This window comes from Carassius gibelio, chromosome B15 (assembly GCF_023724105.1).
Source record: "Carassius gibelio isolate Cgi1373 ecotype wild population from Czech Republic chromosome B15, carGib1.2-hapl.c, whole genome shotgun sequence".
Lineage (NCBI taxonomy): Eukaryota > Metazoa > Chordata > Actinopteri > Cypriniformes > Cyprinidae > Carassius > Carassius gibelio.
In genome coordinates this window covers 24,448,972-24,593,150 of record NC_068410.1, presented here as the reverse complement: position 1 = coordinate 24,593,150, position 144,179 = coordinate 24,448,972, and the positions used below count along the sequence as shown (strand labels likewise).

Below are 144,179 nucleotides of genomic sequence, written 5' to 3'. Positions count from 1 at the left end.
ATCAGGTCAGTGAATATAAGGTATCCTGATGCAGGGCTTAAAATGGCATGGGATCGTCTAGAAGAGATGTATGGATCCCCGGAAGTGGTTGAGAAAGCACTTTTTGACAAAATTGAGAAATTTCCAAAAATCAATAAACAAGATCCTCTGAAATTACAAGAGCTCGGAGATCTGCTACGTCAGGTTCAGTCTGCTAAAGCTGAAGGGTACTTGACAGGACTTTCTTATCTGGATACCTCCAGAGGAGTCAATCCGATCGTGGAGAAGCTGCCTTATCACCTGCAAGAAAAATGGATTTATCAGGGTTCTGAGTACAAAAGGAAGTACAACGTTACCTTCCCTCCATTCTCCTTTCTTACTGACTTTGTCTGTCAGGAAGCACGTACTCGAAACGATCCAAGCTTTAGCTATAGTGCAGTCTGTACAACCCAGATCAAAGCAGAACCGTTGGTTAAAAGACAATTGCAAAGAAGGATGGCCGTGTCTACACACAAGACGGGTGTAACATCGTCAACCGGATTTCTTCCCACAAGAAGTTCCGAAAATGAACCTATTGATGTTGAAAAGCAGTGTCCTATACATAAAAACAAACCTCATCCTCTGAGACGTTGCCGTGGGTTTAGAGCGAAGACTCTAGAAGAAAGGCAAACACTGCTTAGAGAAAATGGTGTGTGCTATAGGTGTTGTGCTTCGACGGTTCACTTGGCAAAGAACTGCAAGGCAGTAATCAAATGTAACGAATGTGAAAGCGACCGACATATGTCTGCACTTCATCCTGGTCCTCCACCGTGGGCCAACAAAGACCCTTCATCAGATCATGGCGGGGAGGAGGATAAAAGCCCTTCTCCTACTGTAACTTCACAATGCACAGAGATTTGTGGAGACAGTCCTATACCCAAATCATGCTCTAAGATATGCTTGATAGGAGTATATCATGAGGATCATCCAGAAATTATGGTCAAGATGTACGCAGTGCTCGATGAGCAAAGTAATAGATCTCTAGCTAGACCTGAGTTTTTTGATCTATTCAAAGTAAAAGGAACAGAGCATCCATACACTCTTCGAACTTGTGCTGGGTTAACAGAAACTTCAGGAAGAAGAGCCACTGGGTTTCAAGCTGTATCTATGGATGGAAAGACACATGTGTCACTTCCAACACTCATCGAGTGTAATTATATGCCTGACGACCATTATGAGATCCCATCTCCCACCATTGCACGCCAGTTCCCTCACTTGATATCTATTGCTCACGAAATACCAGAGATAGATCCATGTGCTAAGATACTGCTTCTCTTAGGGAGAGACATCATCCAAGTCCACAAAGTGAGGAAACAGCTCAACGGTTTGAATAATTCACCGTACGCCCAAAAACTCGACTTTGGCTGGGTGATAGTGGGAAATGTCTGCTTGGGTTCAGCACATAAACCTAGCACAGTTGACGTGTTCCGCACAAACATACTTTTCAATGGACGCCCAAGCATATGTGAGACATGTCCTAATCAGATACAGGTGAAAGAGAAGCTAAGCAGTAAAAATCATCCCATCTCTTTACATGGCTGTCGCTTTTACCCATCCACCTGCCCTGAGTACTTGCTAGGTAACACTATTTTCGAACGGACTCAAGACGATGAAAAGATAGCCCCTTCCATTGAAGATCGTTCATTCTTGAAACTGATGGACAAGGAAATGTTCATTGACAGCTCTAACAGCTGGGTGGCACCTCTTCCTTTCCGTATTCCACGCCAACAGCTACCCAACAATAGGGACCTGAGTAGGAAACGTCTCTTGTCACTTCAACAGACACTAAGGAAGAAGCCTCAAATGCAGGAACATTTCATCACATTCATGCAAAGGATTTTCGATGCAGGTCATGCAGAATTAGCTCCACCTGTGATGAAAAATGAGGAAGTGTGGTACCTGCCTATATTTGGTGTCTATCACCCTCGCAAGCCAGGACAGATCAGAGTTGTTTTTGACTCTAGTGCTCAGTACAAAGGCCTTTCTTTGAATCAAGTGCTTCTCTCAGGACCTGACCTGAATAACTCCTTGCTAGGTGTTTTGCTGCGTTTCCGTAAAGCAGTTGCATTTACTGCTGACATTGAACAGATGTTCCATAGCTTTGTGGTGAGAGAAGATCACCGCAACTTTCTCCGCTTCTTGTGGTTTGAGGACAATGACCTCTCGAAAGATGTCACAGAGTATAGGATGAAGGTCCATGTCTTTGGGAATAGTCCCTCTCCCGCGGTAGCAATCTATGGACTTCATCGTGCAGCTCAACATGGAGAACTTGAGTTTGGGAAAGATGCAAGAGCCTTTGTGGAGCGTAATTTTTATGTGGATGATGGCCTGAAATCAGTGCCCACAGCTGTGGAAGCAGTTGGTCTGTTGAAAAGAACTCAGGAGATGCTAGCAAGTTCCAACCTGAGGCTTCATAAAATAGCATCTAACAGTCCTGATGTAATGAATGCCTTTCCTGTGGAGGACCATGTGAAATATCTCAAGGACCTCGATCTGGAAAAAGATACTCTACCTATTCAGAGGAGCCTTGGTCTGAGCTGGAATCTTAAAACAGACACTTTCACTTTTCGTGTTGATGCAGAAGAGAAGCCTTTTACACGTAGAGGTGTCTTAGCAACTGTCAACAGCGTTTTTGACCCTCTTGGGTTGGCAGCACCTGTTACAATACAAGGAAAGTTCCTTCTTCGTGACCTGACAGCAGACACCAAAGACTGGGATGCCCCTCTACCAACAGTCAGGGAAGCTGAATGGGAGGCTTGGAAAAACTCTTTGCAAGATCTAGCTCAATTTGAAATACCCAGAGTGTACTCAAAGGTTTCGCTATCTTCAGCTAAAAGGAAAGAAATTCACGTTTTCTCAGATGCTTCCACAAAGGCAATTGCAGCAGTAGCTTACCTGAGAGTGATGAATGACAATGGATCATGTACAGTAGGGTTTGTGATAGGCAAGGCTAAGCTTGCTCCACTGTCTGCTCACACTGTACCTCGATTAGAGCTTGGAGCAGCAGTCCTGGCAGTAGAAGTGGCAGAACTCATTCAAGGTGAGATGGATATTACTCCAGATGCTGTAGAATTCTATTCCGACAGTAAAGTAGTGTTGGGGTATATTCATAACCAAACCAGACGGTTTTACGTATACGTGAGTAATAGAGTCCAGCGGATTAGGAAATCTACAAGGCCAGAACAGTGGCATTACATTTCCACAAGTCAAAACCCTGCTGATCACGCAACCCGTTCAGTGCCTGCCTCAGACTTGAAAGATTCTACATGGCTTTCTGGGCCTGCATTTCTTTCTCATCCTGATTCACAGTGTCTTGAAGACAATCCATCATACGAACTAATTGGCCCTGATTCAGATGTGGAAGTACACTCTAACCGTACAGATCTGACACTCCATGACTTTCCTGTTAAACTTGGCTCACATCGCTTTGAGCGCTTTTCGACCTGGAAATGTCTCTTACAAGCTATATCCAATTTAATTCACATCATTCATTCATTCAGACTCGAAACGGAGTTAGCAAGTACCTGTAAAAAATGGCATCTTTGTGACAAAGCACTCCCAGAGGAACTTTCACAGGCAAAAGTTGTAATATTACAATGTATCCAACAGGAGAGCTACCGTGTTGAGTTTGCTCGTCTTTCTGAAGGAAAGGAAATCCAAAAAAACAGTGGACTGAGAACTCTGAACCCCTTCATTGACCGAGATGGGCTTCTGAGAGTAGGTGGCAGACTCAAGCATGCTCCTATAGAACAAGGAGAAAAGCATCCTGTTATCATTCCTGGGAAAAGCCACATAGCCCTTCTCATCACTAGACACTTTCATGAACGGGTCAAACACCAAGGTCGCCTTTTTACAGAAGGTGCAATCAGAAATGCAGGATTCTGGATCGTCGGGGCGAGAAAACGCATTCATAGTGTGATCCATAAATGCATCATCTGTCAGAAACTCAGAGGAAGAATTGTTGAACAGAAAATGGCAGATCTTCCTCCTGATCGACTAGCTACTGATCCACCTTTCACTTATGTCGGCCTTGACGTCTTTGGGCCCTGGATGGTCGCCTCTCGCCGTACTCGAGGTGGCTTGGCAAACAGCAAAAGATGGGTACTCATTTTTACCTGTTTGAGTATTCGTGCAGTGCACTTTGAGCTGATTGATTCTCTTGATGCATCTACCTTTATCAACGCCCTCCGGCGCTTCTTTGCCATAAGGGGTCCAGCAAAACAAATCAGATCAGACTGTGGCACAAATTTCAAGGGTGCTTGTAAGGAGCTGGGAATGCTTGCAGGGGAGCTTAGTTTTAGGAGCTACTTGAATGAGGAAGGATGTCGTTGGATTTAATCCCCCTCATGCATCCCATATGGGAGGAGCTTGGGAGCGACTTATCGGAGTTGCACGTCGCATATTAGACTCCATGCTGCTTCAAAACAGTCACTCTCATCTCACTCATGAAATGCTGGCTACATTCTTGGCAGAAGTTTCTGCAATTATGAACTCAAGACCTCTCTCACCAATCTCAAGTGACCCAAATTCACCCGCCCTGTTGACTCCAGCCACTCTTTTGACTCAGAAAGTTGGTGTCTTGTCTCCTCCTCCAGGGGACTTTGAAAAGGATTTTTGCCGCCAGAAATGGAAGCAAGTTCAACAACTTGCCAGCACCTTCTGGGAAAGGTGGCGACGTGAGTACCTAGTCAATCTTCAAAGTCGCCGCAAATGGCACACGAACCAGCCTAACATCAGAGAAGGAGATATTGTACTTATGAAGGAGGCTCAAGTTAAGAGAAATGACTGGCCGATGGCTCTAGTCACTAAGGTCTTCCCAGGCGAAGATGAAAAGGTCAGGAAAATTGAAATCAAGGTCACCAAGGATGGGAAGTGTAAAACTTATCTGAGACCTGTATCCCAAGTGATTCTTCTTCTGTCATCAGAAGAACAGAATGAATAATGTTCTACAGAACTGTTGCATTGTTAGTAGTGGTATTTCTAAAATACCAGACGGGGAGTGTTCTGACTATTTATGTAGTAATTTAATTTTGGTTTTATTTAATTGGTTAAGATGCATCATGTGACTTAGGTTAGAGGTCGTGGTGGCCATCTTAGTTTTCACTTCTCCACAGCAGTGATGCAGCAGCAGATGTCTCTCTGATAAAAGATATATTCTTCTGTTATTTCATGCCAAAGAGGCCATCGTCTGTAAGTGTTTATTTAATATCATCCATGTTAATAAAAAAGAGTATTTCATAGGATTTAAGAAAACATTTGCTGTACATTTTCAAAGAAGACTATTGTTATCTTTCTTACTATTTACTTTTATTCATACTTAATACTTAATGTACGTTTTCTGTTTGTATTGTAGTTTCACAAAAAATGTACGTTGTGGGAAAGAAGATTTCTAAGTAAAACACCGAAAAAGAACCTTTTTTGGTTTCGACTTTTTCTTCAACCCTCATCCTGTTTAACTATCTGTTGAGGTGCAACATACTTGCATCAGGGACAGAATAGGGGAAGTCCATTACACTCCCACCAATCATGTTATGATAAACACAAAAAAAAAAAAAAAACCCATACAAATATCATAAATGATTTCAACCTTCAGTGACCCTTTTCCAACATAAAAAAAAAAAATATTTAACCTTGTGTTTAACCCAATTGTCTAATGCACGAGTCCCTATCAATGAATCATTCGCTTTCAAGTAGAACCACAAATTTTTGAATTGCTCGCTCAATGACTGAATGTTTAGGGTGATGCCCTAACTTAGTCTTTAGTTTCCGTTCTCCTGTTTAAACTTTAACTCGGACTAAGCCATCGTTCCCTTGAATGACTTCAACTACTCTATCTAACTGCCACTGGTTCCTTGGCAGCATGTCTTCTTTGATGATGATTATGTCATTAATCTCAAGATTACGTTGAGGTACATGCCACTTCTGTCGTGTGGAAATATTTAGGAGATACTCCCTTTTCCAATGACTCCAGAACTGTTCAATTAAGTACTGGACTCTGTGCCACCTTTTTGTAGCATACATGTCTTCCTTCAGAAAGTTCTCAGGAGGAGGAATAACGGTCTTAGACTTCATTAGAATAAGATGGTTTGGTGTTATGGGTTCCAGTGACCTGGGGTAATTTATATTCCATCTATAGTAAATGGTCGACTGTTAAAGATAGCCATCGCTTTGTAAAACAACGTTCTAAGAGAAGGGTCATCAAGACTGCCAGAGCACTGAGAAAGCGTAGCATTTAGCACATTTCGCACATTTCGCACAGTCCTGATTTGGCGTTCCCAGAAACCACCAGAGTTACTAGCTGAAGCAGCATTAAAAACAAACTCACACTGATTTTCCGCAAGAAATGCCTCCAGTGTCTTTGTGTCACATTCTTTAAGAGCTTCTCGAAGTTCATTTCTAGCTCCCACAAAATTTGTACCACAATCACAATAAAGTTGTCGTACAGCTACACGGAGGCTTAAGGAAACATCTTAGAGCATTAATGAACATGTCTGTTGACAAACCTTCCAGCATCTCGATATGGACAGCTCGAGAAGAAAGGCAAGTAAAGAGAAGACCATATCTTTTATACTCAATTCGACCCTTCTTTATGATAAACGGGCCAAAACAGTCCATACCAGTGTAACAGAAAGGGGCAGACACTTCAATCTATTCTTTAGGAAGCTCAGCCATTTGCTGCTCCTCCACTTGGCCGTCTTTGCCTCCTACATTGTACACATTTGTAAATCAATTTAGATAGTGGTCTGCTGCCACCGATAACCCAAAACCCATTTGCTCTGAGTTCCATGAGTGTTTGATACCTCCCTTGTTGACAAATTTGGCATGGTAATGTCAAAATGAGTTTGGTGATGTGGCTGTCTTTTGGCAAAATCACTGGATGCTTGAACTCTTCACTAAGAGACGACTGTTTCAATCTTCCTCCAACTCAAAAAAGACCACTTTTCCAAATAAGATTGAGATGAAAAAGTGCACTTGATTTCTGAAGAACCTTCCCTCCTTGAATTGCTCTTATCTCTTGGGAAAAAGCCTGTTGTTGAACGAGCTTGATAACAACCTCAGATGCCTTTTCTTGTTCTTCCACAGTCACAATGTTGTTAAGATATTTCTGACTTGAGGCCAGCCTTTTTATTCTAGCAATCACATTAATGAGAGTTCTCCAGGAAGAAAGGTGATTAAATTGTTCAAGAACTAACACCACCCTTCGTCTCTAATGCTTGAACTAGTCTGACTTCAGGATCTCCCAAGAGTAGATTATTTGAGGAATTAGGAGGTGGACACACTTCTTGCCCCATAAAAATGTGTGTGCTGACATCCAATTTGTTGAAGATATGTCTGAAACAAGAAGACCTCTCGAAACATGATCAGCTGGATTTTCAGATGTATTGACATAATACCACTGATGTGTACTTGTGATTTCCCGGATTAGCTGCACATGATTTGCAAAAAACACATGAAACCTTCTGGCTTCATTGTTGACATATGCTAGAACAACCTACGAATCAGTCCAACTCTTGATCAATCTTCAGTTCCAGTTCAGCCTTTAACATAACACTCATTCTGGCTGAAACTACAGCAGCAGACAGTTCCAGTCTCGGAATGCTTTTGATCTTTGTGGGTGCAACTCAAGCTTTGGCCATTACAAGACTACAGTGTACTTCATCTTTGTCATTCTTGAAACTAAGATAGGAACATGCACCATACCCCAGGTTACTTGCATCAGATAAATGGTGCAGTTCTGTCCAGACAATTTTACTAAAGGATGGTGGATGAAAGCATCTTTGAATGCTGTAATCTTTTAAGTCCTGAAAATGACTTTTCCACTCCTCCCACCGTAGGAATAAGTCATCAGAAAGAGGATCGTCCCATCCGATATTTCTACGACATAACTCCTGTAGAATGCACTTTCCTTTCAACGGGAAAGGAGCAACAAACCCAATAGGGTCGAACAAGGAAGCAACAATTGACAAAATACCCCAACGTGTTCCAGGCTGGTCTTTCAGTTTGATGTCAAAACTGAAAGTGTCATCTTTCATAGACCACTGAAGCACATAGCAAGCTTCTTGTTATTAGGTAGTGAAGGAGGACTGATGCTCTTGAAAGGAAGGGGCAGTTGAAAATGTCCATCTTCTTTATGTTTGATGTTGTCACTAAGAAGACGTAAAAAACTCTTCCTGGGACACATATTTATCCTCATAACCCTTCTCATTGAAGTCTGACTTTAATACCTTTAAAACATCATTAGCTGATGGAACTGACAATTCTTTCACTGAAACTCAATGAATGAAACTTTGACTTCCTTGTCTGTCCAGGTGGGGATTACAAAGGGCAATTATACTCCAACCCAGCTCTGTTTTCTGCGCAAAAGGCTCGTTTTCAGTGCAGATAATGACGTTTAAAGGAGCTAATGCTAAAGGACAATCATATCCAATTAACAATCCTATATCACAGCTCTGGAGGGGTGTTAACTCATTGGCAATGTGCTTGAGGTGAGGCCATTGCAACACAGTCTTTCTCATTGGAATATAAGCTTTATCCATGGGAATAAAGTCACAAGTATAGTCTTGCTGTACTTAAAAACATTTCCCACCTTGGAGTCCTCGAACTTGCAAGCCACTAACCTTGTTACTTGGGGTGACTGTATCTGGGGTCATCATAGTACTAAGTCTCAGCTTCACTGCTTGACTGCTTACTTGGAGCTCATCTAGAAAATCTTTCAAAATAAAAGTCGAATCACTCTGTGAGTCAAGTAAAGCATATGTGAGAATCTCATTTTGTGGCTTATCCAATGTTGAAATAAAAACAGGAACAATGCTAGAGGTAGCAGAAGCACGTTGTGTTACTGTATGAGACATAACCTTTTGAACCTCTTGATTAGTTTGCACTTCCGTAGGAGTGAACCCCATTCTTGATACATTCACAGGCCTTTGATTTTATCTTCATGCAAGCAAGTTGGATGGTGAAAGCTACATGTGCCACAAATATGCCATCTTTTGCAGTCTTTGGAAATATGCCCCTTTCTGAGACATCCAAAACAGATATGATTCTCACGTATAAAAGACCTTGTGTCATCCATGGGCTTTTCTGCAAAAATAGGACATTTAGAGATACTATGCGTTTCACTCCTACAGACAGAACATGGTGATATCATCATGAATTCTGTTCTTGTTGAATTTTTAACTTGAGCTTTTGTGTTGAAAGTTCTGAATCTTTTGGGAAATTTTTCATCTGAAACTTTAGAACTCAGTAGAAGTCGAAAAGTGAATGGATTGTAAGCTATTTTAGACTCCTTTTGCAAAAACCCTGCAAATCGTTTAAAACTTGGATAATCACCAATCACGTCTAACTCTTCAACCACAATTTTGCTCCATTTACGTACAATTCACTCAGGTAATTTCTTGAGTAATTGATGGTTTTCCTCACAGTCATTCAAAAATAGCCAAACCTTTGACATGCGGAATAGCTTCAACACAGACTTGTAGAAAGTAAGTGAATTCTCGTAAGGAAAGTGGGTCATTTACTTCCACCCACTGGGCAAAGTTACGTCCAGTGGACGTCTTTTTTATGTCTTTGCTGACGTTGAGCCAGAATGACATTTTTTATGACGTCTTTTTTGACGTCTTCTGTACGTCCAATTTAGACGTTCAGAGAACCTCCTTACAAGATTAAAAACTAGTTCAAAAGTGGCCAGTGGACATATTTTCAACATCATTTAAGGTTCATTTAGGCATAACCAATACTGTTTCTGGACCAAATCAACTCTCAGGATTTAGACGTGTTATTTCAATGTAATTTCCAGACACTGTGTTTGTCCTAAAATCAAGAAAATTAAATAATCTTTATGAAATAATGAAATAACTGACGATTGAGCATGTGGTAAAATCAACTGCAAATAAAAGACATTAAATCCCTGAAGATCTCAGCAGAGGAGGATCAAACATTTCTTCAAACGGCTTCATCAGCTTCACTCATTAAAAAGACTTTATTTCTGTCAGACATCTAGATAAGCTCTTATTGAGAATTAACAGAGGTTTAAATGTTGATATTTGATTCATTTGAAGTCACCATTGTGGTGGACAGTGTTTTCGTTTTTATTTGGGATCTTGGTCCTCATACTTCTTGTATTAGCTTGTCTCTGGTTGTTGTAACTATGTGTTAAAAGCACTCCTATTGTGACAGAGAACGTTGAGCTCAAGTGCTAACATCTTATTGTTAATACTAACAAAATTACAGCAAAATGATATATTAGTGTTTTGTTGCAACTTTATTTATTTTCTTGAATAGAAATCTTGTAGGAAAAAAAAAGTACATATTTTTTACAAAATGCGAGATTTTGGATATGCATTGCATCAGTGGTGACCATCAAAACAAAAAAGTCTGGAAAATAAGGATAAGTTTGTGCTATGAAGCGGTTTTGATTGTCACCATTGTTGTGATGCATATCCCGAATCTTGATGTCTGTATTTGAGTACGTGATGTTTTTACTCAAAATATTTAAATTGCATGCATTTTTTCTAAATAAGCAAGTGTTTTGCTCTTGGTTTCTGTACTGTTGCTTTAAAAGGCTTGAGTGTTATAAATTAAAAAAATAAAGCTAACTTCGTAACCTCAGGTACTTAATAAATAAAATAAAAACAAGTGACACCAGCTGAGCTCTCTTAATTTTGTTTCTCTTTACCGCATTGTTTCACAAAAATATAGTTACAGCAGTCAGAGACAAGCTAACCAAAGAAGTAGCTGGACGAAGATCCCAACTAAACCAAACACTGTCCACCACAATGGTGACTTCAAATGAATCAAATATCGGACGTACAGAAGACGTCAAAAATGACGTCATAAAAACTTTCATTCTGGCTCCTCAGTGGACGTCTTTTCAATGTCAGCAAAGACATAAAAAGACATCCACTGGACGTAACTTTGCCCAGTGGGCACCTTAGGCCATCTCATGAGTTTTTCTCGAAAGGCTCTCTGAACAATGAACGGGTTTCCATACTGCTCTTCAAGGACCTTCCAGGTGCCCTGGTATGCATCGTGAGAATTTCTATAGAAGAAACCTTCCACAGCCTTATGAGCTTCTCCAGTAAGATAGGTTTTCAAGTAGAATATCTTCTTGCTCGCTTCAAGATTACTCTCATGATTGTTGTAGGCATTCACTCAAGCTGTGGCTACCTTGACTTCTTTATCTGCTTGTAGCATCTGCAGCCTAGTCCTTTCTTCTTCTAGTCTTAGACGCATCTCTGATTCTTTCTGTTTTACCTCTGCTAGCATTCTTGCTTCATTCAGCTTCCAGTCATTCTCCATCTCAAGTAATCTGGCCTGCTGATTGTGAATTTCTTGCATAGCCTTCGCTTGCTCTACTTTGGCTGCGAATTCAGCTTCTGCGTCGGTTCATTTACTGGAAGCTCTAGAAGAGGTCTCCGATGTTGTTAGGCTTTCTGAGATGATGGTATCAGTGTTTGTGTAACCAAAGACAGATGCATACTCATCTTTATTTAATGTCTGCCTTACTCTCTCTTTTACAACTTCTTTTTGTTGGATCTGCTCAACAGTTTCTATTTGTTTGCTCACCAAATCAGAAATTTCTGCGGTTAGTGTGGCACAAACATCTACTCTTTTAACAATTTCTGAAGTTGTTGTTTGATTGTGCAATAAGGGAGCATAATGCTCATAAGCTTTATTAAAAGTAGAACCACTAATTTTTGAATTGGTCGCTCAATGATTGAAGGTTTAGGGTGATGCCCTAACTTAGTCTTTAGTTTTCGTTCTCCTGTTTGAACTTTAACTCGTCAGACTAAGACATCGTTCCCTTGAATGACTTCAACTACTCTACCTAACTGCGACGTCCTAGTGGTATTTCATTTCTATTCATGTTTTGAAAACTGACGTAACACACTGTGACTTTGTATGACACTGTAAACCTGGCTACAATATCAAAACAATATAACAAAATTAACAGTTCCGTTATATAGCATGTGTTAATGGTAAGATACTGCATGTACATTTTTCTGTCAAGGAAGCTGAACACAGACAATTAGATAGAGGTGAAAATAGAAGAATAGTGTGCACAGAAGGATGTGGTGGAGTAGATCCATCAGGGTGTAGAGAAGGAGAAGGTGGAGGAGGTCAGACAGGATGCAGAAAAGGAGAAGGAGGTGGAGGTCTGTCAGGGTGCAGAGTTGGAGGAGGTCAGTCTTCTCCGTTTTGTTGCTAATCCATCAGGCTCTTCACCAGGCGCATAGGAAGTGGCCCATCCAGGATGTGGTACCGGTTCTTCAGGGCACCAATCACTCTCTCTGTGGGGAACATATCAGTTGTCTAGTCACCTGTTACTTTGGATTTGTAATAAAAAAAAACTCAAAAATAGTTAATGAAGGCTCCTTATGTATTCATGTAATGGACAGCTAACTTATGACTCAATAACACTAACCAATGTGAATTATGATGTTGGATGCCACGCGAGAATATTCTACATCTTCAGAGAGACTGAGGGGAGGTTGGGGGCTCATCTGGTTTTCAGCTGCTTGGAATGTTCGATTCGTATCTCAAAACAGTCTATTATACTGGTAAGTCTGGGATAAGGAAGTAAAACCTCTGCAGGAACTGTATTACTGATACACTCCCTGTCTTGCCAGGTGACCAGAAAAGAGACTTTGGCATACATTAAATCCAGCCAACGGGAGAATATACCAAGGAAAGAAAATACTATGAGTATCGAAAAGTTATTTATCCTTTGATGCCAAATTGCGGTTCCAAAAAACCAAGCGGCCATTTTAGTTTTTATTTTTGCCAAGCGGCTGTGTCTATGTGAGCTTGTAGCATTCGTGCATGTAAGGACCTAAATTTGCCTTGATTGGCTGTCCACCACCACGTGACAGGGAGGATTTAGATACTCACAGTCACACAACACAAGTGTAGTTGTTTTTTTCTCAAAACGTTTCCGTTTTACAATGCCAAAGAGGTCTAAAGTGTGGCTACACTTTAAAAAAGTGGATGCCGAGCCAGCAAAGTGCAACATATGCGATAAGAGTATTGCAACCAAAGCCGGTGTTAATGAAGCATTTGTTTGGAGTGTTTTTCCCTCCCTCCCTGTATAGTTTGGTCTTCTCCATTGCTTATCTTGAAACACGCCCCCTTTCACATAGTCTAAAAAACAGAGAGAGACAGATTTATCTGGTACAGCGAATTTCTTTGAGCAGCAGGCCACTGTATACATTCACTTAAAACATAACTGACTGTGTTTACGAGAATGCTTGCAGAGACAATTATTTTGATATAATTGTGTGTGTATGTGTTCATTCAGAAGTTACGATACGCGAAAGATGAATTAATTGTCTGTACACGCATTGTCTGAAATGCTGCTCACAGCGCGTGCTTTGAATGAGTGAGTGCAAGCTCCGAACGCGCAAGAATTGTTTAAAGCGCTTGAATCACCAATATTTAGAAACAAGTGCAAACGATCAGCTACGATCCATTTCACCCCTTCAAGCGAGTGGTTCATAGTTCAGAAAATCTGTCAGAAGTTGAGAGGAGGAGGAGGAGATCTATAACTTTAAATCAGCATCTTAATGAAGTGAATAGGAAGGAAGAAACTGGAAGTAAGTTAGATGAGCCATTTACTTTGGCTGAATTGATTAGAGCAATAAAGAGGGCAAAACATACTTCCCCAGGGAAAGATCAAGTGTATTATTTGATGTTAAAACGGTTAGGGGAAGAATCATTGTTGAAGCTTCTTGAGATATATAATAAAATATGGAAAGAGGGGAAGTTATAGTGATACCAATAAGAAAACCGGGTAAAGATCCAACTAATCCTATTAGTTACAGACCAATATCGCTCACATCCAAACGGTGTAAATTCATGGAAAGGACGATATCGGACAGACTGACTTATGTCCTTGAAAAAAGAGGAATACTGACTAAATGTCAAAGTGGATTTAGGAAGGGAAGAAGCACAATAGATTCATTGGTGAGATTGGAGACTGAAATAAAGGCACAAGCAAATAGAGAGTCAGTAATTGCAGTATTTTTTGATATAGAAAAAGCCTACGATTTGATGTGGAAGGAGGGGTTATTAATCAAATTAAGTAAGATAGGGGTTGAAGGAAGAGTGTTTAATTGGATAAGAGATTTTCAGTTTGGAAGGAAAATACAAATAAGGATAGGGGCAGAATTATCAGATCAATATATAGTTGATAATGGCACACCTCAAGGCAGTGTGATAAGTCCATTACTTTTCATTATTATGATTAATGACGTATTTGGAACAGTTCCAGAAGATATAGGAAGGTCTTTGTTCGCAGACGATGGCGCACTATGGAAGAAAGGAAGGAATATAGAATATGTTACTAGGAAAATACAGGAAGCAATTGATATAGTGGTGGAGTGGGGATATAAGTGGGGCTTTAGGTTTTTTCTACAAGAAAAAGAATTCAGGTAGGACTAAAGTTAAGAATGTATGGGAAAGAGTTAGAGAAAGTTGGAACATTTAAATTTCTTGGGATTAATTTGGATTCACGTTTGACATTTGCAGAACATATCAGGAGAATTGAAGAAAAGTGCAAAAGAGTAATAAATGTAATGAGATGTTTGAGGGGAAAAGTATGGGGTGCAAGTAGATTAGCAAAGAAGAAAATGTATGTGGCCCTAATCCGTTTAGTGTTAGATTATGGATGTGTGGTTTTTGGTTCTGCAGCTCAATCTCTGTTAAAAAAGTTTTATGTTATCCAGGCACAGGCCTTGAGGCTGTGTTGTAGGGCTGGGCGATATGGCTTAAAAAAAAAATCTCAGATTTTTTCACACCAAACCCGATTTTCGAATAATAATAGATTCATAGATTTTTTTTTCTATTTAAAAACAAACTACAACCGACAAAGAAATTGCTCAAAACAAATGTACTCTTTATTTTGTTCTGATTTTCGCTTATGCAGTTTAATCTAAATTTTGCACAATGCACCTTCAAAATAAATTAAAATATAAATAACAAATAAAATTGTGTGTCCCTCTTTTATAAAACACTTTTGGTTAAATAAATGTTACATAAATGACAAAATTAGATCTATTACAAAAATACATACTTGTCACAGTGGTATTCATAAAGTGCTAACAAAACTTTAAACAGTTTTCCTGAATTCCTGAAATTGTAGTTTGTTTGTTTTTTGCGGTTGTGTGTGAACTGCGGTCTTGTTCTCTTCGTTGAGAACTCCAGCTAAACAGTCACGTCTTGACACTTAACGTTACTTTGCATCGCCCGCCACAGGCTCTTTGTCTGCAACACGGCAAGAGCCCATAACGGATAAATTAATTTAGTTCATTTGTAAGGACATGAGACCGATCAGTATCGCGGATGGGGCACGCTTCGGGGAGTTCTGTCAAGCAATGAATCCAAGGTTTGATTATTTATCGTTTCATGTCAAGGAAAAGTTACGTTTACCACAGCACAGCTCGTTTGGAGCATTCAATGTCAGTTCTATATGCTGTAAAACTTCAATTAATATTAATAATATTTGTTTCAATCACTGAATGAAGCCTGCTATATTTGGGACAACAGTTGCGACCTTTAATTGCTTGCAAAAAAAATGTGTTTGTTCATTTAAACCGTTATGCGCAGAGAACGTGAGGGTGAGAGCGTGAGGTCTGCAGTCTTGGCCATTAGTTGATTTCCTTGTTTCTGTGTAGGTAATACGTTGTCATATGTTTAAACTTAAGTAGTTATGTCTATTGACATATATTTATTGACGTAATGCGCGTCATTGACAAAACGCGCAACCAGAAGTTCGAATATTCATGTATTTTTTAGAGGGAATATTCGAATATCATTTTTGAGCAATTTTGACAGCCATACTCGGCTGCATGCCTCGGTTTAAGATGCTGGAATAAATTTGTTGTGCTGCTACCTTTGGTAGCAATGGCTTTTAAACACACTTTGCAATGTGGCGTTATTTGTTCTGTGTCTGACACTAAAAAAGCAAACCAATTCCAATCAACGGATGAAACGGTGCCTTTCTTTGGAACGAGCTCTGCGCTGTTAACTGTCATGTTGTCTGTGTGCGGCTGTAAGGAAAGCGGGCAGAGGGCAACCCACTCTGAACTATGGAAGCCTAAGGGGAGAGCCGGTGGTGAAAGTTAAAGAGAAAACCGATTTTCATTAAAAACAAATCGCCCTTAACATCAAATTCGAGTTAATTGATAAAATCGATTTATCGCCCAGCCCTACTGTGTTGTGGAGCTTTTAAAACTCTCCTATTTCTACCTGTAATGCTGATACTGGGGTAATGTCCTTTAGAGTTAAGAAGGAAGCAGTTGATGGCAAATTATTGGGCAGGACTACAGGGGCATAATGTTTCTCATCCTACTAAGGCAATGTTACAGGAGAGCTGGGAATATGGGAAAAGGAAAAATGAAAACTTTGGTAGGATTGGGAATTGGGAAATGGCTTACAACAGACATTTACAAGCAACAGAACAATAACACGTATTAAAGATCATTTACAGCCAATTAATTCCACTTCAACCTTATTTACTTTACCTCATTTGGAAGAGGGAGAAAGTCAAGCTCATTTTATGATTGATGAGCACTTCATTCTTGGTTTTCTTCTTCATTTCCTGTACCAATATGAGCCTTTCCTCCTCCAGAGATTTGTCAGACTGGCCTTTAGGATGATCTGGCAAATGATTAACCTCTCCTCATTTGACCTTTTTCACAGCACTTGCCCCATCACCTGTTTTCCTGTTGATACTGACTTCGTTGCAACCAGCTGAACGTCCATCAGTTTGGATCTGTAATTACCAAGTTTGTACTTAATGCTCATTTTCCAGCCATCAAATCCTTTGCCATTTCCTGGCTCTGTAAGGCAGGGATGCTTCAGTACGAGTGCAGAAGCAACATCTTCAGTTTCCTCAGGTTGTGGATATGCTTTCAAAGCATATTGTCTGCAATTTTTTCTAAAATGTGTGACTTCATTTCTCTTGGTACACTTAAAGCTTTGTTTGTTTGCTCATAAACATCATTTCCTTTGGGAAGCCTCAGCTCGACATCGTACGAGAAAGTAGGAATTGGAAAGGGTGATGGCCACTGTGATGTACTTCTCATATTGCTCTGAATGATGGCTGATGTGGTTTGAGGAGATACAGATGAGGACACACTGGCAGTACCAAGTGAGGAAACCGATTGTGCATCAGACTGATCCAGAACAGATTAAACTTTTACTTTCCACACAATTTTTAACACAGCCTTTTCAGCAGGCAGTTCAGAAATGTCTGATAAATTGCACAGTTCATTTCCAAAGTCGGGGTCCTCATATTGTAGCAAAAACTCTCCCTGAAGCTGTAACTTCGATTTCAGTTCTGCTTGTAAATCCTCCACCGAGGCTGGCAGTTGGGGAAGTTGGACCTTCCTAATGTTTTGGGGTGAGATGTAAACCCGAAGCCACATTTCTGTGGAGACAAGAAATCCTAAATGTTGTTTTTTTATTTGTGAAAGGCATAACTACAACTTTACACACTAAGCTTGTGCAAACTATGACAATACAAGTGTGATGAGCAGGACGGGGTTGAGGGCCATGAGAGAATGGCAGAAAGCCAGTGGTGTGATTACTGATGAACGACACCTGCACGACGCAGCACTCTTGTATCTCTCATGGAGGAGCAGAAGCATTAAAGTAGGAGCTACGATCATGAACTCTCGTCCTTCACTGTCATCGCTCCTACTTTTATGCTTCCGCTTCTCCGTGAGAGATACAGAACTGGTGCATCGCGCAGGTGTCGGTCATCAGTAATTACACCACCGGCCTCACGCCGTTCTCTCAAGGCCCTCAACCTCGTCCTGCTCACCACAACAAGATTTACAATTTGCAAGTAAATTAACTTTTTCTTATGAACTAAACAAGGCATTAAAAAACAACAACAATGAAAGCACTTACCTTTTAATAGAGAAAGACCTTTAGAGATACCAGCAGCTTTCCTCCTACTTTATATGCTTGCATTGGGTTGGGATCATTCAAACCCAGCAGGCACAGTACATCAATGTGACGTCAGGAAGACGTTGGACTCCAATTAATCCAACGTCAGTCAGACGTCATATTTTGGTTGAAAATGAAAGTTGGGTTGACGTCTAAACCCAACTTTGTTTGACATCAAACTCCGAAATCAGACAAACGTTGAATTTTGGTTGGAATAAGCACCACACTGCAACAAAGGGTGAAATGCATGGAAGCACATTAAATATCTCAAGATCTCAGCAGAGAAGGATTAAACAACTCTACAAACAGCATTACCAGCTTCACTTATTACTAACCAGACTGACTTTATTTCTGTCAGACGTCTACAAAAGCTCTCATTGAAAATTAACAGGCGTTTAACTCTAATGTGTTTAATTTCCATAACATATAACAGTTAAACACCATTACAGTGATTAGTGTTTCCATTATTTGGGCTCTTAACACTTATTATATCTTTTGTCTTCGCTGTGACAGTTGTGTGTCAAGCACATTTGCAGCATCAAAGAAAGCTAACGTGAAATGAGATCAGGTGATGGCTGTTATCTGTTAATGGTTTTATAATCATAAAATAACCTGATTCACTGATGTTTTTACATTCATATTACAAACTGTGTTTCTGTCACATGAGATCCAGTGGTATTATAACAATCAGTTAAAATCTTTTAAACATGAGCTCAAAAAAACTTAACCTACGCTGACACGCACAGACATCAACAATCAGCATATGAATCTCAACAGTGGTGACATGCTTCATGCAGCAATGCATGCTGGGAGCCATGAGTTTTATACTATGTTGGCTCCCAGCATGCATTGCTGCATGAAGCATGTCACCATTGTTGAGATTCATATACTGATTATTGATGTCTATGTGTCTCAAAAGATTTTTCTCTCAAAATGCATTTTAAAAAAATCTGATTGTCTGATCTGAAGGAAGAAAGTATTGTTTCTTGAATATTGTTCATTAACAATTGGGTCAATGATATTATTGTCATATTACATGTCTGTCTAAATGATGAGAGAAAAACACCAGTGTGGAGGAAAATGTTAATGATGTGAGTGAGTGCAGGTACAACTGCAGGAGAAATGGCTTGAAGGAGATGAGATGGAATAGGATTAAGCGGGCAAGTAGTAGATGAATCAGCACATGAATCACAATAATAGTGACAATCAAAAATATTTAGATAATGGGAGTTTTGTACTATGCTAGTACCCAGCATGCATTGCAGCAAGGTACATTTGATTGTCACCATTGTTGAGATTCGTGTGCTGACTGTTGATGTCTGTGTGTGTCAGCATAGATTGACTTTATCATGCTCGATAAAATCTTCTGACTGTTGTAATACTGCTGGATCTCATGCTGCAAAAAACGCATGGTTTGTGATGTGAAAGTATTAATGAAACAATTGTTAGAATTAAAAAAAATAGCGTTTCATGAGGATTATAAATTCATCAACTGATAACCTCCATCACCTGACCTGAATTTTTAGCTTTATTTGATGCCACAAATGTGTTTTTCAAGCACACCATCACAGCAGCCAAAAAAGACAAAATAAAGAATAAGAGTTAAGAGCGCAACTAATGAAAACATTAATCACTGTTATGGTGACACACATTAGAGTTAAACCTCTGTTAATTCTCAATAAAAAACTTTTGTAGATGTCTAACAGAAATAAAGACAGCCTGGTTAGTAATAAATGAAGCTGGTAATGCAGTTTGTGGAGTTGTTTAATCCTCCTCTGGTGACATCTCCAGAGATTTAATGTCTTATCTTCAATTGATTTCATCTAAGGTTGTGGCTGAAGTCAGTTGTAGTTCTTGTGCTTGTGCTTCTGCTTATCCCTTTTTCTGTTCTTTTCTTTCCTTCAGTGATTCTTCTTGTTAACAGCCCAGATAGCAAACGGATGTGGGCCACTTCAGGCAATGATGCGGCACTGCAGGCCTTTTTATGGCCCAGACAAAATGGATGTAAATCTGAAGTGGCCCATATGTAAAAAAGCAAATATGGCCCAAATATCTAAAATCACATGTGGGCCTTCTTAGGCAAAGATGCGGTGCTTACAGCAATGTGTAATTTGAATGTGACCCTAAAGTGGCCCATGTGGTAAATAATAAAAATGGCCCAAATATCATAAAACAATAGTGGGCCACCTTTGGCAAAAATGTGGCACAACCGACAAAGGCATATCTGGGTGTAAACCAAATATGGCCCACATATGTTAAAGCAATTATGGCCCTGTTATCTTAAAATGTATGTGGGCCAGTTTTGGCAAAAATATGGTACAGTGAGTACTGGCTTATCTGGTTGTGAGCCAAAAGTGGCCCACATGTAATACTGCAAATGTGGCCCATTTATCATAAAATGTGTCTGGGCCACTCCTGGCAAAAATATGGGATATTAACCATTGGCTCATCGGGGTGTGAGCCAAAAGTGGCCCACATGTAATGCTGCAAATGTGGCCAATTCATCTTAAAACTTATGTGGGCCAGTTTTGGCAAATATAAGGCATATCAACATTGCCTCATCTGGATGTGAGCCAAAAGAGGCCCAAATATAATGCTTCAAATACGGCCCATTCATCTTAAAACATATATGGGCCAGTTTTGGCAAATATATGGCATATCAACCATTGCCTCATCTGGATGTGAGCCAAAAGTGGCCCAAATATATTGCTTCAAATACGGCCCATTCATCTTAAAGCATATGTGGGCCAGTTTTGGCAAATATATGGCATATCAACCATTGCCTCATCGAGGTGTGAGCCAAAAGTGGCCCACATATAATGCTGCAAATGTGGCCCATTCATCTTAAAACATATGTGGGCAAGTTTTGGCAAATGTATGGCATATCAGCCATTGGTTCATCTGGGTGTGAGCCAAAAGTGGCCCACATATAATGCTGCAAATGTAGCCCATTTATCGTAAAACGTTTCTGGGCCAGTTTTGGCAAATATATGGCATATCAACCATTGGTTCTTCTGGGTGTCAGCCAAAAGTGGCCCACATATAATTATGCCAATGTGGCCCATTCATCTTAAATCATATGTGGGCCAGTTGTGGCAAATATATGGCATATCAACCATTGGCTCATCAGGGTGTGAACCAAAAGTGGCCCACATATAATGCTGCAAATGTGGCCCATTCATCTTAAAACAAATGTGGGCCAGTTTTGGCAAATATATGGCATATCAACCATTGGCTCATCTGAATGTGAGCCAAAAGTGTGCCAAATATAATTCTGCAAATGTGGCCCATTTTTCATAAAACGTATCTGGCCCACTATTGGCAAATATATGGCATATCAACCATTGGCTCATCGGGTGTGAGCCAAAAGTGGCCCACATATAATTCTGCAAATGTGGCCCATTCATCTTAAAACATATGTGGGCCAGTTTTGGCAAATATATGGCATATCAATTATTGGCTCATCTGAATGTGAGCCAAAAGTGGCCCAAATATAATTCTGCAAATGTGGCCCATTTTTCATAAAACGTATCTGACCCACTATTGGCAAATATATGGCATATCAAACATTGGCTCATCGGGTGTGAGCCAAAAATGGCCCACATGTAATGCTGCAAATGTAGCCCATTTATCATAAAACGTATCTGGGCCAGTTTTGGCAAATATATGGCACAGCATGAACATGGTTCATGTGGGTGTGAGCATAAATATGGTAGGATTCAGCAGACACCAAAGTACAGGCTATGAGTGTGAGGAATGTGATATATTGAATTGACATGTCTTATAATTAGCTGACATATGTTGTGTAGATAGTGTCTAGAAAAGTTCAAGTGTCTAGGTTCTAATAAGTTTTTATAGTTTTGGTATGTGCCTTTAAATATTTGTATGAGATATGAGTTTTGAGTTTTGAGTTTTGAGATGTCAACATATTTTGTTGATCTTGTAACATTCCTGTTAAAAGAAAATAGTGCTAACCCTTTCCCTCTAAACCCACAACCTTAGTCAGGTGAACAACACTGATGTTGAAGCACCTTACCCTGGTTATAAGCCTAAACTTGACATAAACTGCAAACTTCAAATCAAATTGGTTGATTTGAATGTTGTTTCGGGATAAACAAGATGAGATCAGATAAAATGTTGCTAGCAGTGTCATTTAACTTCTGAGGTGTGTTCCATTCGACCTTAAGTATACTGCGAAGTGGACTTCACAGGGTATTCCGCCATCTTAAGTGGGATTCCAATCCGAAGGGAGCAAACATGTTCAGTTCGAAGGGCACTGCGCATGGCACAGGGAATAAGGGAACATCGATACATCACTTTCATTGAAGTGGAGAGTGATAATCCCCCAACTGTCATGAGCGGTTATTGTCAGTTAAGTCCACTTCAACTGATATACCGTGCTCAGGGAGTAGGGAGCAGTGAACACTGCGTAGGGACCCTGTCGAATGGAACGCACCTCTAGAATGGACGTTCCAGGGGGCCTCAACCATCTTCCAAAAGGGCATAAAAATGACTTAAAATTATTTAAAGGGTAGGTAACACACAGTTTCTGACAATCTCACGTTAAACTTGAATACCTAGTGCATCCTTCATGTCTCCGAAAAGTCTTTAGTTTTACAGTATTTATAAAATATAGATATGCGCTGTTCTGAGTCATTCCGAAAAAGTTCCTGGACATATTAGACCCCCCATAAAAAAAAAAAAAAAAATTATAATAAGACAAAACAAGTTAAAACAACCAAAAATAAAGATATTTGTTATTTGGTAATTTTTTTATAGCAAATTTACATCTTTTTTTTTTTTTTTTTTGCTCTGTAATATTTTATCAGGTAGAAGTTGTGAGTGAGGGGGCCCTTTAAATAGGGGGCCTAGACGTAAATGTCAAGTGACCCCTAAAGTGTAATATTCTAAAAAGCAAGCAAATAAATAAATATTTTAATTTGTCTAATATTTTGGCTAAATATTGTAATAATATTGTAATTTATAATTAATTGTCATCTTTATGAAAAACAGTTTATTTCTTAAAGATTAAAACATGATAATACTAATTAATTAACTGATGAGAATGTATCAGTATATTACTGACAAAACAGTAGAAGCTGCTATGAGAAAATATTATTTCGATATAACATTTTCAACCCCCGTTTTCCGCAATCACCCAAAAAATATTATTACCGGGTTTTTTTTTTTTTTTTTTTTTTTTTTTTTAAGCCTCCTGTGGACAGTGTTGAATATTAGCATGTGTGCTAAAACCCTCAAGCAGATACTTATGGTTCGTCCACTTTTTTTTTTTTAGCAAACTTCTTGTACATATATTAATTGTTAACATACATACATACATACATTATATATATATATATATATATATATATATATATATATATATATATATATAAATTAAAATTAAACATTCAAAGTGGAACGATTTTCCTGTTCCCCGCCTTTTAAATTCAAACGTAGCCGGAAAGTGTGGAAAAGGCGCCCAAAACAAAACGTTACGTTAGTTGGAAGGAGGACAGAACCTGCAGACATTCAAGGTAAGATATGTGTTTAATATTAATAATATAATATGTAATAATGTAAATAGCCTATAAATATTAATAACAATAATAAAGAAAACTTGGAGGGTGAATCGTGACTCATTAATTAATTTATTCCCCAACATTTAAACATAGCCGGAAGGCGTGGAAAAAGGCGCCCAGTTGGTGGGAGGACGTCGGAACCTGCAAAAAGTCAAGGTAAGATAACTGATAAATGTGTCTTTTTGTTAGCGATTACATATTCAGTTGGAGTCCACATGTTATGTGATGTATAGAGGTAATGCACATTTGCATACTTTCTATTTGAAGATAAATTATTATAATGGAACGTGCAAATTTGGCTAGATCAATGCTGCTCATGTATTTACACAAATTAGCCTATAAAAACTCAGAGGGTGAATCATGAATATTTATTAATGTTGGTTATTAGTAGTGCTGTGTTCCATACATCCAGAGACGATACCAGCTAGCTCCGTGCACGTGTGCAGCTGTGGATCGCGCTTAATTTCAATACAAGAACAACAAAATTAATTAGAAAGGTGCAGGTTTCTAAAAATGAAAAGAGCACAATATAGGCTACAACAAGGTAATCTGGCTGCAGAGGAGCACAACCGGGGTTGCCTGATATAAAGAGACAAATCCCCGAAACACATCTTCACACTTGCGCAATACGGGAATATCTGCTAAGTGTGCTACTTATATTTGTCAACCTGGCAACCATGTGTACGCGCTCTCTCTCCAACGGACAAACGCGCTTGCGTTCAAAAAACACCGGTTAGCTTGCAGTTTACCCATATTACCCATATTACGGATACAATCGAAACAGGCTAGTATGAATTAATTTATAAATCATTTCATCCCATCCAACAGTCTTTTAAGTACATTTACTGATTGTTTATTTTTTATTTAATATTTTACATTATTATTGTTATTATTATTGTTGTAGGTTCAATTTTTTTTTTTTTTATTGTTATGTATTTGCTTTATTTTCTCCTTTATTTCCTGTATATCTTTACCTTTCTGTGGGCCTATATAATGTTACTACTGAATCATACAGTAGATATGCTCATGTTGCATAATATTTCAATTTTTTTTTTTTTGCAAGAGGTTTACAGTGTTGAGCATTGTAACCAGTCACACCTGTTTCTGTTGAACTTATTACTGCAATGTCCAATAAGAGGTGATATTTTATGTTCATGGCTATTTATGTTAATTTACACAGATTAATGCTGCTCATGTATTTACACAAGCATTTTATAATGTAAATAGCCTAATTTGATTATTGTTCTTGATATTGTAATTATTAATGTTGAATATTATGAATTAGAAAATCAAGGCTTCACACTGGTTATTTCAGCAGCATTAAAAACAAAGGTTATTCAAACTGGGAATAAAGTATAAAGAAAGTGAGCAAAGAACACTGAAGCAGTTCATGAATTCAGTCTAAAGTGATTTATGCACTTTCACCTTTTTATTTATGCCTAATGAAGATTCAGAATTCACTAATCAAAATGACTCTGATTGGACATTGTGGTCATAAGCTCAGCACAAACATGTGTAATCCTCAGCGCTGCAAACTGCTGAGATCAGTCTCCCAACCCGTAGTCAGTTCTGCACAGTGAAAGTATTTAACTCATGTTTTATAAAATGTATTTGCATGCATTATGTTTTTGTCATGTACTATTTTGAGTCATGATGTTTTAGACCTTAATAACAGTCAATGTGATTAGTTACAGTTCAATGTGATTAGTTAGTAACATTTCTGGTGGGCAAAAATGCAGTGTCAAGTCACCATTTAGGTAAGCTGTTGATACATTTCATGCTGTAGTTCAATATTTAAAGTATTAATGTATTTTTTTTCTTCTCCATAGCGCACCTGGTTATTGACATTGTACTGCATGACTAATTTTCAAAGCGTAAATGTTAGTGTAAATACTGTGCAATGGAGAGAGAAAAGTGGAATATCACTCGCAGCAATTTAAGGGAAAAGGCTGTTAAAAGAGTCACCCAGTTGTTTGAATCTTTGAATGATGAGGAAAGTAGTTTCATGGATTGTACTATTGAAGAACATAGCATTGAACATGAAGTAGTTACTTCAAGCTTTGTTTTGCCAGCAATTTGTGGATCAGAGAGTGATGGGGGAAGTGAATCAACAAGTGATGAGGATAGCCATGTTGATAAAAGTTGGGATGTTCCTAAACATTTTACGGGATGTTTGCGAGACTGGGCAACACATTTTGGCATTTCATTGATTGCTTTGTCTGCCCTTTTGTCAATACTGAAAGCCCATCACCCATCTCTACCAAAAGATGCAAGAACATTACTCCAAACACAGATAAAACATAGGCTACGTTCACACTGCAGGCTGAAACTACCCAATTCCGATTTTTTTGCCCCTATGCGACATGTATCTGATCTTTTCATGACAGTCTGAACGACACAGATCCGATCTTTTCAAATGTGACCCAGGCCACTTGGGTATGTGGTCCTGAATCCGATTCATATCCAATCTTTTGAAATGTGACCTCCGTCTGAATGGCCAGGCCACATGTATCTGACCCGTACATCATTGATACGCTACAAATGTCATAACTCTGCGTTGAAGTAGGCTAGTTGAAGAGCCACTCACATCAGTATCCCACCACTCCTGGTTGAGACTCCGTACCCACACGTTTCTCTGTACCGACGTTGCTAACACTGCTCCACAAAACGCCATGGCCAAAAACCTTGCTCTCCTCCTTCTTTTTAATTTTCTTCTTAAAACGAGAAGATTGTAATTGTGCTGGCTCCGTTGGGAAAATAACTTTAATATTGCAAAAAGAGCTCCGCTGTTGACTACACTGTTGTTGACATTCATGTTTAACGTTAGCTAACGTTACTTCTGCAAACAAAGAGTGACGTCGTAAGAATTAATTTTTGTGGAATTCTAAGGAAAGACTTAACAGTTCCAGGGGGTAGTTGGGGATGGACCATAAAAATAATGCTGCACATGTTGACAGGCCTGGGTGGCATCATACAGTCTGATCTTCGTAGCAGGCATTAAAGTTGTTCCTAATTGGGTCCTAAGATTTTAAAAGTTGTATAATCTTGCTTTTACAATGTTCTCTACTTTTAGGAACTGTCAGAAACAGCAGGCTAACAGCAACGGCCACCGATCAAGAGATAGAATTCTTTATTAAGAAAAATGGCTTCACCTTGCATGTGACCGAGATGGAGGGAGAAGAGAAAGATAGAAACGAAAGAGTGTCCAAGAAACCTGTAAGTCAGTAACATTGTGTTTTATCTGTATATGTATGTAATAATTTGTACTACACCATGATTTTGATTGGCTTTGAGGTGTGTATTAAAACCATTGGTAACACTTTAAACGTTTCATTAGTTAACATTAGTTTACTACATTAGTTAACATGAACTAAGAAATAACAATTCCTCAACAGCATTTATTAATCTTAGTTAATGTTAATTACAGTGTTTACTAATACATCATTAAAATCAAAAGTTGAATTTGTTAACATTAATGCTCTGTAAACTAACATGAACAAACAATGAAGGACTGTATTTTATTTATCTAATGTTAACAAATATTATTAAATACTGTAAAAAATGTATTGCTCATGGTTAGTTCGTCTTACTTAATACATTAACTAATGTTAACAAATAAGACCTTGGTGTAAAGTGTTACCAAACTGTTTAATGAGCAGGTAGTTCCAGTCCATTTACTCACTATTCAATATTTATGTAATGCTTCCAATAAAGGACACACATACTGCTGTTTTTGAAGTTTTTAAACTTGCAGCTTTACTTTTAGTTCAAAGAACCTCTCACTCTGTCTTAGGCATGTCGTGATTGTTAAATAACTGACTGCGTTATCCAATCTAAATTTTAATGTTGACATGCACTCCCTGTAAATTTGCTTTGAAACGATATGTATTGTGAAAACCGCTATGCAAATAAATGTGAACTGAATTTAATTAAATTTTTTATTAGGCACAAAGGGGAGTCAGACCAAAAGACGTAAGCACTATATTCCCCTTAGTCAAGATCTTTCTAAAATGCATGTTTGCATTTATTTTCATATCGTGCCACCCTTGCTAGACGGTGTAAAAAGTTACATAGTGTACCTGTAACAATAACACAAAATAAGTACAATGACTATCTTTTTTGTTTTGTGTTTTTATTTTATTTTTTCTTGTAATTTTATTTTGTTTGGGGAATTTTGTTTAATTTGGCCTCTAAATTCTTACTGAGTCAACAGTTTTTTTTTTGTTTTGTTTTTGTTTTTTGTCCTTTAAAGGCCTGCAAGATTGCCATGATGCTGATGGGCCCAGTCAAGGAGGTCAATAAATCCTATAAGTTTGGATTGTTCCTGTTGCCAAGGTTCTGCAGTGTTCACTACTACAACGTCGGACAAGTTTGTTTTTGGATGAGCTAACCTATACATAGCTACTGGATGTACTTGATGTTTTTTTTTTCCATGTTTAGATTGCTTCTCAGTTTTGGAAATGTAATCATGCAATGGGTTTTTCATTGGCAATATTAATAAATAATGCAAGTTTTTCAGAAATGTGTTTGGATCATCTGTTGTAAACTTAATATTTAGGTAGGCCATTTTTACATAATTTCTCTTGACTGTATGTTGAATAATGTTGATGCAGAACTCACTTAGTGTCATTGATATTTTGTCACTGAGTTTCCAAAGTTTTAATGGCATACACACCACCCAGACAGCAACATAGTGTCGGCCCAGATCTGGCCCGCATGAAATCCATGCGGGCCAGATGTGGGCCGAATCTGGACTGAACTGCTTGCTGTCAGGGCATACACATACACAGTTACAGTTAATTTATTTAATTCTTAGTGGACCAGAACTGGTAAACAGGAGTGCATTGTCAAAGTGCCATCGTTCCATGCTGCAGTGGGCCACATGAGGAATGTGGAGAAGAGGTTTTAAATTAAAAAAACAAAAAACAAAAACGTGTGGCCCACATTAGGGTCATGTCTGGTTTATGTGGTTTGTTACATGTGGCATTGCTATGGCTTACATGAGACCCAAATGTGGCAAACAGGCGCTGGCCCAGTTGCCATCATTCCACGTGGTATGTGGGCCAGGGCAAGGTATTGCATTTGGGCCAAATCTGGGCCTCAATTCAAAATAACTGTGGCCCAGATTTGGGCCAGTCCTACTTTGTTTTGTTCTCGGCTGACATGTGGCATTGCTATGGCTTCCCTGTGGCCCAGATCTGGTAAACAGGAGCGGGCCACCCAAGTGCCATCCTTCCACGCAGTATGTGGGCCAGAGCAAGGTAACGGATTTGGGCCAAATCTGGGCCAGAATTCAAAATAACTGTGGCCCAGATTTGGGCCAGTCCAACTTCATTTGTTTTGTTCTCAGCTGACATGGGGCATTGCTTTGGCTTCATTGTGGCCCAGATCTGGTAAACAGGAGCGGGCCGCCCAAGTGCCATCATTCCACGCAGTATGTGGGCCAGAGCCATGTATCGGATTTGGGCCAAATCTGGGTCAGAATTCAAACTAACTGTGGCCCAGATTTGGGCCAGTCCTACTTTATTTGTTTTGTTCTCTGCTGACATGCGGCATTGCTATGGCTTCCTTGTGGCCCAGATCTGGTAAACAGGAGTGGGCCGCCCAAGTGCCATCATTCCACGTGGTATGTGGGCCAGAGCAAGGTGTTGGATCTGGGCCGGATCTGGCCCAGAATTAAAACTAACTTTGGCCCAGATTTTTGTTCATGGCTTACATGTGTCATTGCTATGGCTTCCTTGTGGCCCAGATCTGGTAAACAGGAGCGGACCGCCCAAGTGCCATCATTCCTACCATATGTGGGCCAAATGAAAGTGTCAAATATGCGCCAGATCTGGCCCACAGCTATTTTGCTATCTGGGAGGCTTACTAAGGCTGTTATTGCTTCATATTTAATTATATACACAGATTTTGTGGCTCAGATGAGGTCCAGTTCTGGTTAATTTATTTACTCTTGGCTGACATGTGGCATTGCTATGGCCTGCTTGTGGCTCAAATCTGTCAAACAGGAGCCCAAGTGCCATCATTCCACACTGCATGTGGCCCAGATCATTTTTCCATGGGTGCCAGATGTGGGCCGTATCTGGGCCGACACAATGTTGGTATGTGGGGTAGAATTAAAACACTTTATACTCAAATGTCAAAGTTACTCAAATCAATGAACAGCACTAATAAAGCCCCATTCTTACAGATCATTAACTAAAAAAAATTGGCATAGGGTTTAATTACTCTTTAAGGAAGGGTAAGGAAAACAGTCTGACACCATGGTATAATGAGCACACTCGCACCCTAAAGAGAGCAGCCTGGAAAATAAACATTGGGTCATCCTTAAAGGGGGGTGAAATGCTATTTCATGCATACTGAGATTTTTACACTGTTAAAGAGTTGGATTCCCATGCTAAACATGGACAAAGTTTCAAAAATTAAGTTGTACGTTTGAAGGAGTATTTTTGTTCCAAAAATACCTTTTTTCCGGTTTGTCACAAGTTTCGGAAAGTTTTTTTCAAGTATGGGTCTGTATGACGTTAGATGGAGCAGAATTTCCTTATATGGGTCCTAAGGGCACTTAGAAACAGAAACAGAAACATTCACTGATCAGAGCGAGAGACCAAAATGTCACAAAAGAAGTGTGTTTTTGGTCGCCAGGGCAAGACAACCCTGCACAGATTACCAAAAAAAAAAACAAAAACAGCATTAAGAGACCAGTGGATGGAGTTTATTTTTACAGAGCATCAACAGAGTTGTGCAAGTGTTTTTGTTTGTTCCCTGTATTTCGAAGATGCTTGTTTTACAAACAAGGCCCAGTTTGATGCCGGATTTGCATATCGTTTATTTCTTAAGGATAATGCAGTCCCAAAGAAAAAGGGTCACGATCGTGTGTTGGAACCGCAGGCGGTGAGTAAAACTGCTTGAAATATCTCTGTGTTGTTAACTCAGCTATCGGCGCGTAAGCACATCAAGTAAACAACATGCGATGTTGTCATCAAACTGTACTTTCCACATGTACACCTTAAAAAAAAAAAAGACGACAAAGTGGAACTTAGTCATTTTTTCCAAAACCGCTAAGCAAATATATACAGTTTCAATACATACCACATAGAGACGTCGTTGCCGCTGCTCTTGTTAAATTTCAGCATCTGGATCTGATTCTGGATCATAAATATATGGCTGAATCTGACTGTTAGCCATGGTTTGTTTTGGATGATGTTTTTTTTCCTCACGGTAATGTCACAGCTTCCAAACGCTCTCAACGCAAAAGCCTACTCGCGCTGATGATTCTTTAGCTCCGCCCACACGTCACGCCTCCAGGTGCTCATGTTTTTCCTGGAAAAAATGGTACAGACTATCTTTCTCTTATAAATATAATAAAACTAAAGACTTTTTGGAGTTATGAAGGATGCAGTACTACTATATAGGTACTCAAGATTAGTTCGTAGCAGTGAATAAAGAGGTATCATATCGATCACAAGTGCAGTAAGGAGTACCTCAAGGCTCCCCAGCAGGCACAGTACATCAATGTGACGTCAGGAAGACGTTGGACTCCAACTAATCCAACGTCAGTCAGACGTCATATTTTGGTTGAAAATGAAAGTTGGGTTGACGTCTAAACCCAACTTTGTTTGACATCAAACTCCGAAATCAGACAAACGTTGAATTTTGGTTGGAATAAGCACCACACTAACACAAAGGGTGAAATGCATGGAAGCACATTAAATATCTCAAGATCTCAGCAGAGAAGGATTAAACAACTCTACAAACAGCATTACCAGCTTCACTTATTACTAACCAGACTGACTTTATTTCTGTCAGACGTCTACAAAAGCTCTCATTGAAAATTAACAGGCGTTTAACTCTAATGTGTTTAATTTCCATAACATATAACAGTTAAACACCATTACAGTAATTAGTGTTTCCATTAGTTGGGCTCTTAACACTTATTATATCTTTTGTCTTCGCTGTGACGTGAAATGAGATCAGGTGATGGCTGTTATCTGTTAATGGTTTTATAATCATAAAATAACCTGATTCACTGATGTTTTTACATTCATATTACAAACACTGTGTTTCTGTCACATGAGATCCAGTGGTATTATAACAATCAGTTAAAATCTTTTAAACATGAGCTCAAAAAAACGTAACCTACGCTGACACGCACAGACATCAACAATCAGCATATGAATCTCAACAGTGGTGACATGCTTCATGCAGCAATGCATGCTGGGACCCATGAGATTTATACTATGGTGGCTCCCAGCATGCATTGCTGCATGAAGCATGTCACCATTGTTGAGATTCATATACTGATTATTGATGTCGATGTGTCTCAAAAGATTTTTCTCTCAAAATGCATTTTAAAAAAATCTGATTGTCTGATCTGAAGGAAGAAAGTATTGTTTCTTGAATATTGTTCATTAACAATTGGGTCAATGACAAGAAAAATAATCCTCAATCATTTTTCTTCATGATTATGAAAACTATAAAACCTTATATTTGTTCATGGCCCCTTTTATAACAAATTATGTGTTTTGGTAAACACTATTACAAGAACCACAAACTTACTAAGCCAAGAGTCAAACTATCCAACTAAAGCAAACACTGATCACAATAATGGTGATCAAACATTTTCAAATAAAACATCAACATCTAAATCTCTGTTAATTCTCAAAAATAACTTCTGTAGACATCGGACAGAAATAAAGTCAAACTGGTTAGTAATAAGTGAAGCTGGTAATATGTGTACTGCCATGCATTTCAACGTTTTTTATGATTTTTTTGTGGGGGTGTTTATTCCAGCCAAAATTCAGCATCTGGCCAACGTTGGAGCTTGATGTCAAACAGTCGTTGGATTTAGACGTCAACCTGATTTTCATTTTCAACCAAAATCCAACGTCTAACCGACGTTGGAGTCTAAATCCTGTGCCTGCTGGGTCAGTACTAGGGTCGCTACTCTTCACGCTTTATATGATACTCTTGGGAGATATCATCAGGAAACATGGTATTAGCTTTCACTGTTATGCTGATGATACTCAGCTCTATATTTCTTTGCATACCGGTGAAACACACCAATTTGAAAAACTAATGGAATGCATAGTCGATATAGAACTGGATGACAAGTAATTTCTTACTGCTAAACTCTGAAAAAACAGAGGTGTTAATTATAGGACCTAAAAACTTTGCATGTAATAACCTAAAACAGTGTCTAAGTCTTGATGGCTGCTCTGTCAATTCTTCGGCATCAGTTAGGAACCTAGGTGTGCTATTTGATCTCAATCTTTCCTTTCCATAGAAAGCCACGTGTCTAGCATTTGTAAAACTGCATTTTTCCATCTCAAAAATATATCTAAATTACGGCCTATGCTCTCAATGTCAAATGCAGAAATGTTAATCCATGCATTTATGACCTCAAGGTTAGATTATTGTAATGCTTTATTGGGTGGTTGTTCTGCACGCTTAGTAAACAAACTACAGCTAGTCCAAAATGCAGCAGCAAGAGTTCTTACTAGAAACAGGAAGTATGGCCATATTAGCCTGGTCCTGTCAACACTGCACTGGCTCCCTATCAAACATCGTATAGATTTTAAAATATTGCTTATTACTTATAAAGCCTAGAATGGTTTAACACATCAGTATTTGAATGAGCTCCTTTTACATTATAATTCTCTATGTCCGCTACGTTCTCAAAACTCAGGCAATTTGATAATACCTAGAATATCAAAATCAACTGCTGGTGGCAGATCCTTTTCTTGTTTGGCTCCTAAACTCTGGAATAACCTACCTAACATTATTCGGGAGACAGACACACTCTTGCAGTTTAAATCTAGATTAAAGACCCATCTCTTTAACCTGGCTTACACATAACATACTAATATGTTTTTAATATCCATATCCGTTAAATTACTTTTAGGCTGCATTAATTAGGTAAACCGGAACCAGGAACACTTCCCATAACACCTGATGTACTTGCTACATCATTAGAAGAATGGCATCTATGCTAATATTAGTCTGTTTCTCTCTTATTCCAAGGTCACCATAGCCACCAGATCCAGTCTGTATCCAGATCAGAGGGTCACTGCAGTCACCCAGATCCAGTACGTATCCAGATCAGATGGTGGATCAGCACCTAGAAAGGACCTCAACAGCCCTGAAAGACAGTGGAGACCAGGACAACTAGAGCCCCAGACACAGATCCCCTGTAAAGACCTTATCTCAGATGACCACCAGGACAAGACCAAGACAAGATATTTTGTTTAAAGCACCCTACAGGTTTCGGCCCGAGCCCAACAAGTAAATTTTGATTGACAGCTTTTTAAAAGCCTGAACCCATTTACAGCCCGACATTATTCAAATGTGCACATGCACATAGCTCTTTTGCCTTTGTCAAAAATGAGTCATTTATTCATGTTTTAACATAATTTATTAATAACTAACGTGGACTACACCACTTGGAAATTGGAATAAAGAAATAAAATTAGTCCTCTGTGATATCTTAACATCTCAGCACTCTAAATAGACATAGGCTCCTTTAGCCTATAAATAGACCAACGCACCAATAAAAATGAATCTTTAAAAAAAATTAAATTAGGATGGGTATTTGGCAATAACGAAATTAAGATAAAGACTCCGTATTTGCTTCGCCACTAGCAGCTGACATTATAAAAAATAATGCCAACATTAGCATATATACTCTGATTATGCATTTAAGACTCAATGAATATTTAGTTTTCATTTTAAAAAACATTATTACTCACAATGATTAGGCTAAGCCTACATGTTTTTGGAAAATGAATAAATCCACTGAAGATGTCTTCAGCACGTCCCTGCGCTCACTGATGGTGCGTCATTATTCTCATTATAAACATGGTCAAAACTTTTCCACACCTCAGACTTTGTTTTAGTTGCTGGTGCAACCAAAACATAATCGCCAGAGGCAAGCCTCTGTTACACCTACTCAGCATCCATTTTTCACATCTTTCTCGCGTTAGGAGCATGCTGGGGGTGCGCTCTCCTGAAGTCTTCTGAATTAGTCTATGAACAGCATTCTGATGTATGAGTCCACAATGTCAATGTGCTGTTACTCTTAATAAGATCTTTCAATCTCTGATCTGTTTAAATCTTCAGTTGATTTAATCTAAAGCTGTGGCTGAAGTCAGCTGTAGTTTGTGTGTTTGTTTTGTTTCTCTTTTCTTCAGTTACTCTGCTTGTTAACAGCAGCTGTTCATTATTGTCTGAATTCACTCTTTAGTTTTCATTTCATGGAATATATTAGTAAAAATTTGTAGGGAATAGTGAACAAGGGTGTATGATGTTATTTGAAACAGCTTCTGATTGTTGACTTTGCACGCTGTTAATTTACAATATAAAGCAGGCTACTTTCTCGAACATTATGATGAATATTACCCAGAATGAAAAGCAGCATGTTGCTGTCAAAATTTGGCAGGTTTTTACAGTGATTTTTAACTGTGCAATTTGTCTGTCACCAATGTAACGATGAGAGTAACCAGTTGAAAGGGGAATATCTCTTCAGTGATAACCTGGTTTGCATTGTATGGTGCATTGTATTTTTTTTTTTTAAATGCTCAGACTGTGATCAGCTGGAGCTAAATGCAATAACTCCATGCCAACACAGCAAAAAAAATCTGAGTGAAATTAACTCTGCTGGGAGTACATGTGAGACCACACTCAAGAGTGTGAATGTGTTAAAATAGGAGTGTTAAATTAACACTGAAACAGAGTTAAAGTTAATTAGATAATTAAGTGATTAATTGAGTGATGATTGACCATTATTGACGAGACCTGATGTTAACATGTAGAATCAACAAAGACGAAAATCACTATTTTAATGGTGTCACCGTTATAGTGGTCAGTGTTTGCTTTAGTTGGGCTCTTGACCCCTAAAATGGTAAAGTCAGATTTTAATTGTCAGTTATAACTGAGTTATAAAACTGATGGACAAGCAAAGACTATTGTTATTACTGAGTTAGAGTTACATTGTTGATTATTGCAGCTGAGATTCTTCAACAACGTATTTCCAGCATTTTAAATATAATCTGAGGAATTTCTCAAAAGTCGTTTGGTCAAAAATCTTTCAAAAGAGTCTTTTAAGTTAGACATGCAAACATCAAGAATCAACCTGTGAATCTCAATAATGGTGAAAATCCAAAAACCATGTTGCAGTGTTTTCTGGGTGCCACCTATCAAAATTCATCCATGACTCCCATGATGCATTGCAGCATGAATAAATTATTAGCTGAATTGTTTCAGTAATTTCCTTTATTCTTACTATTCTATTTTTGTTTTTTTTATGTTACTTTTAGTAGTTTGTTTTCTAATGTTTAGAGTTGTTCTGTTTTTTCTGAATATGCTGTTTGTCACCGTTGTTGAGATTCCTACACTATTCTTTGATGTATGTGTGTGCCTAAAATGAGCTTTTTTTTTTTATTATTATCAGAACAACTTTAAAGAAATCTTTTCAATTAGCAGGTACTGTATAATCATAGGGTTGTTATCATCAATGAGGTCAATCAAATCTGTTTAGGCTTTAGTTGAGTTTTGTGATTCAGGTCAAATGCCCATGTTTTGATTTTCTTCTTGTCTGTTTGTTAGAATTCAGTTGTAACAGCAAAACCAAATCTCACTTCAACATTTTAAGGGTCAAGAGCCCAACTAAACCAAACACTGACCACTATAATGGTGACATAAACATAGTGATTTTCATCTTTGTTTATTCTGCATGTTAACATCAGGTACCGTCAATAAAGGTCAATCATCACTCAATTAATCACTTAATTATCTCATTAACTTTAACTCAGCTTTAGTGTTAATTTTACACTCCTATTTTAACACTTTCACACTCTTGAGTGTGGTCTCACATGTACTCCCAGCAGAGTTAATTTCACTCTGGATTTTTTGCTGTGAATGTGCATTGGCTTGTTTAGTTTATATCTGAAGTAGATTGACAAATTGGGACCTTGCTTCAAAAGACCAGTCACTGACATTATGTATTTGTTCCATTCTTCTGGGAACAAGTGTTGCATTTGTAACTGAGACTTTTTTATGCTTTTGTGTATACATACACAGCAAAATCCCCAGTGTTAATTTGACACTCTGAGTGTGGACTCATATAAACACTGGAGCAGTGTTAAAAGTAACACTGAAGCAGAGTTGAAGTTAATGAGATAATTAAGAAGTTAATTGAGTTATGATTGACCATTATTGAAGACACCTGATGTTAACAAGCAGAATCACAAACGAGAAAATTACAATTTGTGTATCACCATTATAGTGGTCAGTGTTTGCTTTAGTTGGGATCTTGGCTTGTAACTTTTTACTTTTAAAGTTTGTTTGTCAAACCAAGAGCAAAAATCATCGTGTGTTGATGATTATGTTTTAATGTAATTGTTGTTTGACATGAATCACTGAACTCATTTACAGTCTTTTCTCAAAGTGAAACTTCCATTATTGATTGTCACAGCTTTGATTCCACAATGAAACACACAGCTAACAATAATCAACGTATGAATCTCAACAACGGTGACAAACAACATATTCAGATAAACAGATCTACTCTGAACATCACAACAGCAAAAATAAAATACAGTTAGAATAAAAAGTTAAAAAGACAGTTCAGCTCATAATTTATTCATGCCGCAATGCATGATGGGAGCCATGGATGAGTTTTTATTGGCTACAACATGCTTTTTTGATGGTCACCATTGTTGTGATGCTCACGCTGATTCCTGATGTCTGTGTGTCCAAACAAAAGATTACTTTTTTTTTTTTTTTACATAGAACTAACTATTAAAAACATGTCATACTATGTCATAAATTCTGGGTTGCTTACTTTTTCACTTAATTTATGTATGCAGTAAAGAAACTTAAACTCAGGCGTTCAGGTCACTCTATAACAAATAGCTCAAATCACAATCAATGGCACACATGATTGCCTCTGCTGTGGTCTGTCTGTATGATATAATTCAGTCACCACAGCCACATAAAATCTAAAGATAATAACTGAAGGGTCAAGATCCCAACTAAAGCAAACATTGACCACTATAATGGTGATACACAAATTGTGATTTTCTCGTTTGGTGATTCTGCTTGTTTACATCAGGTGTCTTCAATAATGGTCAATCATAACTCAATTTACTTCTTAATTATCTCATTAACTTCAACTCTGCTTCAGTGTTACTTTTAACACTGCTTTAGTGTTTATATGAGTCCACACTCAAGAGTGTTAAATTAACACTGGGGATTGTGCTGTGTACATGTAATTGCAGGTCTACTGAGACATGTTAGATACTATAAAACTCAACATGTACTGGTGACAGAACACAAACAGAACTCATTACCTGCAATTTATATGAAGATGCCAGGATGGTTATGTCAGAGTATATATTAGAAGGTATTATTATAATGTTTGAAATGTTTATAAACTGTGTTTTAGAAACTGTTAAATTATTACTGTGCTAGCCAGTCATTTAATTACTAAATTGCTAATCTAACTGAAGACTTTACATTAAAGGACACCTACAAACATAGGGCTACCAATATTCCAAGGTGATGAACGTGGTTTATATTCTGGTGTCTAAATTATACGAATTGTATTATTTTCTTTCTTCCTCAGGTCAATGATAATATCCATTTTGTAAGGAAAATGGGAAATGGAACATATTTTTTCTTCATGTTGTTTGAAAATCTTGGGTGCGTAAAATATGTTTTTTTCAGTTTGGGGTTTCTTTTTTACTGTGTTGTCATATACTTTAATGTCCTTATAATTCTTGCTGTATTTCTGGAAAGGACATTGCACCAACCCATGTACATTTTGATTTCATGCTTATCCATCAACTCTGTATATGGTACTGCTGGCTTTTTCCCAAGGTTACTGACAGACCTGTTGTATGATACACATATAATATCCTTTGAAGCTTGCCTTGTACAGAGTGTTGTCATTTACTCATATGCAGCTTCTGAGCTTATAATCTTAATGCTAATGGCTTTTGATAGGCTTGTTGCAATTAGTAAACCTTTGCATTACAACAACATAATTACCAAACGCTTTCTAACTCTTTTAATAGTTATAGCATGGCTTTATCCAATGATTTGTGTTGGTTGTGCTGGTCTTTTGACTGCCAGGCTGAAAATGTGTGGTAACAAATTGTTTAAGGTATACTGCCACAACTATGAAATTGTCAAACTATCTTGTGTGAACCAGAATATTATTAATATTTATGGCCTGATTGTAACAATTACAACAGTTATTTTTCCTTTGATTTTTATATTATATTCCTATGTCAAAATACTTATAATTTGTCAAAGAAGCTCACAAGACTTTAGGAGCAAAGCGTATCAAACTTGTATTCCACACATAGCAATCCTTTTAAATTTCTCAGTTGCTATATTTTGTGAGCTTACTTTGAGTCGGTTTGTGAATGGGGAAATTCCCATAGAGCTGGCTGTTATCCTTTCACTGGAATTTATTGTTATACCACCCTTTGTAAACCCTATTGTTTATGGACTAAACTTTCCTGGTATCCGCAAAAAAGCTAGACATCTTATAAAAGCCTTCAAATAGCCTGCTTTGTTGTAATAGTGTTACACAGACAAAATAGTAAAAAAAATGAATTCTTTATTCAAGCAATCACTTTTCTTAAAAAGCAATGTAATGCAGTTAATGTTTATTAAATATATGTAATATATGTTATTCAGTTGACCTTCTCAGTAAAGAAACATTATTTGTGACAAAATCTGGTAACACTTTACTTAAAGCCTTAAAATGTATAATACATTACAAAGGTATTCATAATGATTAAATAATATTAACCCAAGTTAATATGTATTATAATATAAAAATGTGTTGGATGTGTGCTGCATTATACTTTCTGTATAACTTTCTGTATTTCTGTAAGGTGTAACAAGGAATATATTAGAATTATAATGCATTTGATGTGGTTAGAATTATTTATGAGATCATACACTGCATTAACCTCTTAACTGTTACCAGACCCATCAGGGGGATGATTTACTTCACTATATTACAAATAAATACTAATCAAGACAAATTGTTAATTGTTAAACTATTACAAACTATGTAGGAATAGTAATAGATTAATTCATGACAAGAGTGCAAAATCTATATCATAACTGGATTTCTGACCTTTGTCACATTTCTTTGCCTTTTTCCCTGTCTCGGTTTAATAATCATTATAAATGATATATCGACCGAAAGCTTAAAACTTCAAAATTCATCCTCCTCAAACCATTTTAAAATTGGACATTACATTACCACAGAAATGGTATTACAAATCACATTACAAATATTTCAATTCATGAATTATAACTATTTAAGTTTGGATATTGCACTTTCATGACTGTTCAAAATATCTGGGCACAATGAAAGGTGGTCAGAATCAGAGGTGGACACTCCGGGAGTAAGAAAGTAAAAGTCCTGCCATATGATTTTTACAGATTTGATAAGTTTGCTTTTAAGCAAATGCATTACTGTTTCATAACAAACATTTGTACACTGCAAAAACAAACTAGCAGGTAACTTATGCTTTTGATGACTGTATGACCTTGATTCAAATTTATTATTCTTAAAAAAGAAGTGTTATTTTATTATACATCCCACCATAATACTTCAATATTAAGAAACTGCTTAGGATTATGCATTTAGTCATGATCATTTATCATATGATCCTCAACAGTGGTGATGAATAATTATTCATACTGCAGTGCATTATGGGAGTTTGTCATGTATTGCAACATGAAGCATTTTGTAGATTGTCACCATTGCAGAGATTCATATGCTGGTTCTTGATATCTGTGTTGTGTAGTATCATTTTTGCGTGCTGTAGTTTCATTGGGACAATTGTTCAAAATCTAAACTTATTGTGGTCTATGGGTTGTAAGGAAATGCCACACAATACAAAAAAGTTTATTCTGACAGCGATCGATGGGAGTAAGTACTGATGAAGAACAATCAATAAAATAAAGCAAATCTTAGGTCTCTGTTGTGCTTATTTGACAAAAACAAGAGATTAAGCACTGATTTCAAAATGTGAGAAATACAGTCCAGAAATAGTCTCAAATTTAAAAAGTTCAGGGTACAGATATAAGAAATTTTAGTATTTCTGAATCGCCCTTGAGTGAAATTAAATGGATTAAAATACAAGAAAATTAAATATGGTAGAGCCTAATATTTGAATAAAATGAAAACAGCACATTAGCCTACCAGTCAACTCTACAGTTTTCATGAAATACATGTATAGTACCAAAAAAAAAAAAACCAATGTTTTAATACATTCTAATAATATTATCAAAGTATGATATGTTTTAAGTACACTCATAATTGTTGCTAACATGAATTCCAACATTCCCATGTAAACAGATTCAACTACAACCAGGAAAATACACTTTAAATAACCCAGACAGCAAAACTCGGGCCGGGGTCTTTTGGCACAACGGGCCAAAACTGGCACAGATACGTTTTTACCGGACCAGCTTTTTGGGCCAGCTCTGGATTCTTTTATGATGATTTGGCCTAAATGTGGGCTGGATCTGGTCCAGTACCATTTTGGATCTGGTTCAGAACCGTGCCAGCCAGTTCAGCCAGCTCACACACACATATTTTATATATATATATTAGTGGTGGGCATAGATTATTTTTTTAATCTAGATTAATCTCACTGTGATCTTGAAATTAATCTAGATTAATGTAGATTAAAATTGCTCATTTGAATTCTGCCGAAAGCATTCAGAATATGTGTGTTAACCAAATAAAATTGACAAAAAGTTAGTCTTTGAGAAGGGGTTTATCAAGCTAGGTGGTTTATTAGAAAAGGGGCTCATCTCCTGTTTCCAAAATGCATCACAAAGTGCTTGAAAAAGCTTTAAACTAATTCCACATTGCACAAGGTTCACACAACCTTACGCCTGTTTCACACATACTCCGTCTGCAGTGCGTATGCGTTGCATATTTTTTTATGCACCCATGTTAACGGATTCCAGTTGCGTTCCAGGAGTGTTGCGTCTGCAGCAGTGCAGCGATTGTTTACATACCGAGTAGCGAACTGCAAATGCATCCTGTGTGAAAGCACATCGAGTCCGTGCTGCACCACATACGTAACACACACGGACTGCATACGCACTGCAGACGGTGAAGACGGGGCCCCAGTGAAGGTTGTACCAGTGGGCCCTGTTTAAAATTGTTTAATTTGTATGTTTGTTTATTTTTATTTATTTGTGCTATTTACACAATGTTTAAGTTTTTTCAAGTTTGTAGGTGTCAAGGTACAGAAACCAAATAATTAAATGCAAAATAGCACTGGATAGTCTTCAATGTAAAAATTAAATATACAATCAAACCTATATTTATTCAGACACCTTCAACATTTCTCACATTATTACAGTTTTGCTATATATATCAAAAATTATATCTGGTGTCTGAATATTTTTTGGTTTGACTGTTAAAACTACAATGTAATTCAGTCAAGAGCAGTGAGTGATTTTCATTTTCATTTTCTTGGATTAACATTACAGCAGCCAGTAGCTAAATTAGGCGCGGTCACTTTAAGAGACGATGAACGCATCCAATATAATACACATCGCATTTTTTCCCTCAACTGTTTACTTTGACTTAAGAAATAACAGACAGTTTTTTTGACCATAATTTCCAAGGTGGATATTTTGACATATTTTGTATGTATTTGTCGGCACAAGAGCAAAAATAAGTAAATTCGATGTTCAAGTGTTTTGAGACACCTTTCTCTGCGTGAGCCCTGAACACCAGAACACCGCGAGTACTGAATTGGGCTCTTTCACATCTTTTTGTTTGTTCAAACTGTGATTTGTATTTGTTCGTTCAGGTGCAGGAGGGACTTCGAGGAGAACTTCGCAGAAGAGAGCTCGGTTCAGTGTCGCTGTCCGTGATACGCGGCTCTCTCTGTCTCTCCGAACCGAACACAGCGCGCGAGTAACCAGCTACTCTGTTAAGCTTTTCCGAGTCTTGTGTTTGGATGCTTTAATGTTTAAATCGCCAAGCGGTAAGGATTAAAAACACGTGAGAAAGACGATGCGCAGCAGTGGCCCTTCAACTGTCCTAAGCATCTTTTTAGGCTGTCCTCAGTCAGTCGGTTACATAAAATATCAAGGTGAAAGTCATCATAGCTTGCTTAGTATAGACCCAGCTCCCAATCCAACTTTGAGAATAGATTAACAGCGATATTTTTTTTATTGCCTGATAAGAGTTTCACAGTAGCGCAGCACATTAATGCTGATAACAGCCCACCACTAATATATATATATATATATATATATATATATATATATATATATATATATATATATATATATATATATATATATATATATACACATACATATACATACACACACACACACACACACACACACACACACACACATATATATATATATATATATATATATATATATATATATATATATATATATATATGCTAACACACACATACACAAATAAGTTGCATACATATCTAGAATTGAAATACAGTTAGTTTATTTGGATAGTACTTTTCACAATACATATTTAAGAACACCTTTACAGAAAATGCATGTTTCTTTCTTACAAATAAAAAAGTAATGTCCATATACCACAGTATTTGTACAGTTACCTGATAATACAAATCACATAAATAGATTATGACTGTATTTAAGGAAAAAATAATTAATACCATTAAAGCAATCATTACAAGCATCTTACCTAATAGATAATTAAGTATTTTACTGTCTTATGCCACTGATCTTTTTTTTTTTTTGTTAAGTTGTTATAAGAAGCTCTTAAGACAACAAAACGTTTAAAGGGGGGGGGGGGGTGAAATGCTCGTTTTCACTCAATATCATGTTAATCTTGAGTACATATAGAGTAGTACTGCATCCTTCATAACTCCAAAAAGTCTTTAGTTTTATTATATTCATAAGAGAAAGATAGTCTGTAGCGATTTTTCCCGGAAAAACACGAGCGCCTGGAGGCGTGACGTGTGGGCGGAGCTAAAGAATCACAAGCGCCAGTTGCGTTGAGAGCGTTTGGAAGCTGTGACAGCTGTGAAGGCTGAAACTGAACGAGAGCAGCAGCAGCAAGGACTCGCTCCGAGCGGGGCTCGAACCCGGGTCTCCGATGGGAGGCGGATGCACTAACAAGGAGGTAGAGATATTTTAAGCAGTTTTACTCACCGCCTGTGGTTCCAACACACAATCGTGACCCTTTTTCGTTGGGATTGCATCATCCTTAAGAAATAAACGATACGCAAATCCGTCATCAAACTGGGCTTTGTTTGTAAAACAAGCATTTTAGAAATGCAGGGAACAAACACAAACACTTGCACAACTCCGTTGATGCTCTGTAAAAATAAACTCCATCCACTGGTCCCTTAATGCTGTTTTTTCTTTGGTAATCTGTGCAGGGTTGTCTTGCCCTGGCAACCAAAAACACACTCCTTTTGTGACATTTCACGACGCTCTCGCTCTGATCAGTGATTGTCTGTGCACAGCCTCTCATTGCTCTGCTATACGGGAGCGTGCACTCTTCCGGCAGAAGTGCCCTTAGGACCCATATAAGGAAATTCCGCTCCATCTAACGTCACACAGAGCCATACTCGAAAAAAAACGTTCCGAAACTTGTGACAAACCAGAAGGAGTATTTTTGGAACAGAAACGTACAACTTAATTTTTGAAACTTTGTCCATGTTTAGCATGGGAATCCAACTCTTTAACAGTGTAAAAAACTCAGTATACATGAAATAGCATTTCACCCCCCCTTTAAAGTACTGATTTAGATGTATAGACAATTACTGTACTGAACACTCTATTAAAACAATATTCATATTAAAACAATTGAATTACTACAAAAAACTAAAGATGTGCCAAAAGATGTGCCATTGTGCATCTTTTCTTTCCTTTTGATAATTTATGCACAAAAAAGCAAAATTAAAGGTTTATTTGGTACACTACCCCAAGCAGTACAAGTCTCTACCTCTAGTGCTTCCTGTACATAATATTCACTAATCTTAAAGGCACAATTTTTTACAGTGTATATTTGTAAAGCACTGCAGTTTATCTTTGGGTGCGATGGACGAAACTGAAGTGTTAGATGCTGTAGAATCTACATTCGCTATTGTATTTCTAATGTTATCTATTTTTTCAGTGAAGAAATTCATAAAGTAATTACTATTAAACATTGGTGGAATATTTGAATCAGGTGGCGTCTGGTAATTTGTTAATGTAGCCACTGTGCTAAATAAAAAGCTTGGATTGTTTTGGTTATTTTCTATGAGTTTGTGTATATGCTCTGCTCTGGCAGTTTTTAGAGCCTGTCTATAGCTGGACATACCGTTTTTCCATGCAATTCTAAAAAACTTTTTCTCCATTTGCGTTCAAGACTACGAGTTACTTTCTTTAAAGAGTGAGTATTACTGTTACACCATGGCACAGTAGTTTTTCTAACCTTTTTCAATTTGATGGGGGCAACAGCTTCTAATGTATTAAAGAAAATTGTTCCCATGCTGCCAGTCATTTCGTCTAATTCATGTGTATTTTTGGGTACAAATAGCAGTAGAGATAGACCAGGCAGGTTATTTGCGAATCTGTCTTGCAATGTTTTGCAACATATCGTATCGCAACCCCTGTATCGTATCGCCAGATTCTTACCGATACACAGGCCTACTAAGAGGTCACCATGCATTGGTGCGCACAGACAACACAGCGGTGGTAGCTTATATCAACCACCAAGGGGTCTGCAGCTTATGCTTTTTTTTTTTTTTTTTGAGGCTTTGAATGTGCATGAAGACTCTGATCATTAAAGAAATTCACACATTATTGTAAGAAGTAAAAAGCTACAATTTGAGACCAGAAATGCATCACGCAACTGTAAGAATAAATAATAATTTTAATAATTATAATAATAAGAATAACTAAGCACCCACTTAAGGAAGCTTATAAATTATTTTCTCTATTCAACTCTTTCACATCACGTGACAAAATAATGAACGATAGGTTAAAGCTTTTGAGGCTGTCACTTGATGAAGGAAAGACTTAAACCTGAAAACTTGAGAGATGAAACAATACTATTTCCGGCTCAAGATTGCATTAGTTAAGTTCATAAGGTTATCACGTGATGAAGGAATGACTTGTCAGATAAGAGGTAAGGTGAGCTAATCAAAGACTGAAGAGCTGGGTAAACAATTAATTAATCTTTTCTGTTTCTTATATTATTGTAGTTTTGTGTTGTTTTTAGTGTGATCAATGTTTCCATAAGTAGTAGTTTTTATCATATCTTAATATGTGTGTGTGTGTGTGTGTGTGTGTCATGGTCAGAACTATATTGCCACCCAATGTAAGAAAATATTATCAAATAAGGTTGTGAAAATAAACCTTTTTTCTTCATCTTTTTATTTTATTATTCATATTTTACATTTTGAGCTTTGAATAAATAAATTATTAACTCTTCAACAACAAAAAATGCTCTAAAACACACTGTTTACAATTATTTGTAGTTCTAGAAATCATAATATGAACAATATCTGAAGATCTATATTTCCAATCATATTTATTTTTATTTTATTATTATTTGTTTATTTTTAACAGACCAGGATTATAAATATGAGGAACACAAAGGCCAAATTCCTTATATCATTCATCAAAACAAGAAAAAACAAAACAAAGAATAAAGTTCTGACATGCAGCAGCAGATTGTTGAGCTTCACAAAATATAAGTCATGAAAATATCACAAAATAGAAAGTCAAACAAAACAACAACAACAAAGAAACAAAGGGCAATAATTAATCAAGAGCAAATGTACATTATCTGCCTACAGTACTATTTTTGTGTCTATATCAGTGGTGGGCCGTCAGGGTCGTTCTCTTATTAAAAATAAAATTGTGTGAATTATTATTAAGATATAATTTTCATTTGTGTAATGTCCACAAATTGGCCTATGATTAGTTTCTTTGACGTTAAACTGGAATATCTTACATAAAAAAATTAACATCCGCAGTCAAAAGAGGAATAAATGAGCAAGGATTTGACAGAAACACTAACACACTTTATTTACAAGTGACAGGTGAGTGTTTTAATATTTGATGAGTATTGTATCATGCACACTGTTATGGAGGTGTACATTGAAAATACTGTGATGTGGTGTATGTCCAGCATTTGTACACTTTTGCTGCTGTGGGTGCATAGTCATTGTAGAGTGACATGAATCTTAATATTGACCCATGTATTGGTGGATTACTTTTACTGATCCATGTAGGGACATTTACTCTGCATTTAACCCACCCTATAGCCTACTGTTGAAATTTTCGATCAGCTTTTTTTGAGAGCCTGTGTGTGGCATAATATGCATATGGCTGCATCGGCTGTGTAAAATAGATGTGTAAGGGTATGTAGCTTAAAGTTACTTACTGAAGGCACTGACTGAAACCCCCTTGTATGCTACTGATCTATATTAGCTTAATGTAATGTGAGGAAGATAGTTTGAGTAGCCAAAGTCAACATTCCGAGGATCACAACTGGATAATTGTAGAAAAGAGTTTAGTCTTGGGGTCAGAAACACTTGTGATGGGCACTGGTTGGATCTTCCAACAGAACAAATGATACGTTACAATCAACCGTCACAAAGGATCATCAAAATCAACAAACAAAATGGGTGCATTTTGGATATGAAATTTACTGCTGTGAATGAGTTTAGAAAAAAAGTGACCAATTATTGGAAATCCTAGTGATTGTATTAACAATAATATTAATATTAATAAAAATAACATCCCCATTGTATATCATTTTGTTTCAATTTCAGTAGACATTGAAATTTTGAAGCTCATGTGGAAGTTTGCTAACGCCCCCTAGTGGGTTGCCTGGTTGATAGCCACTGATTTAATCCACCCATCTCAGCAGTTTGAATGTGAAAATGTGGATTTGTGGACTGGTTGCCAACATAATATGTTAATTACCCTACTGTCCAAGTAATCGTTGGCACAAGAATATTGTACAGATTTATTGATCTTTCCTATATTCCTTGAGAGGAGTAACAACACATCCCAAACACAAACATTTATTGGTAGAGGGCTACATTATATATATATATATATATATATATATATATATATATATATATATACACACACACATATATATATATATATATATATATATATGTGTGTGTGTGTGTGTGTGTGTGTGTGTGTATATATATATATATATATATATATATATATACACACACACACATATATATATATATATATATATACACACACACACATATATATATATATATATATATATACACACACACACACATATATATATATATATATATATATACACACACACACACACACACATATATATATATATATATATATATATATATATATATATATATATATATATATATATATATATATATATATATATATACACATATATATATATATGTATGTGTGTGTAAAATATACATAATGTTACACTGCAAATAAATATTTCACAAATATATCACAATAATGAAGGGGGGGGGGGGGGGCGGTCTGTACTTATAAGCATTACACTTCAGAAAACGGTTCTTTGGTTTTCCAAACCTATCACTCACAAAAAAATAAAAAAAAAAATAAATAAATAATAATAATAATAATAATAACAAAAGGCAAAAGGCAAAAAAAAAAAAAAAAAATAAATCAGGTACACTCCATTTGACCCTCTCGACCAGTGAAGTCAACTAAAATATAAATGTATTACTCTTTCAAACACTGAAACATTTCAAATTGATTTTTATTAATGTTTATTTGAATATGAATAGGATCATATAGTAGCTTTAAATCAAACAATAGTACACTGAAGAATTTTTTTAAACACAGAGTATAACAAAATAGCAGGATATTAATGGCACAAATTCAATATTAAGACATAGGTAAATCTAAATCATTGGGGGGGGGGGGGGGGGACGTAATAGAACAACCAAATAAATAATATAAAATAATAAATATTAAATTGGAAGAGCTGAAATCTATACTAAAACCTAAACCAAGGAATAAGCGCTTGAGAACTGATAGAAATCTGGGGCCCTTTCTTTGTACACTGTTAACTCAGTTAGCGTGATTAAATGGTTGACGATTTGGCATGATCTTGGATTGGTTGGTTCTTCGAAGCTCATCTCGGAGTTGCTGTCAAAAGCAAACTGGTCTGTAAGCTTAAACCTGCTCGGGTGCAGGCTGGTTCCATATAAACAGGATTAGATTGCATCTTTTTTTAAGTGATACTTAAAATTTGTCCCAGCAACTGCTACTTTATTACACTGATCCACTGAGAATAATTGAAAATAATAAAAAATGTATTTGAAAATAATAAAATGCTTTGTAGTCTATAATCTGTAAATTTTACTCTCTGAAATATTTATTCAACATGAAATAATTACCTCATAATTGGAGTCTTACACACATGCTATAGAGTTGGTGTGAGTAGTGCATTAATTGGAGTGGTGACAGTTATTAAGAGAGTGATGGAGCGCAGGACATGCAGATTACTATCTTGACCCTTAAGAAACTTGTAATAAATGCCGTCACATAACAAATCTGCTTCAAAGATAAAATTAAATGAAATTGTAATAACAACACTGACATAATCATGTAAAACAAATAACAAATGAAATAAACACTGCACATTTCATTTATTTGTTATGACACTACTTTTGTTCACTTGGTTGTTTCTTTATAAAGGTGCATAATTTGGTCAAGCTTTCCATTAGGTGTCTTTTTTTTAATGATATGATGCCATTACGTTGCGGTCTTGCCTTCAGCCAATCGATGCTGATGGTTTCAAGCAGAAATGTTCACAAGTCTTTAACTTGGAGTCCGAGTCAAGTCTGAAGTCTTTGGTCTGAGTTCAGATGTAAGGTTAATGTACACCCAGTCTGTTACTGGTTTGTTTGAATCCATTACCATGCTCAAAACTGTTTTTCTGTAATCAGATTCTATAATAGAGTCCTATCTACCATGACACATATGTGACCGATATAACAAAACCATACAAATAAATGATTAATTTTTTTAATAAATTGGGGGTATTCAATTAAAGTTCCAAGAGGCACGGCCTCTATATTTCTTCCAAGCAGAGATCCTGACAAAAAAAAAAAAAAAAAATCCTGTAATGAATTTTTACATTTAGATAAATGCGAGGCCATGTGACAAAAAAATAAAAGTTTCTTTTCAGGCTTTTCCTCCTGAAATCTATACTATTTTAATGTTATACTTAAAACATTATCTACTAAAAATATATACAATAATCAAAATTTTCTCAAACTTAAGCAGAAAAGAAAGATAACCAGCCGTTTCAAAGTTTAATTTGTATCCTAGCCATCAAACATTAATTTCCCAATTACAATTACATGATTCTTTTGAAATGTTCTTAGCCAACAGTTGCTAAATGTAGTTCAGAAACGTCTTGCCACATCTGGATTGAACATGTTATAGATATAATAGATACTAAGAAAAGTAACTATATTTGCAGCATTGTTTTCATTCTGCTGTTTTAGTGAAAGTAATGATAATTTTGCTGCTCTGTGTGTTTCTGTTGTTAAAATAACCGCGTCATCCGTGCCGCCGCGTGTCCAGAGAGAGAGAGAGAGCTGAACATATTTATCCAGATATTTTAATCAAATCCGTAAATTCGTTCGAAGAACCAAATTAACCAGAGATCAGTTATCACAATTAGAAAATCTGGCATCTTTTAAATCATCTCAGATCTATTAAGCAAGGTGTGAAGAACGGATCCCTATTTTTTTTTTTCTTGTGGGTGTTTGAGTAACAAATGGCTAAAGAGTGAATGATTATCTTCCTTCTCCTTGTCTCTATGTATTGGTAGAATGCAATGCCTTACTTGTTTTGTTTGCACACTGAACCTTTGATTTATTGTGTATATAACCAACAAAGGTCAAATATGCCCATCAAACACTGCAGAAATCAAAAGCTTCAAAAATAATACATTCCATTCATTACCCTGTGCGTATTCAGCGTGACAACAGAAACACAGGAAGCGACAAGGTGCCGTCCTGCCTGCCTAATGATTATCAATGCATATGACGCTATATAAAGCGGTGAGCATCAGCAGAGAGAAATATAAATACAATATGGACACAGATTTATGAGAGCACAACAAATACACATGCTCATAGAGCTTTAAAAGGTAGCAGCAGCAGCTCCCGGCAAAACATCGGAGAAAAACCAGCAGGCCATGTCTACCATATTGTCTACGTTAAGAGATATTGAAATCTGGACACCAGCTAACACTGAACCATAGAAAATTGGCCTAATACAGCTGGCATTATAGTAGTAATGTGACACTCCAGAAAAAATGTAACAAATAAAATTAAAGCCTTGAGGATTTCTTTCTTTGAGCAAGACATTCAACTGCAAAAGAGCATAATGATCATGACAATATTTTGTCATATATAAACCACTAAAATGAATGAGCAGTCATGTTTACTTTTTTGTTTGAGAGCCGTAAGGTGATTATGCTTCAAATCATTTCACAGTGATAAAACAACACTAACAGAACAGTTCACTGACAGGCCTTTGGGACTGGTTTTACACAAGATGCCCATGAAGAAAATGATCTTACCACTATTTCAATTAAGCTACACTGATCTGCGAAGCAGGTTGTTCTTGTCAGGCTCTAGAAATTCTTCTACGAGAGCAGTGGTCACATTCCTCAACACGTCCTCCAGACTGGAGATATCACTGCAAAATAAATACATAAATAAAAAAAAATGAAAACATATCAAATTTGCTATTATTTGTGTTTTACATTTAAAAATTAGGTGGTGTTCATGAAAATAGAGTGGCCTCAAAATGCATTTGGACATTTAAGCCACACATAAATAGGCTTTCTCAAAACCAGTATCAATCGATGTTTCATGAATTGAACAAAAAAGTAGTGAATAAACGATCAACAATATAATTTACCGTATTTTCCGGACTATAAGTCGCACTTTTTTTCCATAGTTTGGCTGGTCCTGCGACTTATGGTCAGTGTGACTTATTTATCAAAATTAATTTGACATGACCTAAGAGAAATGAACCAAGAGAAGACATTACCGTCTCCAGCCGCGAGAGGGCGCTCTATACTGCTCAGTGCTCCTGTAGTCTACACTGAAAACATAGAGCGCCCTCTCGCAGTACGGTAATGTTTTCTCTTGGTTCTAAATAAATGCCACTTATAGTGCAGAACGGCTTATATATGTTTTTTCCTCATCATGATGTATTTTTGGACTGATGCGACTTATACTCAGGTGCGACTTATAGTCTGAAAAATACGGTATTTGAAAACTTGAATAGAAGATACGGACCGTTCTCCTGGTGCTGCACAGAATTCTGTGTAACACTTGATCTTTGGCTCAGTCCCGCTGGTCCTAAGTGTTGCAACAATGCCATTCTGAAATGTGAATGTGACCATTTGGCTATTTCTTGACAATGGAAGAATCTAAAGGAGATATTAAGAGAACATCTATTCCAGTCAAACGGTTTGTCATCAATCAGGAAATATACAAAAGAACTGCTTTGACGTACACATTTTTTGTCAGGCTGACTGCTGTCATAACCAGTGGTCACGTCTCTGATGTGTGTGATGCAGCAGTCACCACATGATTCTGGGTAAACACCTGGACCCCCAAAATTGCGCAGCCGACTAAATATTTTATGAATAGTTGGTGGGTCATTGCAGATGACATAGGATGTTCTGGAAATGTGATAGCCATATCTAGGGTACGACAGTGAAGAGAAATATCAACACATACTGTATGATCAAATGTGAACACAATGATACATTATACACCTAAAAATCATTATCATTAGACGCTTAAAGGAAAAAAAAAGAAGCAGAAGAGATACATTTCATAGATGTTGATTAGTTGTTGATTCAAGGACAGGTTTTTGGTGTGTAGATAAGCAGCCATCTCCGCCACAACAGCAGCTGTGCTGACTCCATCCTTATCCAGAACCATGTTCCCACACAAAAACCCTGGCATCAAAATAAAGACGAAGACACAACGTTAGCATTCTTCTACATATGCTTTTACACTCAAATTGATAAATACACACCCTTTTAAACTGTGTGACGTACAGTATTCTGTATTTTTGGGTGAACTATCTAAACTATTCCACTATATTTATAGAACAAACAGGGCTGTTAAAGGGGTCATATGGTGCGATTTAAATTTCTCCTTTCTCTTTGATGTGCTACAAGCTCTTAGAGCGTAAAGATATGTACAGTTTCAAAGACTAAAGTCTCAAATCCAAAGAGATTTTCTTGATCAAAGTTAAGACTCTGCCACGCCCCCTAAAACACCTCGTTTAAATACACCCACATGTCTACATCACTATGTGGAAATATTTGCGTAATGCCACCCGAAAGTCCACGCAAAGAAAGAAGGCGTGGTTTCAGTAACACAGTTAGTGTTGAAGCAGTCATGTCAGGGAGATGTATCTAGAAGTGAGCAAAAGCACTTTATTTGGCATTCCGAGAGTAGATACATTTAGGAATCTTTAAGATTACAACAGAACAGCAACGCTTTTTATGGATGACTAGGGGTGTGTCGAAACATTTATCCCACGAGATGAGACACGAGACTGGGTTCACGAGAACGAGACGAGATTTTTCAACTTTTTTTAATTAAATAAATCCTTAATGATGAAATATATAGGGAAAGATATCTTATTCAACTGAAAAACACAAATTTTTTTTTTTTTGCAGTAATAATTTTGTGCAGTAATAAACGTCATGTAAACACTGCAGAAGGTTTTGCCACAGACTCAACTGACAAGTAATTGCACAAAATTATAAATAGTATGAATAAAAATAAACAACACAAATATCCCTTTAAAGTGAAGAAGTCAGTCAAGTTTATTATTTAGTAAACTGATTTCCACTTTAATAAAAAAGTATATATAATAAACACAGGCTCACTAAGGCTGAGATATATTTAAGGCCCTATGAAATCGATTTTATTTTTTCCTGAATTCTGTTTTATTTTAACTTTTTTTTTTTATAAAAATCATGAAACTTATACATTTTCACATCAATTTATAAAAAGTTTAACAAAAATTACAAGTTTAGGGCCCTATGAACTTTTTTCCCCTCACTAGATTTATATTTTTTTATTGTTACCTAATTCTGCGTTTTAGAATGTTTAATTATTTGAATGTATAAACTTATTTTATTTTTTATTAAAGTAGCCTTATGCATTTTTTTTCCCTCAGAAATTCTGTGTTTATTTGTTATCACAAGGAAGGCATAAAACTAATTTATTTTATCATTAATCTTTTAATAACTGAAAATGAAAAAAAAGGCAAACAAAGGGGATTTACTATTAAAATTAAAACATGGAAGAAATGGTGTTTGATTAAGCCTTAAATTACTTAAATTAAAAAAACATTACTGTAGTAGTAGTAGTAGTAGTATTAGTAGTAGTAGGCTATGTAGCCTACATTCTACTGAATAAGAGTACTGGACTTTTATTTTGACGGGTTGCTGCGAATGCTTTTAAAGTTCTGTGTGACATGAAGCTATTTTTACTTTAATAAAATGGTAAAATGCTCATGAAGTGACTCTCAGAGAAGTTTTGGAGACATTGTTCATGTGTTTCCGTCCTCATTTAGTGAGACGGCAGACACTGAAATCACTGTGAACGTCAGGCGTGCCTCTGTGTGTAGTAAATGAAACGCACTTCTGCGCCATTCATTAAAGAGTAACTAAACCCTAAACCAACTTTTTTTAGTTAATGATCTATAAGAATGGGCCTTTATTAGTGCTGTTCATTGATTTGAGTAACTTTGACATTTGAGTATAAAGTGTTTTAATTCTATAATATATGTTGTAAAAACGTCTGAGTGCTGCCCTCTTCAGGTTGAACAGTGGCTACTGCAGTTGATTTTTCCTATTGGATGTTGCGGTGGCAAGTGACGTAAGCAGTTTCCCTTGGTACGAGCTACCACGACCTTGGCAGTATAAAAACATCTTGTTCTGTCAAAATCACTGTAGTGAGTCAGGAGTTGGAACTGCAAGTAAAACGACCAGGATAAACTATTATAGCATCTATTTAGCATAGCAATTATATAGTTATTTAGATCTTCAAGTTAGCGTAGATTTATCTGTATGTAGTACAGTGGTCAGGATGGTACGTAGGTGTGTTGCTGGTTGTGACAGCACTGCTGGACAGCATAGTTTACCAGCAGACTTTAAAGCTGAGGCACACTCCGCCTAGAGCTGGAGTGTGCAAACTGCTACGCAATGGAGGTGGAGATGGGCTTCTCCACACAGCTCGCGCTGAAAAGTGACGCGGTGCGGGAGTTGCTTGAATTGATATGAACACCTCAACATCCTCCACTTCAGGTGAAGGTAGGTGAGAAAAGTCCTCTACTTCAAATGATCGCTCTGTTGCAAAGCTACTTGCGTCATTACAGTCACTCTCCATTTTAGCGACTCTGACAGCAGCTGTCAATCAATCCGTCACTGCGGGTCTCAGGTCACGTGGCACTCGCTCAGGCCCGACCCTAGGTTCGTCCCATCTATCTCAGCTGTGCTCTTCCCACTTTTCAGCATTTTTCAAATATTGTCAGTGGGTGGAGTCAGGCTCTGACCAGGGGTTTAGTTACCCTTTAACAGAGACACACAGAACATGCAGGATTAATATTTAAAACGATTGTTGTGGGTTTATATTTACAGATACATACTGTGATTTGATTTAAGTGTAATGACCTACTTTTGATTGATTAATTCAAAGTTTGACAAATTTTGTGACATTTCATGTAAAACTGTGAATTCTGTTTTTATGACTGGATAAAGACTACACTGCATAATTTTTATGAGTCCGCTTGCCTGATGTGAACAATAAATATTGTACATAAAACCACTGGTGAAACTAAGGACATTATTAACATTCTTTACATTTATTTTCAAAGATGAAGCGTGATTATGGAAAGGGGCGTTACATTTCCGATGAGTGCTTGTGGCGTTCGGCCAATCACAATGCACTGGGTCAGTTGGCCAATCAGACCAGACTGTGCTTGTCAGGAGGAGGAACTTTGTAGAAAATGACTGTTTGAGAGAGACAGGGCATAGAGCAACTACAACAATGTACAGTTTTTGATGTGTTTTTTGAACATTAAAGCATGTCAACTCTGTTACACCAAATAAACAAAATAATGATCTTCAAAAAGCATCATATGACCCCTTTAACATAGTTTGAACTTAAGGTGTGTCTGCCGATAAAGGTGCTTACCAATGGATTCTTCAAAGGAAAAAATGACCTCTTTTCCTGATTTTGTTAATTCGTGGATTCTATTTCCAATCCATTTGAAGCCAGGCAATGTTTCCTAGGATGAAGGGGAGTGAAGTAAAAAAAAAAACAGAGTAGAGTAATGTAAGAAGTTAAACTATTAAGCAGTGGCTTTGCATTTTATTTAGCAAAAAAAAAAAAAATATTCTAATCTTCATTTAGATCATAGTCTATATGTAAGAATAGCAAAGCACTCAAGCAAATAACTTCAAATTGAGACTTGAACTTACCTCAAAATTAAAGCCTTCTATGCGTGCAAAGGCTTTAAGTATTTTGGAAGAAACGGCGGTGGCCAGCATGTATACTCTCTCCGTATCTGCTGGGTCAGGGTGAGCTTCCTTCCAGTTAAACAACATCCACCAGCCAAGCAATGCAGCCAACTCGTTTCCCGTGAACACTTTCCAACCACAACTGCCCACAAAACATAGGACACAAGTTATACGCCACATGATTCACTCAAGAGTTCAGAAGTACTGTTAAGTAGAATTGATACTGCTACATTTTACAGCTGAGGGTTTTAATGAACATAAAATAACCTACTTGTCTTTCTGCTCTACAACAGCCAAGCGATTGCAGAGCTTGTAGGGCTTGCATGTAGCTGCTCAGCCATAGAAACTCATTTCATGAAGCCTCCACCACACAGTTTGTGTGCAGATATTAAATTGCAGTGGAATCGGTGTTAATGAACAAGAAAACCTACTTGTCATTCTGCTCTGCAACAGCCAAGCGATCAGCATCAGGGTCTGTGGCCACAACAATCCGGGCCTCTTCTCTCTCAGCCAAACGAAGGGAAAGCTCCTACAACAAAGTCAGTGTCAGTGCAACACAAGTCAGTGGTTGTATCTGCATGATGACTTAGGCCCAATCCCAATTCTATTTTATACCCCTTCCCCTTGTCCCTTGAAACTGACTGTCAAGGGTTGGGGGTGAAATATTTGCCTAAGAAATGTGACACTTCATTATACGTCGTCTAGCACCTACAATACACACACCTACATTAATTCACTGCTTACTGACAAACACACACACACCCAAATGTTGGGTGGTTGACTGATATTGTTTTTTTGACAGCAGATGCCTATATCTTGGAAAGCAGGGGGGCCGATATATATATATATATATATATATATATATATAGATATATATATATATATATATATATATATATATATATATATATATATATATATATATATATATATATATATATATATATATATATAGTATATAAATTGTAACCAACTGAACACTCAGTATTCTGGGAAGTTTGTGTGCATTGAGAATCATTTTCATTAAAACCAGGCTAACCCTCATTTTGCATACAGCACACAGTGAAAATTACATGAATATGACAGTGGGCAAATGCATAAAGCGTAGTATAATTTGAAAACATGAGTTTAAAGTTTAAAGCATTCAATTCCCATGGACGAACAGTCACACAGAGAACACGTAATCATGCTGGATAAAAATGCTCCCGTAACAAGATCTCACAGCTGGATTTGATAACGTCTGCAAGGTCTGTGAAATTAAATGTTCATTAGCCATTCAAAGGTTTGTTTAAATTGTATAAATGTGTATTTGCTCATGCTGACGAAATAGCTCACAATCTCCATTCCAGTTCATTCCAAAGGTGTTTGATGCAGCTGAGGTCAGGGCTCTGTGCCGGCCAATCAAGTTCTTCCACACTAAAATCATCCAACCATGTCTTTATGGACCTTGCTGAAATAGAAAACGGCCTTTTCCAAACTCTTCCTTCAAAGTCGTAGGTATAGCATAGTCCAAAATGTGTTTGTATGCTGAAGCATTTAGACTTCTGTATGAGGCTGAGCACAAAAACAGCCTCATGCCATTATCTCTCCTCCACCAAACTTTACTATTGACAAAATGCAGTCAGACGGGTAATGGTCATCCATCATTTGCCAAACCCAGAGTTGCCAATCAGAAGGAACAAATTTCCACTGGTCCAGTATCCAGAAAAAGAATGCATTACACCACTCCATCTGACGTTTGGTATTGTACTTGTGGGGCAGATGTGCAGATATTAATGGCAGTGGACATTTGCAGTTCTTCAGCTGTGGAATCGGTGTTGGCAATTTTTGAGCACCATGCACCTCAGCACTCAGTGACCCCGCTTCTTTACGTGACCTAAATGATTCAACTTTCCAATAATATCACTTACAGTTGACTGCTGAATATCTACCAGGGATGAAATTTCACGAATTGACTTGCAAAGGTGACATCCTATCACAGCACCAAGTTTGAAACTCTACAGGGCATAATACAAGTGGTTTGTTTAAAAATCGTATTAATGTATGGGGTGGGGGCTTTTACCCCACACATGGGGTAAAAGGCAACGATATTGATGCAAATAGTTCAGCTAAAATAATGTTTTTTTTTTATTATTATTATGTCCAAGTTAATACTTGTTCAAAACAATCACTTTAGCTAAATGTATACTACTTTCTGCTTATTTTGAAAGATAAAAGAATTTGTTTTTGTTCAATAAATATGTCATTAAAATGTTAATATAAAAATGTATATTTTAAAATACACAAGATCAATTTAAAATATAAAGATTTTGAAAGCATTGAAAGATATCCCATAATAATTGAATATAGATTTACAGTAGTAACAACAAAATTTTATTATATGACAGGTTTAATATCATGTAAGGAATAATTGACGATGGCCTGTTGAATTATTAGAAAAATATGCAATGTGAAGCAGAATGACCGTTACACCTCGGGTTGTTTATTATTGTTCTAATAATTCAATGGCCCTGGGTCAATGATTCCTCTTATACTACGGTTTCCACACCCCAAGATATCGATCAGATTACATATTAAAAGTTTCTGTGCTTAAATCACTATCGTGAGTTGGATCATTTCTCCCACATCTCATCCAACACCTCTTTTGCTAGTTCCAAAACATAAATTTGAAGCTGGTAATGGAGGCATGAGCCATTGATAGCAATCTAATGCAGTTATTAGTAAAGTTATTAGAAAGCGAGCGAGAGAGACAGGGACAGTGAGAAATGCCATGTGTAGCCTTTAAGTTGCTCTACTATATAGGCTAACTGATAAAATCATCAGGGCAGTGCTAACAACACCTTTTTGTGCAAACTATGTGACAATTATTAAAGCTAAATATGCGAATATGTCAAGAGAGCTGCCTGGAACTACGTTCGCTGTTAGTTTACCTGAAAATAATTGCACACCTCAGAACATTTGTCAGCCAATCAGATTCAAGCATTCAACAGCCTCATAGTTTAAGTTTTATTAAATACGATGGTTTCATTCTAAACATGGTGAGCTAAGATGTCTAAGATAATATATGATATTTACCATCTGAATCTAACCATGTCTTGTCAACAACTGGAAAAGTCAGCCATCTATTATGATGTTAATTAACGTGCACCTTTTGCCCCAACAGCAGGAGCACATTTACCCCAAATACCATACTTTTACATATTCCTTCTGTTGCTTTAATTATCTTAAACGTGCCATAGAATGCAAAAAAAAAAAAAAACCTGTTCGGTATTCAACCCAGTGTTTCATTTTGCTTGGCTTTAGCCTAAAATTTTTATTTCGGTGCATCCCTAATAATATACACACACACACACAAAAGAAAGAAAGAAAGAAAAGAAAGAAAGAAAGAAACTTACCAAAACTGTTTCTCCTTCCTCTGGGTTAGGACAACTCACAGTGGAAAAATCTGGATCTGGATCCTTCTGTTCTGGAACAGGGATGGGAGGTGGAAAGCCAAACTGCTCAAAGGCTCTCTGGACATAGTTGTGACCAACACCATGGAAAGATGAGTGCACAAACTTCAGGGGAGACATCGCATTAAGCTCTCTGCAATGAAGGGGCAGAAATTGTGTGATTCTATTATTTATATATACACATGCACCTCTATTAGGAATTATTTTTAATATCCCAATATACAGACTTAAAAATAAAGCTTTTTTTTTTGGTCAGTATGTTTGGTGTCAAAAAGAACATTCACAGTGCACGAAGATTCTTTGTAATAGATAAAAGGTTTTCTAGAAGATAAAAACGCTTTTGACACTCAAATGTCCAATAATGTATTTTATGGCACCGAGATGCTGCTTTTATTTTTATCGATTAGTTCAAATTGAATGTTTTGCCACAATTATATTTTACTGACGTGAGCAGTGGTATAGGAAAAAATGTGAGAAGATGTGAGTGAACTTCTTTTAACTTGAGCGCAGCGTTGTTAGCATGCTGTTTTATGCATGAGATGCTGCAAGAGATGCTAGCACAACAGTCAAACACGTCCACGTTTACCTAAAAAAATAGAACTATTATTGTATGTCTGATATTTAATGTTTGCATCATGGTGACAGGCTGAAAGCTGCTGTGCATCATTTTTACAGAAAATGTATAGTTAATAATAGTATACTGGTGTTCCTTCAATACCTTCAATCATTTTGCATTTGAATTACCTTAACTTTTGAGAATTTGTTTTTTTCTTTTAAGCATTTTTCTTTTATTATTCCTGAACATATGTATAAGTTTGTACAAGATGCAGTTGTATTCATTGCATATTTTCTGCAGTTACTTAAGTGATTTTTTTAACAATTATGTAATTCTGACAAAAATAATTTTCTTTAAATAGAGGGTTAAAGGGTTAGATCACCCAAAAATCAAAATTATGTCATTAATAACTCACCCTCATGTAGTTCCAAACCCGTGAGACCTCTTTTCATCTTCAGAACACAGTTTAAGATATTTTAGATTTAGTCTGAGAGCTCAGTCCACAGTTTCACTCCATTGAAGCTGTGTGTACGGTATACTGTCCATTAGGGCTGCACGATGTGTCATTTAAGCATCGATATCGCGATGTAGGAATCCACGTTTGAGAGAGCCCCGGCCACACGCTCACCGTCTTCAAACAACATGAGCGCTGTCTTGCTCTCTCTCCCTCGCGCATATAAATTAGTTAAACCCCATTTTTGTTTGTAAGAAACAATTTGATTAGATTTCATATTGCAATATATATCGCAGAAAAATAAAATATCGCAATGTAATTTTTTCCCAATTTCGTGCAGCCCTACTGTCCATGTCCAGAAAGGTAAGAAAAACATCATCAAATTAGTCCATGTGACATCAGAGGGTCAGTTAGAATTTTTTGAAGCATCGAAAATACATTTTGGTCCAAAAATAGCAAAATATCTGACTTTATTCAGCATTGTATTCTCTTCCGTGTCTGCTGTGAGAGAGTTCAAATCAAAGCAGTCTGGATATCTGGTTTACGAACGTTCATTTGTTTGAACTCAGAGGGAGTGTCACCCACATTAAAAAAGTTAACAGCTTAAGTCATTTGTGGATAAATGCGTATTAGAGATGCGAACCATTTAAAACGATTCAGTTCGATTTGGTGATGAAGATCCGGTTACATCAAATGATTCGTTCGCGAACCGGATATCACTACACTGCAGTGTTTTGAACTCTCACAACAGACACGGAAGAGAAGACAATGCTGAATAAAGTCATAGTTTTTGCTATTTTTGGACCAAAATGTTTTTCTTACCTTTCTGGACATGGACAGTAGACCATCCACACAGTTTCAATGGAGGGACTGAGAGCTCTCGGACTAAATCTAAAATATCTTAAACTGTGTTCCGAAGATGAACGGAGGTCTCACGGGTTTGGAACGACAAGAGGGTAAGTTATTAATGACATAATTTTCATTTTTGGGTGAACTAACCCTTTAATAAAGAAAAGGGTAATTGAATCTAGTAATTATATTTTTAAGCTGACTTGCTAAAAATCACAAAAATCAAGAATCTGTCAAACTTTCTGAAAAAAAAAAATGTCTTGGGAAAACAGAAATGGTCTGTTTACATCAGTTTCTTCCTGGCACCTTTATTTTTTTGTGTACAGTTTATAAAGACTAACAGTACTTTAGTACAGGTGAGAGACTGCACCTGTGGAAGCAGATAGTGTTTAGCTCTTCCATGTACCAGCGGCAGACGTCCTCCAGTGGGTCTCTCCGTAAGAGGCTGCTTTCAACTAGGTCCTCATTCCAGGACTCAGGCCAGGGTTCACTACTCTCCTCAATGCAACGCAAGATCTCCTTATCATGTGGAGAGGAGATCTGTGCACCATTGTGCCAGTAAACCTTCAGAAAGTTGAAAAAGATAAATCGAACATCTTAGACTCACTGCACTGAGGTAATGTATATGCAAGAGGTCGTCCGATTGATCAGCTTGCCGATTAAATGGCCAATAATTGCCATGTTTTGATTAATCTGCACCGGCTGATTGTGCTGTAAATTAGGCTGATTTATTCATAAGTGAAATAAGTAATTTGCATGTGAAAGTATTGTTTTGATAAGATACTTAAAGGGTTAGTTCATCCAAAAACGTGTCATTAATAACTCACCCTCATGTTTTTACAAACCTGTATGACCTCCGTTCATCTCCATTCATAACAAAAAGGACGACTTTAATCATCATTGTCTTCTCTTTTGGGTCTGTTGTGAGCGTGTTCACGACACTGCACTGACACTGATGACGTATGAGACTGCAGACGTGTTATCTTTGTTATTGGGCACACCAGAAAAAAACACGTCAGCAGCTTCGTGAACGTGCTCACAACAGACCCGGAAGAGAAGACAATGATGAATTTTTTTTGTTATTTTTGGACCAAAATGTATTTTTGATGTTTCAACAAATTCTAACGGACCCTCTGATGTCACATGGACTACTTTGATGATGTTATTCTTACCTTTCTGGACATGGACAGTAGACCATACACACAGCTTCAATGGAGGGACAGAAAGTTCTTAGACTAAATAAAAAATCTTAAACTGTTTTCCGAAGATAAACGGAGGTCTTACGGGTTTAGAGGGTGATTTATTAATGACATAATTTTAATATTCGGGTGAACTAACCCTTTAAGTTTTGAGCCATGTATTATTACTCTAAAGTGGGCTAATACTACTATCTTGTAACCTGCAATAATAATTTGCTCAAACCCACTTTAATTAGATTAATTAAAAAAAACAAAAAAAAAAGGCACTATATATTGGACATCGGCTGTCCCGATTTCTAAATACCGGCATCTGCCAGTGAAAAACCCATATCAGTCGACCTCAAATCTGCAACACATACATTTATGAAGATATTAGGACATTATATTAGAGTGTGCTTGTGTTATTGTTTTCTCCTAAAATATCAGTGATGTTAACCTTGGTGTGTTTACAGCCCCTTACAGAAGCTAGGGGTGCTCTGATCAGGATGTTTGGTGCCAATCACCTATCATCGACCACAGGAAGCAGTATCTGCCGATGCAATCATAGATACCAATCTTTTTGAAACATTATTTTAATAATGTAGAATTATGTATAGTTATGCTCTTCTCAGGACTTTTACAGACATACATTCAGGGTCTAAATTTCAGTTTTGAAAATAGGGGAATTACTCTCTTAGGTGACTCTTGTGGTGGAGACGGGCATTATCACAAACACTCTAAACTGAAACTTTCCACTGACAGAAACGGTTAGTTGTACTGCCTTTTGCATTTAAACCTTTATCACAAGCAATCCTGTAGTTAATAAAGAACTTTGTTTTCCTACCTCCATGAGTGCACCTACTATGTTGCCTTGTTTATCTAAAGTGCACTTTTCCTTGTTTTAAACCTAAGCAAAAAGCTATATGTGTTGACTTCTGAAACACAGCAGACTTTAATTGTATGCATTTAAGGTGTAATCACCACATTGTAATTTCAATCCATGTACATTTTTACCGTGAACATTGTGCTATCACTTTAATTCAGTGTGTGCAGCACAACAAATAAACTCTGTGTGGAAAAGATAGCTGATCGTTTTTGGGGAGTTGAATAATTTGGATTACAACTGTATGTTATCCACAGGGACTTATGTACGTGAGGAGCAGGTGTGATCAAAATAAAAATGTGGTGGATAAATAAGTTTTGACCCCTCATTTGCATACCAACATGGTTGCCAGCTGTTAATGCCCATTTTAACACCATTTTAGATTGACTTACTGTTATATTGTATAAGTTAAGATTTCCATTCAAACTGAAAGCATAAATCTAGGCTGCATGGTTTCAGAGAAAAATGTGAAACTGTGACATTTTATTCCCTGACAAGCTTCACTTGGCAGAGCTAAAACCGAAAGCACATATACTTACATGCCGGTAGCCTATTAAAATAAAGGCTTGCTGACATATCATGTAAATCTGACTTTTCCAAGTTTTAAGTGCTATATTCGGGTCCCTGGTGCATCTACCAACCAAGGAATCATGGAAAAATATTTACCCAGTAACTTAGTTTTGGAAAGCCTTTTTCTGCAAGTGTCTAAAAAAACAAGCGCATGTGATTTTGCTTCCTTTTGTGATGTGGCTAAGTGATCTCATTATAATATTACCACTAAGTGATTTTTATGTCATAACAAATGTGGTTTAGCCAGTGGTTACGACTAAACCACTTACCATCATTCTTGAAAATATGTTCTTTTGTAACAATTTCAGGGTGTCAAAATTATAACAGAATTTCCATTATTGGTTGTTATATTTTAATTGTACACTTATCTTTCAGTTGTCGTTTTAGCCCAAGTGTATTGTGTTCCTGTGATGCAGCAGTGATGTCCTTGATAACTGAAAACGGTTTAGAATTTCTGTTTTGTAAATAAATTCCCAATAGGATACGCAGATGCTCACCTTGTATCCATTGTCCTCTTTTCTGTTATGAGATGCAGTGATCATGACTCCAGCTGCAGCTCCATACTTTATCACAGCATATGGCTGGAGGGCAAAAAGATGGAAAAACTATTCACCGGATTCCACAGAAGTTATTATTGTTCCTTAGCATGCTTCCCAAATAACAACTTTGTTGAGAAAGATATTTTAGTGCTTTTAAAACTGTAATTTAAACACATAATAATAAGTATTATCATGATCTATCAATAACATGTTCTTACCACAAATGGGGTAGGCACATATGTAGAGAATAGATAGACAGGAACATCTTTACAAAGCATAACAGCCGCAGTCAACCTTGCAAGTCTGCAGAGGAAAAAAATAAATTATTATCTATATTTATCTATATACATATACACATGCATATGCAGTGCAGTTAAGTTCATGTTAAAATTACAGTAGAGTGAGTGAGTGAACGATTTTAACAGCAACTTCTAATGCTATTGTTCGTATGACTCTAAAAATGTGCTTTCAGTGCAAAAAGAATAAAATTGGGCTCAGCACATGCCTGAATGTCACATTATTGTTCAGTGCAGGAAGCGAGAATGTCTTCTCTCACTTCCTCTTACTGCTTTTGTCCACAACAGGCAGTTTTGCTGGTCAATTTTGCATTTTGCTCATTTCACTTGCAAAATGAGATGGAGAGCACTTTATTTCACAGTCTTGTTCCACCCGTATACTATATACTTATTACAATAATACAATATAATACCTGGTTAACAACTAGGTACTGACCATGAAACTACACCGAAACCAAGCAGTTACATTATATTATCCAGTACTTTCCTGGGCAAGCACATAAAACAAAGTGCAACCATGAGATGTCTGCTAATAGATCCCCACCATACTACAGAAAAACATAGAAAATTCAGACTTTTGCCCAGTACTGTATATATGAAATATGTCAGATTATAAACACAATGAAGGTGTATTTGAATAAAGTTCATATAACGGAGTGGAGAGGGTTACCGTTCACTAGTGCAGCCACTCATTGTTTGGGCACGGGTGTCAAAACCGACCACCAGCCCTCTTGTTTTCAGGTCAGGGACATATTTGGCTAAGTACTTGTACATTCCCTACAACAAAAATGAAGACAAAAACAGAGTTATCATCATTATCAACAGAGAACGGACAATATGTAACTGGCAAAATAATTCAAGAAATAAATAAAAAACAACAACAAAGCAAACAAGATAGAAGCTTGAGGATCTGACTTACAACTACTACACTTGTGTCATAAAGAAATCTAGGCCATGTTTCTATATTAGCATGATATTTTTCTCATCATTCGACATTGTTCACAGATGAATCTCAATTTGATTATACAGTAATATCCTGTTTACTCGTGTTGCTCAGGGGCTCGCAGGTAGGAGGGTTGGGGCTTGGATGAATGGAGGGCAGGGTCAATTTAAAGTCTTCATGAATAGAGTTATGAAACAATGTCCTATCTTACTGCACAGCATCCAAACAGTCAAAAATAAGTTTCCAACATTTCCTAGACTGTGGACTAGCTCCTTGAACTTTGTTCACTGCTGATTTGAGTGACGATGCTTCCAGTTTCAATTGTCTGTTGATGGCCTTTCATTTTTAACCAGAAATGTACATGCAGCTTTTCTGATGTTCACTGATCTTCTCAGTGCATTTTTTCCAGTTGCCAAATCCAGTCACTTTAAATGTGTCCATTTTGGACTTTTTGCCACCAATTGCCTGGCGGACACATGAAACAAAAACCTTGACCAATGGCAGGAACATATTCAAGCATCGCATACCATTCTTTCCAGAATTTTTTTAACGTCCATTAATAGAAATAAAATTACTGGTTGATGTGGCCCAGTCTGAATCCATTTGGCTTCACATCGGTCACCTCCAGTTCTGAATGAGTGGCACTTGTGTGCTTAATCACCTGGCCTTAATTACCAATATCTGCTTATGTTTACTTAATTATAATCAAGTATTACAATTACTGGGATGGTTAGCCAGTTTGTCCAATCATTTAATTTTCATACAACAATGATAAACTACAGTGGAAAATAACGACATATAACCTATTATTACTTATTATCTGCTGCTCATCACCGTGGAAATACTTCAACAGTATTTCAATGGTAAAGACATATTGTCATTATATTGTGTTATATTCTTGCTATCACTATATGAATGGAATTTGTTTTACAAGAAACACCGCAAACAGAGTTCTTTTTACCTCACACTAAGTGCAAGCAGGTCAAATAATGAGATTCCACCTGCACACTGTAAACCTGAACCAACCTGTGTAGACTGGATGACAGTGAGGTCATTGATGCAAGCAAAGCCTGCACCCATCTCCGCTCTCAATCCAGCGGTCCCAAACGTCATCCTGGAGCACAACCTCCTCCTCAGCTCCACCACACGGCCCTCTTGCACCAGAGACTCCATCTGCTTCCATGTCTGAGGATTCTAAAGACACAAAAACTAGTGTTGTCAACTTAAGTTTCACAAGAAAATAGAAATAAATAATAACAACATCCTTGAACCCATGCATAAAATGACCCCTAAGTCTATATTCTTTGGGGGTCCCAACATAGTTCCCAAATGGCTTCGATTTGGGACTTTTCCCGGCAAATACTGATATGCAATCATTTATTTAATTGGCATTTCATTTATTCATTCATTCATGCAAATAAACTAACAGCCCTAACAGACCCACACATAACAGTAAAGTACAGAAGTCTAAGAAGTCTAAGAGGGATTTTTAAGGACAAATGTGATTCTGGGACACCGCAGAGCATTGCAAATGGTCCGTTATTGACCAGATCAAAAATCAATAATGTTCTCCCATCTAAAAAGTGAAACAGAGGGCAGCACCAGACACTCTCCCCAGCATTTGCTTTAGTATGCCAGGTGCAGCAATGAGTCAGCTGTAATGCATCTAAGCATGGTTTTTTTTTTTTTTTTTTTTTTTTTTACAGGATGGAAAATGTATCTTTTTTTTTCCGTTGCTGAAAGCTCATCTCTGCACTTCCGATTAATCCAAACATGTAAGATAGCTGAACCACCTAAATGTGAACACAAGAATGTTTAGATGGCATTTAAAGTACATAATCAGTAAAAGAAGGCCTACCACTTAATCAGTCCATGACGGGAAATGCCACTTTCTGTCTATTTTTGCTGAACTAATGGTTTTCTCTTACAACTGCCAGCTGCTTGCTCTCGTGTACTTCTATAAACACCAGTCATCCAGAGCTGGTGGAGTCTGACATTTGCAAGATGAGGTCAGCCAGACATAGGACTATAAAACTGGCCTGTGCTACAAACTGTACTAAAATCTATACACTACAATGTGCCAACTCTGAAAACAACACTTAAATAGCTGTTACAATGTATCAGACAAACATAGCAAAAACATGGTGATGGCATACCATGGTACATCATCTTTAGTACCTTAAATCTAATAACATCGCTGTACCATGTCCTGCACGAACTAGAGTAATACTTTTTGTAAGAGTGGAAATAGTTGTGTACCATGGAAGGACCATCCATTACAAAAGAGTACTGGGATCAGATGCACATACCTTGTTACTATTATATATTTCATGATACTAAAATCCATGGACTATGGTACATATCAAATTATAATGGCATCTGATATCATCCCTGTGCCACCACAGCCAAAACCTCTGAATGACTCAAACTGGCACTGCAATGCAGTGAAATGCAACGCAATACTGAATGTTTCTCTGAATGAGTTTCTCTCTCTAAACGTTGCACTTTATGGTGCACTTTATGTTTATAACATAAAACACATTTATTTAGTTTCTCAACAGATGCTGTATTTAAAAGTGCATGAGTACAGTCTGATATGGACAAACAACATATGAACAATATGAAAACACTTTTGAAAACCTCTGACAATGGCAAGGGTTGCCAACATGGTCACACACACACACACACACACACACTAGTCATAACGTCACGGTGAGAATGTTTAAAACCGGTTACATCCTCACCTTATCCCAGGCCATCCACTGACTGACTGCTTTGTCCAGGGCCAGGTCCCCAGTGCTGCTGAGACACTGTGAGTTTGCGTTGAGGTCTCCATTAGACCCCATTTCAGCGGTAGAGCCAGACGGCTGAGTTTAGATGGGAACTTCTTCTAATCCAGCTGCTTCCAACCGGCGCGACTGGATGTTTATGCGCACAACAGCGTGCTCGGAAATTAAAGATTAACGGAGTGACGTCACCGCTCAAATAGGTCACCGACGAAAGGCGAGACAGTCTGTCAACTTGTCACACTTAAACGCGCATCAAAATAGGTAACGTTACTGTTGAACTCTGCGTCACATCCATGCTCACAGACCAAATGACATCTGGATCGGTTTAAACACTACATTTTCTAGCTACATCACCAAAAACGATTCAATATTGAATGCACTGCAGCTGGATCAGTTAACGTTAACTTTAAAGCTAACAACCCTTCCTCAGCCGGTGAGCCACATGTAGTTAGCATCGATGGGTTCACGTTAGCCCAAGTGCGTTTGTTGGTGATCCGAAAGCAGTTCCGTTATTTACGCACGGCACGTCACAAAGCACGTGTGCAAATGTTTCTCTATAACTGGAAGAGAGTACTGCAGGGGCTTATGTCGCACATGAACCGCTGTGACCATCAAACTCTTCAGCTAAACTGCTGTCACAATTCAGGGGTGGGTCGGGCTGAGATGGGGGATGCTGGGAAATTGAGTTTTAGTTTTTGTTCTCTGTATTTTGTTCAACCGTGCAGTAGGCCCTCAGTGGGCTAATAGTTTTGTGGTTTGTTATTCTAGAGATCGGGAAAATGAAATGACAAATTAAAATTTAACTTCGTATTTGTAAATGTGACGAGACTTAATGAGTGCATAATTAGAAAATTGGGTAATGTATGGATAGAATACTGCCAACACACATGCATGTCCAAACACCATGTTAAAGTGGATTTTGCATAATAGGTGCCCTTTAAATAAAGCAGCCCACCATGTTTATTGTTATATAACCTGGCATATAATGTACTGTATGTATATATACATGACCTTAATTTTTTTGTGTTGTGGACTAAATGCAAACATCTTTTATGTAAAATATCTTACTCATTCTCACAGATTCTGCATGGGGTTCCTGAACTTTCGCTTGCCACTGTAAACAACAATAATTTTAGATCAGTTTGTTGTAGCCACCTCCCCTCTAACTACACAGAATAAGGGGAACAAGCAACACTTTAAATTACAGTCCACACATTTTGTTTAAATTAAATTAAATGTAAATTTAAAATTAAATTTATGCTTTTAGCAGACACTTTTATCTAAAGCGACATTCAGTTTATTCAGGCTAATAATTTTTACCTGTCATGTGTTCCCAGTGAATCAAACCCCCAACCTTGCGCTTGATAGATGTAGATGATTAGTAAAAAAAGATAAAAATCTTTGATATCGATTGATAATGCAATGCTCTTCCAATTTGAGCTACAGGAACACTTTACAGTTTACCCTGTAAATACATGGGACAAGAAAGGAACGTTGCACTTAAACACAGAAATCATATATATTTGCCCAGCCAGTATACATCCAATTAAATATAAGTGTTGTGTCGTGTTTTTTTTTTTTTTTTTTTTTTTGAAGCTGCACTGAACCTTGATGGTATATCATGCAAAGTTATTTGATGTTAGTGATGTTGGGAAGTTGCTGGTGAGACAAATACGCTTTCATAAGGTAAGTAGACTGGTGAGTTATAAATCATAGAAGAAACTTGTTTACTCATTTCACTAGATGTCCAGTTTTGTTGTTCAGTAATCTCCATCATGTTTCCTTTAATAGAATATGATCAAAAAATACCTAGGCCTATACCAATGTACAATTATTAAAAGAAAATAATATTGTCTTTCTAAATCACTCCCAAATATAAGATAGTTGTTTGGCATAGTAGGTCATACATACCATGTAATATTAGAATAGGTACATCTTAGTTTCAATATACTTAAGAGTATAAATATAGTACTTCATGGATGTGTCATTTGAAAACTGTGTACCCAAAGCAGTGAGACTGGGTTGAATGCAGTATTCTTGTTTTTCACACTTTTAGACTTGATTAAGCTTCATTCTTCTGCTTCTGTCCCTTAATTACAGGTAGTTTTTTTCCTGATTTTCTGCCTTCATCCCTCCTTACTTGCTCTGTTGTGAAACATTGTCTTCATCCCTTCATTCTTGTTCATAATTTTCTTCGTTTTTATTTTTACCTTCTTTCCATTATCTCTAGCATTCATGCTTAAAGAAGAGAAGTGTGGTGAAAAGAGTCAAAGAGAGATTAACCCAGGATAGCCTAAAAAAAATAGAGCAGACCAAGCACAAGCACTTTGAAAATCATTAATATTTATTATTATATCTAAAATGTAACAATTTGTGTAGCAGAAACATATCATAGAAGACCATTTAAAATAAATGAAGTAATTTTAAAACATTGAATGTCTACAGAAACATCTTTTATTTAAATTTTTAATTTCATATTGTAAGTACATGATTCTAAGAAGCAAACTAAATAATAAAAACAAGACAATAACATATGTTTAAAACCAACTAAAAATATGCTCTACATTCTATGCAGAAATACCAAAAGAACAAAGATTAAATATGTAGCAAGACTGCATGGATTTCCACATCAAGGTCCACAGCAAAGGTTTGGTATGATTATAATGGTCATAACACTTGAGTTAAAGCTCAGCATTCACATTGTGGCCTGTAACGTTTAGTGAATAATGCTCTGGGCACCTACAGCTAGAACATCACTAAACATAATGGACATTAATAAAAGGAACACAGATAATAAATAACATTCTTCTTCATTTTTGTCTCCATTTACACTTTTGCATTGACTTTGCAATTAAAGTTATTTTTAGATTGTCCCATAACCAGAAAGCATAAAATCTGTGCATAGATGTCAACAAATAACAACACATTAATTAATGGCCCTTTAATGTGAATAAAAAATGTTTGGATGATAAATGCCACTTAGAGGTGTGCGAGATCCTCTATGAAAAACCCAAAATACATTTCTGAATGTAGAAAGAAAAAATGAAGGTTTGCCAGCCTGGAGTTTGTTAACTGTGATGAAATCCAATAATTGACCTTTCAATGAACAAATAAAAGCCATGCATTTTGCAAAAACTGACAAAATTCTTATTCTTACATACAGTATGAAGATGGTTTACTGTGCGTAATGTGGCCCCATAAACACAGGCAAAAGTTATTAAGCTTTATTGACCAATTTTCTAAACAGGCTGTATTTAGCTTGCATTTATGATGCATGCATTTATTAATCCTAAAATCAATTCCCAGATTAATCCAGAAATGTCAGCATGAATTAAATGTCACCACATGCCACATAGCCCAGCAAGCAAGTTACTTTTTACCACATCTGTTAGCCGGAGGCGAGACTGCTCAACCACTGAAACCTTTATTCATTATTGAGTTCAGTGACAGTAGTGGCACAAAAATTACACATAATTACGATTTGATGCATTTTTCATGCATTTAGTTTCCTTTTGAGTGTTATATTAATGATAAAGTATGTGCATTTTACAGTTTAATTTTTTCCTCTGATGAGCTTGAAACTCAGTTAAACAGGTTTTTTCAAGAGCAGCAGTCATTGCCGACAGAATAAGAGCTTTTCAGTAACGTAGAAGGAATGTCAGGTAGACCAGAAATTAATTAATCGGAACAAAAACAATCTACATCTATGTGCTCAAACTGGGCACCCTTGTGAAAAAGAAGCACATTTTAGCATACTTTTAAAAATAGTACATATTGAAGAAATAATTAAATCTAAAAAGAATATATTTTAGTACGAATTGTACTGTTTTTAGACACTTAATCACATTATAAATGCAATTAAATGCACATTGTGCACATTTATACTGAATATAATAAACCCTGAAATTTAGAGCACTTTTTTAAACCACTTAAGTACACCATTATATGTAATTACTTCTCTTGTTTATGAAATATGGTTAAAGTTTAATTCTGAATGCACTGAAAAACATCGATGGTAAAACTAAATATACTTAAAAGTGGTTTTGATTCAAACTTTACAATATAGCACATTTAAAATATATAACTTTGAAATGTAATATCAAATAACAGTACTTGATTATAATTTAAAATGCAGTAAGACTTTTGATTTGACATTATTACAAAGTGCACTTTTTAAAAGTGAACTAAAATGTATTAAGAAACACTCATGACATTGTACTCTCTTAAGTGGTATTTTATTGCATTAATATTATATTATCTCCAAGTACATTTTAATAAATGCACTTTCTAAGATTTGAAGAACACTAAAAGTGCACATTTAATAAAATTGAACACTTCTTTTTCACAAGATTCCAGCTCTCCAGTATGATCACGCAAACCCTTTTCAGTCGAAATCAGTACCTCTCCTGTGAAAGTCTTTTATCAGTTTCTACAAGTTTTCTTCAGCATGCTCATGTTTCTCTCTCTATCCGCACAGACTTTCGGTTGAGCCCCAAAACTGTTGTGTTCTAAGCTCTTTGTCTTCTTATAAAAGCAAAAGCTGGTCATCTACATACTGTGACTTCAAGTTGAGCCCAGGTTTCTGGGAAAACACGGCGATGGTCAGTTTGGAGGGAACAACCCCTCTCTGCTTTGGCTTTCTCAGCCTAGCCCTCCCTGGGCAGGAAAGTCTCCACAGTCCATCACGTCTCCCACAAGTCTACCTCTCAGCACTGATCTTGTATCGCAGGATGAAGTAGGCGATCAGACGGAGCGACACAAAGAAGATGCCCAGTACAATGAAGTCCAGGTAGAGCTTTGCATCTTCAACATCCAGCTCCTTCAAAATGGCTTCAGACTTCTGGAAGTGGCACGTCTCATCTTTGTCGCAGTGCAGGTCTTCACGGTCAAGACCGTAGATGGATAGAATGACTCCTTCAAAACCATATCTGAAAACATTTAGAAGAAGACCATTTAAGATATACTGTTAAACTTTTTTGTTGTATTATACAGGTCTCTGGGATACTTGATTCTGATTGGTCAAATGCAACATTGTGTTGCAACTATTGTCAGATATTTAATGTCTGAACCAATAAGTACATCTTAGTGTTTAGTTGCTTTCCTATCATCCTACAGCCTCTTTCTACTTGCAAAATAAAATAATTTTAATTTAGGTCAATATCATGATCATTTATCATCACGATAAACCTTTTCTACACTGTACATTATATCTTGCATATTTTAAAGAAAACATAAATCACATTTGTGACATATTTAATTTCTGTACCATGAACTTTTTTTTTTGTTTTTTTTTTAAGCAAAGTAAAATTCTTGTTCAGGAAATAATGTTATATTTTCCATAATAGTTTGACTGGAATGTAAAGGAGTTTAACACATTTAATTGTGTTAAATGTGTTAAATTGCTGTAATACACTCGTATTAATAAAATAAAAGGCCACTAAGGTTTGCAAAAGGTTTCTTGAGCACACATTAAAAAGTATAGTTTTTTTGATAATGTTAAAAGTACAATATAAAAGTATAAATTTGTAATGTTATGTAGAAGTGAACTTTTTGTGTAGATTGACATAGTAAAAAATAAAGAAAATTATTATAATTTTTTTATATATCACTATACTATATATTACTATACTATATATTTAAATACAAGTTTTAATACAGATTAGATTTTTGATTACCATAAATGTGTGTCAGTATGTTCATCAGTTCACTTTAAATACTGTATAATTCAAAGAAAATAGAATTATGAAGTTACATTTATTAAACAGAGAGTTCCGGTCCTTGATTCTGATTGGCTGAGCCACATTCAAAGCAGTTTTAAGTTACTCTAAAACATACACCCTTGTTTACGTTTGCATGTTGCTCGGCAACCACTGTTGCAACCACAACTGTTTCTGAGGAGCTACATTGTTTGGTGGAAGAATACTGTTTCTATTAATATCATTACACTTTATTTGCTCAGTTTTATTTTGTGAAACCTTACTACATATATGGAATAATTGTTATATAAAAGCAATAAGCAACATGAAGCAGTGGTTTACAGTGAATTTATAACCGTCTTGTACCTAACAACGCCCCTTAGGTCAATACTGAGTCTTAGCAATAATAAACATTTCCTGCGGTTGCTTTACCTGACATAGGAAATGTAGGATATCCATTGGAGGTATTTTGGAATGGTGTCAAAACTGACAAAGAAACCTGAAAACAGCAGCACAGGGATGGCTGTCACAGGACCGACAAAAGTTGCTACCTGTCAAAGAAACACAATACTGCATCATTATATCACAATTAGGCAAAACATGCATTTTCTATTAACGGCATCGAAATGCATTGATAATGATATTGAGGTATTTACTTGTAAGGACGTGGACGCTGCTCCTATCAAGAGTCCCAGTGACTGTGCAACCAGTGAGGTGAGTGTCCCTAAAGCCAGGAAGAGTAAGAAACGCACCGCATCTGAGGGTTGAGATGTCATCCAGTACACTATACTGCAGTAGGCCACTGGGAACACGATCTGTGAGGAAGAACAGACTGATCAGATTCATCCTTTCTCAAAGTCTGTTTTTAAGAGAAGACTGACAATCTGGATACTCGTTCATAACATTCAAAACTATTTTTTCCACCTAATTGGAGAATTTTTCTGATTGGAGGACATTTCTGAGTTCTGACCAAAGGCTGCTTGTGTAACATTGCGGCAGGATTTGTCTAAACAGAGCAAACAGTGATTTGACCTGAAAAGCAAATCTGCTTCGAGCTCCAAAAACACATTTATGCCATAACCATCTTCGTGTTCCCCCTTTCCTGATTTCGGTTCTATTTTTAACATGTTAAGTTTCTGTACTTTGAGGAAACCCTGCTGTAAATCCTATTCATAACTTTTCAGGAGGAAACCACATGTTTTCTTTGGTTCCATGTTACCTGAAACGGGACGTCCGCCATTGTTTTGGCCAAGTAGTATGCCTTTAGGCTGTACCAGTAATTTAGATGCTCTCTCAGAAAGACGCCCATCTCAAGAGGAACTATAATAACAATCAGATGAGCAAGGATAGCATGTCATTATCAAGATAGTGAAGGTGTGCATCATAAAGAATATAATGCACATTTCTATACAAATTGTACAGACTCACATGTGAGGACGGTGGGCATCAAAGCTGCGAACATGAGGAACAACATTGAGAAGAACAGGAACCCTGAATTGCTAAGGACCTTCTTGGCCTCGTTGCCGATGCCCAGGTATAAAAGACCGATCAGAATTCCAATCCCAAGATGAGACATGATCCGCAAATGTGTCAACACCTACATGAAGAAGAATCAAGTTCAAATCCTTTTCACCTATACACCCACCTTCAGTACTGACTGGCTTCTGAAATGCAGCTTAGTTACTGAGTTTGAAAATATTATGAATCTAGGGAGCAAACAGGATGCATTTCTTTTCTTAAAATTAAATTCTGCTGTAAAATGCTATATGTGCTAGTGTGTATTTTCTAATGTCATTTCAGTTGACATGTCAATATACCATTAATTAAAAAAAAATATATATATATATATATATATATATGTATATATATATATGTATATATATATATATATATATATATATATATATATATATATATATATATATATATATATAGTTTTTAATATTCATGCACACAATATGAGGTATTTCCAAAAATAATTTATTAAATAAATCAATATTTAATAATGCAATTTGTGTACAAATGCATAAATTAGCAACTTATCATGTTGTTCATTGTTATCATGTTTTTATTGTTACTTAGCTAGTGTTTTTTGTTATTTTTTTACCTAATAAAAATTTGATTAAGATTAATTGAAATGGACAGTGAAAAAAATAAAAAATAATGATCTTTGAACAACAATTCAGTAATTTTCAGTGAAATACAGAATTTAAATCCACGACCGCACTACTAATATTAAAAAGTAATTATGATAATTATATCTCTATATGATAAGCTTAATGTCTGTTTTTGTTGCATAACATCTGATGATCTTTATGGAAGATTTTGCTTTGCTGTGTGTGTGTGTGTGTGTGTGTGTGTGTGTGTGTTACTCATCTTCCCCACAAGCTGGCAGTGCTGCTTACCGAATCTCTCATGATGCTGAGAAAAGTTCTCTTGAAAAGCACACGAAACTGCGTCAGGCAGCTGGCAGAGAAACTATGACAACCCTCTGAAGATGAAGAGTCCTAAAGAAAACAGGTTCAAATATCACATTTACTGACTGTCAGAAAAAAACACCCCTAAGGGGTGCACATTAGTACCTCAGAGTAGCAATATATTTTCATAAAGTAGTAATATGTAATCTTTGGGTACTTTTATGAAATGCATAGGGGCAAAGAAGGTACAAAGCTGTCTCCATGAAGGTACTGCCCCAGTGAAAACCCAGATGTTGTACCCCTTAAGGTTAACATTTTTGCAATAAAAAAGGGTTGTATAGAGATTCAGCAGGTCTTATATGACATGTTAGATTAAGACTTTATGTATTTCTACATACCTCATCGGAAGGTCTGTGCCACAGGAAGGGATAATGGACCCCATTACCATTCATGTCACTTCTGCAGTCTTTCTCACACTTGCTCTCCTGAACGGCTTTCACCAGCCGAGCCGTCTGGTCCCCGTATTCACCAGAGGCCACCTCCATCACTGAAGAAATGAACAAAAACACTCTCAGACTCAAAAAGACACCTGTACTGAGTATAATGACCCATACTCGGAATTGGTGCTCTGCATTTAACCCATCCAAGTGCACACACACAGCAGTGAGACGTGAACACACTGAACACACACACGGAGCAGCAATACGTGTATTACTCTCACTATATTATTCAATTATGAATAGATAGAATACAAAAATAGATAGATGGCATACAAAAATATCATTTGCATTTGTCAGTGGTGAGTGAACCGGTAAAACTTGCAGCACAAGTGTTTTTAAATATTGATAAGAAATAAGCAACGTTTCTTGAGGAGCAAGAATACTATACAGTTTTTTTTTTTTTAGTTTTTTTTTGCATTTTAGTCAAATAAATGCAGCTTTGGTGAACGTGAGTTTTTTTTTTAACAATTAAAAAAATCTTACTGACTCAAAACTTTTATGAAGTCTTTTATAACTTAAATATTAAAAGGCAAATAATACTAATGATAATTTATTTCAGTAATTTCCAATTAGATTTTCATAAAATACTGAAAGCAAAACTGGACTTTTTGAAAGTTTTTTATTTATTTTTTGCATGCATGTGTGTGTGTGTGCGTGTGTGTGTGTGTTTGCTAATGTCGGACCGCTGTGTACTGATATGTTATTTTCTTACTGAAGTCTGCGGGGTTGTGATAGGTGGGACAGTTGAGTCCCAGTTCTCTCAGATATGGGATTAAGCTCGATACTCTTCCTCTGTAAATACACTGGCCTTGACTGAGGACATACAGCTGGAAAACAAAAACAAAAAAACATCAAGAATGAAGTGTGGGAGACAGCAATTCACATAACAGCATGTATTTAAAAATATTCAAGTATAAATGTACAATCGTGATCACCTTATCGAAGAGTTCAAAGACTTTAGCGCTGGGCTGGTGAATTGTGCAGATGACAGTTCGACCCCCCTGAGCAAGAGCCTTCATCAGAGAGACCACCTGGAAGCAGGAGGAACTGTCCAGTCCACTTCAGAGAGAACAAACACACAGAGAAAATGAGTTCGCAGCACCTTCCTGTGGCTGGAGTCAAACATGAACACACTGGTGCTCTGTGGCCCTACATTATGCACCATTTCCCTTCTCCCATCCCCAAAATTACGATCTATCATTCCCATTCAGTCAGTCCATTCTACGTCACATCCGAACGAACTGACGAATTTGGACGGGACATCTCCATTACCTGAAGAAGAGAACGGAGACGTCACATCCAAATTCAAAGGTTATATACATAACCAAGATGGAACTTTTCATTCTAATAGAAACATTTCTCATTTTAATTTAGTTTAACTTAATTAAGCTTAATTTTAGTTGTACTAAAACCTAAACTGTAATAAAAAAAAAATATATATATATATATATATAGACAAAAATAATTTTGAAAATGACAAAACAAAAAATTATAAAAACTTTAACTTTAAAATTATTTACAATTAAATAAAAATAGAAAAAAAATCTAAATATTAACTATAACAGTGCATCAATGATATATTATATTATACATTTATAAAAGGCTTCATTTCAACTAGTATAAAAAAATAAGACAATATATATGAAATATAAAAAACTAAATATTAATAAAACTATAATTGTATGCTATTAAAATTTTAAAATAACACTGATATTATTTTGCATTATATGATATTATATGATGTATTATATTATTAGATTCAACTTTATTGTCACTGCACATGTAAGGTAAAAGGCAACGTTTAATTATATTATATTATATTATATTATATTATATTATATTATATTATATTATATTATATTATATTATATTATATTATATTATATTATATTATATTATATTATATTATATTATATTATATTATATTATATTATATTATATTATATTACATATGGTGCTGCTCAAGTGTGTTTATTAGTGGGCCAGACAAGGTTAAAGGGATGAAATTAAATTGTAATCTTCACCTCCCTCTATCAAGGCCATATTAATTATCACAGATAACAGAGAGACTGCTGGATAAAGTGAAGACTGTGTGTCTATCTTAAAGGACAGGATGAGGCAGTAGCACAACATCACTGCACACAAGCTTCTGATAGGATGCTCAGCTAATGTGTTCCTCTGAGGCATGAATGTGTCCTATTTAACTCTGTGACATCACATTAACCATAACGCTGCTGCTCTTATATAACCTATAGAGGCAAGCCAAAGCCACATGGCTTTAACTTGCATGACGGAGAATCTGTTTATCTTTGGATAAGCATGGTTATCGTATAAATGTGATTTACCAAAGTATCGTTTTATGCCAAAATGAATTTAGTTTGCCACCCTCCAAGAAAATCAGGGAGTCATTTTTGTTCTTAGCAGGCAATCCCAGAGAGGAATGAAGGGCTTAACAGAGCCCACAGAGACCAGGTCTCAGCCGTCCTACAGTATCCCAACTGGGCAAAGCCTGTAAGTGAATATGCAATTAAACTGCATTCACACGTTACAAGGATGTGACAGAGAAACCTCATGGGTTTGAGATATATTTGGATCATGTACGTCACTCATAGCCATGCATTTCATAATTTTCACGCGCACTGTAAAAATTATTTTTCAAAGTTGTAAATAAAACCAAGATTACTATTGCAAAATTCACTAGCAGTTTCTGAGTGGAAACTGTAAATCCTACACCGTTTTTCTTAGGTCTGGAGAAAGCTCACCTCGTGGGCTCATCGAAGAACATGACGGGTGGGTTGTTGACGAGCTCCAGAGCGACGGCCAGACGCTTCCTCTGACCCCCAGACAGGTTAGATGTGCGTGTTTTGGCACATTCTAACAAACCGAGAGCGGTCAGGATTTCACGAACCTACAACAACACCACATATGCATCATTATGCCATTGAGAAAGAACAGCACACAGACATAAATATCTACACTACTGTTCAAACGTTTGCGGCTGGTATTTTTGTCTCCTATGATAATGAAGGCTGAATTTATTTGATAAAAAAATATTATACATTTTGAAATATTTGTAGCATTTAAAATAACAATGCATTTAACCTGTAATTTATTCCTGTGATGCGAATTTTACTCCAGTCTTCAGTGTCACAAACATCATCATTGTCAGTGTTGAAAATAGTTGTACTGCTTAACATTTTTGTGGAAACCATGATAATTCAGAAGAATATGATTTATTTGAAACTGAATTTTGATAAGGCACTAGTAGTCCTTATTGTGACTTTAGTATAATGCAGCAAAAAAATAAAATAAAAAATAAAATAAATACATGCAGGTCAAGTAATGTTTTATGCAACCACAGTAGACCTTTACCAGAAACTTCCCACGCCTCTCACTTACCATTTCACGCCTGCCTTCATCTTTTTCCTGGAGTTTGAGATTAGCTGATACCTGAGCAGGGAGAGGGAGTGATTTAGATCATGATGAGCATTAGAGGTACAGCTAAAGCTAACAGAGGGATTTGCATGAACTCCACACAACAACAATAACTGCAATTACATGAGATGTATTCCTGTGAAACTAACAGTGAGAGCTGATACCATGTCTTCTGTTTGTGTATATTATATTTACCGTGAGGTATTGTGCTTGGTATTAATGTGTTTTTCTTGGCTGAATATAAAGCTTATACAGAGGCTATATGCAACAAGGGCTGTAAAGTAAACGATTTTAAGCACTTTTGATGATTTGTACTTTACTACAGAAAGCGAATACTCATACTTTTACCCAATAACAGTAGTCCCCTTCACACCAGTAAACTTCCGTAAAATTACCAGAATGACTTTACTGGTAGATTAAAAAATGTGGCGTTTTATTCTGGTAAGGCGCCATTCACACATCGGTTTCAAATTATTGGTATATTCTGTGACATCATTAAACTAAAAATAAAGTTGATAAAGTTTGAATCGTTGGAATCACTTTCAAAACGTTTTTTTTAATGGAATTACTCATTAAAACACTGTTTCCTGGATACTCTATTGCCGAGTGCTTCATTAGCCACTGTTGCGTGTCACTAATGCAGCTCAGTGATATCATTTCAGCAGACACGCACCATCATGGCTTCCTGTACGGTGAGGTGTGGCAGTAACATGTCATCCTGCATGATGTAGCAGGACACTTTCCTGAAAGATCGCAGATCTCTGGGCTGCCCGTTGATCAGGATCGCCCCCTTCATGCCCGTTTCCCTGTGTGACAAACACGTTCAGTCTTTTGAATCATCAAATTTATGACCACTGTTTCCTAATATCACGACACATTTCAAGTCAATAACAATCAACTCTATATCCTTAATGAAACATACATATACTAAAATGCATTTTTTTTATGCTAAGTATCCTATAAATATATTTAAATATTTATGTATGGTTACTCCTTTTTACAGTGTTATTATACATTAGGTACGGTCGGAGTAAAATTAATTAACTACAGTAAAGTGTTGCATTTAATTCTGCATAATTTCTTGTTATTACAATAGCACATGCATACAGTATAACGTGTAACAAGGACACCTTGAAATAAAGTATTTTATGTACATAATAAAAGTACCCTGCAATTATACTTTTGGTATACTAAACTGTTATACTTAAAGTCCACTAAATTTAATGCAATTTAATGGTGCTGAAGTCCAACTAAAGATAGAAGATATGATTGTTCAAATCAAACTACTCCATGTATACTTTTCAAAACTTACTTTTAAAGATCTTTATTATTCAAAGATCATACAATCCTCATCAATAGTGACAATAAAACACATTTTAGCCTTAATATTAAGAAATGTGCATTGTCCATAAGTACTCCAAATAAAATAATTATATTTTCTATATCAGTAAGATTTGAGCGATGTGTCTGTAAATATGTTAATGGATTGAATTATACTTAGTATGAAATCAATTTATTTTTACTACACTGCAAAAAATCCAGAGTGAAATTAACTCTGCTGGGAGTACATGTGAGACCACACTCAAGAGTGTGAAAGTGTTAAAATAGGAGTGTTAAATTAACACTGAAGCAGAGTTAAAGTTAATGAGATAATTAAGTGATTTATTGAGTGATGATTGACCGTTATTGACGAGATCTGATGTTAACATGCAGAATCAACAAAGATGAAAATCACTATGTTTATGTCACCATTATAGTGGTCAGTGTTTGGTTTAGTTGGGCTCTTGACCCTTAAAATGTTGAAGTGAGATTTGGTTTGGCTGTTACAACCGAATTGTAACAAACAGACAAGAAAAAAATCTAAACACGGGCATTTGACCTGAATCACAAAACTCAACTAAAGCCTAAACAGATTTGATTGACCTCATTGATTATAACAACACTGTGATTGTACAGTACCTGCCAATTAAAAGGATTTCTTGAAAGTTGTTCTGATAATAATAATAAAAAAAAGCTTGTTTTAGGCACACAAATACATCAAAGATTAGTGTAGGAATCTCAACAACTGTGACAAACAGCATATTCAGAAAAACAGAACAACTCTAAACATTAGAAAACAAACTACTAAAAGTAACATAAAAAACTAAAATAGAATAGTAAGAATAAAGGAAATTACCAAAACAATTCAGCTAATAATTTATTAATGCCGCAATGCATCATGGGAGTCATGGATGAATTTTGATAGGTGGCACCCAGAATGCACTGCAACATGCTTTTTGGATTTTCACCATTGTTGAGATTCACAGGTTGATTCTTGATGTTTGCATGTCTAACTAAAAGACTCTTTTGAAAGATTTTTGAGCAAACAACTTTTAGGAAATTCCTCAGATTGTATTTAAAATGCTGGAAATACGTTGTTGAAGAATCACAGCTGCAATAATCAACAATGTAACTTTAACTCGGTAATTCAGGAATAACAATAGTCTTTGCTTGTCCATCAGTTTTATAACTTAGTTATAACTGACAATTAAAATCTGACTTTAACATTTTAGGAGTCAAGAGCCCAACTAAAGCAAACACTGACCACTATAATGGTGACACCATTAAAATAGTGATTCTCATCTTTGTTGATTTTGCATGTTAACATCAGGTACCGTCAATAATGGTCAATCATCACTCAATTAATCACTTAATTATATCATTAACTTTAACTCTGCTTCATTTTTTTTGCTGTGTAGATAGAAGGCACTACTAAGAAGCATCATATTAAAAGTAACTGCTACATCTTCCAGATTGCTTCGGGCATTCTTCATTTGTAAACTGCTTTGCATAAAAGTGTCCACAAAATAAATACATTTAAATAAATAATGCAAAGCTTCTAGGAGACGAGACAAAAGGAAGAAAAATATCCGATGCCTGTGCTGGATATGTCAAGCACATAACTGTTCAGTGATTGGTGGCAAATTTGGTGCCCCTCTACAGATGGGTCTTCATACAAACTTCACACCAATTCACTGAAAGGTAAAATAGTTAGAGCCACATGCTTCATGTTTGATGGAGTATAGTATGGTCATACTAACCTATAACCTGCTAGAATGTTCATCAAGGTAGACTTCCCAGCCCCTGAGGGTCCCATGATGGCCACCAAAGCACCGCTGGTGAAGTTCCCAGAGATCCCTTTCAGAAGGGTCTTGTAACCTGACACAAGGTGGAAGAGAAAAAAGGTCCCCCTGTGAGAAACCTCCCACAGTCTGGACAATAAGCACAAAGAACAACCTGAGCTGTCCCACACAGTTGTATAATGTACCTCATTCAAATTCTCCTGATTACATAATGGTCGCTCTGTGATTTGAGGTAAAAAGGGATTTTTATTTGTTCACCATTGTGTTTCTGAAATTTTCCAGTTGAGTGAGATCTTGAGATAAACCCTATTCTTGGCTCTAACTGACCTTTTGTTTCTAACTTCCAAAGAATCAAGAAATACTGCTATAATGCTTTCTCCAGTATCCATCAATTTTCTTTTGTCAAGATGTACAATGCATTCTTCACCATCTTACAGCAGCTTTGTGCGCAGATTTGTAAGCAACTGGACATTTTCAGGTTCCTGATGTAATGTACACTAGACTCAAAGAGTATTTGTATGGAAGTCCGTTTCCACCACAGTTTAGAAAAAATATGATTCTGTAAGTGATAATAATGAGAAACTTTTTCATTATTATGACTTGTATTTCGTAATACTGACTTTGTTTCTCATAATAATAAGAACGTTTCTCGTGATAATGGCTTAGTTTCTCATAATAATGATAAACTTTTCTCGTAAGAATGAGAAGCTTTCTCGAAATAATGACTTAATCCACACAAATATAAAAATTATAATAATCTTAATCGACCATGCAAGACTGATTCAGCGTCCCACACCACTTCTTGCAGCACATGTGAACATGAAAAAATGCTTAATGTGGCTTAAGGTACGATGAAAAATTTAGGATACAGTATTATTGTTGCATTCAGGCAAGCATTAAGAGCCCAGAATTTGAACACAACACCAAAATTTGCACGTTAAGCGTTTACCTATAGAAAACCGTAATAGAAAATGCATAAGTATTGCTGTTTTGTGTTGCATTTATATTTTGGGTCCACCTGAATGCCTGTATATACAATATGCATGTTCAATAATTTCTTTATTGAATTTGGTTCAATCTGTCTTTGTACTTCAAGCCACGTTTAAGCGTTGTTCACGTTAGGAGTTTGTCCTCCAAGAAGTTGGAAGCTGAAGACCAAGAGGTTGCTTTGTGCTTTTGAAATGAGATGGCTTACTGAACATTGTATGCATGTGATGCATGAAAGAGGCAGCCAATAAAACTAATAAATCCTTGAAATAAACATCTATAAATTAAGTTTATTTGTGTAATGGGTTTCATTTCTTCATAAAATGCCTGGACTTTCTTTACTGAAATATTAGTCTGGAATGTTTGAAGCCATAACTATCTAGCAGAGTAACAGTATTACGAATTAACAATAAACTACATGCTGATAATTTATATGAAATCATTATTTAATTACAGATTATAGAATTATACACTTTAGATTACAGAGCAAGCAATGGTTGCGCTGTTACTGCATGTCTTGCAACAGATGTCACTAGCTTGCTATCACTCTTGCGTTGCGCATGCGTTAAGATTTTTTTACAAAATTTTGTGTGTTGATTACCGTATTATATATATATAAGTCGCACCTAAGTATAAGACGCATCAGTCCAAAAATACGTCACGACGAGGAAAAAAATCATATATAAATCGCACTGGATTATAAGTCGCATTTATTTAGAACCAAGAACCAAGAGAAAACATTACCGTCTCAAGCCGCCAGAGGCAGCATAGAGCGCCCTCTCGTGGCTGGAGACGGTAATGTTTTCTCTTAGTTCATTACTCTTGGTTCATGTCAAATTAATTTTGATAAATAAGTCGCACCTGACTATAAGTCGCAGGACCAGCCAAACTATGAAAAAAGTGTGACTCACAGTCTGGAAAATACGGTAAGTCATTATTTCGAGAAAAGTTTATCATTATTACGAGATACTACATCATTATGACAAACTAAGCATTTTTATAATTTTTACGAGAAACTAAGTGAATATTACAAAAAATATTCTCATTATAATGAGTAAGTCATTACTATGAGAAACTAAGTCATAATTATGAAAACGTTTCTCATTATGACTTACAGAATCAAATTTTTCTAATCTGTGGTGGAAACAGGCTTCCATATATTTGACACTCAAGGTCTACTTAAAATATACGCATTTTATTAGGCCATTGGTTACATTTTGTTGCATTAAACTACAATATGACTGAATATCAGGATATGTTGTCACATTATAATGCTTTATCACAATGGGGTAAAAGAAAATTACTGTTTAACACAAATATAGTATAAAAAATTCATTCATGAAGCTGAAATGTGGTAACTGACACTGAGAGCAGGAACTATTGTAAAGATCAGATATTGAATTTGCCGATTGGTGGCTGGCTTTTTAAGTTGGAAAGTCAAAACTTAACTACTGCAACTGCCATATTGAGCGTTGAAATTTTCCACTCAATTACAGGTAACTTTAAAACACATTTTCAGTGTTTTAATAATCTTATGTCTTGCTTTAAAGAAGTACACTTATTTTGATGTGTTGTCTAACATACATCTAAATTTAATCTATTAAATTTAATCTATTAAATGCTTAGTAAAAATGATAAAAATATACTGTATGAAAATTGCCACTTCAAAAAAAAATTAGCAAGTGCATAATAAAAATTATATTTAAATACATGACACACAAGTTTTAATAGATTAGACACTTTAGTTAAATGTAAATCGCATTTAGCAGCACACTCCAACCATATTTAAAAACATTTAAGCGTCCAAAACACTACTTAGATATATTAAAGTACTCTTAAGTATAAGTATATACTTAAGTATATTATTTTAAAAGTGTATTCTATTTGTTTTTCTATTTTTTTTTTCAGTTTGGAAATGATAACAGTAGCACTATTAACTTAAGAGTTTGCCCTCAGTAAACTCCTAATTTGCTGCTTATTGACAGAAGGCAATATACTGTAGGTTAGCAACTAGTTAATAGTGAGTAGTGTTCCCTAATCTAAAGTGCTACCATGATAACTCATGTTTTTATACAGCAAAAAGAGGACATCCACAGGATGACCGATTATAACCTGTTATTTATCCAGTAGCTGAAGCTGAGATGCTAATCCATTTGATTGCAGTGGCTGCCAGTTTAATTGGATTGTACTTACAATCCATCAGAGCAACACACAAATACCTCTGACCTTCCCCGTCCTCTTTTAGTGCAGGATCCCAGGGCTTCTCCCTCTGTGCACTGTAGTAACCCCCAAAATACAGAAAGGTGCATCAGAGATCAGACTGTTTCTGAAGTGGTACAGTCTCTAGGTGAAACCAACTGGTTAGCAAATAACAGCAGGATGATTTTGCCTAGTGCACCTGATGTGCAGCATGTGACAGTAGAGAGAGCTATTCCTGGCCATGAGGGACTCCAGGGTTACTTTGAGTCATGATCAAGTGTGCAAGAAATCAAAATAATATAGAACATGCTGCGGTACTGCATTGTATCTTTTGCACCACCACAGTAGGGGAAAAAAAATAAAAACAATTCTCTGCTACTCTTATACTCCTGTTGTACTGGGTTTAATCAGACGAGGCATATGTTATGCTCTATAACAACATTCGAATCACTTGGCAAACAGCAAAATTGTGCCCTGGGGATAAATGTAAGTTTGATAAATAGTCAAATGAAGCGCCTACACACTTTCACATCCTACACAACCAAATCACCAGCAATCTAAAACACCATATCAATATATAACACGAATGGCACAGAACCAGATCATATCATGATCGTACCATGGAATTGCTAGATTTTGTGATGGTTTATTTTAGACATATTTGTGTACACATTTCCCATAGTAAAGTCGTATTGTGGTGCTATGGTCATGTTATCAGATTTTAATTCTATTATATTTAATATATTAACCTTTAATATATTATATTAAAGGTTATATTATAACCTTTAATGTCTTGCATGCACTGAAAACACAATATGACTCACCAATTTTCTGTGGTGCGCCATGGACCACTGCTAAGTTTTCCATTAAACTGCAGTCATACCAAATATGTTAGTCCTTAATAATTTCTAATATACATATTGACTTCACTCCAGGCTACAAGACTGAGTATTGTACATTTTCCAGTATACATTTATCTTTGTATGCCTTGAATAAAGTATACGCTTCATAGGAATGCCTTAAACTTGAAAATGCAAGCACAGAATGATGTGTATGGTGTGTGGGATGCTTCTCATAAAACCAGCTTGTCAGTGCAGAATTGTGACTAGATGTCTTGGCTACAATTTATCATATGGCTATCCACAGTAACTCCTTATCTTATTGGTTGGGGTTGGGTGGGAAAGAGCTTGGGTACCTCATTCACTGATTAATTTCTATAACTAGTGGCAGAGGCAGGGGAGGCACAGTGAAAATTAGGATGATTTAATGTTAATAAAATGTACAATTTTAAGTTCATGTTTTAGAATGTGTATTTTTTTGTATGTAATACCATAACATGTTACTGAATTTGGAAAGTGTGACTTTTCTATCGCGAATGTGCCGAATCTGCTAATTGAATAACAACCGCTGATGTGATTCAGAAGGGGAGGGGGACACTGGGGGAGAACTGAACTCTTGTGCCTCCGTTGAGTAATAAATAAATAAATAAAATAATAATAGCCAATCATCATCGAGTGTTCACTTTCAGCGCTGAGGAGTGTTGAGAAAAGAAACCTTGTAGCGGAGGCTAGTCTCCTTTCTGGTGTATCAACCAATCATCATAGAGACATAAATGACATGATATTAGTTTGAATGTCTCCCACTGCGCTGATAAAGTATGAAGTACTAAGGATGAGAAGCGATATTGAATATTTGATTACCAACAAATTTACAAAGCTGTCATTCAAACAGTATATATACAAATTAAAAAATAAAGGGAGAATGCGCCAAGCTCAATATAGGATATATTCAGCATATATACAGCAGGAAGCTCTCTTTTAACAGACTTTTAAGAAGGGATTGATGTTTTCTTCAAGTGATAGGCCAGGTAAGTGACGTTATTATATCTTGCTTAATGTGTGTTATTTGACTAAAAGCCACAAAAGCCATTTTAAAGTGGTTAGCAAATAATAATAATAATAACAATCAGCAGGGATCCCCGAACTAATACAATTAGTGTTCCTCCTCTATTTTAAAACCCATGAGCTGCCACTAAACCTGCAATTCAGAACATTGCTTCCATGCCAATGTTTTACAAGGCAGCTATTTTCGTCTTTCTGACCTATGAAGGAGATTGAGCCATCAAGCTATTAGTCCTCCCTGGCACATGCTTCATTTTCTCCCATGCAGCTACTACAACACAGGGGATCAGTCAAGGTAAAAATACCAGAGGAGGAGGAGAGGGACTACAGAGTTCACTTTACTCTTTTACATGCTTGAGTAGGCTGGACATAGACATTAGTTTCTGTGACATTTTCACCCATACAGGAGGTTACTCGAGGCTTAGCAAGGTTCTTTAAGGGCTTTTAAATGCTATTAAATACTCTACTCACACAAATATCATGGAAAATATTGTTTTAGGACATGGCAAAGTACACAGCATAAGAGTTTTAGACTTCAACATACTGTGTAATATAATGTATATACACACACACACACACACACACACACATACAGTTAGTTTTAAATGTATTGCGTTACAAGATTGCATTGCTCTTTAAAAGAAAAAATTCTCAACATGGGGACAGGAGAGCTGTCGGTCAATAAATGGTAAAACAAAATAACTGGCGTTACTTATTTGAAAGGTAAATTAGATATTTTTCATGTAAATTAAAAAGTAATGTTACTTTAGTAGTTACTTGAAAAAGTAATCTGATTACGTAACTCGCATTACAATAATGTGTATAATACATAATGTGTTACCACCAACACTGTACAGTAAATGATGATTGCAATTTAATACAATTAAAAACAATGACCTTCTTTATATACTTCTAAGTTCTAATATCTGAAGAAAACTACAAGTGCAGATTCAATTACAATTCAGTGCACTTTTTTTCACAAGGGTATATAAAACACTTCATGTTTGAGTAATGCAAAAAAAAAAAAAAAAAAAAAAAAAAACTCTGTGCTGACCTATTGCCCATCAAATAGCCATGAGGTTGTGGTCACATGACTTTAACAGAAGGATTGTGAGAACTTTTTCAGGTCCCAGAAACAACACCTGAAAAATCACTCCTGTAGATTGCACTATTATATATTTATGACACAATCATTGGCAAGGAATCCATAATGTGAGTGCTTAAATTATTACAACACTTTCCAGGAGACCCAACATTTGGAAGAAATTAGGTCTTCGAAATTTAATGGCAAAATCTAGATATAGCGATCAAGATATTTAAACAACCATAAGATATTCACGGTTATGTCTCATTTAAACTTTGATGTTAGGGGCCATGCATCTAAACATAGAAAATAGCAGAATAGAACAGGTACAATAAAGTAAATAATAAACTGAATGTCACTGCGTGTCGGCCCTTCCCATATTGTGCATTGGTCTCCAGGGGTATATTATCATTATAATGCAATATATAAGGGAAAATTTAACTTATAATTCATTCTCATATAAAACTCAAATAAAACTTACAAATAAAATGTAAATTATTACGAATAAAAAATGTCTTGTTTGAAACAGTTAAATGAATAGAATATACTAGACTAGACTAGACTAGACTGGACTAGAATAGAATAGAATAGAATAAAGTCCCAAATTTTCACCTTGGGACATGATGTGTATAATGATGAAGACAGGAAAATGCACTGTGTAACAGGAATAATCCATTAATGATGGAAAAACTAAGTCTTTCCTAAAGTAAACAATCCACATCCAAGATATTCTGACAAGTTACCTAGTGACAGAGCAACATGCCTCCTCCACAAGCATTGCTCATTAGCAGCCTTATCTTCTCAAGTGCACAGCGATGGTTTCATCCTGTTCCAGCGCACCCTCAGCTCTCAGCAGAGGTTACTGGAGTTTATTGACCGACAGTTACCGGCTGTGAGAGCGGAGCTGGGCCGCAGGCAGTGCCTCTGCTCGCTAGGTCTTTCCTCTAAGTATGGATTACAAAGATTTGTTAGACAGCTGAGTCCCGGTTTCTATTGCAGTAAAGTGATAATAAACAAGCTGAAGCTGTCCATCACTCTCTATACCTTTCTGGTGAACATTTTTTAAAGCAACTCAATGGTTCAACAGACTGACACCCAGGAGAAGTTTAAACCAGGTAAATTCAAGGGTTAAAAATAGAAGGACCTTCTTTTTCACGCAAACATCAAGATTCAGTGTATGAATCTCAACAATGGTGACATGCTTCATGCTGTAGTGTATTCTGGGTGCATCATACAAAACTCATCCATTGCTCCCAGAATGCATTGCGGCACAAGATTCATACACTGATTCTTGATGTCTGTGTGTATCTAAGCATTCAGTAGCTCAAAGTGATTTATAACCAATGTAATTTAAAAAGTAAAGGTACACATACAGAATATCTGATTAAAACTGCTGGATCTTATGTTCTTGAAACTCATTCACTATAATCACTAATTTTAAAATAACAGCATAGACTAGATACTGGATGAGAGCAGTTGATCAGATCATTAAAAGTAGCCAACATCACCTGACCACACTTTTCTCTCAATGCTTCTGTCATAACAAACAGTCAGAGCAGCCAAATAAAAACTAATGATTTTTAATCTTTTCATATAAATGAGCTTGTGTTTATATTCAGAATTATATTTCAATGCATACATTTAATGCATTTCAATCATATATTCATATTCAATAAAAAGTTTTTGTTAACCTAGTTTAAAGCATCAGATGACATAGCATAGCACATCGGCTGGCAATAACACATAAGCTGCATAAATGCTTCAGTCTTGTTGTTCAGCCCAAGGCTCTGAAAGCTTTGATCGCTGCTGTTCTCAACAGGACCAAATCAGCCCTGTCCACATCTGCTCCATACTTCCAGAATGTGACATCATCATGGTTCTATCCCTGATCAGTCCTGACAAGATTCTCTTATCCATGCCTGTCTGTTTGCCAATCCAGAGCATTTTCTGGCTGTTTCCAATGCTAAATGCATGATATGAAGGCAGGGCTGTGTGTTGAGCACCTTGTTCTTTTTGGAGAAGGACAAAAATGCTGATGGCAATCTAAGAGGATTGAACCAAAGTCGATAAGTGAGCCACCAGAATGATGAGCCATTTGGCTTTGGGACCTGGACTTATATATATTTCATGCCACAAAGTGACAGTGGAGTCTGTCACTGAAGTTTAAAACTTGCTTCTGTACTTCAGGAAAAAGTTTCCACATTTCAAACTAATTATTCACAATGCAGTACAATTTGAATGGCAAGCTCAAACTGACTTCAAGAGGAATATCTGAACCAGAAATGATTTTTTCAGTAATCATGTCATACACAGCCTGAACACTATTATGTATAAGGATTTTTCCAAGGACAATTATCATTTATGGAGGCCACTATAAAAGTGCCATATGAAAATACTCCATATGATGACAAAAAAAAGAAAAAATTATACTTTCATTTTCAGACTAAGCATGAAATTAATTAATTCATTAATTCATTAATTGATTCATATATTCATTCATTTAATCAGTTATTTATGGCATAGAGCCACAAAATGGTACATTACAAAGACCAACAGAAAATTAATTAAATTAATTTAATTAATTATATTAATTACGCTACATTTATAAGATAATTATATATATATATATATATATATATATATATATATATATATATATATATATATATATATATTTTGCTTTCTAAAGACTAGTCAGAAATCAATTGATTTATCTGTAAGTTCACATTCATTCAGGCCCTGTTTACACTAGTGCTATTTCATTTTAAAACACGTAACATTTCCTACGGTTACGCCTATCGTTTACACTACTCTGGCATTTTCCACGTTCAAAAACATAGAATTTTGAAAATGCTGCCGACTTAATTGTAGTTTGAAAACTGCAGAGTTTGTATTTCAGTGTAAACAGACCAAAATAGAGACTCACAACGATGGCGTGGCTGCCCATGTGATCTCTGCGTATCTTGATGACCATGCAACTGAATCATGAACAGTAATCATGCTTATTGTTGAACCTGCCAGTGACTAGCAACCTACTTCTTGTTTACACTTTTACTTGCATGCCCAGTTTGCATGATTGGTCATGTGACATGCGTTTTTGCTTATGTAGTGTAGACAAGATCGTTTTTGAAATACAGCTAAAAGGCAAGTATAAAAGTGGATCATTTTAATTCTAAAACGCTGTTTTAATTCGAAAACACACTAATGTAAACGGGGCCTCAGTCATTCATTCATTTAGTTAGTTATTTTTTATTAAAGAGCCACACAGATGGGAAATCAAAAATTACCTATATTACAGTGTATGATGTAGCTGTCCATCTGTGTAAACAATGTGCAAAGTAATTAAACCAAAAAGTACACGATTTATAAAGTTATTGGCTTCTAAAGTAAGGAGTCGACTCTGAATCGCTGAAACGAGTCATTATAGATTTCAAATCTTTTGCCCATCTCTATGTACGTCACTAGGAACACTTTGCATAATAATCTCCGCCTACCGTCTTGGGAGAAACGGGACTCTGACCTGCCCCACCCCCACACACAGACGCTCTGGTTGGTGTGATAGCATCATGTCGAGGAGACAGTGTGTTTTTTAATTGTAAAGGCAAGTTTGTTTTATTTTCACTGCCAAAGAATGAAGATCAGAAGAACCAATGGCTAAAATTCATTTTTACCACAATACCAGAGCAGTACAACAAATCCCTTTTGTTGTGTTCACAACATTTCACTGATGACTGCTTTTCTAATCTCTGTGAGTACAAGGCGGGATTTTCAAAGCATTTGGCCATAAAAGAGGGTTCATTACCAACTTTATTTAGACCAACGAGCATCTCCGAATCACAACGCGAAGTATGATTATGAAGTTGTGTGTTTTTCTCCCGAGCGTCTTATCAGTATGTGTGCTGTCTGCAGCCTTTATCTGCGCGGATCGTCATGTACAAACACGTCATTAAAATGAAGTGTAACTCAGTGAATACTCAACAAAGAGACATGAGAGAGATATCTATAGAAAGCTTGACATGTCTTCTTTAAAACTAAATAAGTGCTGCTAACAGATATTCTGTGATAAAGTAATCCATATGAAAACAACACGTCTCCCTTCATTATATCTAATGTGACCACGTCCCCGCACTGAACGCGCTATTCAGATTCAAACTGAAGTGTGCGGCTTGAATACGGAACAACCAATCAAAACTATGTTAGTTGACCAATCAGACCACAGTATGCTACCGAAAGGTGGGGTTTAAGGAAACTGAATCTTTTGAACAGCTTTGCACGAACCGTTTGGGGATCTCTGAGAATTGAGGTAATTTTAAAATGATATTTTGACAAGATGACAATGTTTTTTAACCTTGGATGGATTTAAACCTATTGTACAGGACTTATAAACAGTGATAGGAAGCTTAGAATTTTCATCTTACTGGCTCTTTAATAATTTTTATGTAAAATTTTTCAGAAAAAAAAAAACATGTTTCTACATGTGATAAGAATAAACAAAGTAAGTGCTAATCACTAACAACTATTCATTGTTTTTATCAGAAGACCTAGGTCACACTGAGCAATGAAGAAACACATCCCAAATAGCTATAGGGGAAAGATGACAAAATGTGGTAAAAATAACAGATTGTGTGTCTTGAAGGATGAAGAGCGCCCATCTCTCTGCCCTCTGTTCAGGCATGGCAGCTCAGGATTTACTGCTTTACAAAGCTGCTGCTGCTGAACATTTGCCAACTTAAAATTACATTACAATCCAGATGGTGAGCCTAATGAAGACATCACTGCCCGTCAGTAAAACCCTGCTCCTTAAGGTAAAAGTACGAAGAGCAAAGTCAAGGCAAAGCAGACAGCTGGGCTGTTATGTCAGCCTCAGTGCTTTATTTATGAATTTCCTTCAGAGCCTGCATGGAGGCATTTCAGGATAACATCCATCAAAAAGGACACTTTTGGAGCCAAAGACTAAACACTCTTGGCGAAATGCATACTCTTTATATTACTGGACAATTCATGTACTACTGAAAATGATATTTCCCACTGAAATCAATCCAATTAAAGGTACAATTTGTAAGATATTTGCAGTAAAATATCCAAAAACCACTAGGCTAGTGTTATATATTTTGTTCAGCAGATTACTAAAAAATCTCTCATGTTTTGAACTACTATCATGAGAAAATTCCTGTGGCGAGTGGGGCGGGGCCGAGAGGCATGGGAACGAGGAGTGAGGCCAGGTGTAGTGATTGGAGATGAGCCGGTCTTGAGTCCCACATAGGAGATGGAAGGATATAAAACTGGAGCGATGACCGTGAAGGACGAGAGAGGACCAGGCCTGGACAATATTTTATGTTTGCTTTTTATTTTGTGCGCACCAGTCGTCCGTGAGGGGCTGGTGCGCTGTTTTGTGTTTATTTTTGAATTATTAAAATGTTCCCGCCTCCTTCTTCCCGATGAATAGGAAGCTTTTATCATTACAATTCCCATTCTAAACAGTGACACGGGGCAGTGCAGTCACCTGTCAAAGACGGTAGTTCCCCTTTGTTACTGCCTTTACTGACGTAGAAACCACAAGACAACAGTGTCGTGGACAAATGCGGAAGTAGTGTCTAGCGTACAGTAAACCACTAGCTTGCTTCAATCAGTTCCTTATTCACTTCTTCTTGCATGTTTTATGGTCTATTGTGATATTTATGGAACATAATTACTGTTTACTGTCTGCCGCTGGTTCTGTCGACAAGGACAGCTCCCGTAAATGTAAGCGTACGTGCCAATTAAATGAACCAAGAAGAGTTTGGGACAAGAGGAGAGAAAGAGCGAGGATCAATATCGGTGTTACATTCTCTAGATGGAGAGAGCTTCACGACAAACTTCAACTAGAAAGAGATGCCGATCTCGCTTGTGTTTTACTCGACAGGTGAGTTGTTTTGATTTGTATCTTTACAAAAAACGTATGCTATTATAACGATCAACAAGATTAGTATTATGGGGCATACACGGCAAACATAGGGCATCGCATCTCTAGACCCCCGTGAGGACGCGTCTGATCCATAATCTGATCGCGTCTTTGCATTGATTTTGTATGTAATCTACTCATGCAAATAGTTGAACTCGCGTTTGCTATGTATGCCCAATTATTGTGTTTGAATGTACACAAGTGTATATATTTGTTAAACAAGTGGTAATCGTTTTCATATTGTCTGATTGATGGCCATCAGCGGTTGGGTAGAAGACAACAAATCCCATCATTCCACGCTCCTTCTTAGCGTCAACAAACCACGCGATTGTTATTGTTTTGGTAGTGTACCCTCTAGTGGCAGGTCCTACAACCTGTACCTTAAAACAGAATATTTACAACAGAAACCAACAAATACCGTTTGTAGTGTGCTTTTAAAATACATTTTCTAGACATAAATTATTCAGAATGCATATCTGTTTAAAGAAACTACACTAAATAACTGTTAATTTTGGAAATACTTAAACTAAAATAAAAAAGTGTACTGCTGAATCTACTGACAATCATTTATAGTAGTCTAAAAAATACTTTAAAGGGGGGGTGAAATGCTATTTCATGCATACTGAGTTTTTTACACTGTTAAAGAGTTGTACTCCCATGCTAAACATGGACAAAGTTTCAAAAATTAAGTTGTACGTTTGAAGGAGTATTTTTGTTCCCAAAATACTCCTTCCGGTTTGTCACAAGTTCCGGAAAGTTTTTTTCGAGTATGGCTCTGTGTGACGTTAGATGGAGCGAAATTTCCTTATATGGGTCCTAAGGCACTTCTGCCGGAAGAGCGTGCGCTCCCGTATAGTGAGGCTGAGCAGCACAGACATTTCACTGATCAGAGCGATTCACTGATCAGAGCGAGAGCGTCGCGAAAAGTCACAAAAGGAGTGTGTTTTTGGTTGCCAGGGCAAGACAACCCTGCACAGATTACCAAAAAAAAAAAAAACAGCAGTAAGGGACCAGTGGATGGAGTTTATTTTTACAGAGCATCAACGGAGTTGTGCAAGTGTTTTTGTTTGTTCCCTGCATTTCAAAGATGCTTGTTCACAAGGCCCAGTTTGACGACGGATTTGCGTATCGTTTATTTCTTAAGGATGATGCAATCCAAACGAAAAAGGGTCACGATCGTGTGTTGGAACAGCAGGCGGTGAGTAAAACTGCTTCAAATATCTCTGCCTCCTTGTTAGTGCGTACCCTCCCATGCCAGAGACCCGGGTTCGAGCCCCGCTCGGAGCGAGTTGTTGCTGCTGCTGCTTTCGTTCAGTTTCAGCCTCTGGATTTGATTCTGGATCATAAATAAACGGCTAAATCTGACTGTAAGCCATGGTTTGTTTTGGATGATGGGTTTTCCCTCACGATAATGTCACAGCTTCCACATGCTCTCAACGCAAAAGCCTATTCGCGCTCGTGATTATTTAGCTCCGCCCACACGTCACGCCTCCAGCCGGTCGTGTTTTTCCGGGAAAAATCGGTACAGACTATCTTTCTCTTATGAATATAATAAAACTAAAGACTTTTTGGATTTATGAAGGATGCAGTACTACTCTATATGTACTCAAGATTAACAGGATATTGAGTGAAAACGAGCATTTCACCCCCCCTTTAATGTCATTGTATTGAAACTTGTATGGATGTAACATGATAAAGTTTGAATTCAGTAAATTTCATTTAATAAATGTACTATTGAATAACACTGCTGGTAAACTGCTGGTAAAAAAAATAATCAAGTACTTACATTACACTTACACTTAAAACACAACAAAAGATTATTAAAACTATCGTTTTAAATATGTTTTGAAGTAAAACTTTTAATTTGACATTACTACATAGTGCAACTTAACTGTGCTTAAAACGTACATAAGTGTGTTAAGAAAAAGTCATGAAAGTGTGCTCTTGTAAAGTAGACTTAAGTGGCCTTTTATTTCATTAGTATTATCTGCAGTGTTTTTTTAAGACTTAAATCGCAGTACAAGTGCACGTTCAGCACTATTAAGTGCACTACTTATTCACAAGGATCTCTCTGAATGCATTAGAATTCTGCAGTAAACCTGAATAGTAATTCTTTACTTTTATGACACATTGCAGTGCTTCAGTGATTGGAGGTCACACATACCTTTTTTTCTCCACCATGGTCCTTCAGGAACGGAGTACGAGAGATCTTTGAATTCGATGTTGACTGCGGGTCTGCGGGGGAGATAGGAGAAGCGCTGGGCCTCGGTCAGATTGTTCTCTACTTTCTTCAGGTGTCCGTGTAACAGCGGCGTCTGCTGACTGGACATCAGTTCATCAATGGACACACACACGGTTCTGGGGTCTAGCATGAGATCAGGAGGTCCATTTGTATTCTGAGGGAGGACAGACAGAGCGCTTACAGTGCAATCGGTTCGGACATTGCACAATACTCATTCAATAAATGCACAGCTAAACAAATGAGTTGTGAGTCTAGATTTAAATGTGACTAGTGTTTTAGCACATCTGATCTCTTCTGGATGCTGATTCCAACTGGGGGGGGGGGGATAGTAACTAAAGGCGGACTCCCTTTGTTTTGTGTGGACCCTTGGTATTTCTAACTGACTTGATCCTAATGATCTGAGTGCTCTGTTAGGTTTATATTCAGTGAACATATCTGCAATATATTTCGGTCCTAGGTCATTGAGTGATTTAAAGACGAGTAAAAGTGACATATATAGCAAATGTAAGTCGCTTTGGATAAAAGCATCAGCTAAATGAATAAATGTAAATGTAAATGATAGTATGCTTATTTAGTTACTGCTTTGACATGACTACTGAAACTAAGGTCTGTCTCCAGAATCACACCAAGATTCCTGACTTGATTTTTATTTGTTGACCACTAGAGTCAAGGTATGCATTCACCTTGAAAACTTCATCTTTGTTTCCAAATGCAATGACTTCACCAATACATTGGCAGAGGGAGTCAATGGGGCTGTAGTCATTTGGAGATAAGGCTAGGTAAATCTGGGTATCATCAGCAGAGCTGTGATAGGCAATTTGGTTCTTTCTCATTATTTGACTTAGTGGAAGCATATACAGGCTAAACAAGAGTGGTGCAAGAATTGAGCCTTGTGGGACTCCACATGTCATGGACGTCCACTTAAGACTTATGCTCTCCTATACTCACATAATAGCCTCTCCCTTCTAAGTATGATCTGAACCATTTGAGTACCATCCCAGAAAGCCCGACCCAGTTTTCCAGTCTCTCTAGTAGTATGTTATGACTGACAGTGTCAAACACAGCACTGAGATCTAGCAATACCAGCACTAATATTTTGCCAGTCAGAATTTAAGCGAATATCATTTATCTTAATGATTGCTGTCTCTGTGTTGTGATACGGTTGGAAACCAGATTGAAAATTGTCCAGGTATCTATTTGAGTTTAAGTATTTGTTCAGCTGACTAAAAACTATCTTTTCTACACTTTTGCCTATAAAAGGAAGAATAGATATTGGTCTTAAATTGCTCAAAATGGTGTTATCAAGAGGGGCTTAACAACTGCAGTTTTCAGGGAGTTTGGAAATGTCCCAGAAAGAAGTGAGGTGTTCACCACTTCTAAAAGATCTGCTTCTAACCAATTTAGCACACTTTTGAAAAAAGATGTAGGAAGTGTGTCAAGATACCAGGTTGACGATTTTAGGTGATGCACTATTTCTTCCGAAATTTTGCTATCAATTGCTTCAAAAGTAGACATAGTATCGTTTTGATATTGTGGCCAAACCTGTCTGACCTCTGCATTTCTTGAGGATGTGCCAATCGCCTAATGTAACACACTGCAGCCCAGAGAAGTTTGTACTGAGGACAACAAACTCTCTGCTGACAAATGAGATGCTCAGAAGACATCAAAGATTTTTATCAAAAGTCACACTGAAAAGGTGTATAGGAAAGAAGAAGATTCAAATGACACCAAAAAAAGATGACTACTGAATACTGACAGAAATAATTTTAGATATCATAAAATAGCATGCTATTACATATATTAAAAAATATAAAAGGTTTGGGATCAACACAATTTTTTTCCTTAAGCCCATAAAGGCTGCATTTATTTAATCAAAAATAAAGTAATAACAATAATATTGTTAAATTAAAAAATGTATTCATATACCAAAATTTTTAATGAAAATCCACATCACATAAGAAAAATACCATCCATCACATGTTTCAAAAAGGCATGTGTACTCACTTATTTATTTATTGTCCTGTTTCTGTTTGTATTGTTTTTAATTGTTTGTATTTGTTTAGCCTGTGCTAATGTTTTGTATAAGTGTTTTTGAGCTTGTGTTGTAAATTGTGTTTTATGTTTCATGTTCTGCAGAACAGGAACCTGCTGGAAACCCGTTTTTAAACCGAGTCAGGCCCATTTAAATAAAAATAAATCTTTCATGTATAATAAATGAAATGAAATAATATAACCATTCAAAATAATATTTCTATTTTAATAAAATATAATTTATTCATGTGACCAGAGCTGAAATTCCAGCATCATTACTCCAGTCTTCAGTGTCACATGATCTTCAGAAATCATTCTGATTTATTATCAGTGTTGGAAACAGTTTATTTTTTTACTAAGTTATTTATTGACTGATTGATTGATCCTGTAGTACTTTTTTTAAAAATCCTTAAAATAATAAAACAAATAACAGCATTTAGAAAAATATCTTTACTGAAACTATTTACTATCACAAAACAACAGGAATAAATTATATTTATATTAAAATATATTAAAATGGAAAACCATTACTTAAAATAGTTAAAATGTTACTTAACATTTGTGTTTTTTTATTAAATAAACACAGACTTGATGGGCATGATGAGCATTATTTTTATAAACAAATAAATAAAAATAAAAAGTAAACAATCTCACTGATCCCAAACTTTAAAACACCAGTGTATATAACATACTATTTTATATCTATAAACTATAAATTATTCATCTCATTACATCACCGTAAGCACAGTGGTTTAACCACCGTAATTCTTGGCCATACCATATCTATGGTGTTCAACAATATTTCCATGGTATATTTTGAAGAACATTATCGTGTTATTGCTCTCTAATAACATCACTGTAACATGATGGTAAAGACAGTATTTTTGGAACAGAACTCCATGCAGCAATTTAACCTGCAGATGCACTTGATTGTTTAATAAAATGCACATAAGGGTTGCAAATTGAGGACTATATGGTAGTCTATATTAATAGTTCATTAGTGAAACGCATGCTAAATTTAAAGAGAGACAACCTAATCCGCCTCAGGCAGATGAGGTTACTATCAGACAAAGCTTATTCTAAGCTCTGGGAAAACATTACTGCCCAAATGTCTGTTTAATGCACTAATGTGTTTTTCATATTAAAACTATATGATGTAATATAAAAGGATATTAAAATCCACCTCATCAATTTCACATATGAATTTTTAATAATTTATTACATTTTAGCAAATTTAGTCCTGGCATCTCATTGTGAAGGGAAATATTTATTTTGCGAACTAAGGATTGTGCAGTCTATAACAACATGAAAGTATATTGATATAAAGTCGTCAGTGAGTGAGGGTTACTCTAGCTCATTTGAAATACATCACTGAAGCATGTTTTAAACATTGAACATTTATATGCAGCTTATCGAGAATATGTTTAACAAACATTAAATCTGAATATTAAAACACGTTTAAAAACAAGTTAAAACATAATCTTACCATTATGATGGAGTTGGTCACTGTAGTGTTGTTGACTGAAAAGGCTGCCATAAGACATGCCATTCCTGTAGAGTGTGCTGCGACAGACTCAGTGCAGTGAGATGCAGCATTCGTTCTCGCCTCTGTTATTGTTTACACGCGAGCTACCTGGAGGGTGACGTCACAGCAGCGGAGGACGCGTGCGATGCACACACGGCGCGTTTTTGCAATGAAACCAGACGGAACACACCGGAGATCGATATGATATCTACCAGGCGCGTTGTAAAACGCTGAACTGTTTTGATAAAACGTGACGCGAAATTCCACCCACAGAGCAAGTGACAAAAAAAAAAAAAGTCACGTGTAACTATATTTATACTATTATATAGAATTAAAATCTATTGTACACATATAGCTAGTAACTTACTCTATGTACATGCATGCATTCAATCAAAATGTTTACTCAAATTAATTCTACATTATTTAGTGCTATAATGTAGTGCTAATATAAGTTATTGTAAATAACTGAGTATATCAGTTCGTTCCCCAGAGCCTTTAAACAGAAATATAGCTCAACCTTTTATTCTATCAATGCAGAATGCAGAGAACTGGTTTAATGCACTCCCTCCCTCTGGTGGCTGATTACTAAAAATTACGTTTTATTGGCAAAGAAGTGAACAACCATAATAGTACTAATTTAAATGTATGCCAATTTTATTGCAAGAATAGATATAGATATATATATATATATATATATATATATATATATATATATATATATATATATATATATATACAATTACTACTACTACTACTTCTGCTATTGCTATTACTATTACTACAACGACTAATAATAATTAGCATTATAAATTAACAAACAAATATAGACAGACATGCATGCATACATAGATAACATGGAAGAATGTTCAGTTAGGTTCTTTACCCAACTTTTTCTGACTGTGGATGGGTTGTGTGTGTGTGTGTGTGTGTGTGTCCTGGTCACAAGGTATTGCATGTGAGCAGCTGTTGCCACTGCAGTGGGTCCTGAATAGTGCATTTTTGCTGACAGCATTCCTGAGTCTGTTGCACAACTACCTGTTTATCAATGAGTTTCCACTGCAAGAACACACACTTATGAGTGTGAAATGAGATCATTCTAAACATAATGGTGCAGTCTACTTCTTATCAGCTGAGATTCTAGTGGTCTTCTGAGGTCTTAGCATAAAATGCCCCATAATTTGTACAAAACAATGCAATATATCAAGTAGAAAGAATTGAATTATGTTACAAATCTGTTACAAAACCAATCCATCCACATCAGTTACAATTTTTTCAAAATACGCTTTGATTAGACAGAAAATAGACACATAATCATCAGTTGAATGAAAACTATGTTATATTGACCGGGCCTACTGCACAATATAAATGTGAGAGGCGTCAGCCGTCTGGACAGAGATGCTTTGAGCTACAACATGAGGGCACTGGGACTGATCATGATAACTCTGCTGCTGCTGACATGAGCTGTATGCCAGAATCATCAGTATTAAAACAATAAAAGACCTGAAATATTTCAGTTGGTGTGCAATGAATCTAAAATATATGAAAGTTTAATTTTTATCATTACATTATGGAAAATAAATAACTTTATCACAATATGCTATTTTTTTAGAAGGACCTGTACATTCTGATTGTCGAAAGGATCTACCAATATGTACTCAAAATAGGTTGTCCTTCAGTCTATTATTGGACTGCTCACTGTATACATGCAGTAGAGTGTTTGGTATTGGCTCTAATTGGATTAATGGAGAAAGTAGCTCAGCTTTGGTTTTCAGGGTATGACCTGCATAAAGCAACAAGAGTTCACTGACCTACATATGCCTCTCTAGCATCAGCTAGCATACAATCCCATCCAACACATAGAGAGCAAATGAAAGTTTAACGTCTTTTAACAGTTCAGTCATGAAGCAGCTGGATTGCTGAATGCTTTGTGTCGTTCTTGTTGTTTTTTGGGGTATTTCTCTTAAATAAAATTAACTGTTAAAGAAACATATACCGTCTTATATTCAGAATGTCAGTTGTGTAAGAAAATAAATGTGCAACTTTTTTTCTCAGAATTGCAAGTCGCTAGAAGTGTGAGATATGAACTTAGAATTGCGAATTTATATATTGCAATTAAATATGTCATAATTCTATGACAATTGTGTGAAGATATTCCGTAACACTGACTTCTTTACTCTGAATTTTGAGACATAGGCTTGCAATTGCGAGTTAGAATTGGAAGTCCAATTCTGATGAAAAATAGCTTACAAATATGATTTTTTTTTAACTGCATGAAGTCTGAATAGCAGTACAATCTCTAAATTCTGAGGAACATAATCAGACCTTCTAGTTAATATCTTGCATTTCTGACTTTGTAACTCAAAATTACGAGCTTATATGACACATCTGTCAGAACTGCAAGATGTAAACGCTAAATAGCACTTAAGGTGCAATTAACTTTTTTTTTTTTTTAGGAAATGGGCTTCCATGGCCCTTGTGTTATGTTAAGCCATTTAAAATTATGACCAGCTGAAAAAATTCTAATGTGTCAAATTCTAATCTGGCCTAAAGTGTATTATGTAAATGCCTGGGACTTTTTCCACCTAGTTCAAAGCTGGAGTGTTAATGTGAATGAAAATAAGATTCAAATTCCTGACCACTCTTTTCGACAATTGAGAGCACTCCTTTTTTTTTTGACAGACAATAACTTAAACTATCTGAAAAGTTGTGAAGCTGACAGTGAGTGCATGATATAAAATGTTCATATACACAGGCTCTGCCGTCACAATAATATCTGGGCTGACTGCGCCAACTTTAACAATTGAAAGGATACTATGACAAAGTTATCACTTTCCTTATTCAAACTGATGTTTTTTCACAAATATATGGTTGACCTAAAGAATGAAAGCTTTATCATACACTTTTATGAAAATTATGAGCTATATCACCATTTATCAACACTAGGGGTGTGACAATACACTTAACTCACGAGATGAGAACAAATACAGATACTTGGTTCACTAGAACGAGACAATATTTTGCATGCATTCATTTGACCTCCGAGTGAAACACACCCAAAATGCCACTTCAAAAGTGCTCCTGTGACAACTTTGCAGTGTAACTTTACTGTAATTTTTAACAAAAAATTTTTTTTTACATGATGCTTTCCTATTTATTTTTAGAATTATGACTGATATAGCAATAAACATGTCATTTAAATATTCGATCCAAATATAAATTTTTGACTGGAAAATGAATGGTGAAAATAAATAAATAAGATCTGGAAAAAATTACTAAAATAAAATAGAAATGAACAAAGATCAGAACAGACAGAAATTTAAAAATGCCTTATCACTTTATTCTTTTTTCTAATTTGATAACAGGCACATACAATATCGGTAGCTAAAGCTGAATATCATTAGACAAAAATGCTAGGAATAGCAAGCCTTATATTTCACAATACAGAAAAACAAGCTGCATCCAGATGTACTGTTCTTTCAAAATAAATTACAGATAATCTACTTGAAATTTTTTGTTGGCAGAACACAGAAAGAAATTAAGGTCCATTCACTCCTGAGTGTGAAAACAGGTCAAAACTGATCCAATGCTCAAAAAATAAAAGGAACATAAAACGATTATCCCTGGTTTAAGCTTAAATGGCCGAACAGAAAAGTATCAAAGCGGCAAGAGGACAACACAACAGATGGACAAAGTCCCTTTTTTTGCTTGTCATTGTCACTCATAGCCTAAACAAGTAAAATTCAGAACAGGAAAAAAAAATTGCAGATTGAAAAGATACAAAGATGTAATAAGGCTTGGGACAAAATATACATATACACATTACATCATGAAATATGTGAGAACTAATGAAGGACACCTCCAAAAAACACTCCTATCCTATCTGCTTTATGAAAATATAAATTTCTTCCCAACACCCAAAAACTTTATTGGATCTGCTCTTAATTACGAGGAAAAAACAAATAAACCATTTATTTAAAGTGATCCTTTAAATTGAACAAAAATCTAATGATAATGTAGAACATTGTTTTTCTATCTATGCTTGTTGTAGAAATGTCTGGATTTTTAATAAGAGCATTAAATTGAAACACCAAACTGAAGTTGCAGAAAAAATAAAAGTTCACAAAACAAAAACAACTGGACCATTTCTTTAACAGAAGCAATAAAAAACACTGTGTTGATCTGATGTACTGTTCCAGCTGTGAGCTGAACTCTGATAACACTCACTAGCCAGAATAACATGGGGTTTGTCCCACTAAAGCCACCGTTACTGCGTGTGCTGGGTCGCTGAAGTTTCTACTAAAGCTTACTTCGTCTTCTTGTCTGTGGCCAGCGTGTCATGAAGCTTTGAGACACATTTCTCATACTGGTCCATCACCAGCGTCCCGTTCTCATCGAAGAACGCCCCGACCGACTTCGTGATCTCCATCTCCCTCGACTGCTTGGTTTTCCCATCAGTGAAACTAATTTTAAACGTATACTGGTCATCAAACCTAATGGAAACAAGTCTGTTAGCTGCAACCAATTTAGATTTAGAAAATGTACACTTCAGTATGTAAGTGTCAGTAACATGGTCACCAACAGCACATAGTATTCTGGGAAGTTTGTGTGCACTGGGAATCATATTTTTCTAATAAAGCCAGGGTAACACTCGTTTTACATACAGCACACGGTGTAAATGACATGAATGAAACAGTGTGTAAACGCACAAAGCTCAGAAAAATTTGAAATCACGAGTTTGAAGTTTTCATCATTCATTCAATTCACACACACCGACCATCACACAGAGAACACACGATCATGCTGGGATCATGCTGGAAACACACACACACACACACACACTATTCACAAGATCTCACAGCTGGATTCGAAGTTTGCAAGGTTTGTGAAATTAAATGTTCATTAGTCATTCAAAGATTTGGTTAAATTATATAAATGCATATTTGCTTAATTCTGACAGCAAACGAGAAAGTATATGATATTTGCCTTTCTTTTACTAATAATATGAAAGCAATCGTTATAATGCTTTTCGTTTCTACATGAATTCCTTTGTCTAACCGTTGTATCTGATTATTAGACAGACTTCTATCTGTTTTAGACAGAACTGTTAAGGATGACAGCAAACAAATGGGAGAATGTGTGAACTGCATGCTCAGGCGCTGCTGCTCTCAGCGTCGTCAAAATTAGTGTCGCCTCGAACAAACTGTCTAAGCAAAAAAAATGTATCGGCCTTGGCGATATATCAGTCAATCACTAACGGACATAATGAGTTACTTTGTGACAGAGTCATAACAGAATAAGGTTCAAATTCCTGACGACTCTTTTCGACAATTGAGAGCAGACTCTTTGTTTTTTGACAGACAATTACTTAAACTATCTGCAAAGTTGTGAAGCTGACAGTGCATGATAGATAATGTTCACATACAGCTACATGACACACTGCATGAAAGGTAATAGTTGAAAAAGGCATAATAGGGGCACTTAAAAAAAAAATTAAAAAAAGTTGATTTAATTTTGCCCATGCCGGTGGCACAATCCGTTTCAACCTTCACTGTGAGTTTAAACGTTTTGTTGTCGACACATATTCAAGTGATTACAGTGGCTGTAGCTTTCCTGTCATAAAGAAATTGGCCAAATATTAAGGATTAAGTGCTCATTTAAATTAAGTTCTTTGGCCAATATTAAACAAGGATTAGATTGCGCAGTAAAGTGTAAGAACAGCTCTCAGGCCATTGGTGCCCTCTGCAGGCATTTGATAACCTTTAGTGACAGCCCTAACGGAAAAAAACTGTGGAGAAGAAGAATTATTGAAGTTATTTTGCACAAAAAAAAAAAAAAATGGATTCTCGTAGATTTGTAAAATTATGCTACGTTTCTGAGTCTGGGAACACTGCTGTTTATGGAGGGTCAGAGAGCTCTCGGATTCATCAGAAATGTATTAATTTGTGTTCCAAAGATCTTACGGGTGTGGAACGACATTAGGGTGAGTAACAACTTTCATTTTTGGGTGAACTTGCCCATTAATAAATTAAAGGAGAAAATCACCTTTTCAGGCTAGAGGAGAGCTGCCAGATGTGATCGGGGTCCATGCCAGCTGGGTCCTTCTGCAGGGCCACGAGGAAGATGTTCTTCTCTTTGTAAGACGTGTAGAGGGTCAAAATCCCCATCATGATGAAGTACGTGTGGATCTGTTAAGGATAAGAACTGAAGCAGTGCTAAGTCTATATTCATTCACACTGTCAAGCCTCCAAAGCTAACGCTCATCTCCACTCTGTTGGGAGTTTGCTCGGTGAAGGATATGAAACGACGCAGCAGGCCAGTACAGGCTTGGACTCTGGGAACGGGTGCAGGTAATCCCAAATTAAAGCTACGATGGCGAAAAGGCAGGAGACCGTGCAAATGAACAGACGTCCATCGACTAAGTTGAAGTTTTCAACGTAGCCGTATTTTTCAATCAGAACCTATGGTTGAAACAGAAAAAGTGATCCATTTAAATATGCAAATAAACCACATCATAAATATATCCACCCACATACAGGTGAGATCAGAATAAGGGATGCATATAATATAATGTAATAATATCGCTCTTATGGATCTTGTGACACTGAATATTGGAGTAATGTCACAAAAAATATTTAAAAGTATTTCACAATATTTTTGATCAAATAAATGCATTACGATCTAAATTCTACCACGATTTTATTACTAGAAAAGCTCCCACCTTCTTAGCTGCATCATCTAGAGAGTTCTTCACCGCTGCACCGTCCCATTTGTCAATCTTGACTGGCTTTTCATCAATCCTCCACTGAAATCAAGGAATTAACTGAGATACACTACAGATACACACCATTTTAGACTTCACTGACAAAATAAATGACTTTTCCAATTTTCATATTTGCAGGAAACATTGAAATGTTTGAGCTGCTGCTAAATTCACAGACATAAAATAAATGATAGTTATCAGAGGTGTCCGTATGAAGCAAAGGTTGCGATATAAAAATGCCAAGAAAACACATCTTTCTATGGCAGTGTCTTCACTGGCTGGACTTCAAAACATTACTTTTCCAAATAGTGGAGCGTCAGACTTTAAAAAAGGTACTGTTTTGGGTTTCTGTTGATCTAAAACCAGTATTATTGACTTGATGTTGGAAATCACATTTACATTAGAAACACATTATAAAGCATTTGCAACACGTAACAGAAAACAAACGGGGAAAAACACCTTTAAATAATTATTTTTAAAACGCAAAGGTATTTTGAATGTATAAAGCTTGCATAAAAGTGCATGAGATAGATTTCCTTTATATGGTTGGTAACCGTCAGATGGGTTCCTGAATTTTTTACTTATGCATTTTATCCTAAAAGTTATTAAAAAAACCACTTGTGCATTTAAATACATTAAATGTTTTATTTAAAATATGATAAACCTGCTTCTGACAGAGCGCGAGTTTCTAATCACATGTAAATATACAGTAGTCACAGTGCACAAAGAAATATGAAACGTTAGATGTCTCAACTGAAAACAACGCCACATCAGCTTCCTAGTTTCTAACTCCATATGCTTGCTGAAGATGATACTAATGATGACATCACACGACTCAAAACTTGTGCAATGTTGTGTAATATTCTGTATCTACACATGTAAACGACATCAAATGATTTTAATAAGCTCATTTAATCATGTAATGTTACAAAAGCACATTGAATAAAGTGCATCCATTTGTACAAGTTAACGTTTTGGCCCAGAGCGACGGTCGCATCATCAATCCGAGTTACGAATGCAGATGATTAACGTTAAATGTATATAAAAAATAATACATTTCTGCTGGGCTTTAATGGTGGCTACGCAAATATATAGCTATTTCTAAAATGTAGCATTCAATAAAGATTTCTTACTTTTTCCAGTAGACCATTCTTTCCGTTCTTCGCCGCCATCTTTTCTTCCTGTTCATTTGCTGTGACCTGGGTGACTGTGATTGGTTAAAATCACACAAAAACCGTCCAATAGAAATCGACCTGAAACAGAGCGCCCTGGATGCGGTCAAGAGGACGAGCTCTTTGATTGGCTAGACGCGATGACGTTTATCCGGTTACAATCTTTTGAAGAAATATCTCTGTATTTATTTTTATTTTTTTAGAACTGGTATAATAATACAATTATTTTAGTACGTGATATTTTTCTGCTGTCATATCATGAGATTTTTAGAGAAGTTTACCTGTCCAGTCGTCTCTGATGCTGTTCCTTTAGGAGTCCTTACACTGTTTAAAGCTGATAGATGTGTGTATCGCCATCTCTTTGTGATCCCTTCCAAACATTCAAGAAAAACAAAAATTCTCCAATAATAAACCACATTTTAAGGGGTTTATTAGAGAGTTGCAACAGTATTTTGAAATGCTATCAGTATCAGAAAGGCGAGAAAGACACTAAACTATTGTGCTTTTTCTGGGATTCCCCTGAAAAATTATTACTTTGGATTTATTTATATGTTTATTCATTTGCTTATTTGATTTTGTTTGTATATACATATATAATTTTATTTAGGTTATACATGGCTTTTCTTTTCCCTGGCTGTTATCTATGATTCGTGTTATATTTCCTGATATTATGTTGTACTGTACATTTGAAATATCATTGGTTAATAATAACAAATACCTCATAGTTATTCTATTAGTCCGTGTAAATAAGCCTCCTTTTGTAAAGTGTAAGTAATCTGAGATGGCAGTCACTTGAAATGATGAACTGTACATCAACAGCGTTAAATTTTAAAGTTGGGAAAAGCCCATTGCTACAAGACAGTGATGAAATAAATAGTCCACTAAGAAAATATACCTAATAATAATAATATAGTTATTTAATTCAGGTAGCCTACATTTAGCACCTTTGGTTTGCAAAGCTATAAGTGGAGGTATATTTGCTAAGCTATGAAATAAAGGCCAAGACCTCTAGTTCACATTCTACTTTTATCCTCCTTTATTAAATTATTATTATTATTTTTTTAATCTTGATTTTATTCAATGAATTCCTTCAAGGTAAACATGACAAAATATAAAAAGAATGACTGGCAAACATAACAATTGGAAAAAAAAAACTTTAGAAAAGACAAAATTTCTGTCATAAGAGAGCAAGGCATGTATCCTTAAAGAAAGAAAGAAAAAAAATGTATATATTTATATATATATATAAAACCCTCCAAAGGCAAAAATGTTTCTGTAAATACTGAATGAATGCTACATTATTTCACTCATGTCAAGTCAGTTATTATGATCATAGTGTTTTGTTGACTGAAACATGATTTTTAAATGCAATATTTAAAAAGATGACACTATTACAAAGTACTGTTCAAATAAATATAATGTGTGCTTTCCATCTCCACAGAATCCAAACATATACAACATTCTCGTTCAAATCCAGCAATAACTTTCAACAACGGAAGACAATCCAAGTGCTTTGAAAGCCCATCAGAAACAGTTCCTATTAACATCTTTGCATCATTATCAATATAGGCAAGTCATATTTCCAAAATAGTACAGTAATGTATAAAAATCTATTTCATCTTCTCTGAGTACATCTGGTAGCCTACAGAATTGTATATAACAAATTACCTACATTAAAAAAAAAGGACAAAATGCCTGATTTGCAGAAATCAGAAATGTTGGCACATTAAAAAGAAGTATATAGTAAGGAAAATGAATCTGTTTGGAATAATAATAATTTTAAAAAAATCAAGATCAAAGGTAGACAGGATTAATTGTATGTGCATTTACATGCGGTCCAACTGAATGTGTCATTTTTCAGAAAAAGAAACATTTACAACACAAGTCACAAAATAGATCTCTCTCGTAATCCAAGCTTAATAGATGAAGTTCTGAAATGAAAGTAGCCCTTAAGAGTAGAGTGAACATTAAGCTAAAAGTGAAATGTGAATAAACTACAAAAAACAAAAATACGGAAAGACTGTGTCTTTGGAGAGTGTCAAAACACTTAATTTAGAAAACGAAAAAAGTGGGTTTTAAAAATAAAACAAATAAAACAATCAGATTTCTTTAGAAATATTAACGTGTCAACACGGCAATGCCTTTTAGCATTTTAAAAAACATTTTATAGATATTTTATTTAATAGTGTAAAACATTAGCAGTTAGGCTTAAAACAAACTCTACACAAATATGCAAATGCAAACTTTTGCTACTTAAGTTTGATTTTACACGAAGTGTGTAACAAAATTTGTACTGTCTGCACAAGTATGTGTTGCATTCTGAGCACTTCCACAAGGGGCGCTAGCAGGCTCAGGAATAAACAGCTATCTATTATCTTCAATGGATTTTATATGGTGAACTACTTGCACCTTCTTTGATGCTTTCCGTGGTTTATTTTGTAAATAACCTACATCAACGCACACTCTTTAACCAAAGATCCTACTGTACCGGGCAATTCCAATCTATAAGGCCAAAAAAAAAAGTATAATGGTCACCCTGGATCATGGTATGCCTCGTAAACCAATCAAATGATTGCCTTGATGTAACTCAATTGCTAATGGAGCCAAGTACAATAGTCACTCACAATTTTCAGATGCCATATAAATAGCTAGATAAACAATCTGCCTTAAGTCCAAAGTATACTTCGTTTTTGTACTTCGAGTACGCCTTTCAAAGTACACTCCATCGGATCGCATGCACTCTAGAAAGTTTCATCTTTGTCCAGCAGCTGCTCCATTTTTCTTCATAAGTCACGATAGATAAATATACTGTACTATAAATGCGTACTCTTTTAAACCCAAGTCGCTGCTATCTCATAACCCTCTCACACTGGGAAAGCTACAAAAAAATACATTTTGGTTAATGGCAGAAACATTTGAAGGTAATTCTATCACTGCCTTGAGTTACTGAGGTTTGTTTCCATTGCAGTTAAAATAAGAACAAAGTAAACAGGTTACGTACAACAAGACTGCGAGTACTGCAAATTGTTGAGCAAGCATTTGCATCTACATACTTGTGTTGAGTAGTTTTCTGGCCTAAGGCTACAATTTTTACTCGTTTCCATGTAAATTGTTAACAAAAGAGTTGTCTGATAGATGGATGTGTCAAGAGAGATCTTTCAAAGACACTATGTTATAAATCAAAGGAGTTATGCTACAGTTTTGTACAAAACAGCTTCAGGTTTAACAAATGTCCTATGATGGCCATAAAACATGCAAGCAAACTTCTTGAGGAACAATTGTGATGCGCACAAAGGGATTGTAAGGAGTACTGTCATCCTCACTGGATTGAAGAAGTAAAAAGACTTATAAATCCTATTCCTGCAGAGATCCAACACAACGGTTTGTAATTATCAAGCGCTCCTGAAGATCTTTATTAGTTGGTTCAGTTGTGTTTGATCCTGGTTTAAGATGAACTTTTTAAGATCTCCAGGAACAGGATTGGCTCGATTAATGAAAGTTGCTTTGGATGAAAAGTCAAAAAAGTACATACCTTATTCTTGCAATACTAATCTAGATGTTAGAAAGCCTCTGTAGTGTCTCAACAAAGAAAATAAAATCATAACAATAACCGTAACAATAATAACTCCATAACCGGAGGTCACTTCAACAGCTGTAGTTAAAGTGCTCATTTCTTTTGGAGATTCTTCCTGATCTGCGTGTATTATGTCCTACCATCCCATCATGTGTAGCCCAGGACCGGAGTTCGTATTTGTTACGACTCGTTTTGTGCCTGTCCACTTTTTGACGCTCTCTGTCAAACTGTCTCTGTAGCTTTAGTGCCAGTTCTCGATCCTCCTTTTCCCGATTCATTCGCTGGACAATCATTTCATCAAGCCTGTCACAGACATCCGTCCGGGACACTTTTGTCTGTAGGGTGTCTTCCAAATGTTTGGTTTTGTGGCTTCTCTTCTTGCCCCTTCTTGAGGTAGGTCTGTTAAGTACACAGCTCCTGGTGGTAGGCTCATTTACGAAATTCTCCGGGCCTTTAGTACCGTGATTACAGTGTCCAGCGTGTTTATCAAGCATCGCTTCACAAATTTCTGTGGGTTTACAGAGTTCTTCACATCTGCTAGGCCTTTTTGCGGATAAAGTATCTGTAATGGTTTGAGTTGTCGACCTGACGCGAGCACGAGCTTCCTCTTTGCTACATTGATCAAATACAAGCCGTCGTTTATTACAGACTACAGGTTTATCCTTCCGATCCTTAGCACTTGAATCACAAATGCACTGATGATCTTGCGAGCTGTCCTTGGCTACAGCACAGCTGCAGAGTCGGCCGTCCCATTCTTCAACCGGACTCAGTTTAAGGCTTACGTCCTCTGCGATCGGACTCGTGACCGTACCTTTTGAGGTCACCTTGAAGCACTGACGATCAACTTCAATCTGCTTCCACTTCTGCAAGATGGTCGGGCTGGCCTCGTAGCTTGTGGACTTGTGCAGAGAGCGTGTCAAGTTCCTTGGGGTTGACTTCACGATCGTAGGCTCCAACAGTCGCCCATCGGAAAGCCTTTTGGGTGGAGTGCACGGCGAGCAGACAATAGGCTTGAAATGGTTGAGTTCTTCTGATATGCTGTCGTTGCTCTCGGGGCTAATGGACCTCTCTGGTTTCGTTTGAAGTACGAGCGACGAGGATGAGGTATGGATGCCCCGCCAGTGGTGTCTCTTATCTAGGCTCAGCACCGGGGCTGAAAAAGAACGACTGTTTTCTGAGGAGAGAAGGATTCCAGCGTTGTAACTATGAGTGATGATAGCCTAGAGCGGGGAAAGAGAGGTTGAGTGGCATCACTGACTATAAAATTGACATATTAGCCTATTGCCAATCCTGCCACAACATTGTCCATTTCCTACTATAGGAGTATAACAGTCATGCTCCTAAATGGTCAACATCCTGCCGAGTTTTACACCAACCTGCCCCAACACACTTGCCTGGAAGTTTCCATTTATCCTGAAGATTTTGATCAGCTGGTTCTGTGGTGTTTAACCAGGATATGTGTGTTGTGGTCTAGTGGGTAATGTTTAGGGGTGATTATACGCTAAAGCTCTGGCTGTGCATATGAGGAATAGGAATGCAGAAGATCCATAGAAGTGGAACAAATGAAGTGGGTTGTAAAATAAAGCGTGAATATCACAGATCTCACTTCTGAAAGCACATCTCGACCTTCCTGAAATTCTCATTTTGTTGTGGTGCAGATGTTAAAATTTGGTTGAATGACCAAGTGTCACTTTTCAACATGAAATGTGTTAGTCAGTGTTAGTGTGTGTGTGTATTATAAACAAATTAAGGCTGGCCTGAAGAATCATCACTGTGTACCGTTCCATACGTGTGATTTGAACGATGGGATGGAACAGACCTGGGTCGATAGCCTCAGGATTCTTTAGGGTAGTGTTTTTGTTCCTGTACTATGATAAGTTTTGGCTGATACATGAGTCTCACTGATTCACTGTTGCGGCCACTACACCCGATTCAGATCATCAGCTCATTAGTAGAGATCCAGGATCTGAAATAGGTGTTTCATACAAAGGAGATACTCCAGGAACAGGGTTAAAACACACTGCTCTGGGTCAGGTTTGTTCAAATCTGACCCTGGAGGTTTTTCAAACTCCTGAATGATTCGTTTTTGTCATTCATGCTTAGAACATTGAACCTCTTGTGTCATATGTGACCCTGGACCACAAAACCACTCTTAATTTGCTGGGGTGTAATACTGGTTTGTAGCAATACCCAAAAATACATTGTATGGGTCAAAATTATATATTTTTCTTTTATGCTAAAAATCATTAGGATATTTAGAAAAGATCATGTTCCTTTAAGATATTTTGTAAATTTCCTACTGTAAATATATATATAAAAAAATTTTTGATTATAAATATGTTGTTCATTTGGGGTTGGGGGTGTTAGTTAATTTGAGTTTCCCTCTTTTCTTTGTTTTCAAGAGGCTTGTTAAAGTGCCATGCACATTTTACTTTCACTTTCAAATTAGTGGCAATTTAATTGCTGCAATTCAAGCAATTGTTGGAGTTTTCCCTCTTTTCCTCTGATTTCTTGGCTTTCAAATCGCTTTTTTTGAAACAGGACTGTTTTTTTACAAAATCACCCTAAATATCAAATTAGACTGCTGGTTATTTTAACATGCTCAATAGTATATATTTATTTAATGCCATGTCAGCATCAAAGACTGTTTTAATGGCAAAAACAAATTTTAAAAATAGAAGTATAACAGATACAATAAAAACCAACAAACAAACACAAGTCATAATCACACAATATTTTTTTACATTAATGTGATATAAATTCTAAAACTTTTCCTAGCAAAATTTTACTAAATAACACTTCATAAAAGAGCTACCTCCTTACATTAAAAGCTGGACAGTCCAATAAAATATGTTCAACAGAAAGAGGAACCTTGCTAAACCTACATTGAGTAGGGTCTTCACCTTTAAGCAAAAATGCATGAGACAGTATTGTACACAGCACAATCCCCAGTGTTAATTTAACACTCTGAGTGTGGACTCATATAAACACTGAAGCAGTGTTAAAAGTAACACTGAAGCAGAGTTGAAGTTAATGAGATAATTAAGAAGTTAAATGAGTTATGATTGACCATTATTGAAGACACCTGATGTTAACAAGCAGAATCACCAAACGAGAAAATTACAATTTGTGTGTCACCATTATAGTGTTCAGTGTTTGCTTTAGTTGGGATCTTGGCTTGTAACTTTTTACTTTTAAAGTTTGTTTGTCAAACCAAGAGCAAAAATCATCGCGTGTTGATGATTATGTTTTAATATAATCGTTGTTTAACATGAATCACTGAACTCATTTACAGTCTTTTCTCAAAGTAAAACTTCCATTATTGATTGTCACAGCTTTGATTCCACAATGAAAAAAATCTGTATTTTCTATACATTTTGTAGGTATCTCTTGGAAGTGATTCTGATTTTTTTTTAATTAAAGAATTCTAATTTTAGGCACACACAGATAACAATAATCAACGTATGAATCTCAACAATGGTGACAAACAACATATTCAGATAAACAGACCAACTCTGAACATCACAAAACTAGATACAAAAAAATGAACATAAAAACAGCAAAAATAAAATATAGTTAGAATAAAAAGTTAAAAAGACTGTTAAGCTCATAATTTATTCATGCCGCAATGCATGATGGGAGCCATGGATGAGTTTTTATTGGCTACAACATGCTTTTTTGATGGTCACCGTTGTTGTGATGATCGCGCTGATTCCTGATGTCTGTGTGTCCAAACAAAAGATTACTTTTTTTTTTTTTACGTAGCACTAACTATTAAAAACATGTCATACTATGTCAGAAATGCTGGGTTGCTTCCTTTTCTTTTTCACTTAATTTATGTATGCAGTAAAGAAACCTAAACTCAGGCATTCAGGTCACTCTATAACAAATAGCTCAAATCACAATCAATGGCACACATGATTGCCTTTGCTGTGGTCTGTCTGTATGATATAATTCAGTCACCACAGCCACATAAAATCTAAAGATAATAACTGAAGGGTCAAGATCCCAACTAAAGCAAACACTGACCACTATAATGGTGATACACAAATTGTGATTTTCTCGTTTGGTGATTCTGGTTGTTAACATCAGGTGTCTTCTATAATGGTCAATCACAACTCAATTAACTTCTTAATTATCTCATTAACTTCAACTCTGCTTCAGTGTTACTTTTAACACTGCTTTAGTGTTTATATGAGTCCACACTCAAGAGTGTTAAATTAACACTGGGGATTTTGCTGTGTATGATCTATGTGACAATCTGGTAAATACCACTTGATCTAATCTAGTTTTAAAATAAATACAAAATATTTAGCTAATTTATTATTTGCACTCAATATATGTATTTTATGTATCCCACTTTTCTTGCCACTTATTTAATATATAATGATTAATAATAGGTCCGATCACTGAGGGAGGAATCTGACATTTGTTTACTTCCTGACTAAAAGCAACATACTCATTAAAAGCATGAACTGAGATGTAATACCTTGTCAGGAAGGACATGATGTGTGTTTCCTCTGGTTTTTCCTCTTCCATCCTCCGAATCTGTACAGCTCCTGCTCCTCTGAACAGCACTGCTATGAAGACAGCTGTAACACAGCACAATCTCTTTTTAACAATCAGAAAACTATTTATTGAGAGAAGCATCAAAATGTAAGTCACAATATCCTTCTTACTGATAATAGGGTTGTTTTTTTATACTACTTGCGGTAGTTCCTGTTTGTGGCAGCAGTGGTGGACGAAGTACACAAATCAAGTACTTGAGTAAAAGTACAGATACGTATAGTAAAATATTACTCCAGTAAAAGTAAAAGTACTCCTTTTTCAATCTTACTCAAGTGAAAGTACAAAAGTACTCAATTTTTTATGTACTTAAGTAAAAAAGTACTGAAAGATAGATGTTTGCAATTTTATATAGGCTACTTAATTTAATGTTATATTAGCACATATTTTTTTATAATCCTACTGCTCAAAATACCTGGGATTTTTTCCAAAATAACCACTATATGGAGTCAAGATATATTTTTGTTGTTGATATGGACTACGCTGATGAGAGTAATGTTCACAGTGAAGCTTACACTGTGATGTACCTGAGAGAAAACAGAGTTGACCATCTGTTTTTCACCAATAAGAACAAAGTAATTTAAAGTTTGTTTTACAGAACATCAAAGTTACAGTACAGACCAAAAGTTTGGACACACCTCCTCATTGAAAGAGTTTTCTTTATTTTCATGACTATGTAAATTGTGGAGTCACACTGAAGGCATCAAGGGCTATTTGACCAAGAAGGAGAGTGATGGGGTGCTGCACCAGATGACCTGGCCTCCACAGTCACCGGACCTGAACACAGTCGAGATGGTTTAGGGGTGAGCTGGACCGCAGACTGAAGGTAAAAGGGCCAACAAGTGCTAAGCATCTCTCGGGGAACTCCTTCAAGACTGTTGAAGACCATTTCAGGTGACTACCTCTTGAAGCTCATCAAGAGAAAGCCAAGAGTGTGCAAAGCAGTAATCAAAGCAAAAGGTGGCTACTTTGAAGAACCTACAATATGACATATTTTCAGTTGTTTCACACTTTTTTGTTATTAATATAATTCCATATATAATTCCACATGTGTTAATTCATAGTTTTGATGCCTTCAGTGTGAATCTACAATTTTCTTAGTCATAAAAATAAAGAAAACTCTTTGAATGAGAAAGTGTCTCCAAACTTTTGGTCTGTACTGTAACTTTATATATGACATGATAATAAGGCCTGAAGTTAGGAAGAACATTAAGGAAAATATAATTATATTTTCATAATGATTTTTTCCTTCTCAAACCTTGTCTATGGTTTAAAAACTACCCTGGCCAAACGGGGTGCATCTCTTCCCACTTTAATAATTACTGTAGTTACCATGTTCTGAACATCACATCCTTTCTTTTCTACCCAGATGTAATCTCTCTCTCTCTCTCTCTCTCTCTCTCTCTATATATATATATATATATATATATATATGTATATATATATATGTATATATATATAGGTGGTTGAATAAAAATATTTGGACATTATTTATAAAAATTACCTCAACTTAGCACCAACAAGCTTGTTGGCTAGACAGTTAGCATCAGCTAACAAAATTTACTTATTTTCAGTACGGTTATGAATAAACATTCATGTCTGTCTACTCGTCTAGTAAATCCAAACAATATACATATGTATAATGTTACTGTTGATAAACAATATAAAAACAGACGTCACATAGGACATTTTAATAAAACTGTTAACATTATGGCAGCGGGGAATTTGAACGTGCATGAGTTATTGTATTTAATCTGTGTTATTTAAAGGTTTTTTGTTTTGTTTTGTTTTTTACCTAAAATTGATGTGTCTGCACTCTAGCATTTTAGTGGGCTTAAATAGATCACTCTTTACAACGGATTTAGTTCCCAAACAACTGAAAATTTTGACCTAAATATGATTTTCAGTTACAATAATGAATCCAATATTTCGACATTAATAACTTACTTTTAGCAACATCAGACGCACGCGCGCTCACAAGATCTCCCTGTTCTTACTTCTGGAGACTCGCACTAAACGGTTCATTTGAATCAGTGAGTGGTCGACTCCAGAACAGCTGCAATCGGATCATTCTAATTCCTAAACGAATCGTTTGGTGCGATTCGCGATCCGATTTAAAGGTTTATTTTGAAAAGACTCAGTTCATTCATGATGAATCAGACACCGCTTCTGCGTGTCGGAGCACGTGATATATTATAGGGAGTAACGATATGTTTTATGAAATGTAGTGAAGTAAAAAGTACGATTTTATGCTTCGGAATGTAGTGAAGTAAAAGTAAAAGTTACTCAAAATAAAATTACTCAAGTAAAGTACAGATACTTGAAAAATGTACTTAAGTACAGTAACGAAGTAAAGCTACTCCGTTACTGTCCACCACTGTGTGGCAGTTATATCACTATAAAGGAAATTAATTTTCAAATAACGGTCTTGTTTGTTTGTTTTTGTGAATTTTGAGTGAACATTGTAAATATGTTTAATAAGTGTATGGCTGCAGTCTAGACACGTCAATCTCTAAATAACTTCTAACATGTTATAATTTTCATTTGCTTGACACTTTACATAATTTCTATTCCTCTGTGTGTTATTGTTTTGATGACCGTTTACTTAAAATGCCACAATAAACAAATAAGAAGTGTCAAGTCAACTTTATTTATATAGTGCTTTAAGCATAAGTGTGTGCTGTCTTTTTCATAGTTTATTTCAGGCCCTCCTGAATAATATATATATATATATATATATATATATATATATATATATATATATATATATATATATATATATATATATATATATATATATATATATATATATATATGGATAATTGGACCACTAATATAAGCATATTTCATTCAAGATCAGAAAATGATCAAGTCAAATTATAAAGTAAATATAAGTTCAATACCCTCTATTGAAAGCAGGGGAGCATCTTGTTTTTCGCACAAATGCTGACACATGTCTTGTCCTCTTTCCCACCGGCTTTTCATTCTCTGAGTCTGACAGCCCACAGAACTGAAACACAGTAAACTAGCGTGAGAGATGGACCATCATACATAACGGAGCAGAAACTAAACCGTTTAAAGGATAGTTCACCTCCAAAATAAAACATTCTGTCACCATTTACGTTATCCTCATTTCATAACTTTCGTATGTTCAGCATAAAAGATATTTAGAAGAATGCTGGTATTCAAACGTTGCTGGTCCCCATTGACTTCCACAGTATGTCTCTTCCTTCAATGGAAGTCAATGGGGACCAACAACTGTTTGGTTCTTCAAATATCTTCTTTAGTGTTCAACTTGGGAGGTTTGGAATGACATGAGGGTGCGTAAACGACGACAAAAAAAGTCATTTTTGGGTAAACACTTGCTTTATCAAAAGAAATATCCCCAAGTATGTGAATTAATTGGACGTGTGTGTTTAAACCCTGCTTAGATCCAAGCAAACGATGATAGAAATTAGTTCTGAACGTACAGGACATTGACAAAGCTTCAGCATCCCACACTCTTCTTTTCTGTGGATTTTTTTCTTTCTCTCTTCGGTTTCCTCATTGCTTCCACCCTAAAGAGATAACACTGAGCTTTATATATGACTATTACTGTATTTCAGGCTATAACAAGAACATATAATAACATAAGCTTATTAGAAATCAGAAGTGCTTTGCGTTTTACCAAATGTCAGGCTATTCTTTACAGCCGGTACAAAAGAGGTTTGTGGATGCTTCCACTGTGTTAGAAATAGTTCAGGAATTTTATGAAATGTTAAAATCATAGCACATAGTACCACAAACATTGTAAAACTATATGTTTACTTGTTTGTAAGTTTTTAAAGAAGTTAATGTGAGGAAACTGCAATGAAGAGTGTACAGACTTTACTCGGTAGCTTACCTTAATCTTTTGTTTCTCCAAATCTTGACGCATTTCTCCAGATTTCTGAATTGGTACAGGTGCACGGAAAATGTCTATGGAATGAAAGCATAAATAGGCTTTTTGAGCAAACTCAGCCAGCTGGCTCACTAGATGGACAAGAGCAGATTAAACACACTGGATTCTGTCTACAGTCTCAGTTCTGTCACTAGCTCCGCCCACTGGACACACACATGCCTGGACAAGACACCACAGCTGATCAAGATCACAAACCACCAGGATACTGTGCAGTGTGCTACTATACAGATATATACTAATACTGACAACAACAACAACAAAAAAACCTTTCAAGAACTTAGTTCATATTAAATTATTTGATCAGGTTTGACCAAACTGGAGTGTTTGCTTCACTGGGCTATTGCGTTTGAAAACACAGAACGCTGAACATTTTAACAATTAATCAACAAAACGCAACAAACAAACCTGTTTTTTTTTTGTTTGTTTTTTGTCAAAATAAGCCTTTAATTTGTGTTTAGTAGCCAGCGGAATACAACCGAGTACTCAAGACATGGCCTGCGTCTCAGTTTGCACACTATCCATTCTAAATTCTATGTTATATTAGCAATTTTCACTACTATTTAGGACAGAAAGGGTGTATAGCAAGCACACTGGGACGCAGGGATGTTTTTGAAGTTGAAAACGCAACGCGGGAGACGCGACGCGACCAAACATAAAAAACAGCGCAGAAGGAACGCGTCAAGTGTGAACGCCCCCCAACACAGTGCTGTTTTCCTTCCAGATTACAGTTTAAAAATAATAAAAACCTACTTACTTTATTTCCCTTTACGTTGTTACGTTGTCCATTGCAAAAACATTACATTTATAAAATAAATAAAATGTTTTAGTTTTATTTCTAATATCGACTGAATTGAAAACAGTGAAGCTGCCAAACTGTCACGCCGCGATTTGTCGACGCGTAAATAATGACTCCGAACTCATGATCGTGTGATCTGTCGAGCCCCACGAACCTCCGTCGGCGGTCTGTCCGTCTCTCTGCTCCAGCCTCCGCCGGCATCTCTCCGGATGGCTGCGGCGGATCAGCTCCCAGAGCTCGGTGTTGATCAGGCTCTTCTCCCGGGACTGTTTCCGGGCCCAGCTGGACACCCGCAGCCGGCACAGCGGACAGCACAGGCTGCTCAGCTTCACCGTGCGCTGGAAGCAGTGCAGGCACACCGAGTGTCCACAAGGCATCGTCACAGGCTCCAGCAGGATCTCGGAGCACACCGGGCACCGGGCCTCCTCCAGACTCAGAGGAGCGCTCCTCTGCCCCACTCCAGCGGGTTTGGCGGACCTCAGCGCCGCCATCTTCATCGCTGTGAGCCTGCGTCTGGATTTGAAAACAAGCCCCGCCTAGCATTTACGTCACATGCAGCGGTGGAGCGTCAAATTTACAATATTTACAATAACAAAGTACTGGAGATATTTAAACAACTTATAAATTTTTTTATTAAATTAACTTTTTTAAAATCATTTTAATAATTATTAAACAATTAAATATAAAAATTAACAGTCTAAAATATTATCAATGTTAGATTGATCAAAAGTTACTGTACACACACACACATATAAACTTTATTTATTTATTTTTAATGTTATATTCATTAAAAAATCCTAAAACACATCAGGGCTTCCACAAATATATCAGCACTGATAATATTTTGTGAGCATCAAATCTGCATATAGAGTTATTTGTGAAGAAATAGCTGATCTGAACTACATTTTACAATTTGTTAAAGTAAAGAGAAAGTTATTTGTACAAAGACACAAAAACAGAGTTATACTGCTTTTTTAATCAAATAAATACAGTTTTGGTGAGCATAAACTTTCAAAGTAATAATAATAATAACAATAATATACATTGATACTAATATACATATATTATAAGAAATCCATTCACTTTTATTAGTTGTGATAAAAATGTTTTACATTACCTTTGTAAAAAAATATGAAAATAATTACAACACATGTATTTTATTTGTTACTATTATTAAAAATGGACAAATTATTAATAATAAATAACACAGAGAGGTTTCCAAACTTCTGACCAGAAATCAGGTTTCAACATAAGCTTCATTCTTATTTTCATTTTATACAGTAGCCACAAAGTACACTTAAATTACTCTTAAAATGTAATTAATTATTAAAATACTACTCTATACATTGAATTTCACAATACCAAGATAGGTGACACTTCAGTAAAAAGGTCTATATTTTATCACATACGTGAAAGAGAGAAATGTTAGTAAAGAAGTTAGTTCTAGGATCTTTTGTTTGTGTGATGCATGGCATTTTATTAATAACCCGAAAACAATACATTTGCAAGTTTGCTCATATATAGGCTCTCAATTAAAAATAAATAAATAAATAAATAATATTATCTGTTATTATTATAGTTATTAATTTTTATTAATTTCAATTTTTTGTAATGATGACGTACATTTTTAAACATAATCATAAAAAAAAAAAAAAAAATCGCACCAAACCAGTAGATGGCAGTAAAGCGGCTCCAAGCTGATGAGTTAAAGCAGATGAGTAAGATCTGAATGGCAGTATGGCAGCTTACAGTAAGAAATGACTCTCTTTACATCAGTTTGTGTTTGTGTGGATCTGCTGTTAAAGCTGCAGTGAAATCAGGACATCACAGTTAGTGCTGGATTCCTCTGGAAATGGTGTAGGTCAATTGCAGTCTTTGTTTTTTTTTTTGTCTACTGTACTGATTTTCCTTGCCAACTTTTTATCATTCTATCTTTCTGTCATTGCACCGGGTTTGTAGTTGCTTCATGACATAAAATAATAATTTTGTTGGTTTGCAGCACTTTCTTTTATTTCACTACACCTTTTCACAACTGTTATTTTTATTGTAACCTGGACTTACATGATACCGTAAAACTGCATTCCTCCTCATAAAATAATAATAATAAATAGATTTTTTTTTTACTTATGTTTATATTTAATTTTATTTTAGCCTTATTTAAATAAAAAAAAATGTAACAAAAAAAATGTTTTTGTTTTTTTCTGTTATAATAGTTGTAGGGGCAGTATATCATGTCACACTGTTAGTTACTTACATTGTTATTCCAACCTCTTGTGGATTAACACAAATAAACTACGGGAAGTAATTGTGACCTTGTTTTCTGTTTCTTTAGTGAGTAAGTGTCCCAAGTGAGGACACGATGCCAGTCTCTAGGGCAGCTGTGAAGGTGCTGCATTTGGGGAGGATTCCCTTCTGCGGTGCCTTGCAGGTCCAGCAGCAGCACATAAAGCAGCATCTGGATTCCCAAACACTTTATTACTGTGTGAACACGAGGCTGTGTACACCGTGGGCATCAGACGCACTCCTTACCCTCCTGAGGAGGAGCAGAGACTCCGAGCGCTGGGCGCAGGCTTCATCCGCACCAACCGAGGAGGTCTAATAACGTTTCACGGTCCTGGTCAGCTGGTGTGTTATCCCGTCCTCAACCTGGCCTGCTTTAAGAAGAGCGTGAGATGGTGCCGTAAATTTGGGATCGAAGCCTCCACTTCTCCGGATACAGGTGTCTGGGTGGGCGACAACAAAATCTGTGCAATTGGTAAGTGCATCTTTAATATTTATATAAAAATTAAGGTAACACTTAAGTATAGGGTCCAATTCACACTAATAACTACTTGCTTATTAGCATGTCTATTATTAACATATTGGCTGTTTATTAGTGCTTATGAAGTACATATAATGCATGACATCCATAATCCTACCCAATACCTTAAACTTAACAACTACCTTATAAACTATTAATAAGCAGCAAATAAGGAGTTAATTGAGGCAAAAGTCATAGTTAATGGTTAGTTAATAGTGCAAAACGTTTACCTTATGTGCGCTGAATATACGCGATGGCCGGATCAACATTCTGTCCAACGTTATATAACCAATCCAGGGGTTTTTCTGCATTGATCATTTTTTTGGTGGCTGTCAAAGCCTTATTTGATCGGTAAGTGATGCCTCACAGGGCGCGTAAGAGAGAGAGCCCCGGCTGTGCGCGCACACTCACAGTCTTCAAACAACACGAGCGCTTCTTTATGGAAGGCCAAAAGGGTCAAATTCACGTGAATTTTAACGCGTCAACAACACGTTAAATACGTGTATTTCACGCGTAAACAACACGTATTTAACGCGTTAAATACGTGTTGTTTACGTGTTAAAAATCAGCGCGTACTTAACGTGTATTTAACGTGTATTTCACGTGTTAAATACACGTGAAGTACACGTGAAGTACGCGTTAAAAATCAGTTTGAACGGGTCAATGTCATTGGCTGCTGAGGACTTGGGTCAAACCACTTCTGTGAGCTTAGAGGGGTGTACCATTCACAGACAGGCAACCATCATTTAACATGCTATAGATCAGCTTATTCAGCCTTATTATTTTGTCTTTTTTTGTATAGACTATAGAAATAATATAATTTAATTGCAGTTTTATGAAATATTTATTTTTTAATAAATATTAATTAACATTTTGTGGTGATAGTATAATGTTTATAAAAGTTACAGTATTTTGTAATGAAACAGGACTTTTTGTTTAGCTCTTGACTCGCCAAAATATACTATTTAAATACTGTTGCTTTCTGAGTGCCATACACAAAAATACCAACTCATAACTCCACGAATATAGCAAGGAGAGTCAAAAGTTATAGTCTGAATCTACTCTGACGATCCAAGGGGCTGTAGTATTTTATTTTGCCCAGCAGGTGTCATGGGGTAACACTTTTTGTGTCTTTAGGTTAAGTGCTGTGATGCAGGTGTGGAAAATTGATTGTGATTAACCATGCTGCCTATAAGATGCTGGCTTTCTTACCCTTTGGAGGGAAGGAGACTGGTGCTCGGTCTTTGCTGGTCTTGCTGTTTGGTGGTCAGGCGGACTTTCTCACGCTATCAGTCCAAGGCTTGATGTTGTGTTTTTGTATCTTTTTATATTAGATTTTATATTTTTTTTATGTTTTACCTCAATGTGGTTATGGCTGTTTTCTGATTAAAACACATATTTGTGCAAATTTGATTATGTTGTATCTCTATTCATGTTGCTACTCCTTGATCCAAGGGGTTGTAACACTACGTTCTGTCAAATGTTTAATAGAGCTCTCAAACTGATTCATGGGTTTAGGTATTATTTACATATGAAAGATCATAATGGATTGTTTTGATTTTGGACTCATTTCAATCTGGAGAATCGGCTGTAAATAATGATATGCCATTTTCACAATCAGAGCATGTTTCATGAAGTTATAAAGGTAAAACCATGAGAATATTGTAGCATGTGTGTATTTGGAGTTTTTTTCTTGTTTTGTTATAATTCGATGACGGATATCTTCAAATCTGAATGACAGATTATTGTATAATTGGGCTCATTTTAATCGAGAGAATTTTTAATTTTCCAATATTATTAAAATAACTAAATTACTAGTAACTACTGCTCAACTCTGACTTTCAGTAAATAAAAATATATATTAGCACATTCTCCTGCTGAGAAATAACTGACAAAATGTAAGAAAAAATATAGTGTTCAAGATAAATTATTTATATCCATCTTATTTGATATTCAATATCTCAGGACATACATAAGTTTAGTTGAAGTATCTGTTTCAAAAGTTTTGTGATAGTATAAGACTTAAGTTAGCATCGAGCATTAACATTTGTGTGGGGGAAATAGTTACAATGGAGGTAAGCAATCAATTCAGGTTTAAGATATACAAACCATTGAAATCAATATCTGTCTTTAGAAAACAATCATCTTAGGAATCAACAGCTTTTATTGTGCTTACATTTACAGCAATCACCAAGCAGGTGGCACTTATTGAAACCTCTTTTTTTGTTCAGCAATTCTGCACTTTTTGTTCAGCGATTATGCACTCATCAGACAATCAGTAATTAGGTACACAGGTGATGTTATAAGACATAAGCGTTTAAGACTTTCAGGATTAGAATGAGAGCTTGTACTAGGGTCAGGACAACAGAAGTATTCTACTGCTACCACAGTCAACCCCCCCAACACATCAATATTACTAATCATATTTTTTTTTTAATCGCTGTCCATATAAACAATATTGACTTGTAGCCTAAAAGATTAACTAACAATCTGCTCAACATAATGTATTAGAAGTACATTTCTACAAGAAAGGTAACTTACTGAAAAAGTTTTGGTGCTTAAAGTGTTTCACTGAGGTGAAATTTAAACCTAAAACATCTCAAGATACATGAAATAAAAAGAAAATCTAAATGAAGGGTTTTAAGGGCTTCAAACTGAACATATCATGGCTCAATGTCTTATGGACTATCCTCCACTGCAGTCACATGCCCCTCAGATGGACAATTCCTTCTTGATTTCTTGATCTTTGGCCTTTGCTAATCCAGCTGGCCACACTCTCTCTAGCATCAAAATCTTCCAGACTTGGCCATCTACACTGATTCTTATGGGACAGGTGAACAGTCCCTAAACAGCTTACACTTATTGGATCAGCTATTAAAATAGTTCAGTTTTATATGTAATAGAAAAGTCATTATATTTTGTTAATATAATATATTTTATTAAGTTAGAAAAGCGTTTGGAGCATTTTATGTTTGTTAAATATAAGTTTTAGGTTTTTTTTTTTTTTTTAAGTAACGACCAAGCTGACAGACAGTGAGCCTATATGTTTGATCAATTTAGCCTTCTCAAATCATCACGACTTGCCTAAAATAAAATCTATAGATATAAAACAGTTGAAGCATATGACAGTGTTTGTTAGACTCAGATAAATGTAAGCTATCCAATCATTTGTGAGGAGATGCTTCACTTGCAATTTTTTCCTTGGATATGCCATCATTTTTGCTTATAAAAGGTAAAAGTAATACATTATTCGTAACTGTACACACAATATCAACAAAACAGTTGCTCGTTCTGCCGTGTTGTCTTTAATAGGAGTACAAAAGTTAACCGAAACTCAGTGAAAACATATACATATATATACATACATAAATATAGCTTTAAATAACTACTTAACAAAATAAAAAAAATAAAAAACAAAAACTCTTTCATTATAATTATAACCCATAAAGATGTACTTATCTCTAAAAACGCTTCTAATGAGGAGATGACGAGTCGGGATTGCAACTGTCATGATCCCAGTTCGGTCTCCATCTGCTGGTTCTTTCTTTTCCTTTGCGCTCACTTATCTCTACTCTCATCATCTTCAGCTGTTCCTCGTTCTCTTCCGCTCACCTGCTCTCTATCTCCGATCATTAGGCTCTCTATTTCTAGCTCTGTCTCTTTCCATTCCCTGTTAGATTATTACTAACCACTTTGGATGTTTCTGACGTTTTTGTGCTTTTTCTACAGACCATTAGTCTAGTCTAGTCTTGTCTAGTCTAGTCTAGTCTAGTCTAGTCTAGTCCTGTCTAGTCTTGTCAAGTCGTTGGGAGAGTTTTGTATGGACTGTTTGTTGCCTGTCTTGTTCTCCCCCAGTTATCTGCCGTGAGGAGTAACGAGGGGTCCGCTGCCTCACCTGTACCCTCGCTGATCACAGGCTTCCCAGACCAGCCACTTTAGGCTCCATTGTTTTGACCAGGAATTATCCCTGTACTCTGCCTTTGTTTTTTGGCCGTTGCGGCTTTGCCTTATTTCTACTACAAGAGCATTAACTTGCCATTCGCCTCCTGGGTTCTCTCTCTCTCTGTTCCGTGACCGCAACTTCATTCTTGTGATACAGATTCAGAAAACACTAGTTTATTAGTAAATTAAAATATCTTCTTCTTAAACCTTAATTTGAACGCAGAACTGTTCAGCAGTGCTGCTGCGGGACACAAAACACCGTCGAGCCACTCTTTACAGTCGTGGCATCAAGGTTTCCTGTTGTTTCCAATAGGGCAGCAAGTTTTTTTTTCATCGTTAATTGACTAATGTCTAAAATATAAAAGTAAGAAGAAGTCTAAACAGACTGGAGGCCCGGCCCACATCTGAACAATCGAAGCCCGGCTCGAGGGGTTCCCCTTAAATGGCTCATTGCACCGGTGCGACCTCAGAGTTTTTTTTAGTCGCACCATTGAGAAATTGTTTGAGGCTTTGAATAAACTAGAGCGAGTTTTGTACAAGAAGTCAACCCCAGACCCATATAATAATAATAATAGCCCTATTGATGTCACCATTTTACTTGTAACTTCAAAAAACAAGATTTCAGTGTAAAATTATGCACCAGCATTTAGATTATATTCTCCTTTTTAAAAGAGCCCAAAACTATCTGTCATTTATATCTAAAGATTTTCCTCATAAATTTATAACGCACATAAAACTGCACAGAGAGCATGTAGTTTAGCCAAAAATCTATGTTAGCTGTCATGTAGGCTTTCCACTGATAACTTCATGAAAAAAGCATAGGCTATATCATAAAAAAGACAAGTCACTATTTGCAGATTAAACACAGTCGAAACTCACCATAAAACATCATTTAGATCTAAATATATATTTCATAAAGATATAACACATAGAAAAAAACTTAGGTAATATATCTTAGAGAAAAAAAAAGAAAAAAAAATCAGAGGTTTCAGTCCCGTGCCTCTTAACTTCACGAAACATGCATAGATCCTATGATCAGATCGAAAGATTTCGTTCATAGAGCTGTGACACATGAAAGCAGACTGGCGCACTGAGGCTGCAAAGAAAAACAGCTCGATACTTCACGTTTCGTTTTCATTCATAGCTTCAAGAATCATGCATAGATCATTATTTTCAGAAAATTATCCCAATTAAAATGAGCCCAGAGATACTGTAATCCATGGATGAGATCCAAATATATTGCTATAACACATAAAACCCAAAAGGCACAGCACAACAAATAACTTTAGTTTCCCTTTGCACTTTTATTAATAACTTCATGAAACATTAGATCATGCAAAATCATATGTCATTTTTTACAAAATTCTACAGATTAAAAAGAGCTCAAATTCATCATAATTTGTTCACTTGATCTAAATATATTACTTACGATATTATCACACACATGAAATCATTCAACTGAGAAAATAACATAGGTTACGTTTCCATTCATAACTTCATGAAACATGCATAGCTCGTGGAAAGTGTTAAATTCTCTCGATTAAAATGAGCCCAATTATACAATAATCTGTCATTCAGATTTGAAGATATTCGTAATCGAAATACAACAAAACAAAACAAAAACTTTTTTTTTAAAAGGTTTTACCTTTATAACTTCATGAAACATGCTCTGATTGTGAAAATGGCATATCATTATTTACAGCCGATTCTCCAGATTGAAATGAGTCCAAAATCAAAACAATCCATTATGATCTTTCATATGTAAATAATACCTAAACCCATGAATCAGTTGGAGAGCTCTATTAAACATTTGACAGAACGTAGTGTTACAACCCCTTGGATCAAGGAGTAGCAACATGAATAGAGATACAACATAATCAAATTTGCACGAATATGTGTTTTAATCAGAAAACAGCCATAACCACATTGAGGTAAAACATAAAAAAAATATAAAGATACAAAAACACAACATCAAGCCTTGGACTGATAGCGTGAGAAAGTCCGCCTGACCACCAAACAGCAAGACCAGCAAAGACCGAGCACCAATCTCCTTCCCTCCAAAGGGTAAGAAAGCCAGCATCTTATAGGCAGCATGGTTAATCACAATCAATTTTCCACACCTGCATCACAGCACTTAACCTAAAGACACAAAAAGTGTTACCCCATGACACCTGCTGGGCAAAATAAAATACTACAGCCCCTTGGATCGTCACAGTAGATTCAGACTATAACTTTTGACTCTCCTTGCTATATTCGTGGAGTTATGAGTTGGTATTTTTGTGTATGGCACTCAGAAAGCAACAGTATTTAAATAGTATATTTTGGCGAGTCAAGAGCTAAACAAAAAGTCCTTTTTCATTACAAAATACTGTAACTTTTATAAACATTATACTATCACCACAAAATGTTAATTAATATTTATTAAAAAATAAATATTTCATAAAACTGCAATTAAATTATATTATTTCTATAGTCTATACAAAAAAAGACAAAATAATAAGGCTGAATAAGCTGATCTATAGCATGTTAAATGATGGTTGCCTGTCTGTGAATGGTACACCCCTCTAAGCTCACAGAAGTGGTTTGACCCAAGTCCTCAGCAGCCAATGACATTGACCCCTTCAAACTGATTTTTAACGCGTACTTCACGTGTACTTCACGTGTATTTAACACGTGAAATACACGTTAAATACACGTTAAGTACGCGCTGATTTTTAACACGTAAACAACACGTATTTAACGCGTTAAATACGTGTTGTTTACGCGTGAAATACACGTATTTAACGTGTTGTTGACGCATTAATTCACGTGAATTTGACCCTTTTGGCCTTCCATACTTCTTGCTCTCTCTCTCCCTTGTGCATATTAATCAAAATCATTAAACACGATAGAAAAAGGGCGAAACACCAAAGTTTCACGCGCGCTCGCGCACTCACAGTCTTCAATCTACACGAGCGCTGTCTTGCTCTCTCTCTCTTTCTCTCTCTCTCTCTCTCTCTCTCTCTCTCTCTCTATCTCTCTCTCGTGCATATTAACCAAAATCATTAGACACGATAGAAAAAGGGCGGAATGCCAAAGTTTCACGTGGAGCATTCGGAGATTTTTTTTTCTCCATGACATTCTGCTGGCTCCCACTGTTAATTTATTTATTTATTTATTTATTTTTGGAAAAACACTGTATTAGCTTAAAGCCCTCAAGTTTACATTGGTTACTGTATCCTTTCAGTTGCTCTAAACAAGTATTTTGAGTGACCTTTTTTATTGAATGCTAGAGATCAAGTTGTTGTTATTTTTATCTGAAAGAAGAACTTTTTCTCAGTAAGCTAGGCCCTACGTGTTCAGTAAGCTTGTTTCAGTAAGCTATGTGTTTTCAAGGCTTCAAGGTTTTATTGAATGCTATCTCTATATAAGTGATGCATTCTTAGTCAGTCTTTTATTTTGTAATTTTAAGAGCAATAAACATATATTGCAATGTTAAGGAATTCATGTTTTTTTTTTCATTCAGATATGTAAATCAACATGTATAAATTGTTAGTAGTCAATTAATGTGGAGATAATCGAAATCGAATCGGTCTGAAAAAGTTCATCGTTAGATTAATCGATGCATCGGAAAAATAATCGCTAGATTAATCGTTTTAAAATAATCGTTTATCCCAGCCCTATTTACTACTTATTGTTGTTAATTAATATATTTGTGGGAGCCATGATTTTTTAGGACTCTTTTAGGATTTTTTTAAATGAATATAATGTTCAAAAGAATGTTATTTATTTAAGATTTTTATTTTTAATAATTTGTAACGATGTAAAAGCCTTTACAGACGTTTAGATCAATTTAATGCATCTTTGTTGAATAAAATAATTATTTTCTCTGAAATAAATAAATCTTTTCTAAACTTTTCCCCATGAGCATTTTCATTGTCACAATTTGTTTTCTTTTCACTGGTCTCCTAGAAATAGTGCAGAATATTCAGAATATAAATTTTAGTTTGTTATAACATTTATTTGTTTAAAATGATAAAACAGGTGTATTTACAATTTCGGGTTTAATGAAAAGAAAAAAAAAACACTGGTCACCGTTGTACTTTTTGTCAGTGAAATAAAGTTTAAGAGAAGATTGAGGTGAAGTGTTAATGTTTTGTCTTGCAGGTATTCACTGTGGAAGATACATCACCTCCCATGGCCTGGCTCTTAACTGCAACACAGACTTGAGTTGGTTTGACAACATTGTGCCGTGTGGGATTGTGGGTAAAGGTGTGACATCACTGAGCCGAGAGCTGGGACGAGACGTCCCAACTGAGGAAGCCGTACCAAAACTGCTGGAAGCCTTTACTGAACAGTTTAACTGCACTTTAATATATAATTAATAAATGCATAAATAATTCAGGAGTTTGAAATGATTTGCCATTTATGTGCAACATTGTTTTACCTCTCTGAGAAAATACTGCGGTGGTAGCTTGTCATATAATAATACATCATTCTCCAAAAATCTTGTTCATGTTTGAGCCAATAGATTTCCTTTATGGATTTTATTGAGATATGTTGCTTGAGCAAGTGAATAATATAAACCATGAAGAGCAGGGTCAGAGTTCTTCACAGTTTCAAAGGCAGAAGTGACACAATACAGCGATACATTTTAAGACGTTTAAAACACTAATAACAAATATAGACATATGTTAAATTCACTGAGTATAAAGGATCCTAAATGATCATAAAGAATGTTCTTGATTTCTTAGAAAAATCTCTGCAAAGAGGAAGGTATTTTTATTATTTTATTATTAGAGCGTTTGTACTCTACATGGGTAAGACATTTATATATAATTCAATTCATTGAAGAATCCTGGACGATAATAATAATAATACGAACAGCAACTATTATTATAATTATTATTAGTGTCCAATAAAAAAATGGAGTTGCACAACTGATTTTAACATTGAATATTATAACATATCGTTGATAATATTTAGAAATGTATCTCGAGCCTAATATCATCATATTAGAAGGATTTCTGAAAGATCATGTGACACTGAAGACTGGAGTCATGATGCTGAAAATACAGTTTTACATGAGAGGAATTACATTTTAAAACACACACACACACACACATATGAGGTTTATGACTTTTGAAGAAAAAGAAATGTCTTTATGAGAGTGTCTAAAGCAAAGTGTCAGGAATGTATCATCTTCTAAAATTCTTGGTTCCATTTTTTCTGTCCAAACTTTGGTTTCTGTGAAAACAGTGCCAAATTGTAGAGCTGTAATTATGCTTTGGAGCAGCTCACTGTAAAGACATGATTTATATTCTGTCAGGCTTGTGGTGGAGCAGCGGTGATTTATAGGTGTTTTTCCTCTGATCATTGCAGTGAACGGGCAGACGCTAGATTCAATTACACGTCCTGTCCTCTACAGATGTGTGTCCTTGAGGCCAAAATCTTGTGAACACATTTGTCACTACTGAAATGTCACCTTTTGAAGCAGAGAATGATTATGATTTTATAGCTGATGTGGGATATGGATTTTCTGCATTTGCTTGATAGCAAAAATGTGTGTTTGGAAGAATCACACCATTTCAAGCTCAGACAATGAAACAAATCATGATATCACTTGCTTCATATGTGACATATTTCACATTTAAAGGCTGTGGTGGAGTTTTCCAGTGTATTTCTGTCTGTAAATATTTTTATGTTACAAAAGATTTCCATTTCAAATAAATCTCTGTGTTTGGACCCTTTTGTTCATCAAAGATAATCCTGTAAGAAACGATATGGTTTTCATGTTTTCTTAGAAAGCACAAACATGTTTATCTGTGAAATGTTTCTTGAGCACCAGATCATCATATTACACTGATTTCTGAAGGATCACGTGACTCTGAAGACTATGACGTTGAAAATTTGAACATGACAATAGAACGTTTTCAGTTAGTTAATTGTCACAAATATATTTAAGAAATACAGTGTTTTACTGTATTTCGAACACAGAAAAGTTGCATGTGGTAGTAAACGCTTTTTTTACTGTAAATGTATTATTAGAAAAAGTGTGAAGTTTCCATTTGGCTCACCGTTTTTAACGGTTCCTTTAATAGAGAGCTTCTTACAAACCTTACCCAACAGATGGCAGTGCTTCACTGCGTATCTGCTTTAAAAGACATTGTGAGGATAGATTTGCAGTGAATAGTTCTGTGGCATTTGTAATCTGGAACCAAAGCCTTTCTGAAAGTAACCTTTTGTGACCTTTCATGTTTATTAATCAGGTGCCCTTCAACACATACACACAGTAAAATGGAATCCCATTGGGAAAAGGTAGCAGTGTCTATATCCTGCCTGGTACAGCCTCATTGTTCCATTTATTGATTGTGGCAATTGATCATTAATTACATAGTCATATGCAAATCAGAACCTTCCACTGAAGTGGAATCAGATAGACCAATAAATCTATTGTCACCCCAGGAATGTGTGTAAAAAGAAACCACCAACTGATTCACTCCATCACAATCTGGATAAAAAAAAAGGAAGCCTGAAAGCATGACACTATTATGGCCCAACAAAACTGATCAGCTGGAATACGTACTGTATTTATAGGCCAATAAAGATGAAAGTTTGACATTAAAAACAGACACAAAAGAAATGCAACCCTAATGGAGTCGGTCTTCAGGATTTTAATGGCTCTCTAGAGGATTTCAACACAACAGTCAGCAAACAAGAACACTGCTATCCTTCACAGTGTGCAATGGTCACACGGCTCCCTCTGCTCAAACGCTCTCATTGATGGCCGGGTCTTACAAAGCAAGCACTGATATCGGATCATAGAGCAGCGGCGCAAGGACGCCCTTTTCCTTCTGGAGAGAGCGCTAAAGGAAGCTTGACTGAGAAACAGACAAAGAGCATGTTCTGCTACCCAATTAGACCGTGTGGATGACAATTTTTAAATGATTTGCTGTAATTAAAGAAAAACTTTACTATATACATATTAAGCTAACCATATGGTGCATTTTAACTAAAGCACAACAAAATCTTTCAGAGCCCATTAATAGTTTTACCAAACCTGCAGTTCCACACAAAGTCGGAAACTGAATATTCCTAGGTCATCCACTGCTAGACAGGTTTCACAAATGAAAAGAAAGAGAACATTTTGAGATTGCAAGCTGTAAATACAAGTTCTGAGAACATAAGTGATTTCTTGTGACTGCAATTTTGCATATGGTAATTCTGTAATTGACAGGGATGCATGGAATCCTTGACCTACCAAATGCATTTTAGATTTGAATTTGACTTATAATGTCTTTCTGTTGCATTTTTCCAAGTAGGAAGTTTGAACTTTCTGAGTTGAATGGAACACAGCGTGTGTGTAAAGATCACTCACTGTAATAGTAGAAGTAGCTGTGAGCCACATCTCTGGTGTATGTGTGAAAACTCTCCTCAAATCAGCCGTCATCATATGCTGCTGCCGGTGCTGTAGGCATAAGCCGTGGTGATAACACTGTTATCCTTATGCTACTGGGATCTCGGGCAGCAGGGGTTGAGATGATGCCCAGGAGGAAGAAGCTAGTGTCAGTAGAGTTTAATGAAGAAGCTGGAAAGTGGCACTTGTCATCGATATTTTCACATTGTTATGCCAAAATAGACCCCAGTTAGCCCATTTACAGTCAAACCCCCAGACTCTGTTTGCAGGCAAACATAGCATAAACAGGATGTTGCAAAGTATGACATGTTCCTGGATCAGGATCTTTTGCTGAAGATTGGTATTACCATGCCAGGAGGCTGGCTTTACAGGGGTTTGACCACTTCTTTAACTGGTCATGGGAAACAATTTGAATATCCAGCTACTACACAGCAAAAAATCCAGAGTGAAATTAACTCTGCTGGGAGTACATGTGAGACCACACTCAAGAGTGCGAAAGTGTTAAAATAGGAGTGTTAAATTAACACTGAAGCAGAGTTAAAGTTAATGAGATAATTAAGTGATTAATTGAGTGATGATTGACCATTATTGACGAGATCTGATGTTAACATGCAGAATCAACAAAGATGAAAATCACTATGTTTATGTCACCATTATAGTGGTCAGTGTTTGGTTTAGTTGGGCTCTTGAGCCTTACAATTTTAAAGTGAGATTTGGTTTGGCTGTTACAACTGAATTGTAACAAACAGACAAGAAACAAATCATAACATGGGCATTTGACCTGAACCGCCAAACTCACCTAAAGCCTAAACAGATTTGATTGACTTCATTGATTATAACAACCCTCTGATTGTACAGTACCCGCTAATTAAAAAGATTTCTTGAAAGTTGTTCTGATAATTAAAAAAAATATATATTGTTTTAGGCACACACATACATCAAAGATTAGTGTAGGAATCTCAACAACAGTGACAAACAGCATATTCAGAAAAACAGAACAACTCTAAACATTAGAAAACAAACTACTAAAAGTAACATGAAAAACAAAAATAGAATAGTAAGAATAAAGGAAATTACTGAAACAATTCAGCTAATAATTTATTCATGCCGCAATGCATCATGGGAGTCATGGATGAATTTTGATAGGTGGCACCCAGAATGCACTGCAACATGCTTTTTGGATTTTCACCATTGTTGAGATTCACAGATTGATTCTTGATGTTTGCATGTCTAACTGAAAGACTCTTTTGAAAGATTTTTGAGCAAATTACTTTTAAGAAATTCCTCAGATTGTATTTAAAATGCTGGAAATACATTGTTGAAGAATCACAGGGCTGCAATAATCAATAATGTAACTTTAACTCAGTAATTCAGGAATAACAATAGTCTTTGCTTGTCCATCAGTTTTATAACTTAGTTATAACTGACAATTGAAATCTGACTTTAACATTTTAAGGCTCAAGAGCCAGACTAAAGCAAACACTGACCACTATAATGGTGAAACATAGTGATTTTCATCTTTGTTGATTCTACATGTTAACATCAGGTCTCGTCAATAATGGTCAATCATCACTCAATTAATCACTTAATTATCTAATTAACTTTAACTCTGCTTCAGTTTTAATTTAACACTCCTATTTTAACACTTTCACACTCTTGAATGTGGTCTCACATGTACTCCCAGCAGAGTTAATTTCACTCAGATTTTTTTGCTGTGTACCAGCTAAACACCAGTTTGGCCAGACTGGGAGACCCAGTTTGATCATCTTAAACCAGCTTAGACCAGCCAAGCAGCTTAAGCTAATTTTTAACTGTTTTATCGAAAATAATAAATTTTCAAGTCACCATTATGGAGATAAGTGCTTACTTTAGTTGGGTTCCTGACCCTTGTCTTTTTAACCTAAGGTTTTCTCTGGCTGCTGTAATCGTGTTTCTGAAGCTCATTTGTGCTATGAAGCACAAACTGATCAGAGAATGATGATTACGTATTAACTATTACTTTACTCATACCTAGCACAGACAGACATAGATCTTTCTAGTGTGCATATGCTGACCACCTGTGTTTGTACATGCTTTAAAAAAAGTTCTTCGCATATATAACTTTGCATAAATAATTTAGCAGTACTGTTGCAGCAGTATACTGCTGGTAAACATCCTGACACTGCCCACACTGCTAAAGACAATGATGAAAATGTAAATATGTGCTGCTCGCTTTCCTTACAGTAACAAAATAAATGCACATCAAACATAATAGTGCTGAGAAAACAGTAGTTAAGAATTTTGATCACAATGATGTGGATATGTTTCAGCCAACTATTAGTTAATCCAAAACCAGCCATTTGATGTTGACGTCAATATGAAACATTAGCATATTGCCCACCCAATTCCCTACTTGCAAAGTAATAGCAGATGAATGGTGAAAATTGAGGCCAGTTCCATATAGGGTTGACCGCTCTGTGTGGCTTATAGTATAGAGACACAGAAAAAATAAAAAGAGTGGCTGAAGGAGGGATGTATTTTTCCCAACCGCTGTGGCGATGCAACAGTGCGTGCAACATGCTGTTAAAACAGGAGTGCTACTATTTTGGGCTGTTGAGCTGTCGCCGGCCAGTTTGATGGGAAAGCTGAAGGGGTGGAGTGGATGAGGGAGTAAGGGTAAATGTGAAAGTGAGCGTTTTGAAAATTAGCTTTACGAGTTGTCAGACATTGAAATTGACGGAGAGAATTTTCTATTGGATTACAAAGCAGAGCCAAAGTGATCCTGCTATTGGATAACCTACATGGGGGAATGTGCTTGTACTTGTGTACTCTCTCCTGGAGGCCCATTAGCCAAAGCGGAGGAGCTGTTATTGATCTGTGCACCTCCAGAATCCTTGTTGTCTGAGTACAACATTACTGCAGTGAATTATTGACATTGTAAACCATGAATTATTTTATGTTTCACAGTGAATCAAACATGATTTCCTTATAGCCAGTTACATTCTCATCGGCATTACAGCTTACTCAGGAAATTAATTCTATGTAAAGAAATAAAACTAAACCTAAAGCCATTTGGAACGTGTTCAATTAGAGATGATGTGTTTATTAAAGATAAACAGCCTTTGATTAATGTCTGGTGTTTAATTTGTTAAATGTAAGTGTTTAATTGTTTTATGTTAAGATGTTTAGTGTAAGAAGTTACTCACTGAAAATGTAAAAATAGTTGTTCTTTGAAATCTGTCTGAGCCAAGAAGGTCAGTATAGGATAATACATGGAGAAATCTAACTGTTAGCATTCCCATGCATCAAGTGGCTTGACTGGTGCAAGGCTGAAGAATTTGATTTAAATCCAGTCATTTTTGCTAATGGGCGGCATTCAGTTCTAGACACATAAAAGGACAATGCTGTAAATATCATGATGTGACCAATCACTCTGGAGCCACTCCACTTTGCTGACCTTGTAAATGTGTTGCACATTTTAGGTTTATTCAAAAGGAAATGGACTTTGCAAGCTATTCCGGATTGGAAAGTAATGCATTGGCCTGCATTCTACATAAACCCACATGGAGTCTGTGTTCACACAACAACACAGTTTAAATCCAAATCTGAGTTCTAAAGATTTTCCTCCAAAATCAGTAGAGAGAGAGAGAGAGAGAGAGAGAGAGAGAGAGAGAGAGAGAGAGAGAAAGAGATTTGATTTTAACAAAACTTTTATTACAACACAGTGTACAAGACATTACCTAGTATTTATCATACCAGACTTTTACACCAAAGTATAAATGTACAAAATAAAAAAATAAAAATCACAGCACAAAAATCAATTCGCCTTCAAAAACAGAGCACAGAGCCTCCTTGTAGCACCAAATACATTCAAATGTAACAAAATCATCAATGGACTTATAATATAAAAAATCTACCATAACTCTTGACTTCACCAGGTTAGAAAACAAGGCAACCATATTCTGATTAAGATTCTGTTCTATTTTCTTTTTCCTACTTAAATAAATGGCCAGCTTGGCTTGGCCTAGAACAAAATTCAGAAGCTGACAGACAACACTTTTTTTTCTCACATACTTGTACCCCAAAATAAATGTCTCCAGAGAAAAGGTCTCATTGCACCTCATAAAAACATCGCTTACAACTTCAAACAAAGGTTGTAGTCTACAACAATTCATGAACACATGAAAAATGGTTTCTCTAGTAGAGCAAAAAGGACATCCAGAGTCAACTTCAGGGTTTAAAACTGACACAAAAGCGTTAACCGCAACAGCACCATGAATGATCTTCCACTGTAAATCACCTGTTCTCTTGGTTAACGGTGGTTTATACAAAGAACTCCACTCAGGCTTTACGCCTTCGTCCAGTTTAAAAACATCACGCCAGGGAGTATCAACTCTTGCACTTAAGACATTTTTGCTAAACACTAAAACACAAGACCTGTACAAAGATTTACCAGCACTTAAAAAAAAGTCTTTACACAGAGATGCAGAATTTTTAAAAAAGGGGGAAATAATCCCTTCAACATTTATAGCCAAAGATAAACGAGGAAAGGAGTCTTTGGGATTTGCAACACAAGAACCTACACAATATTCTGTTAACAATTCCATTTCAGTTGTTTCAAGAGCAGCTTTCCATTTCATGAGCAACTGGTTAACAAGACGAATAGACCTGATTCCCAAGTGTTGAGCTAGAGCTACTTCATCCTTGAAATCTGGCCCCACAATGCTCAGTAGCTGACTCAGAGTGAGAACGTCATGTCCCACCAACACCCTACTGAGTCCAGGAAAACAGGAACTGTCCATTAAATCCAACCGGGCGCCGTGGATTAAAGGCTCTTCCAGTAACCAGAAAAGAGAAGGTGAGCTATCTGAACGCTGGACAAAAAAGAGACTCCAAACTTTAAAAGTATTCTTATAAAAAATTGGCAACTTAGAGGTGTCCAGTTTTAGGGGATCCATTAGGAAAAGTGCTTTGTCAAGTCCCAAACCTGCAAAGCTCCGTAGAATCAGGCATGAAACAGCGCGCCAGTTACAGTCTGAAGGTCCATCCAGCAGTCTTTGCACAAACTGCAACCGAAAGGCTGCAATCCTGCTTTGAAGATGCATTAGTCCTTGTCCACCCTCCTCCTTAGGCAAAAACAATACATTTTGTGAAACCCAGTGTAACCTATCCCAAAAAAAGTTCACCATGAGAGTCTGAATTTTTAAAAGTAATTGCAAAGGAGGATCTACACAGGCAAACCTATGCCATAAGGAAGACGCCACCAAGTTGTTAACAATTAAAACGCGTCCTCTATATGATAATTTTGGAGACAAATGCTTCCACTTGTCTAGGCGTCCTTTGACTTTTTCAATTAAACCTTCCCAGTTTTTCTGTACTACTGTCTCCTCACCCAGAAAAACCCCCAAATATCTAAATCCTTCTTTTCCCCACTGTAAACCAGAAGGGAGTTGTGGTTTTCCACCTTCCCAGCTTCCTATCAGAAGGGCTTCACTCTTATTCCAGTTTACATTAGCGGAAGACAAGGTTTTAAAATCTCCAAGCAATTCGAATAAAACCTGCACATCACTTTGCTTACTAATCATTACTACTAAATCATCAGCATACGCTGATAATGAAAAGTTGCAATTACACGATGGCAAAGAAATACCCTCTAGTTTCAACCTAATTTGTTGTAATAAAGGCTCTATGGCCAAAGAATAGAGCATACCAGAAAGGGAGCACCCCTGTCTAATACCTCTGCAGGCTTTAAAAGGAGCACACAAACCACCGTTAACCTTGAGAATGCTCTGAACGTCACTATAGAGAACTTTCACCTGATCTATAAAGGTTTTGCAAAAACCAAAGGCTTCCAGAACTCTCCATAAATAAGTGTGCTCAACGCGATCAAAGGCTTTCTCTTGATCTAATGATATAAGGCCATAATCTAGATTTAGCCTCTTAGAGACATCAAGAAGGTCACGAATCAGAAAAACATTATCAAAAATTGACCTCCCGGGGACGCAGTATGTCTGATCAGGATGAATTACCTGGTCCATAACCTCTGCCAATCGATTTGCTAAGACCTTAGAGAGCAGCTTGTAGTCGCCACACAGGAGGGAGACCGGTCGCCAGCACCTGATGTCCGTCAGATCACCCTTCTTGGGTAGGAGAGTCAGGACCGCTCTGCGGCAACTCAATGGCAGAAACCCTCCGGCTAAACTGTCATTCAGTACCTCTAGCAAGTCCTCTCCAATCTCTGACCAAAGGGACTTATAAAAGTCAACAGGCAGACCATCAATCCCTGGTGCTTTTCCCAGCGCCATACCTTGGAGGGCTTTAACCAGTTCCTCCATGGTCACAGCACCTGAGATCTTTGCGTTGACTTCCTCCGCCACTTGAGGAAGATTTTTAAAAAAAGCACTGTCACACCTATAATCTGGACTCAGTTCATTTTTATATAAAGACTCATAAAAATTAGCTGCTCTCTTACGGATATCCTTAGGGTCAGTTAACAATGCTCCAGATTCAGACCGTAAGGCATGAATAACTCTATTCTGCCCATTTTTCTTTTCCAAGCTAAAGAAAAACCTTGATGGTACATCCATTTCATTTATGCTTAGAAAACGTGACCTGACCAGAGCACCCTGCGTTTTAAGCCCTAAAAGGTCAGATAGCTGAGTCGTCTTATTTTTTATAAGAGACTCCACCTCAGGCAAGTGAGCCAATTCTTGCAATTTTAAAATATCAGTCTCTAAGGAGCTCAAACTCAGGGTTACCTCTCTAGTGACGTTCTGAGAGTATTGTTGACATAGTTGCTTTATCTGGACTTTCCCAAAGTCCCACCATTGCTGCAGTGTTCTAAAAGAATTCTTTGTAGTTTTAAACATGCTCCAAAAATATTTAAAACTTTCCCTAAAACACTTGTCATCCAATAAAGTGGTATTTAAGTGCCAATAGGCACTCTTTGGCTTGATAGAATTTAAACAGATACCACACTGCACCATACTATGATCTGAAAGACCCGATGGAATAATAAAACAGTTCTCAACAATACTCCCATGATGTTTAAAAACATAAAACTTATCCAGTCTTGCTAAAGAAATTGTGTTACCACGAACATGAGACCAAGTGTATTGCCTTTGCTCTCCATTAAGCTGCCTCCAAATATCAATTAATTCATGTGTTTTTTTTAACTGAACAAGACGCTGACGTGAGGGTACATGAGGTTCCACATGATTTCTGTCCAGATTAGACTCTGTGCAATTAAAATCACCACCCAAAATTAAATACTCGTCATCAGCAACATTTTGCAAGATAGAAGACAAAGTACTTAAAAAAAGCATTCTCTCAACAGCTGAAGTTGGTATATACACACAAATAAAAACAAAGACAACATTTTCAAAAGAGGCTCTTACTTTTAAAAGTCTACCTTTAATAACCTCTTCAACCTGATAAGAGTGTGGGCTGAAACCCTTAGCGAAGAGAACAGCGACTCCACCACTAAT

At 36.3% G+C, this 144,179-nt stretch overlaps 5 protein-coding genes and 1 pseudogene across 5 annotated transcripts; 2 read left to right on the top strand and 4 right to left on the bottom strand.

Annotated features, from left to right (window-relative positions):
- Positions 1-38,102: 38,102 nt before the first annotated feature.
- Positions 38,103-39,123, top strand: LOC127972561 (olfactory receptor 52K1-like). Its single transcript, XM_052576165.1, has one exon. It carries the CDS (start codon positions 38,206-38,208, stop codon positions 39,121-39,123), a length of 918 nt encoding a protein of 305 aa, XP_052432125.1. The 5' UTR covers positions 38,103-38,205.
- Positions 39,124-48,344: 9,221 nt separating this feature from the next.
- On the bottom strand, positions 48,345-69,340 carry pgm2l1 (phosphoglucomutase 2-like 1). The gene is made up of 14 exons (XM_052576130.1): positions 68,643-69,340; positions 66,925-67,092; positions 65,626-65,732; positions 64,878-64,962; positions 64,618-64,701; positions 61,860-62,053; positions 59,574-59,763; positions 56,610-56,707; positions 56,140-56,320; positions 55,853-55,946; positions 52,464-52,593; positions 52,143-52,332; positions 51,923-52,056; positions 48,345-51,314 (listed from the first exon to the last, which is right to left on the bottom strand). The coding sequence occupies exons 1-14, from the start codon at positions 68,742-68,744 to the stop codon at positions 51,212-51,214; spliced, it is 1,860 nt and encodes a 619-aa protein (XP_052432090.1). The 5' UTR covers positions 68,745-69,340; the 3' UTR covers positions 48,345-51,211.
- Positions 69,341-71,013: 1,673 nt separating this feature from the next.
- LOC127972537 (ATP-binding cassette sub-family G member 1-like) lies at positions 71,014-101,957 on the bottom strand. Its single transcript, XM_052576128.1, has 15 exons — positions 101,729-101,957; positions 98,134-98,365; positions 83,816-83,933; positions 81,409-81,541; positions 80,700-80,750; positions 80,063-80,208; positions 78,236-78,359; positions 78,013-78,127; positions 77,199-77,347; positions 76,789-76,890; positions 75,812-75,980; positions 75,603-75,703; positions 75,040-75,198; positions 74,816-74,934; positions 71,014-73,615 (listed from the first exon to the last, which is right to left on the bottom strand). The coding sequence occupies exons 1-15, from the start codon at positions 101,789-101,791 to the stop codon at positions 73,387-73,389; spliced, it is 2,010 nt and encodes a 669-aa protein (XP_052432088.1). The 5' UTR covers positions 101,792-101,957; the 3' UTR covers positions 71,014-73,386.
- A 3,125-nt stretch (positions 101,958-105,082) lies between these two features.
- LOC127972579 (signal peptidase complex subunit 2) lies at positions 105,083-109,780 on the bottom strand. The gene is made up of 5 exons (XM_052576202.1): positions 109,661-109,780; positions 108,486-108,569; positions 108,066-108,225; positions 107,810-107,945; positions 105,083-106,257 (listed from the first exon to the last, which is right to left on the bottom strand). Exons 1-5 carry the CDS (start codon positions 109,697-109,699, stop codon positions 106,071-106,073), a joined length of 606 nt encoding a protein of 201 aa, XP_052432162.1. The 5' UTR covers positions 109,700-109,780; the 3' UTR covers positions 105,083-106,070.
- Positions 109,781-111,098: 1,318 nt separating this feature from the next.
- Positions 111,099-123,106, bottom strand: LOC127972538 (E3 ubiquitin-protein ligase RNF169). The gene is made up of 6 exons (XM_052576129.1): positions 122,730-123,106; positions 121,723-121,796; positions 121,310-121,396; positions 120,743-120,849; positions 117,763-117,865; positions 111,099-114,493 (listed from the first exon to the last, which is right to left on the bottom strand). Exons 1-6 carry the CDS (start codon positions 123,070-123,072, stop codon positions 113,345-113,347), a joined length of 1,863 nt encoding a protein of 620 aa, XP_052432089.1. The 5' UTR covers positions 123,073-123,106; the 3' UTR covers positions 111,099-113,344.
- Positions 123,107-124,223: 1,117 nt separating this feature from the next.
- Positions 124,224-135,049, top strand: LOC127972578 (putative lipoyltransferase 2, mitochondrial; annotated as a pseudogene).
- Positions 135,050-144,179: the final 9,130 nt, after the last annotated feature.

Bases quoted from the DNA above. Each gene is read 5' to 3' on its own strand.
- LOC127972561 (XM_052576165.1), top strand. From the start codon at position 38,206: ATGGGAAATGGAACATATTTTTTCTTCATGTTGTTTGAAAATCTTGGG.
- pgm2l1 (XM_052576130.1), bottom strand. From the start codon at position 68,744: ATGGGGTCTAATGGAGACCTCAACGCAAACTCACAGTGTCTCAGCAGC. The intron at 64,963-65,625 runs GTAACCCTCTCC...TTTCCTCTGCAG, and splicing joins AGTGGCTGCACTAGTGAACG to ACTTGCAAGGTTGACTGCGG. The intron at 52,057-52,142 runs GTACGTCAAAGC...TATCTCCTTTAG, and splicing joins GTCAGCCTGACAAAAAATGT to ATTCTTCCATTGTCAAGAAA.
- LOC127972537 (XM_052576128.1), bottom strand. From the start codon at position 101,791: ATGGCATGTCTTATGGCAGCCTTTTCAGTCAACAACACTACAGTGACC. The intron at 81,542-83,815 runs GTTAGTATGACC...TTTGTCACACAG, and splicing joins AACATTCTAGCAGGTTATAG to GGAAACGGGCATGAAGGGGG. The intron at 75,981-76,788 runs GTAAGCAGCACT...TTCTTCATGTAG, and splicing joins TCAGCATCATGAGAGATTCG to GTGTTGACACATTTGCGGAT.
- LOC127972579 (XM_052576202.1), bottom strand. From the start codon at position 109,699: ATGGCGGCGAAGAACGGAAAGAATGGTCTACTGGAAAAA. The intron at 108,226-108,485 runs GTGGGAGCTTTT...TTTCAACCATAG, and splicing joins TAGATGATGCAGCTAAGAAG to GTTCTGATTGAAAAATACGG. The intron at 107,946-108,065 runs CATATCCTTCAC...AACAGATCCACA, and splicing joins ACTGGCCTGCTGCGTCGTTT to CGTACTTCATCATGATGGGG.
- LOC127972538 (XM_052576129.1), bottom strand. From the start codon at position 123,072: ATGAAGATGGCGGCGCTGAGGTCCGCCAAACCCGCTGGAGTGGGGCAG. The intron at 121,397-121,722 runs GTAAGCTACCGA...TTATCTCTTTAG, and splicing joins TGGAGAAACAAAAGATTAAG to GGTGGAAGCAATGAGGAAAC. The intron at 120,850-121,309 runs GTACGTTCAGAA...ACTGTGTTTCAG, and splicing joins TGAAGCTTTGTCAATGTCCT to TTCTGTGGGCTGTCAGACTC.